Below are 144,179 nucleotides of genomic sequence, written 5' to 3'. Positions count from 1 at the left end.
CACATTAAATGTTTGAGGTGGGTTTTGAACTCAGGTCTTCCTGACTCCAACTCCAGTGCCCTCTTTACTATACCACTCTGCAGGACCAGAGGAGAGGAAGACTCCAGTAAGGAGGCATGAACCACTAGAAGGACACTTATCCACACAGACAAGATAGCCTTACCCACAGACATAGACATTGAGAGTCTCTGGGTGGTTAAGAAGATAGTCTCTGAAATTAGACTAATAGAATCTTAGGACCTCAGTGTTCAACTGGCCCAACCCATGCCCAAAGTGTGATTCTCTCCCAACTGATAAATGGTCATTTAGCTTCCGATTGAAGAGCTTCAGAGATAGGAAATATTGCTTCTTGAGGCACTTTCGTATGGTACCAATGGTTAGGTTTTCTTTCTCTCAGGAAGTCAGACCTGATCTGCCTCAGGTCCTGAGCTGGTCTGATAAACTTGGTCTGCTTCCAAATAAGAGGGCCTCATAAGCTTCATTTAGAGATTCAGAGCATCTAATACAAGAACACCAGATAGTCTCACTGGACTCTGCTCTCATCAGATCACATCTGGAGCCCTGCAACCAGTGCTGGGCATCACATCGTAGGAAAGTCAGTGCTAGACTACATAGCTTCCAAGGGGGGAGCAACCACAATGATGAAGATTGTGTTCAGAGAACATAAGAGAAGACTTAGGAGGAAGTGTCTCAAGGGCTGACATGTGGAAGAGAGACCAGATTTATTCTGCTTAAAACCCAGAAGGCAGAACTGGGAATCACATGTGGAAGTTACAGAAAAATAAATTTAGGCTTGATATATAGAAAGAATTCTTAATAATTCAAGCTAACCAAAGGTGAAATGAGCTGATTTGAGAGGTATTGCATTCTTCTGCTTTGATGATGACAATAGAACTTCAAGGAGGGGGCCACCAGCTTGGTTTTTTTTAATTATTATTATTTTATTTATTTATTTTGATTTATCAACAATCACTTCCATATGCTTTTGAGTTGAAAATTTTTCTCCCTCTTCCTCCCACCCACCCTCCCCAAGACGGCACACAATCTGATATAGGCTTTACATTTACATACCCATGAAACATATTTTCACATTAGTGAAGTTGTAAGTAAAAATTAAAACCAATAGGAGGAACCGTCAGAAAGATGAAACAAAACTCGACAGAAGGTAAAAATAAGTGATAGCGATTTGACTTCCATAGTTCTTTCTTTGGATGTGGACAGCATTTTCCATCCTGAGGCCTCTGGAGATGTCTTAGATCCTTGTAATGCGGAGAAGGGTTCAGTTTAACAATATAGTCATCGCATAACATGGCTGTTTTTGTGTACAAAGTCCTCTTGGTTCTGCTCACTTCACTCAGCATCAATCCATACAGGTTTTTCCAGGTTTTTCTGAAGTCAGCCTTTTCATCATTTCTTATAGCACAATACTATTCCATTACATTCATATACCACAACTTGCTCAGCCATTCCCCAATTGATGGGCATCCTCTCAATTTCCAATTCTTGGCCACCACAAAAAGAGCTGCTATGAATATTTTTGTACATGTGGGTCCTTTTCCCACTTGTTTGATCTCTTTGGAATATAGCCCTAGAAGCACTACACCAGCTTGTTTAAGAGAGGAGGAACATAAAGCCAGTCAAGGCTCCTTTGTTGTTTAGTAATGGGATGGGGCCTGTGACAGGCTGCTGCATTTCCACTCTATGAGATAGGGAAATCCAATCTGAAAGAAAGAGTAAAGAAGAAAAGAAAAGTACAGAAAAAAGAAAAGAAATCTAAATCTATGACCTTACTGCAAGGTTAGTATTTTTCAGAGTTAAGGCTTCTTTCCAACAGTATTTTCTCAGCGATACTCATATTGGTTTAAGGCCATTACTCAGTTTCTTGTCTTTTATCACTTTTACCTTTTATCACTGCTGTGACCCCTATCTCTGTAGACCATACCTTTATAGCCTTAGTCATACCAGTACGTATGACCTGACTTCTGCTTGTCAAATCATGTCTTCATCAAAAATCCCATCTTCGTCACAATCCTACCTTCACCTTAACCTGCCTGATTTTGCTTCTGCCTCTGTTCCCCAACTATCTCAAATCCGCTGCCCCCCATCGAAGACCAAGAACCTAATTTCTGTTCAGCAAAACTAAGTATTCTGATTCCCTCACATAAATTTGAGATGGTTTCTCTCTATTCCCCAATAACCTAAAGATTTATTGTAGTTTAACAAGGACAATCAATTTTCCAGGGCCTACAAAGCAGAGTAGAGAATATAGGACCTTTTTCCCTCAGGGAAAATCTCTTCAAAATTGTTTCATAGAGACAATTAAAAGCAACCCAGGCAAATAGGAAGTCAAACTTCAATATAGAAATCTATCAAATAAAGGACAGTGTTCAGTTCAGGGGGCCACATTTGCAGCGTGTTTGCCAATCCTGGAGCCCTTGGTCTACTCTCAGGACCCAGAAAATAAATGTAAACCATTAATGCCAGACAGTCCTTTCTCAATAGAACAGTTCATTTTACAGATGAGGAAACTGAGGCAAACAGGGTTGAGTGACTTGCCTAGTATGTAAGTGGCTTGCCTAGCTTATAAATTTCTGAGGCCAGATTTGAACTCAAGAGGAAGAGTCTTCCTGACCCAGCATTCAATTCAATAGAACTCACTAAGACCTGTTAGTTGGGCCAACAATTTACTTCCTGGCCTCAGAAATTACTTATTTGTCTCTGTTTCCTCTAGTATTGTCATAAGCAAATGGGAATAATGTCTAAAATGCTTAATTGTGTGCTATTTTCCTGGCATTTGTAAGAAATACCTGAGTGCCACCAGCAAAGGACACTTTACAAATTTTGGTTATTGGTGGTAAGATAAACCATTACTGACTTAATTCAGATTAATTTACCACTATCAAGGTCTATACATGCTATTTCAGTAGTACTTTCGGGTTCTCAGAGATTGGGTCAGAGTCATTTGGGCAATTGTTATCAAAGCTGGGGACTACTCACTTTGAAACAGATACCAGGGGCTACTGAAGCAGCCACTTTCATTACTCAGAAGATGATTAATGGTATTATACACCTGGGCTACCTCCTTTCTCTTTTTCACAGTGTACCATTTTAATGCATTGCTGAGATTTCTTCCCTTCAGGAAGCATCCACCAAAGAGCAGAGCAGTAAATGAAGGGTGAAGACTTTGCCTAAAACCCAGCTTTTTTGACTTAGGTCACTAATCCCTCTTCACATACCACCTGGTGCCATTCCTAGTAATCCAATATCTGTACGTGTTCAAATGACCTGCCCCCTATTGGTTCCTCCACCCTATTACACAAACAACACCAAGTTAGTTGGTTAGATCCAATTATTCACTATGGGTCCTTACCCTATAATTAACACTAAAAAAAATCTTATATGATATAACATAATTTAACTTAAAGTTTTGCAAAGTACTTTTCATATATTATTTCATTTGAACCTCACAACAATTCTGTGAGGTAGATGTTATTATTCCTATTTTATAGATGAAGAAATTTAAAATTAGATTTGCCCATGGCCACACAGCAAGTATAAGAGGTAGGGTTCCATCCTTGGTCTCCTCTGACTCCAAATCCAGCATGCTATCCACCAACTCTAGACTTCAAATACTTAGGAAATTAGTTTGTTTTCCCCCAGGCAATTCTAAGACCATAAGTTACAGATTACTTGACAAAAATCTGCATCATGGAGAGAATATCCACACTAAGAGCTCTGCATGTCTATAAAATCACAGGTCCAAATTCTTTCCTCCCCAACGAAAAAGATTAGAACAGGATTAGTACAGAAACTTACAGATAGCTGATACTTAATAAATGCACCACCTCCCACTTGGGGTAATTTGATTTGAAAACTACAGTAAAACAGTAAAGATGAGAAGAAGAGGAAGAAGAAAGAGAAGGGGAAGAAGAAGGAGAAGAAGGAGAAGAAGAACAAGAAGAAGAAGAAAGAAGAAGAAGAAGAAGAAGAAGAAGAAGATAAAGAAGAAGAAGAGGAGGAGGAGGAAGAGGAGGAGGAGGAGAAGGAGGAGGAGGAGAAAGCATTTTGTTTAAACTGTACCAATTAACATCCTCTAATCCCTTAATTTCTATTTCCCCAAAGCAACTAATTTGGCATTAAATGTGTAATAGGGTAGACTGGCCAATAGAAAACTAGTCCTTTGAGGATGTGCAGATATTCCCTAACTATTTCAGTCTAAGGGACCATGCAGAAACTTGGGGGGACCCATCAATTGGGAATGACTAAACAAATTGTGGTATATTGATGTAAACATTTGAGAGAAATTACTTTACTATTATATTAATAACCAATTATTGATTTGGGACACAGTCTTTTCTACTTTATTTCCTCACTTAAGTTGTAGCCCCAGGAAAAAGTCTGTTTCTGAAGGACATGACTGATTGATGAGGGACCCCCAGCCAACTAGGAGGCCTTACTTCTATTTAGATTATAAACAGAATCCAGTCTAGGCAAATTCCTACCCTGGGGAAAAGAGCCTCTGTCCTTATACTGCTTCATTAGAATTTAGGGTAACCCAGGTCATGAAGGACAAAACCAGTCAAAGTTATCTGGATGGAGATGGATTCCCCTGTTCAGATTGCTGGAGGTGGCTGAGTTCATGATCAAGCCACATTCTCAGCAGGAAGACTTCAAGGCTTCTAGTCCACCTCCTCATTAAATGTTCACCAATCAGGATTGAGTTTCACTTGTCAGGGGGCATTCCTTTTTTTAAAAAAATATTTAAGGCTTTCAGGTTCTCTATGTCTTTGTCTTTGGTTGCCCAGAAAAACCACTGACCATCAACTTATTGATTGCCAGCTAGCTTAATTAATCAATTGACCACTAATTACCCAGAATTACTCTGTCTCTTGGAGTTTTTCATTTGTCACACATTAATATGATATATAAATTGAATATTATTGTGCTGGAACAAAAAGTCAAAGAGATGACTTCAGAAAATCCTGAGAAATATGAATTGATGCAGAGAAGTAAGTAGAACCAGGAGAATTTTTACAAAGACAACATTGCAAAGAAAAATAACTTTGACTGACCATATCTTCAGATGATCTATGATAAAGTGCATTAACTTCCTCCTTCTCACAGAGATATAATGGATTCAAGTTGCATTTTTGGATATGGCCATTATCTGGATTTGTTTTGCTTGACTCTGCTCATTTGTCATGGGTTTGTTTACTTCAAAGAAGAAGTGGAGGAGGAGGAAGAAGAAGAGGAAGAAGTGGAGGAGAGGAGGAAGAGGAAGAAGAAGGAAAAGGAGGAGGAGGAGAAGTGAAGGAAGAGGAAGAAGAAGAAGAAGAAAAGGAGAAGGAGGAGAAAGAGAAGATGAAGAAGAAGAAGAAGAAGAAGAAGAAGGAGGAGGAGGAGGAGGAGGAGGAGGAGGAGAAGAAGGTCTTTGAAACATTTTTAAAAGGTACAAAAGAGAACAGAAGAAATTCCAGAAGGAAGCACAGACAATTAGGAGAAGTTTTGAAAGTAATTCATGGAGATATGAGAAGACACCAGATAACGGCCATATCCAAAAATGCAACTTGAATCCATTATATCTCTACCCCACTTTTTTGCAAAGTTTGGAACTCCACAGGTACAATACATTTATATGTTTCCAGACTTTTTCTATGCATGTATTGATTAGTTTTGATGATCTTTTTTCTCTTTTTCTTTAAAAAGATTGTTATATAGGATGGCTCTACGGGAAGGGTAAGAAAGAGGAGTACTGGGACAAATTCTGTTGAAGTAAGAAACAAATATGTCAATAAAATTAATTTAAAAATAAAAAGAAAGCAATGTGTGGAACTTACGTATTTTTAAAGCAAGTAGCTTAAAATGGAGATTCACAGTTTCATGTACAACCTTCTTTTTGTGTTCTGCTGTGTATATGAAAATGGCTTTTTTTAGATGGGGGTTTGAGTTTTTCCCTTTTATGCTTCTTTCCCTTGATTGATTATTTTTATATAGAATGGAACCATTTAAAGCATCTATTTGTATTTTAATGGAAGAAAGAAGGGACCTGAGTCAAAATGTTTACATCTATGCCTTCATCCCAAAATATGATGTGAAAGACATAAGAAAGCATCCTTAAAAAAAAGTCAGGCACACAATAAGTGTTTTGTAGAAACCACTGAAAAAGTTAAATCTTACTGTCTCAGCAGCAGGAGGCAGAGTGAAAGCAGACTAAAAGAAGATATTAGTATTACAGTTTTGTCACAGAAAAGTTCAGCTGCAAAAAGCCAACTGAAATTCCTAAAGATAGTACTTATAAAATTGTGATTTAGTACAGGATTTGAGGTATTCATAATTTCCAGGCCCACTGATTATAGACCACCAGGTAAGAAAAATTATTTTCAGATTATCTAGGAACTATGCTATATTTCCTTTTTCTGAGATTCTTTAGTATAAGACACTAGGGAAGATATTCAAAAGAACCATGCTTGAGCCACCTCAAACCCAGCCACATAGCTGTACAGTATTGGTATTATGGATAAATACACCTAAAGCACTTCATTTGATTCACTGGGTCGGTAAATTTTTACCTAGGGAGGTGAAGGAGAGACTGTACGGGGGAAGCAGAGGAGATCATTATACCTTTCTCCCCCTCCCCAATTGATTTCCCCTAGCCTAGTTGGTGAAATCACAGAAGATTACAGGCAGGTAAAAGAGACAAAAAGGCGTTAAGATCTCAAAGTAACACAAAACTGTCTAAAATAAAATCTAGCCTTTATATAGCACTTTAACATTTCCAAAGTGCTTTCCACATGGTATCTCATTGGATTCTCACAACAACCTTATGAGCTGGTTGCTGTTATTATCCCCATTTTACAAGTGAGGAAGTTGAGGTAACCAGAGGTTAAGTGACTTGCCCATGGTCACACAACTAGTAAGTACGTGAGGCAGGTTTCAAACTTAGTTCTCTTGACTCCGAGTGCACTTCATTCTCCCCTACACAACCCAGGTGCTTACACTTTGCTATCCATTTAGAAGGTGTTAGTGAGTTCTTTAGTTGAGCTTGATAGTGACATTCTCAAGCAAGTGAGTCAACGCAGGAGACATTTCTGAGGAGTCTGACCTCTGATAGCAGAGAAGAGAGCTAAAAGAATCCAGACCTTGAGAGAGAATATTCTTGGCTCTGTGGAAAGGGGATTTCTCTCTCCTCTTCATCCCTCATCCTCTTTGGCAATGTGAACTTTGCAGCAGAGCGACTCAGCCAGCAGAAGATATTGTTCCCATGGTATAAGGACATCCTGAGAAAAGAAAGGTTCTCAGAGCCCTGCACCTTCAGGCGTATGACTCACTTCGACCACATAAAAGTGTCTGCCTTTCTATTAGTGTATTCTGTGTGTGTCCTCACTTCCCACTGATTCAGTATGCAATTGTGGAAACACTAGTTAAATGTCAGAGGTAGGATTTCAAATCTAGGCCTCTCCTGAGTCCAGGTCTAATGTTGTGGCCACTATATTGCATTGCCTCTCAGGTGCAAGCTCAGTCATTCATAGAGAAAGCTGCCCACAACCTAGGTTGAAGACAAAGACCAGAAGGATAAATAGCCTAGATATAAATGTTGAATGCCAAAAAAATCTGAGAGGAAAAAGGAGTTTTACTTCTTCATTTAAATAATTCTGGTTCACAGGAAGAAAATGGGAAGAGAAGTAGAAAGTACAAATGCCCTATTGATTATAGCTTTTAACACCATTGAAGATGAGTCAGATCTTGGGACTTTCCTAGAAGATAGAATTTTTTCCCCCCTAACTTCAAATGATGCTCCCTAGAGGCCCCTGGGCTTCTTACTGAAAATTCCAAATGCCTCTAGCAATAATTCTACACTAACAAATTATTTGGGATTAGTTAGAGGACAATTTGAAGAGACTAATTCTGAGGTTTCCCTTATTATCATTATAGTTCAAGGACCCATGATTTCAGCATTGTGAAAGACATTCAACCCTTTTGAGGAAGCAGGGCCATGAAAAGAAAGAAACGGGAATTATAGGAACTAAGTCCCAGCTCCATTACCAAGGACCTATGTGGCCTTGAACAGGTCATTTAACTTTTCTGAGACTCTTTGTACTCATCTGTAAAAAGAAGCAATTGTAATAGAAGCTTCTGAGGGCTCTTCTAGCTATGATCAGATGATTTATGAACTCTAGAGAGTTCTCCTTGGCCTTTTGCCTAAAGTGGAATACCTTACCAAATTTCTTCCATTCTCTAAGCCCATTTCTGCCTATCCCCTTATTTTGAAGGCCCCAATTAACCAAACTCTCACACTACATCATGGCCACCTGCTACCATGGCTAAGCAGTAGAGGAGGGGTGTGCTCCCATTTTCCATGCTCAGACACAAGTGCTTATGAGAGGTGGATGAGGGAAGGGAATCTATAAAAGTACTAATATGCCAGCAGTGATAAACCTTGGAATTTCACACCCCGGCCAACAAATGGGAGAGGGTTTAGAAAGAGAGGAGAAGGAAGGGAGCCTTCCCTAGTTCCTAATAGCCAACCACATAAGTCTCTATCTCTCCATCAAGTCAGCTAACAATTATTAAGAGTCTTCTGTGTGTAAGACACCTTCAGAAGGCTATTGCAATAGACCAGACATGAGGTGATAAGAGACTGCCTGCACTTTGTACCCTCCCCTACTCTCATTCAGTGTTAGGCACGCACCAGGGGTTGCATCTGGCACCTCATCGATCACAATTTGACAATAGAGCAACCACCACCTCTTAACTTGAGTTAGGAAACGAGGGTATTAATCAAGAAATTAAGGTCTTTATATATATAGATATAGATATATCTATATATACTGAAAAATTGCCATTCCAACCCCTTTTTCCTCCCCTTTTCCCCACAGAATTCTAATGGTTTTTAGAAAGGTTAATCCTCAGTAGCTGCTGCCAGCAGAGACCAGTGAGCAGACCAGGCTGGTGCATTGAATGGATTATTCCAGAATGGATTGACTTTACCTTGCTATTGATTTATCTACTTGCTGCTGTTTACTCAACAATATATCCAAAGATGAGATGAACCTAAAAAGCATAACCTAGTTTCAGCCATATTCACTTTGGTTTTTGTGTAATATACTGATTTTTGGTTGTTACAACTGTTTTCCTGTGGTGAGTGTAGTTGAAAGTTGTTTTCACTGCTGCATACAAAATTAAGAAAGTTTGTCAAAAGCCAACTTGGACAAAGTCTGGAATTGCACTAATATTGTTTTTTCTTTTTTCTCTTTCTTTCTTTTTTTTTTGCTATCTGTTCTTAGCTCTAAGGTAATCTCTTTTCTCAACTCAGCAAAGTGAGTTTTACAGATAATTGAAATATATCTCTGTAAGCATCAAAACTTTTAAAATATATACATTTAAATATATTATTATATATTTAAATATACATATGGATGGATGGATGGATGTATAAACCATTTTGGGTAGAAATATTTTTTAAATATTACATACTTTCATACCTTCTTAAATAAAGTTCACTTATGTTAGTGACTCAAATTCATTATTAGGAAATGAAGCATTCTATAGAATGGTCATAAAGTGATGCCTTCTTCTGGAGATGCACAGGTGTATACCTGTGAACACCAACTCTTAATGGCCCCAGGCTGCCATTGTAATGTCTGCTTTTTATGGAGGTTGTTTTTTGGTCACCTCCCTTGCTATTTGATGTTACTTCTGGATACTGTGAGTGTGCCTCTCAGTAACTGTTCTTACCCCCACATCCCACACCCTACACCTTCTAATTTGTTGCTTCTAATTGCTTTGACTCACCCTCTTAAGAATGTGTCTTTTTTTTTAAAGGGCCACCATCAAGTTTAACTAAAGAACTTATTAACACCTTGTAAATGGACAGCAAGGTGTAGGCACCTGGGTTGCATAGTGGAGAGTGAAGTAGACTTGGAGCTTTTATTATTAGCCAGCCTGTCAGAAATGTATAGAAAATAAGACTAAACATGGTCTGAGATAGTATATTTACCCTCCTCTGAGTAAAATCAATACATTTTAGTGCCAAGTTTTTGACATCCGTTTTAGCCCTTCAGAGACCTTTTTGCCTGTTTTTAAGTCTCGAGCCATGTTCCAGGTAACTGAGGTTGTATACAATCATTACCCAGCCAATTGCGTAATTTGCTTTGTTAATAGTAGCTGATATATCAGTCGATTTTCTTCCAAGGGACCCCAACTGGGTTTATTATGCAGAAACTGAGCCTAAGTTATCTCCTCATCCTGCCCATCCTTTCACAAATACACACACACACACACACACACACACACACACACACACACACACACTGCTCTACGTTTGCAGAGTGCTTTTCACGTTGACTCATTTTATCTTTATTCTAGAAACAGCTGTTTCTGGCAGAAATTGGACAGGATACCCTGGAGAATCATGGAGAGATGCAGAGGAAGATATTTCTCTCTGGAGCCTAGGAGAGCACCTCCATGGCCTCACAAATTTCAAAGGAAAAATATCACAATGCATTCAATCCATTTAATCTCCATCCAGTTTCTCCCCTCCTCCCCATTCTATCCCATCCAAATTTGTCCCATCTTTCAAGACCCATCTACATATTTAAATGCCTAAATCTGACTTTGTGCCCTGGACTCCTTCCTCTTGAGAGGGAGCATTTAGCCCTACAGAACCCAAGGGCCCGAGATGGGCAGCTTATACCTAGTAACTGATTTTTACATGAGATAAGGAACCTACAGGATGGAATTTAAACTAGCCTTTGTTCATTAAGCTTTGTGTGGTTTGAGGTTTTCTAGAACAATAATGGCTTTGACATGCACAGAGACATCACTTGGTATCTCGATGGGTGTCAGAAGTCCTATGCGGCCCCAGCTGTTGGGGAGGACAATCAGCCTGGATGGTAGTGAGGGCTCTTCAGCTGGTGCCCTTGGCAGGCCTCCAAGACCAGGGACAAGTGACGCCATGAAGCCCATGGCCCTGTGCTGATCAGTGCCAAGCCCTCTGTTCTCGTCACAGGGCTCACCTACCCTTTGAAGCTTTTCTAGGGCTTCTAGCCACTACAGAAAGCTGACAGCTCTCTCCTAGAGTTCTCCACAATCGTAACAGGAAGTTGGTCAAAGACTTTCCAAGAGGAATCCATCCTAGATGGACAGGGCAGACAGGGCAAAGCTGAGACCAGAGTGAATAAATGACAGCAAAGGGCCCCAAAGACATAAATTAATCAAAAATGCCCTCTTGAAAGAACAAGGGCCTGAAACCCCACTGCAGTTAATCATGCAGGCCACTTCCTGTGTCACAGTAAGTCATGCAGAACAGGCCCATCAAGTTAGGACCCTAAAAAAGGTCAAGAAAAACTCCAGATTCGGAATAAAAAAAAAAAAGATCAGAAGGATGCTGAATCATGCCACAGTTTAAAAGGGGGCTGGGGAGGGGGGGAATTTCTCAACTTTGTCAATGTGCATGAAAAAGGTTTAAATGTAGGCTATATAAAGGAAACAAGGGGAGGGAGAGGAAGAAGAGCCCTGCAGATGTACATTAAGGAAGTAACTTTTTGAAACAAGCAAGGTATTTCTCTCAGTGGTGGTGGATCTGGGAGAATGGTCACATTGTTTCAGGGAAGTAGATGCTATCAATGTGTAGGAGGGACCTGGTGCAGTGGGGATACCCCAAAGTGCTACAATTTTTAAAACTACAGGAAGTAGAAAGTATAGATATGTTAGTTCATGGGAATCTATCTCTTTAGGTATTCCAGAAAGCCCTTGAGACCTATAGAATATGAACTCCCTGAAAGTAGGTATTGTTTCATTTTTCATATCCTCAGCAACCTAGCACATTCCTGGCACATAGTAGGTGCTCAATATATACTTAATGATTAATTAACATAATAGAAAGAGGGCTGGATTTGGTGTCAGAAAACCTGGATTCAAATCCTGACATTACTATTTACTACCTGTGTGAATCACCTTGGGCAAGTCACTAAAACTTTAACTCTGGGAAAGTGAGGAGAATCATACCTGCCCAACCCATCTCAAAGGGTTATTTGTGTGGATTCAGTAAAATATCATCTGTGGTAGTGCTCTGTAAATTGCAATGACTACAACTGTAAGATGCTCTAGGTACTTATCCATATGGCCCTCATAGTTTCACCTATGTGAGTTATCTTTCCCCAGTGGGGACTCATCCTGGAGGACAAGGATAATGCCATATATTGATGCTAACTTCCTCCATAGCAACAAGCATAGTGTTGATCACATAGTAACAAATGCATATTGAGTTAAAATTTCCCTAGGGAGATATTTATTCATCTATTCATTTATTCACTCAGCGTATGTTTATCTTGTATGCACAAGGCATTAATAAATTTTCCCAGAGCTAAATTGTGAAATTTAATTAAATGGCCCCAAATAGGCTAGGACATAATGAATAATAACATTCCATCTCTGACTCTATGCCTTGATTTAGTCAATAAACTTCATCCCTTACCATTCACCGCCTACTAATGTCATAGTATGGAGTGATGTCACTCCATTCCCAGCAAGCCCTTCACTCTGTATTTTCCACCCAGTGGTTGACCTCCTGAGCAAGAAGTATATGAATGCTAGGTGCAAACCTCAACATGAGAGAATTCAATCAGCCAGAACCTAGAATGCCAATCTGACCAATAGATGTAAAAGGTTGTAATGAAGTCTCCTTTGGCTACTTACCAACCACAACTCGGTCAAATCAGCCACCCCTCAGCATAGAGGGTTTTGGTGTGGTTTTTTTCTATAAAATCAATATTTCTTTGTAACCTGAAGTACAGAAGGCCTTTATGTTAGTGCATAATCATCCTTAAATGACCTTCACTTAATTATCTATCTACTCCAAACTTTAGCAGAACTAGCTGCCACATTCTAGTATTTGACTGGCCAAAGTGGTCACCTCAGACCCACTGCCTTCTACCTAACTTTCTCTGGGTCTTGTAGTTAGTCTAAATTCAGCCTTACTTTTCTCCTCCCTTTGACCCTAGTTTAGTCTTGAAAAGAACAATAGCTGTGTGACCCTGAGCAAGTATTTTAACTTCTGTGAAACTCCTCCTGCTTCCTTCTCCATAAAATGAGGACGATGATGCCTACTCAGTACACGTCACAGGCTCTTTGTGGGAGATCAGATAAGAGACTGGATGGAAATGTACTTTGTAAACTGGAAAGTGGCTATACCAATATCAGACAAATAAGTAGAATGAAATTGGCATGGGCGTTGTGGAAGTTGCTGCCATAGTCATTGTTTCTAAAACAGTCCGAGTTATGTGAATGTACCAATCCACCTAACATACCATTAATTTAAGTTTACTCACGGTCAGAGAATCTTAAAGCAAGGCAGAAACTTGAAAGAAATAGAAAATTTTACCCTCCACCCCCAAGCACTGGTAAGATATATCTTCATTCCAATGGTTCTTCCAGAAGTTGTTTCTTAACACTGTGGAGCATGGGGAAATACAAAGGAAATAATGCTGGTTTAATGATTTCATAGATTTGAAGACAATCCTTAGAACTGTTCAGTCACTCAAATACATGTAAACCCAACTCATCGTAGAGGTCTTTGTGAGCAGCAATAGTTCATTGGTTTGAAGTGGCAGGACCCAACAGAATTTTGGCTTTTTCTTTTTGACAGGTGGAAACTTGGATGTGAACACAACAATTCACTTTTAGTCATAGAATCATACAATCTGAATGTTACAGGTGCCAGAGGTCTTAGGGACTAGCCAATTCAAACTTTCTGGTTGATAGTATTACTGCATTTTCACCCAAGTTTAACCCTTATCCCAACACTGAAATGACCCACCTATGCACCTGAGGGGACACTTCCTACTGTTGCTTCCAATCTGTCACTATCACTGCTATTCAGCATTAGCTGCCCCACAATGAGGTGGGTGGCTCAAACATCTGCTCAGGCCTTCATCTTCCCCTACTCCCTCACTGAATCCTGGGCAACATTCAAGGTATCTATAGAGAGCTCTGATGGCTTTAGAACTGTATGAACTGATGCAGAGTGAAGTGAGGAGAACAACTTATACCCTAACAACACTTAACAAATAACAAACAACTTTGAAAGATTTAAGAACTCTGATCGATACAATGACCAAGCACAATTCTAGAGGAATGATACTGAAGAATTCTGCCCATCTCCTGACAGGGAGGTGATGAACACAAGGGGCAGAATGAATACGTATATTTTTTGGACATGGACAATGTGGGAGTTTGTTGTGCTTGACCATGCATATTTATCTCAAGGGTTTTGTTTTTCTCTTCTTCAATTAGTGATGATGGTAGGATGTGAGACAGAGAGAGAGAGAGAGAGAGAGAGAGAGAGAGAGAGAGAGAGAGAGAGAGAGAATAAATGCTTATTGACTGAAAAAATTAATTTAAAAAATAAAGTGGTAGAAAGAAAGCAGAAAACTGGGAAAATATTTTTATAGCAAGTATATCTGATAAAGGCCTCATTTCTCAAATATATAGAGAACTGAGTCAAATTATAAGAATACAAGTCATTCCCCAATGGATAAATGGCTAAAAGATATGACCAGGCAGTTTTCAGACAAAGAAATCAAAGCTATCTATAGTCATATGAAAAAATGTTCTAAATTGCTATTGATTAGAGAAATACAAATTGAAATAACTCTAAGGTACCACCTCATACTTATCATATTGGCTAATATGACAAAAAAGGAAAATGATAAATGTTGGAAAGGATGTGGGAAAACTGGGACACTAATGCACCGTTGGTGAAGTTGTGAACTGATACAACCACTCTGGAGAACAATTTGGAACTATGCCTGGTTCTGCTCACTTCACCCTGCATCAGTTCATACAGTTCTACCCAGGTATCTCTAAAGCCATCAGAGCTCTCTATAGAGCAATTTGGAACTTTTCCCAAAGGGCTATCATACCGTGCATACTCTTTGATCCAGCAATACCACTGCTAGGTCTGTGTCTCAAAGAGATTTAAAAGGGGGGGGGACCTATTTGTACAAAAATATTTATAGCAGCTCTTTTTGTAGTGGCAGAGAATTGGAAATTGAGGGATGCCCAATCAATTGGAGAATAGCTGAACAAGTTGTAGTATATGATTGTAATGGAATATTACTGTGCTATAAGAAATGGCAAGCAGGAAGATTTCAGAAAAACCTGGAAAGACTTACATGAACTGATATAAAATGAAGTGAGCAGAACCAGGACATTGCATGATGAAGAACTGTGAATGACTTAGCTATTCTCAGCAATACAATGAACCAGGATAATCTCAAAGGACTCATGATGAAAAAATGCTATCTGCCTCCAGAGAAAGAGCTGATGTCTGAATATAGACTGAAGCACACTATTTTTCACTTTCTCCTTCCTTCCTTCCCTTCCTTCCTTCCTTCCTTCCTTCCTTCCTTCTTTTCCTTCCTTCCTTCCTTCTTTTCTTCCTTCCTTCCTCCTTCCTTCCTTCCTTCCTTCCTTCCTCCCTTCCTTCCTTCCTCCCTTTCTTCCTTCTTTTCTTCCTTCCTTCCTTCCTTCCTTCCTTCCTTCCTTCCTTCCTTCCTTCCTTCCTTCCTTCCTTTCTTTCTTTCTTTCTTTCTTTCTTTCTTTCTTTCTTTCTTTTTCTTTCTTTCTTCCTTCCTTCCTACTTTTTGTTCAAGTCTTCTAGTACAAAATGACTAATATGGAAATACTTTACATGACTGTACCTGTATAAATTATGTCAAATTGCTTACCATCATGGGGAGGGGGAGGGAAGAGAGGGAGGGATAGAATTTGGAACTCAAAACTTAAAAAAATCCAATCAATGTTATTGTTTTTACATGTAATTAAGGGGTAAAATAAAGTATTATTTAAAAAAATAAAAATAAAATGAAGTTCTTCTTGAGACAAGATGTTTAGGAGCACAATAGGAAATGATCTGGCCTAATGTTCATCCTGTGCCTATGTCCACATTGACAATCCTCCCTAAGCACTCAACATACCTCAGCGCAATAGTGGGAAATTCAGAGTTAAGGCCAGCTCTTCATCACCCCTCAGTTCCCTTTACTCCACCCTCAGCAATACACATGGTCCTACTGGGGTTTCCCCTTTCAGAACTCTGTCTTTCCAATGCCCTCTGCTCTAGCAGGGGAAGCCACCTCCTCTGCTGCTAAAGGTGCCCATGCGATAGATATTTAAGTTTGAATATTCTTAAGAATATTCAGGTGTGACTGAATATGCAGACAGATGTAAGATAAGAGGGAGGTCCTGCCTGAGAGAGTAGAGAAAGGTCTTGAGTTGGGGGTGATGGTGAGACAATCTAAGAGATATCCAAAATATTAGCCATATTTGGGACAAACTTAAATAGTAACTTTAAATGTTAACACATTAATCTTTCCCTTAAGTATCAAACCCCTTAAGGTAAGAGGAGTGATAACAGAAGGAAGACAGGACTGGCAGAGGAAAAACTTGCATTAGTGTTCCAACTCTTCTTCTCCTTTTCCTCTTGCTCCTCTACAATTACAATACCTAATAATAGTTTACATTTATAGTGCTTTATATAGTTAACAAGGCATGTGCCTAACAAATAGGTATGTGTTGGTAAATGCTTAACAATCAACATTCCAGGGGAAAAAAATGTAGACATGACACATTTTTAAGTTTAATTTGTATCATAAATATTTTCTCCATCATTTTCTTAAGTGTAGACATTCAACGAAACAATAAATTAAGCTCTGACTTGTAGCATTTTCCAATTTCCAAAGTTGTAAATGCTCACATTGAAAATTTAATAATTAGCTCTCATGAACTGGCTCAAGCTGGTTTAAGCTGGCTCCAGCACAGCCCTGTACAAACCTCCTATGATATGGATAGAGTATACAGTACCATCACTTTACAGAATAGGAAATAAGATTTAGTGAAATTAAACAATTTGCCCAAGATCATCAGCCAGGATTCAAATCTAGGTCTTCTGATTCTTGGTCTGGAGATCATCATAGCAGTGCCAACATGTGACTTTAACAACATGCTCAACCTCTCTGGGTGAGACCTCATTTTATCACCTGTAAAATTAGGTGATTGGACTAGATGATCTTCAAGGTCTCTTTTCACCTCTAAGTTTCTGTGATTCTGTAATAGTAGAATTCAATGAGACAAGTAGGCTCCCTCTTGGGAAGTGTAGGGGACTGGCGTTGAGCCAGAAAGATAGTAATGGCCCTGCCTCATCTCTTCACGCAGGAGGTAGGCTGTTGAGTGAATCTACTTCTTCCTCCTAGTTGTCCAAGTAAGAAAGAACACAGGCTTAGCAGCCAGTCCCAGGAGACATAGAGTCACCGCACCTGTCAAGAGGCAGAAAATCTCCCAACTGCTTCATTTTTGTCAGCATTCATGTAGAGAATGGCTCTACCAGAGAATACCTGGTATGACACTTTGACATTATCAATCAAACAACATTCATTGTCCAATTTGGTAGAAAGTGGGGGTGGGGGTAGAGGGGAGGAATGCAAAAGAAATCTAAGACAGGGTCTTTGCCCTTAAAGGAGATAATATTACAGTCTGCATGAAAAATTAAACCTATCATACACGAAATAATAAAGGATCAGATGTGTTAATTGTGTGGTACTGACTCTAAGTGTCGTTGGATATCACCGAATGCCGGAGTCATTAGAGAAGGCTTTGTAAAAGTGGTATATGAATGAGCTGGTCCTTGAAGCATAAGTAGGAGGCATTCTGGGTAGAGGGTATAGTTTAGGGAAAGGTGAAAAAGCAAAGCACAATGAAAAAAATCACTGCAGTTGGAACAAAAAAACTACCTTTTCAGAAGCAGTGAGAAAAAGGTGGTGTAGCTATGGAAGGCTTTGACAAAGAACTCATTCATTTCAATGACCAATTGTGGTCCTGGAGAGCAGGACCCTCCTCTTCCTGGAAAGGTAGGGGTTAGGGGTGGAAAAAGTTGTATATGTGTGGTCAATTTGCTGGTTGGTTTTACTTAAGTATTTTTCTTTGTTACTATAGAGTGGTCATTGCAAGGGGAGGGAGACTTATTAGGAAATGATTGAAGTAAAAATCAAAAAGCACCAATAAAACTTTTAAGCGAAAAGAGTTTAGAGATCAATTTCACAAGCAGTTGAGCTTAATTTATGGGGTAAATTTCCATGGTAATAAGAATCTGTTTTCTCAGTTCTTCTCAAGCAGCAAAGACCAAAATGTTCTTTCTCACTCTTCAAATTTCATAGAAAATTAACCAGGCCCCACTCATTTGGGTCATAGTGTCTATGGACTACGAAGGAATTTCAATGACACATTTACATTATTACTCATTTGTATAGTCACAGCCTTAACAGCCTGGGGGGCCTCCATAGGAGGCTAGACCACTTAAGGTGTTTGTCATGGGTGAATCTGAAGTTCTGGGCTAGTGCACACAGTTATCATCCACCCTTCCCAAAGGGCAATTAGTTCCATTTCAAACCATTTTCCACAAATGTTAGTAAGTGTCCTTGCAAAGGGCAAAACTTGGGGTCCTAACAGATAATAGAAATAGAAAAAGGAAGTAAAAAAAGAAAGAAATGAATGAAAAAAAGAAAGAGTTGTTGATATCATGCAAGTAAATGAATTGGATTTAAGTGAGGGAGGGCAGCGCAAAGTCACCACCATCTGAGTCTAGTGTCCAGTTACACATTAGGAAGACTGGAGAAGGCCCCAGATGGAATGGAAGGAAGGAAAGAAGGAAGAAATTGGCCTTTTAAAGCTAAGGTCTTTAGCAGGTCTCAGTTTGACTGAGGCAACATAAAGGGTATTAGGTCCATGGGATAAGAAGTCTAGATCACAGAACTGCCACTATCTAACTTTACGGAAAGGCATGGATAGGCTAGTATAATTAGGTTGCATTAACAGGCTTGAAAGCAATTGTCTTATCAAACAAAGTTATGTTGAAAAAGCACCGGAGATTAAAAAAAAAAGACACAACAAAAACAGCCCAGAATGTCAGGACCACCAATGATTCATAAGATGATTTGATTATTAGGGGCAATAATTCATAAAATATACTCAAATTACTCCATGCCCTGACTTCCCCCAACATTACCCTCCACTGCCCCTAGAATGAATGATGCTAAGGTGCTATTAGTCTTCATAGTAAAGAACCTATTTCTTCCATAATTCTTTGGCTCCCTCTGGTGTATCTTTTCACCATACTTTTTTTTTTATCTATGTTTTCCATCAAAACAACTGGCTGCTCTTTTTATACTTCTCATCTTCCCATATGCTTCTCTCAACTGGATGCGCAATAGACACCTCAAAAGTTAACATGTTCAAAATAGAACTCATTATCTTTCACAAGAAACTCAGCCTTCTTCCTAATTTCACTGTTTCTGTCAAGGACACTAAAATCCTTCTACTCACCCAGGTTTGTAATGTAGGTGTTATTCTTGATTCTCCTCTCCCCTCATACACAATCAATTACTAAATCTTATCATTCCTACCTTCACAGTATCTCTTGCAACCATCCTCTTCTTAAAAAAAGAAAAATCAGTGATCACTTTATTTCAAAATGTGTCCAGTTACCTTGTGGAGTGGTTAAAGTAATAGAACCTTGAACTAATACAAAGGTAGCCTTCACTATGATATCATTAAAGAGGTTTCCTGGAACCTCTCTGACTTTCCTGGAAACTTCTCTGACTAAAATCCCACCCTTAGTAAGTCATTCCTTTGTATTAAGTCCTTGTAGACTTGATTTAAATGTGTACTCCCATGGAAGGGGAAATACATGATAGGTTCTGACAGGGGAGTGCTGGTAAATGTTTAACAACCAGTTCTCTGGGGACGAGGGAGAATGTATATGACACACTTTTAAATTTAGTCTACATTATTAATATCATCTCCATCATTTTCTTAAGTCTAGACAACCATCAAAACAACAGAGCAAGCCCTGATTTGTACAATTTGCTAATCCACTGATCCAAGGTATAAATGCTCACATGAAAAATTTAATAATCTGCTCTCACTCACAAGCTGGTTTGAACTTACTTTGGCACACTCCTGGGTTCCAACCATTTAATATGAATGAGCTGATCAGATAATCTTCCTTCTTGACAGCAGAAATTGTGACTGTCCCAAGCACCGAGCAACAGAGGGTAGTGAGCTTTTTGTGTTTCTCTTGAGTCTTATGTTTGAATGTCAAATTTTCTATTCAGCTTTGTTTTTTTCAGCAGGAATGTTTGAAAGCCCTCTATTTCATGAAATATCCATTTCTTCCCCTGAAGGATTATACTCAGTTTTGCTGGGAATTTTATTTATATTGTATTGTATTCCCAGCTCCTTTGCCTTCCAGAATATAATTTTCCAAGAACTCCACTCCTTTATAATGGTAGATGCTAAATCTTGTGTGATCTTCACTGTGGCTCCACAATATTTGAATTATTTCTTTCTGGCTACTTGAAGTATTTTCTCCTTGAGTTGGGAGCTCTAGAATTTGGCTATAATATTCCTGGGAGTTTTCATTTTGGGATCTCTTTCAGAAGGTGATTAATGAATTCTTTCCTTTTCTACTTTACTCTCTGGTTCTATGGTATCTGGGCAGTTTTCCTTTATAATTTCTTGAAATATGATGTTTATCCTCTTTTTTTGATCATGGGTTTCAGGTATTCCAATAACTCTTAAATTATTTCTTCTCAATCTATTTTCCAGGTCAGTCATTTTTTTCCAATGAAATATTCTACATTTTCTTCTATTTTTTATGCTTTCTATTTTTTTCCTATTTTGACTTTGTTCTTATTATTTCTTGATGTCTCATGGAGTCATTAACTTCTACTTGGCCAATTTTAATTTAAGAAGTTATTTTCTTCAGTGAGGTTTTGTACCTCTTTTACCAAACTGATAATTCTCTTTTCATAATTTTCTTGCATTGTTCTCACTTCTTTCCCCAATTTTTCCTCTACTGTTCTTATTTTATTTTAAGTCATTCTTTGCTCTTTTTAAAAATCTTTAGCTTTTCCTAAATTTTTCTAGTAATTCTTATTGAGCTTGTATCCAATATGCTTTTTTTTTCCCTTTGAGGCTTTGCTTATAGATGTTTTCAAGTTATTGTCTTCTTTTGAGTTTGTCTTGAGCTTCCTCGCCTCCATAAAAGATTTTTATAATCAAGTGTTGTTGTTGTTGTTTTTGTTGTTGTTGTTGTTTCCATCTCATTTTTCCAGCCTATTTCTGGACTTTGGACTTTATGTTAGAGTTGGGCTTTGCTAATCTCTGGGAGGAGGAGGGGAAGGGGAAGGGGATGGCTAGCCTAAGTTTATGTGGCTAGATCTGGGGTCCTATAGATTTTCAGTGCTTACAAGATGGGGTGATCCTAGGACAATTCTGGTCACTATCCTCCTTGCCTACATTTTGGTCCTTACCCAGTTAGGGCCTCTGCTCCCTCATGACTGCAGACTACAATCTCTCCTTCCCACACTGGAACTGCAATTGGGAACTAGGTAGTGGATGATAAAGCTGCCAGATGGTTCTCAATCCTGTGCCCAGTACTACTACAGGTGTATTCTGTAACATCTTTCTCATCTGCACACCTGCTTAGTCTTACCATCTTTAGGTACTGAGTTCTCTTAGTGTTGTTACTGCCAGGCTGTTGCCACCACAGTGGGTGCTGTGACCTCCTCCAGGCCCCACAGTCAATGCTGCTTTTTTCCACACTTGTTCCAAGCCAGCCTCTATCCCAGTGCCCACAGACAGACTTCTCTATTCATCCTCCTAAGCTGTCCTGAGCTGGAGAAATGAGATACTGAGACTTTTTTGTTTTGTTATCCCACTCAGAATTTGATTTGAGGCATTTTTTTTAAAAAGTTGTTTAGAAGCTTGGGCAGGGAGAGCTCAGCAGAAATATTGAATTCCCTCTGCCATCTTGGCTCCACCCATTGGTTTCTCTAAGAGGAAATTCCCCCCAAATCTCTAGTCTAGCTAGCCGGGAATAATGACTTGATAGAGACTACTGGCTCCTCTTATTTCTTCCCAGAGTCCTTTCCTTCAGTAACCTGAAGTGGGGTTGGCTTCCTCTATCTTCTCTCTAGAAGTTGGAAGCTGACTCAACACTATTCCTGAAGAAGATATTCAAATGGAGAGTGCTGAAAAGGAAGCAAAGGGAACTAATGAAGGCTAGACCTCTCACAAACTCAGCTGGACCTTTCACTAACCATCCCCTTCTTTCCACTCATAATCACCATCCTCGTCCAGGTTCAGTAGCATCTTAAGTGGTCTCCAGGCTTCATCTCTTCTCTTTACTATCTGTGCTCTACATTTGCCAAAGTGATAATCCTAAATTACAGGTCTAACCATTTCACTCCCCTTTTCAATTCCCACCTCCAGGATAAAATACAAAACGCTCTGTTTGGTATTCAAAGCCTTTCACAATCTGGTTCCAGTCTACCTAGAGGCACCTGGTGGTTCCATAGATAGAGTACTGAGCTTAGAATAAAAAAGACTTGAGTTCATATTTGGCCTCAGACACTTACTTTCTATATGATCCTGGATGAGTCACTTAACTTCAGTTTCTTCAACTGAAAAATAAGTATTACAATAATAGCATCTTCCTTATAGGGTTGATAAGATATATAATGATATAATGATAGAAATGATAAAGTATTTCTTAAAGCATTTAGCATAGTGCCTGGCACAAAGTAAGTGCTATATAAATGTTTTCCCCTCTTTCCCACCTTTCTTAATTTATTGAATAAAAGAAAATGTCCCAAAGTTCTTTTGAATTTTGAACTAGCTTTAATCTGTACATGAAAATTCTAGGAGTAAAGTAAGACAAGCAGGTAACTGAGACTATGATCTTGTCCCCTGGGCTTAGCTTACCTCTGCATCTCTTCCTCTCCCATTCAACTTGAAAACTGGAAAATCCCAAACCCCAGAGCTATTTGGTAGTTGGGCAAATTACCATTACTTGACAACTTTGGTACTAACTTTATTCTTTTTTAAATAATAAGCATCTCTTTATTTGCTGATAGCAATACACAAACTGATAGCATAAGCATCAGTACTAACGAACACATCTGGTCTTTCGCTTAATAAATAATAAGCTATCAAAGCAAAGGATTGCATGTCATTTTTTTGTTGCTGTTTTGTTTAATTGTTTTAGGGGGTGAGACATTGTAGGGAATATAATTATGAAGACAGTGGGGTTTTGTATGATATGTGAAATTAAAATTTATCATAGAAATGTTAGCAAGAAAACAATAAACCACTAGTTTAATTTTATATTGTCAAAGTGTATGCTATGAATATTTTTTCCCTATTTGATTAAAATATAAATGATTTCTGCTAGGAGATTTTGTTGACAATTTACTCAGTATTTGCTTCACTTGTTGGTTATTTGGCATTTGTTATTAATATTCATTATTATAGTTATATATGTTGTTATTGTTGTTGTCCATTCATTTCAGTTGTGTTTGACTCTTCATGACCCCATTGGGGGTTTTCTTGGCAAAGATACTGTAGTGGTTTGCCATTTCCTTCTCCAGCTCATTTGACAGATGAGGAACTGAGGCAAACAAAGTTAAATGACTTGCACGAGGCCACATAACTAATAAGTATCTGAGGCCAGATTTGAACTTCAGAAGATGAGTCTTCTTGACTCTAGGACCAGTACTGTATCTACTGGGCTACCTAGCTACCCATAGTTATATATGATACAGTATATACATATATTTTTTTTCCTTTATTTTTCTTGTAATATTGTTTTGAATACTTTTTTCTCTGAACTAATACATTCTCTGGTTGGTCTGATAAAAGAGAAAATATATATATAATATGTATTAGAGAGAGAGAGTATAGTATATATGATATATAGCTATAGTATAGTATTATTGTTACATTAATTATGATAATAGATACAATATAACATATAGTATATGACATATTTATTAATCATAATAGTGTATAATACTATTATATATTATATAACATATTGTGTGATATATAGTATACTATTTGATATATACTATGCTATATTTTATATTATACTATATATGATATAGATTATACTATATTTTATATAGTATAATCTATAATGTGTATATGCTATATGTAGTATAATAGGTAAGGTATACCATACACATAGTAGATATGCGTGTACATACATATATAATAAACTAATAGTATATTCTATCACCCTACAATCATATTTAAGTAGAGGGAGCAACAGTTCTGGTGCCCTTAGTCAGGCAGAATAAAGATTATCCATTCCATGCATGTCTTACAAAGGGAAAATCCAAGGATAATTTACATGAACTCAGATGAGCAACCAGGTAAACAATGGGAGATAAAAGAAATGTACTCATTTACTCACCCCAAGTCTAAAAGACTGAGTTCAGGGAGTGGAAATTGAGGCAGAAGAAGAGTTCAAAACACAGACTTAACCTGGGGCTTGATGACTAAGCGCAGTTGGAGGGGTCTAACTCACAAAAGAACTGAAATTATTCCTGAGACTATGAGTTTAAAAAGAGTGAAGACACCCTTGGCTACACAGCAGCAGAGATTCAGGGCACTGCCAGCAGGCAGCAGCGGAAAGCAGCATAATGGAATAACCAGCAGAGAACAGTCCAGAAGGAGAAGGGGGCAGGACTAGAGGACCAGCTTCTAAGCAGTAAAGCAAAAGAAACAGACCAGCAGGGGGACCCAAGAAGCCTAAAGGACAGCAAATAACACAGCATGTGGCTATGTTGAAGACAGACAGGACATAGCCCTAAGAGTATCAATTGCCTTGACTATAGTATCCACTATACATATACCTTTTCCCTCACCTGCTCCCTGGCCACACTTATTCCTTGTACACATGCCGTTCTCCTACAAATGATGTGGGCATTGGGGGGACAATGTACTCTCACACAGATGGAGGGATTTGCTTTATTTATCTTGCAATGTTGTTTTAAATACTTTTTTTCTGTGAACTAATTCATCCTCTGGTTGGTCTGGTAAAAGAGAAAAATCAATAGAGACTTGTGAGTTATAGTTTTGAATGGATGCTGACTCATCTGACCCTTTATTTTTTTCAATTTCAAATCCTTTATTTAATGAAGCTAAATATTAATAAAAGTTGGGCAGCTGCAAATTAAAGACTGATGAATCTGCTTGATTCAAACACAATATGTTCAGAAAAGGTAACTTTCCTTTTAATCTAAGATACTTATTATAGTGTAACAAACAGCGTGGTAGAGCAAGTGATTTTAAAGGCTGTGTGATCCACTGAGAAATGACTTTTAAATTTTATAAAGATACATATATATATTCCTCCAGCTACTCAGTGCTGGTTTGCAGACAGCTTCTGGTTTTATGCCACATAAAGGCTAGCTGCAACTTTCCAATGCCATTTTTAAAAATCTCACAAACTCAAGTTGTTGTTTTTGTATAGTATTTTTATTTATTTTGTTAAACATTTAATTAATTCTGGTTTAACCACACAGTGGGTTGTAAGTTTAACATCTCTGGTCTAAATCATCAGCTGTAAGACTGGTTACTGGGAGGAAAAGATGTTGCTTGGAAACTTAAGAAATGTAAATATTTGAAACATACCATGTGGAAAATATGGATTTGGATTAATTTATATAGTTTCTTTTTGATTTAAAGACTAAAATTTTCAGGAAAGTATGTACTCTGACTGAAATTCTATTGCTGAACATTATCTTCACATGACTTTATAAAGTTTCTCTCCAATATGAATCCTCTGAAGTTGAGTAGGTTCATTATTCTTAAAGAAAGCTATAACAGAATCACTACATTAATAAGATTTTTCTTCAGTGTAAATTGTACTATGGTACATGAGTCCAGTTTTCTAGATGAAGGCATCCCCAACTATATTTCGTTCCTAAAATTTTTCTCAAGAATGAATTATCTAATGTACCATAAGTTATATTATCCACTGGAAGACTTTTTCGTGTTTATCATATATGTAAGGTTTCTTCCCAGAATGAATTTTATGATGATGAATAAGTTGTGATTCATGAGATAGACTTCTTACATTTACTGCATTCATAAGGTCACTCCAATATGATCTTTCTGATATTGAATAAGTTGTCTGTACAGATGGAAAGCCTTTCCTTATTTATGACATTGATAAGGTTTCTCTCCAGTATGAAACATTTCATATTGACTAAGTTCTGTGATTGGCTGGAAGGATTTTTCACATTTGTAGCAATGATAAGGTTTCTCTGCAGTATGAATGATCACAAATTAAGAAAGGAGGGAAGGTGGCAGCTAGGTGGCACAGTGGAATGAGCACCAGCTCTGGAGTCAAGAGGACCTGAGTTCAAATCTGGCCTCAAACACATAATACTCACTAGCTGTGTGACTCTGGGCAAGTCACTTAACCCCAATTGCCTCACCAAAAAAATAATAATGATAAAAATATGAATCACAGTGTGCAATAACAGAATGACTTCAACAGACCCTACATCTTAATTTATGAGAATAGGGACTGTCTTTTGCCTCTTTGTACTCCCAGTTCTTAGTACAGTGTGTGGTATGTAGTAGGCAATTAATAAATGTTTACTGAGTTGAATTGAATTTGGGAGGGGAACATTTTAAGCTTTACCAGAATATAGAACAGTTGGGGCACAACTCCAACTGCTAATTTCTTACTTTATCTCACCACTGGGCATTGCCCAGACAGCCAATTCTGATCATCCTTCTGGCCATCTTTCTCCTGCCTTTTTTCTTACATGACTTCAACTATAGCAGATCACTCTGGTTGACTGTGAAGCTTCTGTCTGGCCAGCCTCTCAGGACTTCCTCACTTTTTAAAATCCACAAGATTTTCTGGACTCATCCATTTTGACACTGCGGCTCTGTCACCTAGCTGGAGGAGACAAAAAAGAGAGAGGTGGTCCCATCCAAGGTCTAAGCAGGAAACATGCTCAAAGCTTGCTGCTAGATGGGGGCCACTTTCCTACCTAACCCTCCTGACCGCTCAAAGTTGAACTTAACACTGAGTAGCCAGGAAGATATGAAAGGCCTAAGTAGCCTATCCATAAATTTCCAGTACAGTAGCCAAGCATGGGGACTCATCCCATCCATGAGTCACACAGAGCTGGAAGCTCTCTCCATGGTCCTCAGGAATGGTAACTGAGTAGGCTACTAAGGAGGAGGACACTTACCATAAAAGCAACAAGCAAATAGGAATGATGATTTTCCTTTCTGTTTTCTTCCCAAACTCATAAATTATAAAAAAAACTGTCCTAGTAGGTACTAGTAAAATGATATATAAATTGCATAGGTAATGTACTCTACCTTTACTTACCATTGTAATAATAAATAATAATAATAAATAGAATTTACATAGTCCTTTCAGATTTACAAAGCACCTTATAAATATTATCTCCTTTTAATCTCGGAACCACCCTAGGAGGTAAGTACTTTGATTATCCCCATTTTACAAATTAAGAAACTAAGGTAAACAGAAGTCAAGTGACTTGCCCAGGATCACCCAGCTAGTAAATAGATGAGATTCGATTTGAACTGAGGCCTTCCTGACTCCAGGTTTAGAGGTAAATTGTTGGTGGAGATAAAAGGAAGTGAGAGTGTGTCTAGTAATTAATCTGTTATGTAAAATATCAAATACTCAAACTGTATTGGTTTCACCACTCATTTGTATACTATCAAGTGGCACTTGGAAGAAACGTCAGATTAAAAGGTCCCTTTCCCTAGTAACACTCTGGAAAAGTATCAATTCTAACATGAATAAAACTGCAATCATTGCCCTTTCATTTTCTCCTTTAAACTTTCGGTTTTCATTTGGGGCCTGGAGTGACCTAAGGATTCTGTTTCCCCTCCACTCTTCAGTATTTATGCATTCCAAATGGTGTTTTCCTTATGAACTTTGTGATCATGGTTTAATGATCTGTCTTGGGTGTGGACAATATTAGACGATTATTTCTCTTTCCTAAAGATCAGTACTTTGCTCCATCTCCAGTCTACCATTCTACAGAATATATCACAAATTACTGACAACTGTTCCCCAGTCACATCTCTAAATTCTTCACATACTCTGGAGTACAATCTGGAGAAACGGATTCATTTAAAATAACCATTTAAAACTACCTCATCCGTCTTGAGATTCTACTTTCTTAAAAAAAAAAAAAGGTTTCCAAAGAAATTTTTTTAAAGACTAGGTTTCCCTTCCTCCCCAGACCCATCGCAGCACTGTCAGCCGCAAAGCTTTAACCTGGTCTGTTTTTCTGACTTGGGCCAGCTCACTCCTCCTTAGGCAGCCTGGTAGGCCCTCACTCCCAGGAGCTCATCACATTGATACCAGACTTAGTGAGGAAACCGTCTGGCTTTGCAGCTCAGCTCAAGCTCAAGCAATCCACCTCCCCCAGATTCTCTTCTGATTTTCTAGAAATGTCTCCCAGACTCTCCATCTGCCTTCAAACAGCAGCAGAAGACTAGCCAGGTAGTGTATCGTTTCATAAGCTCTAGCTATCCCCACCCCCTACTGCTATTGGTGCCTCTTCTTTGAGCACATGACTTTTCTCTTCCATGAAGTAATGCATTCCCAAAATTGTGTGAATCAAGGTGGAGGCTAAGTGTTCTGCCCCACCCGTGGTTGAGGCTCTCTTTAACATCCATTGTCACCAGCAGATCTCTTCTATATAACATCTAAAGAGGTGAAATAACATTTTCCGAAAGGAAAAAAGGCTTCACCCTTCTGGGAAATGACAGGTAAAAAAATCAGCTTTTTTCTTTTTAGTTAAGGTTAAATATTAATCATTAGTGTAACTCCTGTGTCTCAACCTCTGGGCTTAGTTGAGTGACTTACAACTCTACCTTTTCAGCTGTCTTATGTTTGTTCTCTTGGGTTTTCTACTCTGAACAGGAAACTCAAAACCATGAATGGAACAGCTTAACCTCAGTTGCCACAAATGTTGGACCATAGAGAAAAAACCCACCCAATAGGCAAACCATGTCATATCAAGCTTTTACAAGAAATAGATTAAAATTTGAAGGCAGGGTGGGAAAGCAGGAGAGGCAGCCTCTGAGTACGGAAAAAACACATTCTAGCTGTGGGACCGTGAGCAAGTCATTTAACTTCTCATTTCCTCAGGCAACTCTCTAAAACTGTAAATTGTAATCTGCACTGGTAGAGGGAGTTTCCTAAACCAATTAAATCAGCCAGTCAACAAGTATTTATTAAGAACTTATTATATGCCAGGCATTGTGCTAAATGCTGGGAATTAGAAGAAAGGCAAAAAAGGTGGTCTAGACTCTTAAGGAACTCACATTCCAATAAGAGAGATAGGATAGGTATACAGCAAGTTACAAATGGCAGGAAGGAAGGAAGGAAGGAAGGAAGGAAGGAAGGAAGGAAGGAAGGAAGGAAGGAAGGAAGGAAGGAAGGAAGGAAGGAAGGAAGGAAGGAAGGAGGGAGGGAGGGAGGGAGGGAGGGAAGGAAGGAAGGAAGGAAGGAAGGAGGGAAGGAAGGAAAGAGGGAAGGAAGGAAGGAAGGAGGGAAGGAAGGAAAGAAGGAAGGAAGGAAGAAAGGAAGGAAGGAAGGAAGGAAGGAGGGAGGGAAGGAAGGAGGAAGGAAGGAAGGAAGGAAGGAAGGAAGGAAGGAAGGAAGGAAGGAAGGAAGGAGGAAGGAGGGAAAGAGGGAAGGAAGGAGGAAGGAAGGGAGGAGGGAGAGAGGGAAGAGGAAAGAAGAAAAGGGGGAGGAAGGGAAGGGAGAGGAAAGAAGGAGAGGAGGAAGGAAGGAAAGAAGACAGGGAGAGGGAGGAAGAGAGGAAAGAAGGAAGGAAACGGGGAAGGGAGGGAGGAAGAGTGAAAGGAAGGAGGGAAGAAGGGAATGTAAAGAAGGAAGGAAGTTCTTTTGTATGAAGACTGATTACAAATCAAACTGTCCCAACCAATCATTCATGAAGTATTTTCATCTCTCTGCTTCACATGCCTAATGTCTACAGAAATGTCATTACTTTCTCCTTCTTCACTGAATTGCGATAAAAAGAAAAATTGTTCTTCAAGGGAGTTTTTTCTTTTGTTTTTTGTTTTGTTTTGTCTTTTCATTCTCTGATCCTGGGAAACGAGTCCTCATAGTCTATGTGCATAAGAGCCCAGGTCTATGAATGGATCCTTGAAGGATGCAGCAGTGTCTGAGCTGAGCAGTCAGGGCTGCCAGGTCACTGTGTCTGATCTCTATGCCGTGAACTTTGAGCCAAGGGCCACAAGGAAAGATATTGTGGGTGAGTGGTAGATTCAAGCCAAAAGTCGTTACTTTTTTTAAGGTGCTCTCAAGAGATCCACCAACTTCAGTCTCAAATGACTACAGAGTGAGAACTGAAACAAGGGGCAACCAATTTTCTTTCTGTATATTTTAAAATTTTTCTAAAGTTCTAAGATAATGCTATGAAATGAACAGCAACTCCTAGACTCTGAGCCTCTGTAAACTGTTCAGTTAGTGGTTTGGGTGTTGACAGTTTGGCTTCTACAATCCTACCTTGTTCCCCAGAGGCAACACCTCTTAGTTGGGGAATGAGGGAGATTACTTTCCCAAGCAATAGGTTGGGAGATGTCCTTGGAAAAATCACAATTCAAATTTTCTCTTTTTAAAAAAATCAACATATCAAAAAGTATTTGTCAAGCACATACTATGCACCATATGTTGTGCTAGATGCTGGAGATACAAAGACAAAAATGAAACGGTCCTTACCTAGAAGGTTTACTAGAGCTGGAATGGTGGAAAGCACAATGAATTCTGAATCAGATAACCTGGGTTCAAATCCAGGACCTGCTCTGTAAGTGATAATCAGAGTCTAATCTGAAGAAGGCCAAAGAACTGAGTGACAGGATAGAGAAGATGCCTTCAAAGAAAGCAGAGGGACTAAAGGATCTCTGTCTGGAGAACATTTCTCCTAGTCAGCCTGGAAAAAGAGAGGAGAGAGAAGGGAAAAGACAACAGGCCACACAGATGCTCAGTCCTTCTGAAAACAGGCTGGTTTTATACCTTCTTGCCTAAAAATTTCTCTACTAGGCTGTCAGAAATATTTCACACCATCACAATGAGTAAAATTCAATTAATTTGAAATTTACACAAGCCTCTCTGTGAAAATATAAACCTCTAGGGATACAGGAGGGGGCAGCATCTGTGCTGAGGAAACTTTCAGTCATTCAAACCTTAGTGTAAATCACTAGTGTCGAACTCAGAAACAGATCCTTGTAGCAAAATGCCTATTGACTCAGAAAACCACAAATTAACATCATCTATGTTGTATTTTTATTTATTTTGTTAAACATTTTCCAATTTTAATTTTAACATTAACATTTTAATCTAACTTGGGTTGGGTTTTGACCAACAGGTAGGTCCCAAGTGTGACACCTCTGGTGTAAGTAAATCAGAATTCTTTCCTCCTGTCACATAGCTGAGATCAGCTAAAACCAAAAAAAAAATGCATTGGCCTTTGACCAAATAAATGGTCTTTGACCGACTGTAGCACTATCAGTTTTGTGACCTATCACAGCTATCCGCTAGAAGAAGGATATTAGTTCCTAGTCTTTTGGGAGCATCTGTGAGTTATTTTAAGGAGATCATTAGAACCAGATTTCTTTAAGTTACTGGGAATAAGAATAATTAGGCCTACTGAATTTCTCCACAGGTGCTCTAAGCAACTCAAAATCCTTCAATTATGTTGTAGAAGCACATGAGGCCTATAAGAAAGCATCTCTGTCCAGTGATGTGGTTGAGGACCAGAAGAAGGTGCAGGAAGCTGATCTAGTAATATTTCAGGTAAGTTTTTCTTTTGATCAAACATGTTGAACTGGCTTCTCCCAGGGAGTAAGTACTTCTAGGTAATATTTCTCAGCATTTGAAATCTCATTAGCCCAGCCACCCAAGCACATATCAGAGCACTATTTAATGAGTTATATAAGCTTTATCAGCATAGCACAATACCTGTCAAATAGTAAGCAATTAATAAATGCTTGTTGACTGGCTGAATTTTTTTCTTCAAAAGTTGTATCTACCAATGGAAAGAGCATTGATGTCTTCCTTATTATAAATTTGAATCTTGGAGTCCCAAGCAAAATATTAATCAAGGGTCCTGTACTCCTCCCACTGGTCCAAGAAATGCCTTCTATACACCCTGAAGTTTCCTTTCATCTTACGGGTCCCCAAGACTGTAGCAGCTACCAGTTAGGCCCACAAAAGAAATTATCCAGACAGTTCAGGTTGAAAAAATACTTTCACCTAAATTATTAGCTGGACCATGGAAGCAAAAGTCTTCCTTTGTTCTACATTTCTGATTAATTGGCTCAACTCTTCCTTTCACTTCAGCACACTGTACTTTTGAAGTCTAACTTATGTAAGGGTCACATATGCAGGCCTACCTCATTTTATTGTACTTCACTTTATTGAGGCTTTGCAGATATTGTGTTTTTTGTTTTTGTTTTTTACAAATTGAATGTTTGTGGCAACCCTACTATATAAGCAATTCTATAGATGCCATTTTTCCAACAGCATGTGCTCACATTGTGTCTCCGTGACATTTTGGTAATTCTTGCAATTATTTCAAAGTTTTTCACTATTATTATACCTGTCATGGTTATCTGTGATGAGTGATCTTTGATGTTACTATTATAATTGTTTTGGGGCACCACAAGTCAGGACAATATAAGACAGGAAACGTAATCGATAAATGTGCGTATTCTGACTGCTCCACTGACAGGCTGACAGGCGGTCCCTGCCTCTCTCCCTTTCCTTGGACCCCTGAATTCCCTGAGACACAACAATACTGAAATTAGGCCAATTAATAACCCTACAATGATCCTAAGTGTTCAAGTGAAAGGAAGAGTCAATTGATGTGGCAAATTTCATTGTTGTCTTATTTTAAGAACTTGCCGCAGCCATCCCAATCTTCAGCCACCACCACCCTGATCAGCCAGCTGTTATCAACATCAAGGCAAGACCTTTCATCAGCAAAAGGACTACAGCTCCCTGAAGGCTCAGATGATGGCTAGCATTTTTTAGCAACAGAATATTTTTAAATTAAGGCATGTGCATTTTTAAAGACATACGACTATTGCACACTTAATAGACTACAGTATAGGGTAAACCTAACTTTTATATGGGCAGCTAGGTGGTAGAGTAGAAAGAGCATCAGGCCTGGAGTCAGAAAGACTTGAGTTCAAATCTGGCCTAAGACACTAGTTGTGTGACCCTGGGTAAGTCACTTAACCCTGTCTGCCTCAGTTTCCTCACCTTCAAAATGAGCTGGAGGAGGAAATGGCAAACCACTCCAGTATCTTTGCCAAGAAAACCCCAGATGCGGTCATGAAGAGTCCAACGTGACTGAACAACAATAACGACTTTTATATGTACAGGGAAACCAAGTTGCTTTATCGTGATTTTCTCTTTATTGCGGTGATCTGGAACCAAGCCTGAAATATCTCCAACGTACAGCTGCTTCCCAGAGTCCTGAACCAAACATTCCGCCCCATGTGCATTTAAAACTATTTTGAGTAAAGCTGTGAGCTCAAGAGACATCGAGTCCTGAACTGTGATTGTAACCTTGATGGGAAAAGTCAGAGAGGCTCATAAAGCCGTCTGCTAATTAAATCCAAAGAGTCAGAGCTGTACATCAGTATATGCCCTTGCACACCTGGCTCTCTAAAGAGCAGGAATACAGGCTAGGGCCAGAAAAAAAATTGTGGAAGTGCTGCCCTCTTGTGGACACGGCAGAGCTTGCTTCATCAATGTCTGTTGCAACTCTTGGTTAACACATAGTTGAAAGAAAGATCTGCCGAGAGCTATTTTTTTCCCATTCTGGACCAAGTCGGAATTTCACATGTATATTAAAAATTAATGCATCGACCTGGGTGTGGGAATATGGCTTACACCGTCAGCTTGGCTAATCAGTCTCGGGAAGTTTTGCTGAGCTACCTTTTTCTCTCTCTCTCTTTTTTTAACCCTTCATTATCAGGGATATTGAGGGTGGGAGGTAGGAAAGAAATTTGAGTAAATGAAGGTGAGGGAAAAAAATATATCAATAAAATTTTCGTTTATGTCGATGCAAAAGCATAAATCGCCTTTGTTAATACATTCTAATCTATGTCTTATGCAAAGACAAAGCTTAATGTTTAAGAGGTAACCACCTGTAAACGTGGACATAAAAGGGTCCTAAAAATAGTAACAGGTACAGCTAGGTGGAATAGAGGGTAGAACCGCTGAGCCTGGAGTCAGGAAGACTCATCTTCCTGAGTTCAAATCTGGCTTCAGACACTTTGTAGCTGCATGACCCTGGACAAATTACTTAACCCTGTTTGCCCCAGTTTCCTCATCTGTAAAATGAGCTGGAGAAGGAAATGGCAAACCACTCTGGTACTTTTGCCAAGAAAACCCCCAATGGGGTCTGCACCACCTAACTGCCTCCACTGTTGGCTAGCTCTAATTAATAAGAAGCTTTTCTTGAAATCAGACCTATATCTACCTCTTTGTAACTTCTCCCATAGCTCCTAGTTCTACCTTCTGGGATAAAACACAGAAAGTTTAATTCCTTTATTGAAGACAGCTATCATATTTGTCCCAAAGTGTTCTCTTTCCTAAATTAAACATCTCTAATTCTTTCTCTGGGTTGGACTAGAAGGCCTCCAAAAAAGTGTGTTTAATTCAAGAATTCTAAAACGAAAACCAATGTCATTTCATCTACAAAGCTTTTAGACAGAATATATTTTTAGACAAAGAATATCTTTGTGAAATGAATGTATTCACGATGAAGCTAAGTATACCATGTGCTTTGCTGAAGCATTTTTTAATGATTAATATTTAGTTTACTACTCCTAAAGACTTAATTTGTAAACATTTAATAGTATAATTTTTTACATAATTAAACAAAATTATTTAAGAAGTATGTTGAATTTAAAAAAACTAGTTGAGGAGAATAGGAGTAATTTTTAAATATCCATTTACATTTTTTGTTGTTCAGTTGTTTTTCAGTCATGTCCGACTCTTCATGACCCCATTTGGGGTTTTCTTGGCAAAAGTACTGGAGTGATTTGCCATTTCCTTTTCCAGATCATTTTACAGATGAAGAAACTGAGGCAAATAGGGTAAAGTGACTTGCCCAGGTTGACACAGCTAATAAGTGTCTGAGGCCAGATCAGAATTCAGAAAAATGAGTTGTCCTGACTCCAGGCCTGACACTCTGTCCACTGCACCTCCTAGCTGCCCCCCCCATTTACATTTAGAGAGATTAAAAAAATGTATCTCATTCGAGATACATTTACCTCTGACTTTTGACTGAGTGTCTTTCTGTTTCCTTTCTATAGTTTCCTTTGTATTGGTACAGTGTGCCCGTCATCATGAAGGGCTGGTAGACCCAGGACTCTGCCAAGGATTTGCCTTTGAATTCCCAAATGCTTTAATGAAGGTTTCTTTCAGGTATGTGCTGTGGAATATGTTGGATTTGTCATTTGTGGAAGGAAGGTTTAATATAGCGCAGGTTTCTAAAACAGTCTAAAACCAGCTCAGAATTGGAAAGTTTGGTACCTTCTTCCATTCTATTTGATTGGCTTCCTCATTTGGAGATGAGAAGTAGCTTTTGCTTCTTTGTCATGACGTGAGATCCAGCTTGCACCAAGTAAACTACATATTTTTAGGTATTTTTTTTCTATTTTTTAATCTTTCAAAAACTTAAATACATAATAAGAAAAGAAAAAAACATATAAAATTAAACATTAAAATTTAAATACAAAATAAGGAAAAAAACCATATCATGTGCACAACAGAACATAAGAGAATATTCAAAATACATAGCAATAAATTTCCATTTCAAGAAAGCCTATGCAATAGATACTATGAGTCGTGTTGAGAGCTATCCATTTTTTCTTTGCTTCCCTGTAAGTTTTCTTTTGTTCTCTGCTGTGCTCAAAGTATTTCTTAAAGAGCAAGGATATCGACATGTTCAAAGCAATTAATGATACCCCCTTTTTCTTATATCCCTAAAATCATTAATAATATTAATAAATAATGATGATAATAATAGCTTACATTCAGCATAGTATTTTAAGGTTTGCAAAAGTTCCTTGTCTACATTACCTCATTTGGTCCTGAAAACACTTCTGTGGGATAGCATCATTATCTCTACTTTACTGATGAGGATATTGAAGTTCAAAGAGAATAAAGGATCCACCCAGGGGCACACAATTTGTATGTCTGAGGAAGGATTTAAATCCAGATGTTCCTAATTTCAAGTATAGTGTTTTATCCAATGTACCATGCCGCCTCTCCAAGACATTCCTTTCTTCAGTGACACCTATGCCAAATTCGTAGTCTTCCCTCCCGAATTTGTTTTGGTTTTTTTACTTTCATTTAGAGCGCCTGTCCTTCCAGTTCCTCTTAGATTCCAATGTCCTCCAGCTCTGCTCCACATCGGGGCAGCAGTGACTTAGGACTTAGCACCCCTAAGAACTGTTCAGGTCCAATGTATTGAATTCTGAGATTTCTCTTTATGACCATAATCTTTTCCTCCAACTTCTCCCGTTGCTTTCTCTCCTATTGAACTTTTTCTTCCCCATCATCTCAACCTCCAGCCCCTCCTTCTCCCAGTCCATCATGCCAGTGCTTGTTTCTCAACACTGTCCTACCTAGTCTGGCTACATTTTTGTCGTTGTTGTTGTTATTGTTGAGTTGTATTTGACTCTTTGTGATCCCATGAGGGGTTTTCATTGCAAAGATACTGGAATAGTTTGTCATTTCCCTCTCCAATTCATTTTACAGATGAGAAAACTGAGGCAAACAGGCTTAAGTGCCATGCCTAGGGTCTCACAGCTAGTAAGTGTCTGAGGCCAGATTTGAATTCAGGAAAATGATTCTTCCTGACTCCAGGTCCGACACTCTTATCTACTGTGCCACATTTTAAAGACTGGCTAATAGCTCTAGTGGAATTCTGAAATTCCATTATATGTCCACCGCACACGCGTGCGCGCGCGCACACACACACACACACACACACACACTATATTTTTGGTGTGCTGGTTCTATCTTTTGAATCAATTCACACATATAGTGGAAAGGAAAGAGATACAGTACATACTTAACAAATCTTTATCACCAAAGAAAACTATTTAAGTTACATGGATTGAGTTTTATTTGAAATGTCTCGGCAATTTCCATATATAGAGGAAAATAGACTGAGCACCCAATGTCAATTTTAATCAGACTATATTGCTCCCTGTAGTCAGAATTCCTGCTTGAAGCATGGGCACATGGAATATTTCTTTATGTATCATCACTTTTTGGTCTTGCTACGTCTGTGTATGTCAAGATATACACAGGTATACATATATCTAGAATATTTATGTATATCTGTGAGTAGGTTAAGTGGATTAGCTTGCACACACTGTCACCAATCAACTGGGTTAGGCCCTTAGGCAAGAGCCCCCAAAATAAGTAGACTAACTTATCCAGGGACTGGGGCCTGTGTACGTACATTGGAGATCTAAATGTCACATTCAGACTTTTACTAAAGGGAGTTAAAAGCCAGTGTAGTGCTATACACATGTAACCTTTGCCCCTGGGGAGGCTGAGGTTGGTGGATCAATTTAGCTATGGAGTTCTGACCTTAAGTGTGCTTAGCAATTCTGCAGTCCATTGATCGACAGGTATTTGCTGAGAGTTTACTCAACAGGCAGGCCTCAAACTCTTCTATCCCTAATTGTGAAGTCTGGTATCAAAATGGTGGGTCCCAACGTCAAGGTGGGAGGATACCAGGCTCCCTGAAGAAGGGCAAACCAGACCCAGATAGAAAGGAGATGAGGGCAAAGCCCCCATGCCAATTAGTAACGTGATGGGGCCTGTGAGGGGCTACAGCACTTCTAGGTCAGGCAAGTAGAGAGAGATGGTCTCAAATGGTAGACTGATAGACAGATAGTGATAGACAGATGGACAGATAGATAGGCAATGGTATACAGATAGACAATGATAGATAGTGATAGAAAGACAGTAATAGACAAACAGATAGTGATTGATAGATAGACAGGCAGTGATAGATAGGCAGATGGATAGACAATTGACAGTGATAGACAAACAGATGGTCATAGATAGATACACAGACAGACAGACGGATAGACAGTGACAGAAAGATAGGCAGCGATAGATAGACAGGCAGATAGATAGAAAGACAGACACAGAGAGATGTTCTAAGTAGATAGATAGATAGATGGATGATAGGCAGTGATAGGCAGATAGACAGATAGATAGAGAGAGTAAGTGAGTTAACCATGAACTTGCCCTTGCCATATTAGTATATACACCCTGGCAACATGTCACCACTGCATCAGCGTATGGTTTTCCCCAGTGAAAGGATACTTTACTTTAAAATTTCCATTTTGCTTTTTTTTTTTTTTAAGGTACTTGGGGGAGGGTAAGCAGAAGAATCCCAAGCCGGCTGAAAGCTCAGGAGCCTGAATAACTGTCCACTTCCAAGTTTAAATTTATTGTATTGTTTCTAACCAAAATTTCTTTTAAAAAATTACAAACCTTCATTTTCTTTCATTACAGAATAAATTAGCCCTCCTTTCATTCACTACTGCTGGGACTGTGGAGATCTTTTCCAAAGGTGAAGTTAATGGAGATATTAAATACATCTTATGGCCTCTACAGGTAAAACACAAATACTTGGTTAGTACCATATGTTCCTTTACTTCATTTCATCTGCTGCTGTAGAAAACTGTACAACCCAGTGATCACTAAGTATTTGGTGAGAGTTCACTCAGCTGCCAGACCTGAAACTCCACACTCACTAGTTGCAGACCTAGAACTGTGCCTTGTACCTACCAAGTCACAAAATCACCGATTTTGAGAGTTGGAAGATCCTTAAAAGGACTTCTCTATAACATCACCAACCCAGCACAGTTGAGAAAAGAGCACTGGCCCTGAGGTCAGAGGACCTGGTTTCAAATTCAGCCTCTCACATTACCTGAATAACCTCAGATAAGTCACTTGAACTCAGTTTCTTCATCTGTAAAATAAAGCAGTTAGACTAACTGACCTGTGGGATGGCTTCCAGGTCTGGATCTATGATCCATGCCTATGGTACCACTGAATATGAAAATCGAAGGCCTCAAATGAGGGAGTACAAACAACCTTCTAAGGTAGTCCCTTTCCACATTTGAATAATTCTAATTATTCCAAAATCTAAATCTCCCTCTCTACAGTTTCCATTTCTTGCTCTGAATTGTGCTCTATGGAGCCAAGTGGCACAATTCTATCCCTTCCTCTTGCCTCTGGCAGCCTTTCAAATACTGAAACACAATTATCATGTCCTCCTAACCCTCAGGTTAAACATCCTCCCTTCAAGCTCTACAAATTGCTTCCTTCCATCGAGGTTCAACTAAATTGTCACTATTTTTGTAAAACCTTCTGTGACCCCCCTCCAATATTCTCTTCATCATCACCTTAGCTTTGCATGTACTTCATCTGTGTATTTGTCATTTACGCCAGTAAATTGTAAACTCCTTGAGGGCAGGACTTCTATTCCCTTAAACAAGCATGAAAGATGCATCTTTCTGAGTTCACATCTGGACTCAGACACTTACTAGCTGTGTGACCCTGGGCAAGTCACTTCACCCTGTTTACCTCAATTTCCTCATCTGTAAAATGAGCTGGAGAAGAAAATGGCAAGGCACTCCAATATCTTTGTCAAGAAAACCCTAAATGGGCTCATGAAGAGTTGGACACAATTGAAAACAACCAAACAACAACAAAACATTCTCCATTATCTTAGATTGACAGAGACTCAGCAATCATATCTGCCAACTCTTTGAGCTACAAAATTAATATCGACAAAGCATAGGTCTGAACAGGCCACCTCCCTGCTCAAAAGACTTCACTGGCTCCCAATTTCCTATAAAATAAAACACAAACTCCACTGTTTTATATTTAAAGCCCTTCACCATCTGGCTTCAACCTATCTTTCTCAACTAATTTTGCTTTGCTCCACCATATGCTATACGCCCAGCAAATTGGCCTAACTCATTCCCTGTATACAACATTCCATCTTCTGCCTGTGTGAATTCTTTTTTTTTTAAACTTTTAGGCAATTGGGGTTAAGTGACTTGCCCAGGGTCACACAGCTAGTGTCAAGTGTTTGGTCTGAGGCCGAATTTGAACTCAGGTTCTCCTGACTTCAGGGCCGGTGCTCTATCCACTACGCCACCTAGCTGCCCCTGCCTGTGTGAATTCTTCATCCTCTTCCCTGCCTCTTGGAATTCCTGGTTCCATTCAAGCTCAATTCAAGCCACCTCTTACAAGAGGCCTTTCCTGATCATTCCCTTCTTCTTCTTCTTCTTCTTCTTTTTCTTCTTCTTCTTCTTCTTTTCTTCTTCTTTCTTCTTCTTCTTCTTCTTCTTCTTCTTCTTCTTCTTCTTCTTCTTCTTGTCATCCTCATCATCATTCAGTCATTTCAGTCATGTCCTGTCCTCCTCAAAAACCTTGGGAAGCTCTCTGTTGCCTCTAGAATAAGCCAGAAACCCCTTGGGTTGACATTAAAGGATCTCCATAACCCTAATTGCGCTCCAACCTTCCTTTTCGGTCTTATTTCACATTACCTGCCTTCACAAATCCTACGTCCTATTCAAGTTGGATGACCAGTTCCCTGAATGTGACATGTCATCCATGGCCATGCACACAGGCTGTCTTCTATACATTGAAATATCCCCTCTTCATCTCTGCCTTTTATAATCTTTGTCTTTCTTCAAGTGCTTCCTTCCTTCCAGCTCAGGTGCCATCCCTGTTCTCCGGATTAGATATTTCTTCAGTTTTCCCCAGAACATTTTTGTCTAGGTCTCTCCTCTTTTTTCCCAAATCATTTCCTACCTTAAATCATACTTTTGTTGTACGGGGTGTATTTTACCCAGTAAAATATAAATTCCTTGAAGAAATTTTTTTAAAAATTGTATCTTTTAATGCCTAGCACAGACTTTCATGCAAGGTAAGCACTTGACAAATGTTGGATTATATTTAATTAGTCTTTCTCTCAGCACTTAGGTACTTAAATTAGAACCTCAGTGTTCTATCTTGGGACCAATTCTAGGGGGATTCATTTATTCAAGCTGCCAATGGACCTCACTATAATAGAATAGCAATAGGAGGGCCCCAAGGAGAACTTAGAAATGAAACTCTTGTAACATTGGTTATTTGTTTTCTTATAGTTGTATACTCTCTTATCCATCTCATTGCAGATTCTTTATTTTTTTCCTTAAGAATATTTTTTTTACAATTACATGTAAAGGTAGTTTTCAACATTCATTTATGTAAAATTTTGAGTTCCAAAATTTTCCCCTTCCCTCCCCTCCCCAAGACATCAAGCAATCTGATATAGGTCATACATGTATAATCATATTAAACATATTTCCACATTAGTTATGTTTACAGATTCTTTGTATTTGTTGGGTTTTTTTTTTTGCTTTTTGGTGAGGCAATTGGGGTTAAGTGACTTGCTCAGGGTCACACAGCTAGTAAGTGTCAAATTTCTAAGGTCATATTTGAACTCAGGTGCTCCTGACTCCAAGGCTGGAGCTTTATCCACTGCACCACCTAGCTGCCCTACAGATTCTTTAAAGGAGAGGGTAGGGATCAGGACTTCTGTGTTTTAAATTTTATCACTTCTGTTTACTTAATTATTTAAAACAATGATCTGTCCACAGTGGGAACTCAGTAAAGATTCACTACCTGATTTGACAAAAGCTAATGAGTAGGGAGGGTATGATGATTTGCAGATTGCATAGCAAGTGCATTTATCTAATCCAATCCAATTTCATTCAACCCACATATTAAGCACCGACTTTGTGCAAAGCACTATGGGCTCAAAGATTCCTAATTAGTTATTCTAGATCATTTAGTGTCTTAGTTCTTTGATTGTATTGAAGAGTGGCTGGGTAGAAGAGAAAATAAGTTAGTGATAGAAATGCAGTTTGTTGTTCTGGTTGGTAGTGGGTCATGGCAACGGGGAAGGAAAGAGGCCATTTCCTTGAGTATATGATCTGGTTCACCAGTTTACCATTTTCACATTTTGATAAAATTTCAAAACACTCTGGCCCTGGAATATCTCTTTTTTCTTTTTCATTCATTCAACAGATGTTTATTAAGTATCTTGAAAGGTGATGAAATACTGAAAAGTGAGGTGACAAAATTGCCTCTATATCTGTAGGGAGGTTGTTTGGTATAGTAGTGAGTTTGTTGGCTTTTGAGTCAGAATACCTGGTTCTGAGGAGGAGCTAGGTGGGGCAGTGGATAGAGTGTCAGGTGTGGAGACAGGAAGATTCTTTAGGAGGGTTATTTTGGCAACTATATGAAGGATGGATTGGAGAGGAGAGAGACTGAAGTCAGGGAGATCAGAAGATATGAGGTTCTGAACTAGGGTGGTGAGAGTGTGCATGGAGAAATGGGAATAGATACAGAAGATTTAATCAGTCAACAAACATTTGCTTACAGTGATCCAGGCACTGTGTTAAGCACTTAGGATACAAAGAAAGGCAAAAACACAATCCCTGCCCTCAAGGACTCAGGATTTGGTATCAGGAGGGGGAGAGAGAGAGAGAGAGAGAAGAGAGAGAGAGAGAGAGAGAGAGAGAGAGAGACAGAGAGACAGAGAGACAGAGAGACAGAGACAGAGACAGAGAGAGACAGAGAGAGAGAGAGAGAGAGAGAGAGAGAGAGAGAGAGAGAGACAGAGAGAGAGAGAGAGACAGAGAGAGAGAAAGGGGGAGGGAGATTGGGAGAGGGGGAGGGAGATGGGGAGAAGAAGAAGGAGAGGGAGAAAGAGACAGAGAGACGGGGGAGTGGGAGGAGGGGAGAAGGGGAGGGAGAGAGAATTTAGAAATGACTGAAATTTTGAACCTGGATATTGCCCTCACTATAAACAGGGAAATCTGGAAGTTGGGCAGACCTAGGGGAGAAGCTGGTGTTAATTTTGGACATGTTGAAACAGTTGGCAATGTAGGGCAATGTGGAACTGTCGGACTAGCTATATCGATTTTTAAATTATCTGTTTTAAAGGTGGGTAATTGAGTTCACAAGAATAAATGAGATTAGCTTCTTTTTTAATTTTATTTTTAATTTATAGAATAAAACAAGCATTTCCATGAAATAATATAATAATAAAAGAGATGATTGCACGTGAAACTACAAATCTATTATGTACAAGTTGCTATTCCCTTTAAATACATAAAGTTATCATGTAAATTTCTTTTTTTCTTCTTTTTTCTTCCCTTCCACCCTAGAGATGGCTACCATTAGACATAAATAGGTCTATTTATGTAAAATTATTCAATACATATTTCTATTTATCAGTGCTTTCTCTAGATGTAGATAGCGAGTCTTTCTTTGTAAGTCCTTTATAGTTAATTTGGGTATTTATAGTAATATTTTTTTGTATTAATTTATTTTTAGTTTTCAACAATCACTTCCATAAGCTTTTGAGTTTTAAATTTTCTCCCCTTCCCTCCCTGCCTCCCTCCCCAAAATGGCATGCAATCTGATATAGGCTCTACATATATATTCCTATTAAACATATATATTCATGATAATCAAAATTACTTATTCACTCAAATTGAATTAAAAAAAACCTTAAAACAATATTGCTGTTACTGCATACAATATTTTATTGGTTCTGCTTATTTTGCTGTTCATTATTTCTTATAGAAAAGAGAAAAAAAGGACAGAGTCTTAGGGGACGCACCCACTTGAAATATGATGAGAGCCAGTGGAGTTAATTAGGGAAAACTTGATGGAAGACATGAAGGAATAGACATGAATTGCTACAGAGATCATATTTTCTACAAAGGCAAATGGTCAGTTCAATACAGAAAGGATATGTCTTCTCAGAAAGGTGCCACAAAATGAGGCTTTTTCTGAAAGATGGGGTGTTTTCTACTCAATCTATTAACTAATCTGCATAATTAATTCCAATTAATTTCATAGGACTATAGGTATAGAGTTTGAAGGGACCTCAAAAGCCCATCCCTCTCATTTTGCAGATGAAGAAAATGAAGCCCAGGAAAATTAAGCAACTCTCAGTGAACTCAACAGAGTTTGAGCACTAGTCCTCTGACTCCAGAGCCACTGCCCTGACTATCGTACACAACGATATGTTTGGATTCAAATGATTTTGGTTGGAAATGTTGTAGATATCTGAATTACAGGAATAGGATTGGTAAGTCCCAGTTGTCCAAAAGACTTCTTCTCATTCACAATATCCAATATCCTTATTTTAACGAACAGTTTATTTGTTTTCTGTGAATTGCTAATTTTTAAAGATTTTGGTTTTATTAATTATTTTCAAAGAGTAATTTATTTATTACTTCCTTTTGACTTTTTAGCTGAGTATTAATGCAGTGGGTACCATTTCTCATTAGTTACTTTCTCCCTTTCTGAACTTAGCACGGTGTATTACATTGCTGTGGTTTCAAAGTCCTCGCCCCACAGATCAGCTTTGCTTCTAAACACTCACCAGAAGACAAAAGAAAGGAGACTGGGGACCATTTGAGATGAAAAGCCAACAGACTGCACTCCTTCCTGGCACTTTGAATAATAACATTTTGTATTGCATGCAAGGTTTCCTCTCATCTTTGGAAGCTGTGAGCAACTTCTCAGGGTGCATGAACGTTAGTATACAGGATTTAATGTCAAGAACCCAATAAACCTTATAACAATTAATCATATGCTTGTAATAATTTGCATAACAGTCTACTTAGCAACTGGGCATAGACAGCAGTAAATGTATATTGTTTCAACTGATGTTTCACACATTCGGGCTGAGAATTTCTGGGGTTAATTTTTGAAGGAGAGGACAGGGGAACTGAATCCATAATGATTGGACCTCTTCCTTTCTCCCACGGGAGATAACTGTGGCCCCAGATCCTAGGCATGGAGAGTCAGGACTAAGAGTAAATAGAGACCCAAGTTTCATTTGTCTTTACAGAAGTCAATCTTCCTTTTTGCAGTGGGAGTTATCTCCCTTTACTGAGAAATTGATTTTAAACAGGACAGTGTGAGCCTTAAGCTTCATTCAGAAGATTCTTGAGAAGACCTCAGTATCCACCCTGTGGCTGTCTTTATCCTTCCCCCTCCTTAGTTCAATAGTATGTATGGTATAGTTTAAGGGAAAGTACTACTGTTCAGAAAATCTTTTCACATTCCCTGAAATTCCACCAATTAAGAGTTCATTTGGGTCAACAAAGAAAGAAACCCTCGGAGGGCTAAGGAGTAGGTTAGGAGTAGGAGGACTTTCAGCTGGTTAGGAAAATAAGCTGATTAAAGTATTTTATACTACATTTTAGCATATGACTATTTTATACTATATTATACACTATATATATTTTACACTAAAAAGTGCCAAAGGAGTTGAATAGCAATTCTGCTGAGGGTGAAGTCTGGAGTAAAGAACTTGTGTTCTGTTTGGGTAGAGTATTTGGTTGGGTCTTTGGGCAGCAGGAGACATTAGATACTTGGGAAATATAAGAGAGAAGATATTGGAAGGGAGCTTAGAAAGGGGCATAAAACTTTGGTCAGGACTCTACCATCATTGTCCTATGAGGAAAGAAAGAAAGAAACAAAGGAAGGAAGACAATGAAACAAGAAAATGAATCAAGAACTCTTTCCATTAATTGTGAGTCCTCAGACAGAAACCGCCCTCTGGAAAATGGAAGTTTTAGACTCTCTTCCTGCTGTTCCCAAATTGTCCTGTCTCAATGATGTATTTGAACAAATAGCACGTGCTGTTTAGTAATTCATTGATCAACAGTTTTATCACGTTTACTTTCTTGAGAAAGCAAAGTAAATTTTTAAGAGCAAAAGATTAAACAAACTTTTAAGAAAAAAGAATGATTTCTCAACACCCTGGGGAAACACCAGGTTCCAAAGGGAGCAATTGCCCTCTTGGGAGAGAAAGAGAGAACGAGAAGGCAAGAAAAATGAAGCTCACTGGTCTTGGTTGTCATTTTGAATGGCTTTCAGAACCACAGTATAAGCAGGAGGCTTTCTGCATGATTCCTCCACACTGCTTTGGCTCCATATAGTTTGCAGAAGGAGGGCATGAACAGTTTTGGAGATCATAGGCAGGTGGCAATTGAGATGGTCTTTAAGGAAACTGAAGATTCCAAGAAGCAGAGGGTGATGATGGAGTGCATTCTAGATGTGGAAAATTGTCAACTGAGAGGCACAGAGATAGAGATGAAATTGTGTGTGTGTGTGTGTGTGTGTGTGTGTGTGTGTGTGTGTGTGGTGGCTTGCTCTATATTGCTGAGCAGGCTGCCTGAGCACTTACTTTTCTTTTTGCCTGGGTTATTAGTCCCTTTCTTTTTTGTAGGTCAGGCTACTCCTCCCCATAGGAGTGTATTGTTTTTGTTCAGTCATTTAAGTCATATCCTACTCTTCATGACCTCATTTTTTCTTGGCAAAGATAGTGACATAGTTTGCCATTTCTTCTCCAGCTCCTTTTACAGATGAGGAAACTGAGGCAAAGTTAAGTGACTTGTCCAGGGTCACATTGCTAGTAAATATCTGAGGCAAGATTTTAACTCAGGAAGATGAGTCTTCCTGACTCCAGGCCTAGTGCTCTATCCACTGAGCCCCCTAGCTACACAGAAATCATCTGTTCCAACTCTCACTTTATAGATGAGGAAGCTGAAGCCTAGAAAAGAAGAGTGACTTTTTTAGGGTCACACTACTAAGTAGCAAAGCCAGAATTCAAATTTGAGGCCTCTAACTCCAAAACTAGAATATTTTTCCTCTACCAATAAATGAAGGAGATGAGAACCATGTCTGCCAGTAAATCCTTCTATGCTCAATAGTTTTCATTGTTAATTAATCTTGTTGGAAAATGAGACAAGGCACATTAAAATGAAGCATAACTTCAGACACATCCTTCAGTGAGAGATATAACCTCTGGGCAAAACTTTTTTTTCCCCAAAATTTACACATAAATTGTGATTTCAGAAAAATCCCTGCATCGTCCTGAAAGTCTCTTCCAGCGCTAAAATTTTGATTCTTTGTCTTCATTATTTTTCTTACCTCAACATCTATGTAAAATTATACTTAAAGTTGGACTGATTTATGTATTTATTGATAATGCTGTTGGTAGCTTAAAAATGCTACCTACTTCCCTTATGTGCTTTGTGATTTGGTGTAAGATGTCTAACTTCTTGGGACCTGTTTCCTCTTCGGCAAAATGGAGTTGGAGTTGGAGAAGTGATCAATAAGCATCTATTACTGCACAGTACTAGTACACAGTGACCTATTTGGGGTTTTCTTGGCAAAGATACTGGAGTGGTTTGACATTTCCTTCTCCAGTTCATCTTTATAGAGGAGGAAACCGAAACAAATAGCGTTAAGTGACTCACCCAGGATCACAGAGCTAGTAAGTGTCTGAGGTGGGATTTGAACTCAGGATGATGACTCTTCTTGACTCCAGCCCTGGCACTCTATCTACTGCACCATCTAGCTGTCCCATACTAGTCACAGAGATATAGATATAAAGAATGAAACAATCCCTATACTCACGGAGTTTACATTTTTTACTGGGAGAGATAACAAGGACACATGTATAAGGATGTAATGGAGTTGTTGATGTTGATGGAGTAATTCGATAAAGTCAGTCCACTTAAGTAGGTGGTAAGATGGCCTAGTACCTTAAACGGTGAAGACGATAAGTTAGTCTCAATCACAGGCTTTAGTTTCAATATTAGACTTTAGATTAAATGTGAAAAGTCCTTGAAATAATTTGAAAAATAATCATATTCCAGGTGGCTGAGGAAACATAGTAATGCCTAATAAGTTGTCTATAAAATACCCAGCTAGTTGAGAAACAAAATTATTCTAGAGATTGGAGGTAGTCTGATGCTCCAGTAAGACCCTTGAGGGCAGGTAGGTGGCATAGTGGATAGAGTGCCAGACCTGGAGTCAGGAAGAGTTCAAATCTGGCCTCAGACATCTACTAGCTGTGTGACCCTGGGCAAGTCACTTAACCCTGTTTGTCTCAGTTTCCTCATCTGTAAAATGAGCTGGAGAAAGAAATGGCCAACCACTCCAGTATCTTTGCCAAAAAAAACCCCAAAAACAAAAACCAACCCCCAAAAAATAAAAGGGGTCATGAAGAGGCAGACACAACTGAAACACGACTGAACAACAACAACACAAATCTTTGTGGAGGAACTGTTTGGGGCAGGGGAAAGGCCTTAATTTTGGCTTAGCTTAGGCCTTCCTCTCTCCCTCCTTCCCCTCAGCCCCCATCCCTTTTGTCCAGATGACCTTTTAAGCCTCAAAGTGTCTAGAGAACTTCAAAAGGTTTCCCATCTTCCCATTAGTGACCTAGCCAAAATCACTGCAGCAGTTGATGTTGGCTTCTCCATTGGAAGCCAAGAATAGACATAGATTCATGGTTCCATAAGAACTCCAGAAAATGAGCTATATCATGCACAAAGAGAACTTCTAGAGTCCACCAGGAAGGGGAGAAAGGGACTTCTAGTGACTAGGAGCTATGAGTTACCCCATTGCCCCATGTGCTGCCTAAGCTTGAACCCTCCCTCTTAAACTACCTTGTATTTATTCTCTCTGTTACACTAGGTTGTTTGGGAGGGAAGCCACTGGAGGCGGGGATGATCAGGAATGGTTTCTTGTAGAAGGTTATATTTGCGCTCTATCTTGAAAAAAGAGACAGATTCAATGAGGCAGCAGTGAAGGCTGCTAGTTTCAGAGATGAGGGCTGCTGGTCTAGGCAGTTTGGTGTTATGGATATAAAAACAATCTTGGCATCAGAAAAACCTAGACTCAAGTCCCATCTTTAATACATGGCTAAGTGACCCTGGAAAAGTCACTTAGCTTTTCAGTACCACCGTCACCCCACCCTATCCCAAGTTGCCCTCTAAAATTATAAGCTGTATTAGTAGTTGACAATCTGTATTAGTAAACAGAGTTTGCTCACCAATAAAATCATGAACTTATACTTCCCTCAAATGGGGATGATGGTCATCTGGTCCAACCCCATCATTTTACCAGTTTCCCAAAGAAGGAAACTGAGGCCCAGTTTAGTTTAGTGATAAAAATTGTGCTAAAATCCAAGATCTTCTACCTGCCAGTTCCATTCCTTTTCCATTATACTACAATTCCTGCTTTCATTACATGCTTGAAAATAAAATTACTTGTCATCCAAAGGTCTCTTTAGCTCTTTTGTTGATCTCTGAACACACACACACACACACACACACACACACACACACACACACACATACACATTTTCTACTACCCAGAGGATAAGAGGCAATTTTATGTAGTAGAAAGAGCAATGGATTTGGAGTCAAACGTCCTAGGTTTGAATCCCAATCCATCTGCTTACTACATGACCTTGAGTTAATCACTCAATCTCTTTGGCCTCAGTTTCCTCATCTGTAAAGTGAGAGGGTTGGGTTGGATGCTCTCTGAGTTCTCTAGTTTTATGATTCTATGAGGAGCAAAAGAAAACCAAGATGGCTATCCAGACTGGACAGAAATAGAAGCAAATAAAGATGAAATAATCTCAACAAATAGGAAGAAATGGAAAAGTAAGATTGGAAGCGCCTATTCACTCAAAGAAATACTCTGGTTTTTAAAAAGATGATTAGAGAACATTTAGATTTGGGAGTAGGTGGTGGAAAAATAGGTGGGAGACTCAATGGTACTTTCCCTAATTCACCTTTTTTTAGTAACTTATAATAACTTTAAAAGCCTCTGCCTATGGAGAACCACCTGGGTGGAAGAAACTAGTAGAGGGCATATAAATTAGCTTAGCTAAATTATTTTTTTCCAGGCAGCTTTTACTGGTTCCTCTTAGTATTTGGCTCTTGGAACAATTTTTCTCCCATTGCATTGCAGCTGTTGATGAAGGTAGTTTGAGAATAAACAGATGTTAGCCGGTGCATATAAAGTATAAGAAGAGGAACAAATACAAAAAAAAAAAGAAAGAAAGAAAAATCAGCTCTGAGTTTAGATTCTGCAATCTCATACTTCCAAACACCCTCCTTTGCTTTTTCTCTATACAACATTTTTAGAACTTAAATAAGAATAGATCTCATAGGTATCATCTCTTTCAACTTGAAATCTGGTTCTTGGATTTTAGTCCACAAGCATTTGTTAAGAACATAGGGTGCTCCAGGCACTGTGCTAAGCCCCAGAGGGAGAAATAGAAGCAAAAAGAAGGGCAGTTCTTGGCCTCAAAGGAGCTTTCATTCAAACAGGGTAAGATATTAAAGAGCTCTGAAAATCTGGTGGAAACACAAAGAGCTAGGAGAGGAATGGAAGAAGGCTAGCTGGGAGCCCTTCCTCAAAACAGATGTTCTGGAAGGAATTTACCAATGAGAAAAGGGGTCACAGGTGCAGAGGGATGTTCTCCAGGGACAGGAGACAGCTGAAACACTATGGCAAAGTCGGGAGTCAGAAGCAGAGCCAGGAGAACAGGAAAGGATGCTGGCCTAGGACCTTGGGTTTTAGAGCAAACTGTGTCAGATAGTTGAAAGAATACATTTCCTCTCTCATATACACAGTTTCTGATGATGCTAGTGTTGAGTGTCCATGCAAACTCATTAATCACACCGATGTGGGAAAGCGAGTAGGGAAATGAAATGAAAATTGAAACCCTAAGCTACCTAAATGAGGCAACATTTCCAATTATGCTTAAAAAATACCAGCTTCTATAAAAGGAGTTACAAATACTTTTCAATGACTAAGTTGAACAAATATTCAGCTATAAGTAGAATAAAAAATAAATACAAATGAAAAGTGAGTGGGGAGAAAAGACATAATTTAAATCAGAAACGGGGGTCATAGTCTACATTCTCATACCCGTCCTATTCCAGAACACCTGCTGCTAAGGAATTCTCCTATTCATGAAAGGGTACTTTAAAAGGCTGGGACAGACCCTTTAAAGAAAAAGGCCTCCTAGCTGAAGGGTAAATGCGTGTCAACAGCTATCCTCCTCCCTCTTGGCTTTTGGCTATTGCTCAGAAAAGACAAAGAAATATCTGTAGGCAGTGTGTCTACCACTAAACATTGGCCATTGCCGAGATGTTTTTCAATCATGTCCAACTGTTTGTGACCCCAGTTAGGGTTTTCTTCGGCAAAGATATTGGAGTGGTTTGCCATTTCCTTCTCCAACTCATTTTACAGATGAGGAAACTGAGGCAAACAGGGCTAAATGACTTGCCCAGTATTACACAGCTGGTAAGTGTCTGAGGCCAGATTTGGACTTGGGAAGATGAATTTCCTTCTTCCAAGCCCAGTGCTCTATCCACTGCGCCACCAAACATCTGGTTATTAGCAAACTCCAGTTTGAATCATGGCTCTGCCATTTACTGCCTGGGTGACTTTGGAGAAGTTACTTAATCTTTCTGGGCCTCAGTTTCCTCATCTGTAAGTTGAAGGGGGATGGAATAGATGCTTTTTAAGGTTTCTATTAGCTTTAAATCTGTGATCTAAAACTCCACTAATTTATCTAAGATCTGGGAGAGGCTGAGAAAGGAGAGGGGAAATCTTTTGTAGAAGTAAATGAAGATTGACTAGCATTTATTTGCGGAGTGAATAGGAATAGGAAAAGTCCTGAGCACTTCCTGTCAGTAATGTATTCCAAAGGGGCCAACCCTAGTCAAAAATGAAGGAATTGAAATTGCTTTGACTCCAAAAGCCAATCCCTTGTCTTTATTCCTGGAGGATCATTGACCTTCCTTACCAGGTCACCTATGGAAAATAAATTCCCTATAAGGCATTGTATCCCTATTGTAGTTCTGCTGCAATTTTCTTTTACAAATCTGCTAAAATTTTTCTTTCAAAATCCCTTGCTTCTTTTCTAAACATCTTTTATTCATTTTAAACTTAACTTCAAAACATGAAAAGAAAAAAAAAAGGACATTTCCATGTACACAGCAGAACATAGAAGATTCAATATAAAACAATATATTTCCATTTCCGACTATTTGCTTTTTTAAAAAACCTATGTAATGAATACCACACACTGTTTTCAAAGCAACCCAGCTTTTCTGTGCTTTCTTCTAAGTTTTCTTTTGTTATCTACTGTGTGGCCCTTGCTTCTTAAAACCTCTCAACTTCAATAAGTGTACAATAATTCTTCTTCCTCTTCCTCTGTTCCCTCTTTTTGTTCCTCCTCCTCCTCCTCTTCCTCCTTCTCCTCCTCCTCCCAGGTCCCACCCTTCTTCCCAGCTCTAGGATCCTGCCAGGCCCTGAGCCTAGGAGGGTTGCTACACTCAACCTACTGAAGAGAGAGTGTTAACTCTCTCTCTCTCTCTCTAGAATTTAATTTTTGTTATTTTGGTTTTTTAAAATGGAACCCATGTACAAAATGTAGTTCGTGTAAGGGTTTAGGCTGGATTTCTCCAGCTATAACAGGAAGAGGGCTTCAGCTGAGAACTGGCCTAAAGCCAGGAAAAACTGGGTTGCCCTCTTGCCTGACACATACTAGCTGTGTAAGTCAATTAACATTTATTAAGTGTATACCACATACCGGGCACTGCGCTAATCAGCAAGAGACAAAGAAAGGCAAGACAGTTCCTGCCATCAAGGAGAGCATTCCAGGCAAGTAACACAGCAATTGAAAATTCCAGGAGTTGGAAAATGGAGATGGAGTGTCTTGTTCAAGAAGAAGGCCAGTATCACTGGATCTCAGAGTACTTGTGGGAGGGGAAAAAAGGTCTAAGGGACTGGAAGAGGGATAGGTAGGGAAGAGGAGAACAATTTTGCGAAGGGTTCTGAAAACCAAAAACAATTTTTTATTTTATCTTGGAGGTGATTGGGAGCCACTGGCATTTATTGGGCAGGGGTGGGAGGAGCATCCATCTCCACCACTAGATGGCACAGTCTGTACACCCTTTAGACTAGCAAATACAGCATTGGGCAGGGGTGGGAGGAGGAATGAAATGGTCCTGAAGGGACCTTCTGGGAATGAAAGAGTATATGTACTCTCTAGTTTTGTCTCACTCATCTTAAGCTGGGGAAGGAAGAATGGATGATCTTGGTCCTTGGGGCACATGGGGTAGAATGGGGCAAGCTTGGGTGGGCACTGCAGTGTGTGTGGGGGGTGGGTGGGAGGGGGAAGAGAGGTTTTGGCAGTCAGAAGGCGGCACTGGGTTTTGTCCCCTTGGGGAAAGTGGGTCCAGAAAGGGAAATGGGAAGGTCCCAAAGGTGAAATCTGTTTACTCTGACATTTTCTTTAGGGCTGTCCCTGTATATATCCTCCTCGTAGTTTCTACTACTAGTTTGTTTCTACTAGGAAATTTCTACTTTTTTTCCTGACAATTCATTTATACCAATTTGACAAGTATTTATTGGTTACCCACTGTGTATAAGACATTACTCAGGGCTCAAGGAAGATTTTTTTCAGTTGTTTTTCTTTAAGGCGTCTCCAATCTAGTGGGAGGAGGAGAGGGGATGGGGAATAAGAAAGATAAACAACCAGCTCTTACGTAAATAAAAATGTGAAAACTGCAGCTGACCACAGTACTTTAACCCTGCTAGCAGAGATTCATCTCTTTGGGTCTTCAGCTTTGCCGGCTGTGAAAATCTCCTGCTGAAATGCAAATCTCCCTGAGAAGAGATGTATAAAGTGATATTGACAGCAACCAGGAGCTATCCAGCTGAAATGAGCTCCAGAGTTACAGATCTTACCAGAAGTTAATCCAGGGCTGTCCCAGACTATCCTATGTAGCACCTGTACCCCAAGCTTAAGGCCTTGGTGGATATCTTGTCTTGGGCTATTTTCCAGCCCATTTAAGCAATTTTCCTTCAGAGCGGGTGGCCCATGGAGTCTGCATTGTAAGACTGCTCTCCAGTTATGTTTGGCGGCTAGAACTTTTTTTTGGTTGTCATTAAGTATGGATCCTTTCTGACTCAGGAGAGACATTTCTTTTCTTCTGTGTCTCAAGAGACAGAATTCCTTTGGGATTATTCATTTTATGGTTTCATGATAAATATTTCTAAGTCCAGTTCTGAGGCCGCATCCATCTCCACCACTAGATGGCACAGTCTGTACACCCTTTAGACTAGCAAATACAGCATTCTAATACGGATTAGCTACAGAGTATTTTGTGTAGGAGTGTAGGGCTCTGGGTCGGGACAGGAAAATCCCTCTACCATTGGTTGTCAGCACTTTCTCCATCCAGACTTAGAGAATCGCCTAGAGTACTAAGAGCTTGTCCAGGGTCACACATATCCAATGTATTGCCAAGATCTACTGACTTTACCTGCCTAATAACTCATAGATCTCCTTCTCTCCTCTAACACTGTCACCAGCCTAGGAAAGGCCCTCATGGTCTCATACCTGGACTATTGCATATTGATATACCTGCCAAAAGTCTCTTCCCACTACTTCCGCTCAGCCACCAAAAGGACCTTCCTAAAATAGTGGTGGTGATCGTTGTTGTTGTTGAGTTGTGTCAGACTTAGTGACCCCATTTGGGGTTTTCTTGGCAAAGATATTGGAATGATTTGTCAGTTCCTTCTCCATATCATTTTACAGGTGGGGGAACTGAGGCAAACAGGGTTAAGTGATAGGGTTACACTTCTAATAAGTATCTGAGGTTGGATTTGAACTCAGGTCCTCTTGACTCCAGGCCCAGGGTTCTAACCACTGTGCCACCTAGATGCCCCAAAATGTAGATCTGACCATTTCATTCCTCCTCCCACCCCTGCCCAATGCTGTATTTGCTAGTCTAAAGGGTGTACAGACTGTGCCATCTAGTGGTGGAGATGGATGCGGCCTCAGAACTGGACTTAGAAATATTTATCATGAAACCATAAAATGAATAATCCCAAAGGAATTCTGTCTCTTGAGACACAGAAGAAAAGAAATGTCTCTCCTGAGTCAGAAAGGATCCATACTTAATGACAACCAAAAAAAAGTTCTAGCCGCCAAACATAACTGGAGAGCAGTCTTACAATGCAGACTCCATGGGCCACCCGCTCTGAAGGAAAATTGCTTAAATGGGCTGGAAAATAGCCCAAGACAAGATATCCACCAAGGCCTTAAGCTTGGGGTACAGGTGCTACATAGGATAGTCTGGGACAGCCCTGGATTAACTTCTGGTAAGATCTGTAACTCTGGAGCTCATTTCAGCTGGATAGCTCCTGGTTGCTGTCAATATCACTTTATACATCTCTTCTCAGGGAGATTTGCATTTCAGCAGGAGATTTTCACAGCCGGCAAAGCTGAAGACCCAAAGAGATGAATCTCTGCTAGCAGGGTTAAAGTACTGTGGTCAGCTGCAGTTTTCACATTTTTATTTACGTAAGAGCTGGTTGTTTATCTTTCTTATTCCCCATCCCCTCTCCTCCTCCCACTAGATTGGAGACGCCTTAAAGAAAAACAACTGAAAAAAATCTTCCTTGAGCCCTGAGTAATGTCTTATACACAGTGGGTAACCAATAAATACTTGTCAAATTGGTATAAATGAATTGTCAGGAAAAAAAGTAGAAATTTCCTAGTAGAAACAAACTAGTAGTAGAAACTACGAGGAGGATATATACAGGGACAGCCCTAAAGAAAATGTCAGAGTAAACAGATTTCACCTTTGGGACCTTCCCATTTCCCTTTCTGGACCCACTTTCCCCAAGGGGACAAAACCCAGTGCCGCCTTCTGACTGCCAAAACCTCTCTTCCCCCTCCCACCCACCCCCCACACACACTGCAGTGCCCACCCAAGCTTGCCCCATTCTACCCCATGTGCCCCAAGGACCAAGATCATCCATTCTTCCTTCCCCAGCTTAAGATGAGTGAGACAAAACTAGAGAGTACATATACTCTTTCATTCCCAGAAGGTCCCTTCAGGACCTCTCACAGCAAAGAGTTCACCCACATACGGGTTACTTTTCCCATGGTCTAGGCAAGATTAAGAGACAATCCACAATTTTGTACTGAGCATCATGTAGGTGCAATATGACGATTGAGCCACTAGGGGGCTACGGTACCTCTTGATTTATGCTCTAAAGTTTCTTTTGCATGTGTGAATTTAATCATTAATAAACATATTTTAATATACAAAAAGAGGTTTATATAATGAACCGTGAACTTTTTTATATGCAATTTTTTAAGGGGTGGGTGTGTGTGTGTGTGTGTGTGTGTGTGTGTGTGTGTGTGTGTGTATAGAGATCAAACCTGTGATTTCATTAGTATGAGGAACTCCTGGCTGGGGGGGAATCTCCCTCTACCCATTCAGGGTGGCTCCTTATTTGCAACTTAAAGTCTAAGTGGTTTACCCAGGGTCACACAGTCAATATGTGACAGAGATGGGATTGGAAACCAGACCTTTTAAGCTCAGGCCAATTCATCCACTAAGACATACTGTCTCTCAACAATTATATGTGGGAGTGTTTGTGTGTGGGAGTGTCTACAAACTGTTTGAAAAACAAAGTATATATACAAAACTGTTTGAAAAACAAAACATTTAACAAAACAAACAAAAAACATAGTTCAGTGTTCCTGAGAGTAAGCAAATTGAAAATATATTAATTTGAGACATCCATAGATATACTCACACACATATACACACTGACACCGTACATATATATTATACCTATACCATATATATAAAATATACATATATGTTCTAGACATATAAGTTAATAAGGTAGTAACAAAACTGCTCTATTTATGTCACCTTCTATACTTTTTTGCTCTCTTCTGTTCATTTTGTTTTGCTTTGGCATTTTTTGGGTTCATTTTTTTAAAAAATGTTTTATTAATGCTTTTGGAGAAGAGGGTGAGAATATATGTATCACTACCCACTAACTTAGCAAACCTATTCCCACCAACCCAAGTCAAAGTCTTCCCTTGTAACAAATCTATCTATCTATCTATCTATCTATCTATCTATCTATCTATCTGCCCATTCTCATGTATGTATGTATATATATGTGTGTGTATATGTGACCCTGGGTTAATCATTTAACATATATACATACATACACACATACATGTACACACACATATAAAAACATATATATGTGTACATGTGACCCTGGATTAATCACTTAACATATATATACATATACATGCATATATATATATATACATACAGATAGATAGACAGACAGACAGACAGACAGACAGACAGATAGATAGACAGATAGATAGATAGTCAGTCAGTTCAGAAAAACAAATTGCCATATTGGCCTTGTCTAAGTAAGAATGTGCATTTCATTCTTCCTCTGGAGTCCCTTCCTTCTCCAATCTTTTGGATATTGAACAAACTCCTTCCCCAAACACCAGAAGTTCAATCTTAACTATACCCTAACTTTTGGGGTCCCTGTCTCCCATCATTCCCCTTCCCTCACCCTGGATTCCAGACTTAATGACCTGCTTGCTGTTACTCAGCCTGTACTGCCCTCTCTACATCTCTAGGCTTTCTCGAAGACCATTGTCCATCACAGGAGTGCACTCTCTTTACCTCTTGGAATCCCTGGCCCTTTGAGTTCTGCCTTCCTAAATGAGGCTTTTCTACACCGCTCCAGCTGTTAATGAACCCTGTCCAATTGACCTTATATTTACTTGGTATATCTTTGTTATTTTATGTACATGTGTTGTTCCCCCCACCCCAAAGAGAACGTAAGCACTCAGAGGGCAGTTCTGTTTCATTCTTTTTTCATCCTTCTGTCTCCAACACCTAGCATAGTATCTAGAGCTTTTTTTTTTTTGACAACTGGGGTTAAGTGACTTACCCAGGGTTACACAGCTAGTAAGTGTCAAGTGTTTTGTCTGAGTTCAGATTTGAACTCAGGTCCTCCTGACTTCAGGGCCGATGCTCTATCCACTGGTAGGGTTTGCCATTTCCTTCTCCAGCTTATTTTACAGATGAGAAAACTGAGGTAAACAGGATTAAGTGACTTGCCTGAGGCCACACAGCTAGTAAGCATCTGAGGCCAAATTTAAACTCAGGTCTTCCTGAATCCAGGGCAGGTGCTTTATCCATTGTGCCACCTAGCTGCCTCTACTGGGCAAATACTGATGCTTAAAACATATGCCGTATTGCCAAGGGGCAGCTCAAGGTCATCGAAAAAAGCTTAATATTCCAATGTAATCTAGTCTTCTCCTCTCACACTCTGGACGTAGCTCATCTACTATCTATTGAAAATAAATATAATGATAGACTAACTCAATGGCCTTCCCAATCAATGTCATATAATAATCTAATTCATATAATTCAATCTTATAGTTTTTCTCATGTGAATTCCTAGGCTAATCTTTGCTTAGTGGCCATAGATCTCATTGCAAAGGCTCTCAAGCATTCCAGGGCTTGAGTCAATCAACAGAGGTCAGTGTACTCCCCCAAACTAGAGCATCTGGTAGAATATCTCTGTATATAGAGAGAACTCCTCTTCCATTTGAACTCTGTCCAAAATATTCTCCATGACATAGGAGAACCTCTAGCAAGCATGTGCCTTCTTGTTAGTACTCGAAAGAGATGGGCAATCAATCAAAAGATCATCTCTGTGCGTGCATCTATCAAGCGGCTAAGGAGTCTGTCTAATCTTTATATTTGCATTGAGAGTTATTGTTGGGGAAGAGCCCTTAAGACTATGTTTTAACTTGAGTTAAATACTTTTTAAAGAGTAATTAGTAAAGGATAAACACATCTTTATACCTTTAAGTGACTAAGAAGGTGTGGTCTGCCATAAGAATTATCTGTGAACCTGTTCCCTTCTCACATGTTCATAATGTATACACCTGATTTATGCATCAATTCTTTTAAAATAACAGAGAGACAATTTATGGGTTAATTGTCACTGATGTTTCCTGAGTTACCTTTTTTGGATTACATCTATAGAAACTGTGATCTTTTTCATTTTTCTGAAATTTTTTTCTCTGTGAGATTAACCTGAAAATTTGTCCCTAAAGTGCCTTGGACATTGAGTTGCGTCAAGGTCAAATTTCCTCTATTTGCATCTCTTCAGTTCCAGCCATTTTGCATGATTTCATTTGCTTGATTACCATTTCCACCTCTTCACTCACATTAGTTAACTCAGGTGTTAGAGTTCAAACCTGGTGGATTTCACCTCACTAATAATGAGAAGAGAACACTATAGAAATCTTTTCCATTTCACATCTTTCTTTCCCATTTCATCAATAAATCTTGTGTGCCTGTTGTCCTGCAACCCTTCCAACAATTATCAGCTTCCTTTTTTGTCATACAGCATTTGGTAATCTTATGGGTGTAAGGCAGAATCTTAGAGTTGTTTCAATGTGCATTTCTCTAATCATTAGTAATTTGGAACTTTTAAAAGTTCATTGTTGATAGCTTTTATTTCTTTCTTTGAGAAATGCATGTTCACATCCTTTGTTTATCTTTAAGGAACTGATTTATTCTTATCTGAATTGGTTCCTTTTATATATTGAATATCAGACCTTCATCAGAGAATCTTGCTGTAAAGATTTTTTCCCAGTTAACTTTTTCCTTCTGATTTCAACTATATTGATTTTATATATTAAAAATGTTTTAATTCTTTGCAATTAAAATTATCCACTTTGTCTTCTGTAATACCCTCTATCCTTTGGTCATGAATGCTTACCCTATCTACAATTGTGAAAGGTATTTCCTTCCTCATACCTCTAATTTGTTTACAATATAACATCGAAGATATGTTCCCATTTATACCTTATCTTTATGTATAGCATGAGATGTTAGTCCAAACCTGATTTCTGCCAGACTTTTTTCTAGTTTTCCCAGCAGTTTTTGTTGAATTGTGTTCTTACCAGTCAGGGTCTTTGGGTTTACAGAACATTATGATACTATATTAATTTGCTTCTGTGTTATGTACCTAATCTGTTCCACTGATCAATCTTTCTACTGTAGGGCATGTATGTGTTGCCCATGTAAGTCATGTGTGTGCCCACATAGATCTATCTAGATACTATGAATAAATGTCTCTAGAATCTCCTCTGCCTACTCCTCTCCAAGACAGATTTTGATCCCTGCCACAAGGGAAACAGGAGATTAAAGATACAAGGCTGGCCACTCTGCTGTCCTAGGAGAGAAGGGACATTGGGCTAGGCTAGGATTATATCTAGCTTCCCCCTTAAAAAAAATTTTAGGGAAAATAATTTTAAGGTTCAAACTGAGCTCTTAATCACTATCCCTTAATGGAGATGGAGTGTCCCCAAACTATATATCCAAAGGCTGAACACTCTTATCACCAAATGCCAATTACACAAAGATACACAGTGAATAGCAAATAAACCCATTTATCCAAGCCAATAGCAAACAGATAGTAGAGAAGTATACAGTTTAGAATATATCAGACAATATGCACAGTGAATGAGCAAAATATCTCAGCTCAACTATAGGAGAAAGAAAGATTCTCAGATCTTACCAAAGAGAAATTCTCTAAAATCCCTAGCATAGTAAACTGGCTATAGGAACATGGCTGCTGCCTCCTCTATGTGCCAACTTTTTCCCAGAATCTTTCTCTCCCTTCAAGAACCTTTCCTTAAAGAGAATCTAGAACTATTAGTCCCTCCTGATTTAAAGCTAGCAGCTGGAAGAACGAGGATCTCTCATCTCCAAAGTTCTCACCCCTCACACAGGCATGGAGCCATCAGAGCATCAAGTAATCAGTCTCCATCAACGAGAAGAGTCTTAGGCAAATACACTTGAATCTCAGGTTACACTATTTTTTCAACAAGTACCAAATAGTTTTGTTGATTACTACTTTGCAGCATAGTTTGAAATTTGAAATTGTTAGGCCTCTTCCTTCTCACTTTTTTTCATTATGACTTCTTTTTAAGATGAAGCTCAAGAAACATTTTCTGCCTTTTCTGATCCCTCCAACTGCTAGTGCCCTCCCTCTAAAACTACCTTGTTCACAATTGCTTTGCATATATTTTATTTATTCAGTTTGTATTTGTGAGATATATGTGTATATATATATATATCTATATATCTATATATCTATATATCTATATATCTATATATCTATATATATATATCTATCTATATATATATATATATATATATATATATATATATAAAATGTCGGCTCCTTGCCAGTAGGAATTGTTTCTTTCCCATACACCCAGCAAATAGTACATCCTTAATAAATACTTGTTGAAGGAATTATTATTTCTGTTGAGATTATTGATCTTTTGTTCTTGCAGATAAATTCTGTTACTATTTTTTCTAGCTCTATAAAGTAATTCTTTGGTAGTTAGATTGACATGACACTGAATGCATAAGTTTAGTTTGGGTAGTATTGTCATTTTTATTATATTGTCACGATCTAACCATGAAAAATTAATATTTCTCAGATTATTTAGGTCTTCATTTTTGTAAAGAATGTAGCAACTCCAGGTGGGAACAGTGAGTTAAAGAGAAAAATTTACCTTCTAAGAGCAGGTTCCTATGATTGAAACTAATTTGTGAAAGCCCAGAGTCTTGTGGGGGCGCTTGGTTACACGTTACTTTCACTAGGCAAGTTCATTAAATGCCTTTGCTTCGAACGAATTGCGTCCCTTAGCTGATAAGGAAAAGTAAATGGGGGAGGGGGAGAGGCGGAGGGCCTGAGGAAAGGCATAAGCACAGTGGATGCAGACCCAGAGTACGCATGCTCACTTTTGTGTGTGTGTGTGTGTGTGTGTGTGTGTGTGTGTGCGTGTGTGTGTGTGCGTGTGTGTGTGTGCGCGCGCGCGCGCGCGTGTGTGTGTGTGTGTGTGTGTGTGTGTGTGTGTGTGTGTGTGCGGGGGGGGGAACCCTTGTTGGCTCAGGGCGGAGCCAGCTGCTAGAAGTAGAATTCGGTATGATTCGCTCAGTTCCTGTTTCCCAAATCCTCATGTAGGTAGACTTACCAGCCTACCCTAAAAAGTGTGGTGAGTAAGCATAAGCATGCCTTTGTCTTTGTATTGACAGGTCAGTTAGTCAATCAGAGCACAAGTATTAAGCACCTGATTCTGACTGGTCTGCTCCCACTCCAGACTGCCCTGCTACCAAGGGTTGTAGGGCCATCATTATCTGGATACCTTACACTCCGATGCGGTAGATTGTTCTCCCACCGTAAGTACCCGACCTGCCAACCTGCCCCATGCTAGATACCAGAGATCAGCCCTGGTTAGGATTCTTAAATGTTGAGGTCTATGATCCTGGGGCATAGAATCAAGTTATTTTGACTAAATAAAAATATCTTTAGGTTTCTTTAATTTCTTTACTCCTTTCTTTCTCTCTTTCTTATTTCCACTATTTACCTAGCAAATATTTGGTCAGTAAACTTAGTAGGGATTTTAAAGAAAAGGAGGTGAAATTAACATACTGCAAGCAGCATGACTATAGGGAGGCAGCCTTAAATCCCCGTCTCTTCAAACAGTGCTCAAAAGAGAGGTAAGGCAAGGACAGTTATCTGAGCACCCTTGTGGCCACAGAGGCGATCGGGATCGATCTGTTCCCTTGTGCTGGGAAGCTAAGGAGGCAGCAGTGTCTGAGAATTGGCATCAGTTTTCAGACAGTACTAGTTGCAACAAGACGGAAGCCTCAGCCGCCTTTCTCAGCCTTTCACAAGCAAGGCTGGTGGTGCCGTGGTGTACAGTGACCGGGAGCAACGCTGACCCAGGAAACTGCAGAAACCCGCCCACTGATTGGCAATGCCTGGTTGGGAGGATACCAGGCTTCGTGAGCGTGGAAGTCTTCGCAGCAGGAAGCAGATTTTCGCATTGCAGCTTTTGCTGTTCTTGTGTGCTGGTAAGTCTAGTGCCTTGTAAATGCTTGTTTAATGCGCATTCTTTCCTCCCAACACACACACACACACACACACACACACACACACACACACACACAACACACACACACACTCACTCACACTCTCTCACACACACACAGCATGCCTGAAAGCAGTCAGAAGATTACTTAACTATAAAAAGGGCTTTACTGTTTATTTTCTTAAGCATGGGTTTTTGTTGCAATCTTTTGTTTTTACATTGCTTGTTTTCCCTCTGTATCTATCTCCTCCTTTCCTCCAAATTCTCCTTCTCCAATTACTCTCTCTCTCCTTTTCTTTCTCCAGTAAATGTTAACTATTATTATTATATACCCACGTCCTCTTTCTTTGATCTCTTAGAAGTATGAGCCTCGTAATGGTATTGCTGGATCAAAGGAGCAGTTTAGTGACTTTGGGGACACAGTTCCAAACTACCTTCCACAATGGTTAGAACTATTCCCAGGTCAACCAACAGTGCACTGGTGTGCCTGCTTTCCGTCAGCCCCTCCAACAATTGTCATTTTCCTTTTTTGACATCTTCTCCAATCTTTACCATCTTCACCACACGACTTCACATCATTATCATCACTAGTGGTTATGAGCTGGAATCTCAGAGTTTAGTTTGCATTTCTCTAATTATTATTGATTGAGAATTTTTCATATGGTTTTTATCTTCTATTGAGAAACTACCTATTCTGTCTTTTTTTCTTAAATGCAGAGAAGAGCACAGAAGGCCAGAGAGAAGCATGGACATGCAAGACAGCTTTGAAAGCTACAACATGAACTGATTATATAATTTAAAAGAAAAGCAAGCTATAAATATATATAACCAAAAAAAAGGATTGTATAGTTTCATGTACAATTTCTTTTTTCAGTTATATATGTGGTAGTGCCCATTTTATTTCCTGTTTGTTAAGGTCAGAATTAAATAAAAAGAAAAAAGGGAACTGTTTTTTCAAATACTTTGTTAACCTGCATTGGTTTTGTTTCAACAAAATCTTTTTAACTTTAAGTAATTGACACCATCCATTTTATCCTCTGTGATCATCTCTATCCTTTGTTTCAGTATTCATTTTCTCTTTTTGGAGGCAATCAGGATTAAATGACTTCCCCAGGGCACAGCTAGTGAGTGTCTGAGGCTGTATTTGAACTCAGGTCCTCCTGACTGTAGGGCTGGTGCTTATCCACTGTACCGCTTAACTGCCCCTCTTTTTCACTTCTCTTGTGATGTTTTTTTTTTCTTTTACATTGTTGTAGTCATAGTACATATTTATTTTTCTGGCTCTGTTTACCACCTACCCATAAGGCATTTCATCAAGGGCTAAGGATACACAAAAAAAAAAATGAAATGTATTCTACGCTATTGAGGAGTTTACACTGTTCAGAGCCAAGTAGGCTTCGACAAATACTTGGCTGCACTGATTGAATACTTTTCTCCTGCCACTGAACCAAAGGTGATAGCACTTAACCTGTCTGCCTCAGTTTCCTCATCTGTAAAATGGGGATAATAACAGCAATGCGAATTTTTAAATGTAATTTTTTTCCCCATATAAGGTCAAAGACTCCTTGAAATCTATCCATGGATCCTTTGGGGGTTTTTTAGACCTGAAGTGAAGAACTTCAAATTCTTGACCTTAGGATCCTACATGCCTTTGTACATACCAATTCTCTGACAGTTATTTGGTTGTGTTAGCTCATGATTAACTATCAAAGTGTTAATTTTTTTGTTTTAATTTTTATTGGTATCTTTTGTTTTTACATGACCTTCCCCAACCTTCTCCTAAAAAAGCCTAATTTTTATATCATGAGTTAGATGCTGAATTTCATAAATGAAGATGATGATTCAGACTTACATTCTAGAGGGCATGGGCCTTGAGTTATTTTTCCAGTAGGGGAAGGATTGGTTTCTGTATAGTAATTATGATCCTTATTAATTTAGAGTTTCAAGAGACATGATCGATCATTCAATCCATCAAGTCAAGCCAAATCGATCCAAGTTTATTCAGTATTTACTTTATGCCAGGCATTCTACAAACACTGGAGATAACAAAGAAAGACAAAGATCGGTTTCTGCCCTCAAGGACCTTATTATATAAAGGGAAAGATATCATACAAACAACTATGTACAGATAAGATAGATATCTAAGACAAACTGAAGAAAATCTCAGAGGAACCCCATCAGAAATAAGGGGAGCCTCAGTCCTCTGGGTCATTGCATTGGCAGAATTCTTATGTCTATCAAAATGTGATTGTCTTTATTATTGTATAAATTGTTCTCCTGGTTCTGCCCCCTTCAGTTTGCATCAGGTCACACAAGTCCTCCTAGGTTTCTCTGAAACGGTCCCCTTCGCCATTTCTTATAGTGCAATAGTATTCTTTTACATTCCTACGTCAAAATTTGTTCAGCCATTCGTGATCAGTTATTTTTTGAGATTGCTTATGAAGGAGAGAAATGGGGTATACATTCTGTCTGGGGAACAAAAGAAAGTTGACCATATGGGGTTCACAGATTTGTAAAATATTACGGTGGGAAAGGACTTTAGACGATAAAGAGGCCAATCCTTTCATTTTACAGATGAGGAAATAGAGGCCCATAAAAATGAAATCACTTTGATCTCATGGTCACGATCCCTGTAACACTATGCTAACCCACTGAACTAATTAGCCACAGAATCAGTATATACATATATTTGTGTGTGTTTATATGTATGTATATATGTGTATATATATGTACACACACACACACACACACACACACACACACACCCCTCCATACCCTATGATCTAACTATAGTGGCCGACCTACCGTCTCTTGCATATGACCCTCTATCTCTGTCCTTATTCCTGGGCACTGGCTCTCCTCCAGGCCTCCAGTGCTTTCTTCTCACCTCCATGGGGTAGTTTAGCTGGCTTTCTTTAAACCTCAGCACAAATCACACCTCCTACCTTTTGTGGTGTCTTTTCCTTCAGTGTTGTTCAGTCATGTCTGACTCTTTATGACCCCATTTGGATTTTCTTGGCAAAGATATTGGAGTGGTTTGCCCTTTCCTTCTCCAGCTCACTTTACAGATGAGAAACAGAGGCAAATGGGTGAAGTGACTTACCTAGGGTCACACAGCTAGTAAGTGTGTGAGGTCACATTTGAACTCAGAGCTTTCTGATTCCAGGCTCAGCTCTCTCTGCACTATGGCGCCACCTAGCTGCCCCTGGATTACTTACAGGTACCTAGTTATTTTCAAGTTTGTCTCATTGGTTAAAATATGAGCTCCTCAAGGGCAGGGGCCTGTTTTTGTTTTTCGTTGTATCCCCGACAGTTAGCACAATGCCTGGCACACAGGACACACTTAATAAAAAGCTTGTTCACTGACTGACTCTGTTTTTACTGGGCCTTCTTAAGCTTCAGTTTTCAGTTCTTCATCTTGTGGCTTCTCCCATCCTTCCATTTGATTCAGTAAGCCTCTGTCTGTTTGTCTGTCTATCTATCTATCCATCCACTTATTTGTTCATCTATGGTTTTTGTTTATGTATTTTTAGCTTTTATAAAGAAATATTTACTTCGAAGGACATAATCATAAATGCACAAATGCCTCCCCCCAACACTTGGGAAGTATAATCCCTCTCCTTCCTTACACTACCACAGGCAGTGAGGAGAGGAAGGGGATTAGGTTCACAGTTTAGCTTATTTCTATAGAGCACAGTCATAAATTCCAAGTCCAGCGTCCCCCTTAGGCTTGGGTCCCAGTCCCCTGGTTTCTCCCAGCTTTCTTCTGGGCTGGCTGAAATCTTGGCTCCAAGGTCATCAGAGCTCCAAAGGCTTGGTCTTAGGTTAGGCTGCTAGTCATTCAAACACCCCAAAACATACAATGGATTAGCTACTTTTTTCCTTTTAATTTTTAAAGCCCTGTTTTGTATTGTTTTGCTTTAAGGCTTTGTCTTGATTATTCAGCAAGGGTCCATGATTTCAATACTGTGGAAAGATCTCTAGATTGGAATCGAGAGATCTGGGTTCAAATCCCACATTTGCTGTTTTCTACCTGTGATCTCATACAATTCACTTTCCTTTTCTGGGCCTTGATTTCCTTATCTACAGAATGGGAGGATCAGATGGTCTCTGAGGTCACTTCTTGATCGAAATATGAGATCTGATGATCCCCGTGAACTCAGAGAGGAGGAGTCACCCGCCCTTATCTCTACTCTCACCCTATGTAGAGTCAAGGAGGCCTTGTTAGCCGCTTAATTGCTCAATTTGGAAGCTTTTAGACACCCTGGGGGGGGGGGTGAGGAAATTCTCCTGCTGTCTCTCTCTTTCTCTCTCTCTCTCTCTCTCTCTCTCTGTCCCTTCCTCCCCCTCCTCTCTCTCTCTCTCTCTCTCTCTCTCCCTCCTCTCTCTCTTTCTCTTCTCTTTCCTCTCTTTCTTCTCTCTCTCTCCTTTCTCCTCTCTCTCTTCTTTGTCTCTCTTCTTTCTTGTCTCTCTTTCTTTCTTCTCTCCCTTCTTTCTCTCTTCTCTCTCCTCTCTCTTCTCTCTCTCCTTTCTTCTCTCTCCTCTCTCCTTTCTCTTTCCTCTCTCTTCTCTCTCTTCTTTGTCTCTCTTTCTTCTCTCCCTTCTTTCTCTCTTCTCTCTCCTCTCTCTTCTCTCTCTGTGTCTTCATTCTCTCTCTTCTTTCTTCTCTCTCCTTTCTTTCCTCTCTCTTCTCTCTCTCTCTTCTTTCTTGTCTCTCTTTCTCTCTCTTCTTTCTTTCTTCTCTCTCCTCTTTCTTCTCTCTTCATTCTCTCTCTTCTTGTCTCTCTCTCTCTCTCTCTCTCTCTCTCTCTCTCTCTCTCTTTTTCTCTCTCTCTCTCTCTCTCCCCCTCTCTTCTCTCTCTCCCCCTTCTCTCCCCCTTCCCCCCTCCATCTCCTAAAAGTTCTCCCAGGACCCGCATCTCCCAGCGCCAGCAACCCACCAGCCACATTGTATCACTTGAGGAGCATTTCCTTATCCTCATCCTCCACTGCTATTGGTTCCTTCTCCATGAGTACATGCTCCTCCCCCCCTTTTTTCTCCCCTTCCAGGCCATTATCTTCCTCAAAATCGTGCAGGGTGAAGGTGTGGGCAGGGCATCCTCAGCCTGACCTGTAACCGTTTGCAAGGGTCCTTTTCTGTACCATGAGTGGGACGACATCGATGTCGATGGAGGATCCTCTACCCCAGGCAATGGCAGGTAAGAAGAGGTGCCTTTTTTTCAGAGTTAAGGTGAAAAATATTAGGAATTAGAATAACTCTTATTTTTCCTCCCCTCTCCTCCCCTCCTCATAAATATATGCTCTGTGGCCTGAAGCAGCTTAATTGTGTGTGTTCTCATCAGAGTTCAGCCCCAAACCAGAAAACTGGGAGTTTAATATTTTAGCCTCAGGAACCCCTGGCTCTAACTTAAGCAGTCATCCTCTGATAATCACTCCCTATACCACAGGCTGCTTGGAGGTGTAGAGAATCCCACATTACCCAGCTACTTCATCCTTTTGTGGGAAAGGATAATTGGATAAGGATTTCTGAGAAGAGCACCCCATGGGCCAAAACCAACTCTCCCGTGGATGTCCGAAGGATGTTCTAAGCTGTGGCTCTGCAGAACCCAGCTGAACCTCCCAGTCCTTGGGCCCTTTGCGGCTTGGTGTACTGGAATGAGCAGTGAACTTGGGATGGGGAAGAAAGCCCTGGGTTAAAATCTTATCTAACCCTTATAAGCAGTATGGCCCTAGAAAACTCTCTTAACCCACTTTCTAGAAAAGGGAAATTTTTTAACTTCACTGTCCACATGGATGATAATAAGAGCACCTGCCTCAACAGAATCAAATGATATAATATCCCTGAAGAGCTTTGCAAACTTTAAAGCCCATATAAATGTCAGCTAACAGGAATAGTGATAATTATAACCTCTCTGAAGCCTCAATTTTCTTTTGTGTGAAATGGGGCAAAGAATACCCCCTATTTTGTCAGGGCTATTGTGAGATAATTTCTCTAAGCTTTAAAGTAGCATAAAAATGGTATTATTATTTAATTGGTTATGATGCAGATGAATATGTGAAGTATTTGTTAAGTACTTACTGTGCCCGGCACTGTGCTCAGTGCTGGGGTTACAAATAGTAGTACAAATACTAGATCCCTGTCCTTAAGGAGATCTGAACATCCTAAAGGGGGGAGGGGTTGGCTGGGGAGACCACACATAAAGGGGAAAGGGGAGGGCACACTTAGAGGTGTACCCAGCATAGAGTGGGGATGACCAGAAAGCAGAGGAGGCCTGGATAATCTCAGTGATCAGAGCCCACAGCGTCTTCAGGGTCAGAATCCAAGTCTGGTGAAGAAGAGATAGAAATGGAGAAGGACCCTGCCAAGGGCAGGGCAACTAGGTGGCGCAATAGGTCTGAAGTCAGTTAGACCCGAGTTCAAATGCAGCCTCAGACACTTAACCATGTGACTCTGGGCAAATTGTTTAACCCTGGAATCCTCCACTATAAAACAGGGACCATAATGGCACCTACCTCCCAGGGTTATTGCAAGAATGAAATAAGATAATATTAGTGCTTAGCACAATGGTTGGCACGTAGCAGGTGCTAAAGAAGAGCTTTCCCCCCCTTTCTGTTCCTTTGAAGGGCTGTCATGTTTGGCCCCAGAAAATAGAACCAGAAGCGCTTGCAGAAAATGCAAGAAAGTTTAGACTTGTTAGGAAGGTGTGAGGGTTTATGCATATACATATGTGTGTATATATACACACACACATATCTAACTATCCATCTATCTATATATACATACTATATATACTATATATATATATATACACATCTATCTATATATACATATCCCTTCCTAAAACAGTATATATAACAAGATATATATATTATATATGTGTGTATATATAATATGTATACATACACATACATGCATGCACACACATGCATATATGCATATGTTCTAAGTGTGTGTTTTATATGTTATATGTATCATACATGTATATAAAATATACGTACCCACGCCCAGTTAGAGCTCTCCAAAAGTAGAATAAAAGCCCAAGAGGTGGTGGATTCCCCTTCCTTGGAGGTCTTCAAACAAAGGCTGTATGACCATTTGTCTGGTAGAGTAGAATAGGGATTCTCTTCCCATATGGATTAGTCTCGAACTCTCAGCTTCTGTGTTTGGGCAGCTTGGTGGTGCAGTGGATAGAGCATCAGACTTGGAATCAGGAAGGCTTGAGTTCACAATCCAGCCTCAGACACTTATTAGCTGTGTGATTCTGTACAAGTCACTTAATTTCTGTTTGTGTCAGTTCTCCCGTCTGTATAATGGGAATAATAATGGCACCTACTTCCCAGGTTGTTATAAGGCTAAATCGAGATGATTGTAAAGCACTTAGAACAGTGCCTAGCCTATAGTAGGCGTCATATAAATGTTAGCTATTATTCCTGTTATTTCTATGACTCCTGACTCTCAACTTCACGTACTGGTGAGTGATTATTGTAGAATCCCTTTCTCCCCCCCACCCCACCCCCGGGTATTAGACAATAGGACTAAAACCCAGCTTATACCCTAGACATACAATATCAGATTATTATAATACATAGTTATATTTTGAGACATTTTGTCTTTTTATCCCGAGACCCTAGCATAGCACCTTAAACATAGTAGGCATTTAACAAATGCTTAGATTAATTTGTTTGCATAATTTCCATGTCAAGGGTCAAAGGTACCACCTTAGAAATTATCTAGTACAGTACATTTACCAGATGAGAAAAATGAACCTTAGATAGGTTTTGACCCATTGTATTTTTAACTTTTTATGTTAATCATCCATGTAACGGTGGAGATCTAATGTACTTGTTTTGTGCTTTGAGTGTGACTGGATAAAATTGTCACCGACAGGCCATTGGTTAAATAATAGCCAGCATTTATATAACACTTTAAGATTTGAAAAGCAACTCACAGCAACCCTGTAAGTTAGGTGCTGTCATTATCACCATTTTATAGATGAAGAAACTGAAGCAGAGAGAAGTTAAGTGACTTGCCCAGGGTCACTCAGCTATTATGTGTCTGAGGCAGGATTTGAACTTAGGTTTTCCTGGCTCCCAAGTTCAGCGCTCTAATCACTGAACAGCCTTGCATGTTTTGTTTCATGCCTTGAAGCTTCCCTTAAGTGAGTAAAGATATACCGTAATAAAAGCCTTATTGCTTTATATATTACTCATGTATCTGATGGTTGTTTTTTTCTTTAATTTTTCTTTATTTATTTTTAATTTTCAACATTCACTTCCACAAGATTGAGTTCCAAATTTTCTTCCCATCTCATCCCTCCCCCCACCCCAAGATGGCATTCTGTGTATCCCTTCCCCTAATCTGCCCTCCCTTCTAGCTCTCTCCCCCTTCTCTTATCCTTTTCCCCTTCTGTTTTCCTGTAGGGCAGGATAGATTTCTGTACCCCATTTCCTGTATTTCTTATTTCCCAGTTGTATGTGAAAACAATTATTTTTTTTAACATGTGTTTTTAAAACTTTGGGTTCAATATCTGATGCTTTTGTGAACACTTTCTCTGTGTCCCATAGCTGTTGTTAAGAACCGGACCATTTCTCAAGGGAGATTTTTTTTTTTCACTCTCTGACCCAGGGAAACGAGTCCTCATAGTCTATGCGCATCAGGAGCCCAAGTCTATGAATGGATCCTTGAAGGATACAGCAGTGTCTGAGCTGAGCAGTCAGGGCTGCCAGGTCACTGTGTCTGATCTCTATGCCATGAACTTTGAGCCCAGGGCCACAAAGAAAGATTTTACAGGTGAGTCATTGGATCAATCAACACATAACTTACCTTTTTAAGGTGGTAGTTTTGTTTCTCTCTACATATCCAAAGGTAGCCATGTAGATTGATGTCCCTGGTGAATGCCAGGCATTGGAAGAAGGGTAGTGGGTTATAAAGTGCTCCCAAAATTCTCTCTGATTGAAGGGATAGGATTTAAGTTGTAAGGATCTAATCAGGTTCCAGGAGCACCAGCCCTGAAAAGTAAAGTTAGTTAATGGCTTAGGGAACAGGTAAGTTATGCAGCTGATGTAGCCCTCCACGTATTGCCCAGAGGTGGGAGGAGTCTTCACCTCTTCGGTAGTGGTTGTTCAGTTGTGAGAGAGAGAGAGAGAGATGATATATTATCAATATATGTTTATTTAAATTTATATACTCATTCATATATTAATATACCATTATCAATTACATTATATATAAGTGTTTCTATATTATAGCATATAGTTTATTATATATGTATACAACTATTTTTATATTATTTATGTCATAAATAACATATAGTTATATATATTTGATAATTGCATGTCTACATAATTGGTTTTCTTTGTAATCCTATGTACTTTTATTTAATGCGTTTAAAAACCTCATTTGGAGAAGGGATTCAAAGGCTTTACCAAACCATGTTTCTAAATCCTTGCCCTAGTCAGAGGAGATGCCAGCCTTTAATAATTATTTTCAGGGGTTTCCCTATAAGTTCATGTTAGTCATTTGATCTGCCTTGTCTCATATCAGGGACTGAATCGATAGTATAATAGCTTACATCTGAAGAGGAATAGCGCTTTACTCAAAACATTTCTGTGACTTAGATTGGAGGTGTCAAACTCAAATAGAAATAGATCCTTGCCTGATACTTATTGACTTAGCAAACCACAAGTTATCCCTGTTGTATTGTATTTTTTTTAATGTTAAACATTTCTGAATTACATTTTAATCTGGTTCTGCCAGCTTCCTGCTCGTTAGGCTATAAGTTAGATTTTGTTGCTGTTCAGTCGTATCTGACTCTTTGTGGATCCCATTTGGGATTTGCTTGGCAAAGATACTAAAGCAGTTTGCCATTTCCTTCTCTAGCTTATTTTACAGTTAAGTGACGTGCCCAGAGTCACATAGTTAGTGTCTAAGATGAGTCTTCTTGACTTCACATCCAGCACTCTATCCACTGAGCCACCTAGCTGTCCCATGAGTTCAATACCTCTGATTTAGATAGCAGCCCTGTTACTACCTCATATTGCAAATGAGGAAACTATTAATCAGCCAATGAACACATTTATTTATTTATTCATTCATTCATTCATTCATTTATTTTTAAGTCAATTGGGGTTAAGTGACTTGCCCAGGGTCACACAGCTAGTAAGTGTTGAGTGTTTGGTCTGAGGTCAGATTTGAACTCAGGCCCTCCTGACTTCAGGGCCGGTGCTCTATCCACTGCGCCACCTAGCTGCCCCAATGAACACATTTGTTAAGCACTTACTGTGTGCCAGGCATTGTGCTAAGCCCTGAGATTCAAAAAACAGCAAAAACACTATTCTTTCCCTCAAGGACCCTTAAATTTCAGATTATGATTGCCAGCCAATCCTTAGTTAGGTCTTACTACTCAAGGCAAGCCATTGCTATGAGTCCTTAACTCTCAAGGATTAATACCAGATTAGAAGACATGGCCACAATAAATGATCTTTGTACTCACCCTAATACTGTTAATTTTGCACCCCATCAGACTTCTCTCCAAGGGGTAGGATGTTAAATTCCAGTCTGTTATGGAAGGTCTGTGGTCTGTTGGTGGGAAATCATTGGAACTAGATTTCTTTGAATAACTAAATTTGGTGTCTTCCTCTGCAGGTCCTTTGAATAACTCAGACTTTTTCAATTATGGCACAGAAGCACATGTGGCATATAAGAAGGGGATTCTGTCTAGTGATGTGATTGAAGAGCAAAAGAAGGTACAAGAAGCTGATTTAATCATATTTCAGGTGAGTGTTTCCTTTGATAAAATATGTTGAGTTGGATTCTCCCAGTGAATAGTTTACTTCTAGGTAATATTTCTTGGTATTAGAAATTTCACTGGCCCAGTCACCCATAAAACAAGGTGTGGGTTCATGCCAGAAATTAGGGCACCACTTAGGAAGTCACTGCCTCAAAGACTATGTCTTTGAAGGTAAATTGAGTTGGGGTAGTCAACATCACAAGCTTAAATTCTGGGACCAAGGCAAAATGTTAATGAAAAGTCTCAACCTTAATTAACCTCTCCTTCTTAAAAATGCACTGTCCCAGGGGCAGCTAGGTGGTGCAGTGGATAGAGCACCGGCCCTGAATTCAGGAGGACCTGAGTTCAAATCCAGCCTCAAACACTTAACTGTCTTGTGTGATCCTGGACAAGTCACTTCACCCTGTTTGCCTTAGTTTCCTCATTTGTATAATGAACTAGAGAAGGAAATGGCAAAGCACTCTATTATTTCTACCAAGAAACCCCAAATGGGGTCACAAAGAGTTGGACACAACTGAAAAACAACTGAATAATAACAAATAAAAGTCTATCTGGACAATTGAGTTTGAAAAATGTTTTCACTGAAAATAGCCACACAGTTGAGCAAGTCTTCCTGAGCTATAGCATTAGAGACAGAAAGGGGTCTTCTAGTCAAATGCCATCATTTTCTAGTTGAAGAAACAACGTAATACAGTGTGGTGGATAGGGCACTAAGTGATCTGATTTCAAATCCCACCTCATGCTAGTTGTGTGACCTTGGGCAAGGCACTTGCCTCAGTTTCTTTCACTCCTCTCCCCCTTTCAGCCTCCTTTTGTGAACTGTCTTTAGCCCTTTGATTGTAAGCTCCTTGAAGGCAGGGTCTGTGTTTTGTTTTTTTCTTATTTGTATCCCTAACACTTAGGTAGTAGGTATTTGATAAATGTTTATAGACTATTGACTAATGAGGGGGCTGTTCCTTCCTGCTCTAAACTCCACAATCCAATGAAATTATGCCCAGAGAGTACTCTGGCAGCAGGGTCCTCTGACATCAGTGCTCTTTCCACATTGGACCACAGCCCATCCCTAACTTTAGCTGCCTCAGTTCTCCTTATCACTTTGCACAGGTTCCCTAACACACTAATCGCTGCTTCCCAGAATCCTGAACCGACATGTTTTACTTTTTAAATTTTATTTTTTAACAAATAAAAATCTTATTTTCTCTTCCTCCCACCTCATTTTACCTTGTTGAAAAAGACAAAGAAAAACAAATCCCTTGTCACAAATGTACATAAGTCAAACAAAATCGACTCCTGCATGTTCAAAAAATATGTTTCCATCTGCACCCTGGGTCGGTCCCTTCTCTGCTAGGAGGTGGCTAACATGCTTCCCTCATCATTCCTTAGAGTCCTGGTTAGTCATTGCATCGATCAGAGTTCTTAAGTCTTTCTAAGTTATGGTTAGGGTGTTGTTATTATAGAAATTGTTCTCCTGGTTCTGTTCTGTTTACCCTGCATCAGTTCAGACATGTTTTCTCTGAAGTAATCCTTTTTCTTACAGCACAATAGTATTCCATCACATTCATATACTATAATTTGTTCAGGTGTGCCCCAATTGATGGATACCCCCATAGTCTCTAATTCTTTGCCATCACAAAAAGAATTTTACAAATTTTACAAAATTCTACAAAATTTTACAAAAATTCACAAAAATAAATCTACTTGTATATATGGATCCTTTTCCTCTTTATTTGATATCTTTGGGGTATAGACTTGTGTGTCAGACTGGGTCACTTTGGGGACATAGTCCCAAATTGTTTCCCAGAATATCTGAACCAATTTATAGTTCTATAAATAATGCATTAATGTGCCTTTTTTTTCCCTATAGATCCTCTGCCTTTTCCCATTTCCTTTTTCTGTCAGCTTTGCCATTCTGAGGGATGTGAAGTGGAACTTTTTCTCTAGTAGTGATTTGGATCATTTTTTTTCCAAGCTTTTATTGATAGCTTGGATATCTTCCTTACAGTTTTCAGAGGATGAAATCCAAGCTGTCTATGAAAAAAAAATGGTCTGAATCACTATTGAATAGAAAAATGCAAATAAAAACAACTCTGAGGTACCCCCTCACTCCTACCAGATTGGCTAACATGATAGAAAAGGAAAATGACAAATGTTGGAGGGGAAGTAGGAAAATTGGGACATTAATGCACTTCTGGTAGAGTTGTAAACTTATTCAACCATTCTGGAGAGCAATTTGGAACTATGCCCAAAGGGCTATAAAACTGCACAGCCATACCTTTTGACCAGAAATACTACTACTAGGTCAGTATCCCAAAGAGATCCAAGAAAAAGCAGAAGGATATGTATGTACAAAAATATTTATAGCAGCTCTTTTAGTGGTGGCAAAGAATTGGAAATTGAGGGGATGTCTGTCAATTGGGAAATGGCTGAATAAGTTGTGGTTGTGATTGGGATGTAGTACTGTTGTGCTATAAGAAATGATGAGCAGGATGCTTTCAAAAAAACCTGGAAAAACTTACATGAACTGATGCAAAGTGAAGTGAACAGGACCAGGAGAACATTGTGCACAGTAACAGAAATATTATACAATGATCAGCTATGAATGACTTAGCTATTCTCAGCAATACAGTGATCCAAGACAGTTCTGAAGGACTTAGGATGAAAAATGCTATCTACCTCCAGAGAAAGAATTGATGGAGTCTGAATGGAGATCAAAGTATACTTTTTTCACTTTCTTTATTTTTCTTACTTTTTTCTTTTGGTCTGTGTTTTCTTTCACAACACGACTAATATGGAAATATGTTTTGCATGACTGCACATGTGTGATCTATATCAAATTTCTTTTCTTCTCAGGGAAAGGGGAGAGGAGGGAGGGAGGAAGAGAATTTGGAACTCGGAATTTTTTAAAAAAAACAATTGTTAGGAATTTTTACATGTAATTGGAAAAAAATTTTTAGAAAACTGCCCATTCATATCCCTTGATCTTATTAATTGGGAAGCCCCACATTCTTTAGCTCATTTAAAACAAATTACAGTAATGCTCTTAGGACAAGAGACGCAGACTTATGTGCTATGATTGTAACCTTGACAGAAAAGACAGAAATTCATCAACCCGTTTGCTGACTACAATAACTGAGTCAGAGTTGGACACCAAAACTCCCCAGCAAGCCTTGCTTGTATTAAAGGCAAAGGAGGGGCCTGGGCCTGGAAAGGCATGTAGAAGTACTTCCCTCTTGTGGATACTGTGGAGCGCTGTTGCATTAGTGTTTAAGGACAGCCTGTTTGTAATGCTTCTCCAAAATCCATATGTTCAATCGTATCTTATTCTAGTCCCCTTGACCACCTCTAATCAGTATAGTAAGTACCTCTTAACAGGAAATAAGATTGCAAAGGGGATCCTGAAGTCATATACAAACTGTCCCAAATATCAAAAGAGAATAATTTACGAATTGTTTCATCTATTAACTAAAATTCACATCCTGATTAACATGTGCCAAATAAAGGGAAACTATCTAGGCACTTCTTGTCAAAATTCTGGTCCTGTGAAATGTAAATTCTAGACAAAATCCAGACATTCACAGCTCCAGATCAGCAGACTATCAAAAAGATACTGATAACTTTGGGACGATGACTTTGAAGTTTTACCAATAACTTTGAGATGATTTTGATATGTTAATGAACAAGGCGACACAGATAAGCGTTGGTCTGTTTTCCCCAAAAACCTATAAAAATGAGACCTAAAACTCCTGCCCATACTCCCACTCCCCGGCCCTCTTTCCTCTCTATCAGGGCCATACCCACTAATTCAGGTTGAAGCCTACTTTTTTTTACTTTATTTTTCTTAGCTTGTGTGTGTGTTTTCTTTTGCAACATGACTAATATAGAAATATGTTTTGTATAACTTCACACATATAATCGATATCATATTTCTTGCCTTCTCAAAGGGGAGGGAAGGAGCGGAAGGGAGAGAATTTGCAACTCAAATTTTAAAAATAAATGTTAAAAAAAATTTTTACATGTAATTGGGAAATAGTTAATGAAATAAATAAAAATATATTTTAAAGAATAAAATAATGAGCCATGTACAAATTTCCTACTAAGTTGAAGTGTTTATTTCTGTCTTGTGACTGAAGGTCTTCCTCTTCCCTTTCCTCAGTTTCCCTTGTACTGGTTCAGCGTGCCCGCCATCATGAAAGGCTGGATGGACAGAGTCCTTTGCCAAGGATTTGCTTTTGATTTTCCAGAATGCTTTGATAGAGGCTTCCTCCAGGTAAGTTCAGTGGAATATGCTATCGTCGCAATCCCTTGAAGCAAGGCCTGACACTATAGGTTTCTACATATGATTTTTCAACCAAAGGCCTGTTATTTTTATCACTGGGCCCTCTCTGTTGCTTGGTAATCCTTTTTTTTTTTTTATTTCACCACCGTCCTAAAGGGTTTTACCTGACTGAAAAGATTGAAATCGTATAACACGAATTCCCTGAATTACCTGTTTCTACACATCAAAACTATTCTCAGTCTTCATTAACCTCTCCTTCCCTCCTGTTTCAAAAGGGGAAGACCTCTCCCTCCCCTCCACCTTGAACTACATTCCCACATCTCTTCTCCCTTTTATTGCTAAGGTTCTTGAAGACGTGCCCTAGGTCTCTTTTTTTTTACTTAAAAAAAATTATCTTTGTCTTAATTTATTGAATAAAACAAGCATTTCCATAACATAGTATAATAAAAAAGATAATTGCCCATGAAGCTGCACATCTATTATGTAGAACTTGCTATTCCTTTCAAATATATAATAAAGTTATCTTGTAAATTTTTTCCTTTTTTTTCTTCCCTCCCCCCACTCCGCCCTAGAAATGGCTACCATGAGACACAAATAGGTGTGTGTGTTTAAATATATATATATATATGCAAAATTAACCTATACATATTTTATCAGTTCTTTCTCTAGATGCAGATAGCATCTTTGTTCATATATCCTTTATTTTTAATTTGTGTACTCAAAATAGCCAAAATGACTTATTCACTCAAAAAGTCATTCATCAGGCAATACTGCTGTTTCTGTAGACAGTGTTCTCTTGTTTCTGTTCACTTAGCTCTTCACCATTTCATACAAGTCTTTCTATGCCTAAGAGCATTGAGCTTTCATTTCTTATAGCACAGTAGGATTCCATCACAACCATATACCAAAACTCGTTCAGCTATTCCCCAACTGATGGGCATCCCTGCAATTTCCAATTCTTTACCACCACAAAGAAAGTTTTTTTTTTCTAATGAACTGTCACCATCCTTCAGTCACCCTTTCTCCACTAGGTGCTCTTCCCAAAGTAGACTAGACGGAGCTCAGAAAGTTTTAGGAGACAAAAATCTGACAGCTTCTCACCCCTCCTCTTACTCTGCTGATCATCTCATTCATGAAGGGAGGAGGAAAGTGAGGACCCAAGCCACTGTCTCTACTCCCCTCCTCGCCATGTTGGTAGAACTCCCCCATCTACAGTTGCTATAGAATTCATCTACTGGTCATCGTGACCACTCTCTCCTGGACATGCTCACTGGATCCTCTCCCCATTCATTATTTACTCATTCTTTCCAGTCTCCAAAGACCCAGCTTTTCTCTCTGTACATTCTAAGTCACTCCTTTCTCTGGGTGCCCCCTCAAAAGGTCCCCAGAACTGGACACAAATGCCAGCTGGACTCTAACTAGGCTCCTTCCCTCCCTATACCCAGACTGGCTTCCGACCTCCGGAATGGAACATCACCTACCCTGAGGCTCCTTTCTTACTGCAGCTCTGTCCCCAAGGACCTCTGATGGTAGTTAGGATCAGCTGGGTCAGTGGAGTTGACCCACCCTCATCTGATCCAGTTTCAAGTTCAGGGGCTGCCTCATATAATAGAATATAGTGAGCCCTAAACATTCCCCACCCCTACTCTTGAAGGACAACTGTCCCCACTTCACCCCCACTAACGAGGAAGAGTTTTGACAATTTAAAATACAGACTTTAAAATGTATTACTGGAACATACCACCATAAATGAGAGTGAATAAGTGAAGACTAAGCCTGTATAACTTGTTGAAAGGTCACCTATTCATGATCTAACATGTTGGACCAAGTTTCCCGTCAATGATTTGACTGACTAATGATAATCATAATAATATATGTAGTATTTATATAGCACTCGACATATGTCATCTTATTTGATGATCACTAAACCCTGTGAGGTAGGTGCTATTTTATAAATCCTTATTTACAAAAGAGGAAACTGAGGCTGGGAAAAGTCAAGTGATTTGCCCAGGGTCATACAGCAAGAACTTGAATAAGGCAGGATTTGAACTCAGGTCTTCCTAGTTGTCCATGCTAAGACACAATGACATAATTAGAACAGAATAGTAGATAAACAGGTGTGTAATAAATATAAATTCCAAATCAATCAATCATTAACATTTATCATAAATTGCCAAGCACTCTTTCTAAGTACTGGGGAAAGAAGAAGAGGCAAAAGATAAGCCCTGCCCTCAAAGAGCTTACAATAACTTCTCTTTTTCACACTGAAACTGGGAATTCATTGGAACTGGGACCTCCCTATAAGAAGACTCCTTCTACCAAAGCAGATCAGCATCTTCTTTGAAACTTAGAGTCTTTTAAAATTTTTTTTTAAGGCAGTTGGGGTTAAGTGACTTGACCAGGGTCATATAACTAGTAAGTGTCAAGTATTTGGTCTGAGGCTGGATTTGAACTTAGGTCCATCCTGACTTCAGGGCCAGTGCTCTATCCACTGCACCACCTAGGTGCCCTTAAAGTTAGAGTCTTAAAGAGTTGCCAAGTGAGGTTAAGAGACCTACCCAGGCTCACACAGTCCATGTGTATCAGAGTCATCACTTGAACCCAGGTCTGCTGGCTCTTTCTTTCATCTCTTTGTTTTGCCTCTTTTCTTAAGACCCGACTTAGTAACATATAACTCCTCAGCAATCCTCCTGTGACTTACCTACTTTACCTCCTTCTGCTCCTAGATTGAACACAGTAGGAACTTGATTCATGTTTGTTTAATTAAATTTGTTGAATTGAATTAATTAAAATTTTTCTTCTACTCTAAGAAAAAAGAAAGCCTCGTTCAGGTCTTGAGGTAAGACACCCATATCTCATTTGACACAGAAGTACATTCTGGAGTTGTAAAGTTGTAAAGAGGGGGCCTGTGAAATAGTCTTGAAATTCTGGAAAGTTGTCCACAGAGCTGTTTTGATGGTGGTCTAATGTGCCATCTGTGCCAACAGCCCCTGCTCTCAAGGAGTTCACAGTCTACTGGGAGGAGGTGAGGGCAATGGCATGCCCACAGAGAAGGAGATGCAAAATTTCTACAAAAGAGACAGCAGGTAGAGAGCTAGCCTGAGAGTTGGGAAGCACTAAGTCTAGAAGGCACAGCTCTAATACTCACTGGCCGCAGGAACCCAGCCAGCACATCACTTAAACTCATAGGGCCCTAGTCAACTCCCCAAGACCAGGAGTGGCAGAGTGAGAGCCAGTGTGCATCGGTAGGTGGAGGCCCTACAGGAGTGAAGTCACAGATCTCAACAAAGGAAATGAAAAACCTATAAAGTCATTGCCTGGGGAGGGCGCCTGCCTTCAAGGGACTCCCCCTCCAGCTGGAGATGGCTGAGAGAGAGTGGCTGGCCGGGCAGCCCTGAGTCACTTTTGGAGGCTTCAGGAGTGTGGGAAGTCAGTCCAAAGGCCAGAGAGGGTGGCATTTTCCTATCAGTCTTTCATCTAAATTACATATCCAGTATAGTCAGACACACAAACATGCTGCACACATATATACCACATATACACACACAAACACCACATGCACATGCGGATACACATAAATACTACATGCACATACGTGTCACACACATAGCACATATATACGTATGCATCACAAATATATGTATTCACCTACACAAATACTATACCCACTACACATACACACATCCCACACACATCATTTACATATATGTGCACCACATACACACAACTTATACACAAACATGTACCATATACATACCACTTATACATACCACATACACATACACACTACATAAACATACAGATATACACATTACTTACACATACCAGAAAGCTCTATAACACCAAAAAGAATGAGGGTGATACTCTGAATATTTAATAAAGTTCTGCCATCAAAATAAATCTATTTACTTCAATTAGTTGAATTGTGTTTCATTATAAAAGCCCTTGAAATTTCTATAGAGAAGAAACTATACCAAGCCTCATGTCAAAATCATTCATTTATTGATTTATTGATTTATTTTTGGCTAGGCAGTGGGGTTAAGTGACTTGCCCAGGGTCACACAGCTAGTAAATGTTATGTGTCTTAGGTCGGATTTGAACTCAGGTCCTCCTGAATCCAGGGCCGCTGCTCTATCCACTGCCCCCCTAGCTGCCCCCTCATTGTCAATTTTAATCAGATACACTGAACCCTCTGTGCCTGGGCACTTGTCATAGAATTTCTTCACATTCTATCATTGCTTTGTGTTGGTATGGAGAGGCAATATATTTATGTGTACCTGTAGGCAGAGGTGTGCTGAAGTCAGCTCCTACTGGCTTGAAAGAGCTGGTTGTTAAATTTTCACAATCAGCATTTACATCACAGAAATCGGCAAACACTACAAATCAGAGCATGATTTATGATTTTGTTGATTGTCTAGACCCCAGGTGGCTTCAAGGTCACATGTAGCCCTTTTGGTCTTCAAGTGTGGCCCTTTGACTAAATCTAAACTTCACAAAACAAATCCCCTTAATAAAAAGATTTGTTCTGTAAAACTTGGACTTAGTCAAAAGGCTGCACCCAAGGACCTAGAGGCTGCAGGTTCCCCACCACTGATCTAGACTCAAAAGTGATGAAGAAAATGTTAATAATGAAAATTGAATTTAAAAGTATGTTGTTGGTAGCACCAGCCCTGGAGTCAGGAAGATCTGAGTTCAAACCCAGCCTCAGACACTTGACACTTACCAGCTGTGTGACCCTAGGCAAGTCATTTAACCCCAGTTGCTTCATCAAAAAAAAAAAGTATGTTGTTGGGTACATTTTGTCCCAGAGAGCTGGTTGTTAAATACTTACCAGCACACCACTGCCTGTATGTATATTGGAGTTTTGAATGTCATAGTCATAGTTTTATTGAAGTGATTTGAGCTCGAACTTCCCCTTTCTGTATTATTACACGTACCTGGCATGGGCTGTCATCACAGCTTCTACTGCTGGTTCTCTCTAAAGAAAATATCCTTGATGGTAGAATTTTCATTTTATCCTTTTTCTTCTTGGAAGCCAAGGGGTGGGAAGAAGATCTCAAACCAACTAAAATTTAGAAAGCCAATATGACACACTTCTTAGCTTGAATTGCTGCTAGTATTTCTATTACTATGTCTATGTTTTTGAAAAATCAGTTTTTCATATTTTTTTCTTGTATGCAATTCCAGAACAAATTAGCCCTCGTTTCATTCACCACTGGGGGTGATGCCGAATTGTACTCCAAAACCGGTCTCAGTGGAGATATTAAATACATCTTGTGGCCCCTACAGGTAAACATAATATTACTACTGTATATCACTGTCTTCTTATCTCAAGTCACCTCCTGCTACTTGTCTGAGTAGAGAAATAGTCATTTTCTTCAAGGGACTGAATGGAAAATTAGGTTAGAAAATTCTGAATATATCAATCAGCTAAGTATATATTGAGTGTTTACACTCAGTAGCAGATCTGGAATTGAAAAAGTAAATTAGATGCTTAATAAATATTTGATGAATAATTTATGAATCTAAAGATAAGGATAGACAGAGAGAAAGAGAGGAGGGATAAAAGAGAAGAAAGGATCTTATATATGTAAGAAGGTCACATGCTTTTTGGCAATCAACAAACTAATTGGTTTTCTTATTCTAGGCAACTTTCAGCATAGTTTAGGTCTATAAAGATAAAAATCAATCAGTTAATTAATGCTTATTCTTTTCTAAAAAAAAATGCTTTTGTCCAAATCACTGGTAAACATGTCAATAGGCTCAAATTCTTAAAATCTGTCCACTGCTCAGATTCCTTAAGAACCTAGCCAATAGCTCACAAATGTTCAGATTCCTTAAGAGTCTGGCCAGTATGGTGGATCTTTAATAAACTTTGTCTCTGGATGAAAGAAGGCTTGGGTGGAATTCTTTTACGCAGGACCACGGATTGTGATTTTGGGGTCCCAGCACCCCTAAACCTCAACATTTTGGTGGCCTGTATGGGGAAGCTGCTTAACTCCAAGTTAAGCAGTTCTTCTCCAGCCAAGACCAGAAGGTATGTAAGCCTCCCCCCACTTCTTTCTTGCCATGCAGTTGGGGTCATTCTCCAGTCACCTAGGAAGGCTTGGAGGTGCTTTTTGGACAGACAGTTACAAGGCTGTCTCACACTCAGTCTGATGCTCTCAGATTCTCAGTCCACTGGTTTGGTTTGAGGCCATGGACCTGGGTACACCTTCTGCAGCAGAGGACAAGGACAGACACCCTATCAGGAAGCATGTGCCCAATTCTATCAATTCTCTTGGCACTAGGAATTGGGAAAACTGCAGGTGCTTTTTGGTTCCCTGAGGCTTACTTACTCCCTTCCCTCTACACCCCTGAATCCTCCTTCATAGAGGTTACAGGGAAAAGTTAGAACAGCTAAAAACATCTTAGCAGATTCTGGAAGTCTTGTGATCGATCATTAAGAAGTTTTGAAACACCTCGGTACAACCCTGGTCACTACCTTCTCCCACTCCCTTCCCTTGAGTCAAGAGGGTATCTGTTAATCCTTCTCATAAAAGAAGAGAGTTTCACCCGCCCCTCCTCACCTCTGAATTCACCCTCTATAGCATGGGCCCCCCTAGCAATGGCCTTGGGCCCTGGGGCAACATTTGCCTGGCAGCATCACCCAGGCTCAGCACATCCTGCTCAAGGTAAAGAAGCTAGCCTCTGAACTTGGGCTAAAGGGAAACACTGCTTCAGTGGAATTGAGACAGAAGCAGCATCTCAACTTTTGGTTACAAGTTGTGATATGAGTTGGACTACACAAGAACACAAGATGATTATTCACATGGATGTCAGTTTGGAATGGACCATATTAATCATCAAGTCCATTCCTGTCATTCATGAGAAAACCCAGAGATGTTCAATGATTTACCAAACTCGGAGTCATATGCAGCTACAGGTGTGGATATGACTTACTAATTGATTTTCAAAGAAATAAACTTTTCTGAAATATTAAATATATGATTATTAAAAATAAACATGTCAATAGAGAGCTAAGGATGGATCCCTGAGGCATTCCATTAGAAACCTCTTTCCAAGTTCACATCCATCCATTAATGACTATTCTTTGGGGCCAGTCAGTGGGCCCCACTCTATCCAGTTGTAGCATTGTCTAGACCAGAGGTGTCACACACGGGCCATATGAGGCCCAAAACACTCCTGAGTGCTGCCCCAAACAAATTAAACTGTAATGGAGAAATATTTAACAAAATAAATAAAAATGCAATAAATCAAATAATGTTAATATGTGGTTTTCTAGGTCAATAAGCAGCCCATAGGGATCCTTATATATGGTTTAGTGGCCTCTGTTTCAATTTAAGTTTGAAACCATCGATCTAGTCTACCACACATTCCAATCTTGTTCTCACAGATACCACTAGGCTCTTAATCTACTTTGCCCCCCAGAAGTATTTGATACATATTTGAATTATAAAATAAAACTTGTAAATATTAATTGCTGATTAGACTTCTGACTTACCACACCCTGTGTCTATAGGTTAAAAGGCTGTTGATTTATTTTCTGTGAATTTATAAGGTTGTTTTTTTTACTTTTTGGTGAGGCAGTCAGGGGTAAGTGACTTGCCCAGGGTCACACAGCTAGTTAGTGTTATGTGTCTGAGGCTGGATTTGAATTCAGGTCCTCCTGACTCCAAAGCCAGAGCTCTATCCACTGTGCCACCTAGCTGCCCCTGAATTTATAATTTTAAAGAGGCTTTTGTTGTTGCTGTTATTGCTTCTACTAATGTTTCAGAGCTTGATTATCTCCCTCATGTTACTCCTGTGAGGTTTTTAACTGAGTTGAAATGTAATGGGTCATATTTCTGATCAATTCCTTTCTCTCTTTCTGAGTCTAGCATGGTGTGTTGCATTTCTGTGGTTTCAAAGTCCTGGCCCCTCAGGTCAGCTTTGCTCCCGAATACACATCAGAAGATAAGAGAAAGGAGATGGTGGCTTCTTGGGCAAGGAGACTGGAGACCATCTGGAAAGAGAAGCCGATAAACTGCACTCCCTCCTGGTACTTTGAATAATAACATCTTATGTTATGTTATGCTCTGTGTTCTTACCCTTTTTTTGAAGTTGTGAGTCACTAATGCTCTGGAGAAAATCTGTTATAATTAATAAAGCTACAAAGTGAATCTGAGGCCTTCCATATTTTGTTGTTATTGCACTGCTGATATATTTTAATATTTAATATTATTTAATAATATTTTAGTTAATATATTTTAATGTTATAATATTTTAGTTAGGTACAGCTAGGTAGAACAGTGGATGGAATGCCGGGCCTAGAGTCAGGAAGATTTGTCTTCTTGAGTTCAAATTTGTCCTCACACACTTACTAGCTATGTGATACTGGGCAAATCACTTCACCCTGTTTGCCTCAGTTTCCTCATCTGCAAAATGAGCTGGAGAAAGAAATAGCAAACCACTCCAGTATCTTTGCCAAGAAAATCCCAAATGGAACCACAGAGAGTCAGACACAACTGAAAAACAACACAAAAAAGAATAAATGGTTAATGTAAGAGTCTGCAATTGATATTCTTTTAAAATAGGTAGACCTAGAAGTTCTAGGAACAGTTTTTGGAAGGTGAGAGGAGAAATGAGCAGCGTCCCCTTTAAGAAAGGCAGCTCTCTCACACAGTCCAACATCTGCAACCAACATGGAGAACCTGAATGGACTGTGTGGGCACCAGCATCCCAAGTTAGGTCAGTCTTTAAGCAGATAACTCTTCTCTTCCTTAAACTAGTAAAGAGGCCTCCTAGGCAAGCCCGTGTCTGAGATGGGGCTGTCTCCTGATGTGGCTTGATGCCTCCTCTCTGGGAGGCTTTTGTACACACACTCAATTTCAGCTCAGCGGCCAATCAAAAGTCTTAACCTTCAGCAGTGCAGTAAGTGGATAGCATACCATGACACGGTACGAATTGGGGCAGGGCCCCTCCATTCCCCTTCATTTACAGGTTTCCAGAAGCAGCTCACCAAAACTCTCCCCCCGCCACCACCTCAGGGGGCTGGCAGCAAGTGCAGTGGGTGACACATACCCAGAGGACGGGGCTCCCCTTGGTCAGCCTCACTGAGATATACCAGGGGAATGGCAGTTCAGTTGCAAATGGAGAATGGGCAGTGAAGGGGGAAGTGTAAAGATACAACTAAGTAGAATACCTTACTTGCTGTGTGTGACCCCTGGGTGAGTCATGTCGTCTCTGTTTGCCTCAGTTTCCTCATCTGTAAAGTGTGGCTAAAAATAGCACCTACCTCCCAGGGTTGTTGCCAGGATTAAGTGATATATTTGTAAAATGCTTAGCACCGTTCTGTTATTGAGGATAGAGCAGTGGGTAGACAGCACATATGTAACTACATGTGCCTTTATGTAACTATATAAATATTTATACAAACATACACACACACCACCTTCTCTTTAAGGAACGTACACTGTGTGGGTGTTTGTGTGCTATCAGAGATGGTGTTCACCACCACATTAAACACCTCCCTAATCTCAGTTTCTTCATCTGTAAAAGGAAGACAATGGACCAAATACTCTTTTTCCAGCCCTAACATTCTATGACACAAAAAACTCCTTTGTTGTGAGTCTGGAAATGGCAATTGGTATGGCAATAGACAAGTTCGTGAATTTAATGCTAGAAAGGACTTTAAAACCACAAATTGAGAGCTGGGTGGGACCTCAATCAGAGGCTCCCATTTTACTATTGATGAAACTGAAACCCAAAGAGGGTAAATGTGCCCAAGGTCACAAAGGTGGTGAGAAGCAGAATTGGAATTCAAACCCAGGTCCTCTGAGTCCTAGTCCAGCACTCTTTCCATGCCCTTTAAGTAGCATTAAGATAAAACTAATTTTCAAGTTCTTAATAGTTATTACTAGTCAAGGCACTTGTGGAAGGGCCTTGGAAAAAGTAATATTTATATTTGCAGAGTGATTTTAAATCATATGCATTAAGGCTTTTCCAGAGCCAAGATGGTTTTTAAAACATTACTGGAAAAGAGTATATACGAAGATAATCTGTTATTCTACGTGCTACTGAGAAGATTTATCTTTGACTAGTAATTGAAGTAGAATCCAGTTAGACTCATAAGTATCTGGTGGATACAATAAAAACAGTGGGGTGAGGGGGGAAGAAAAGCACAGAACTTCTCATTTTTATTGAAATTTTCATTTTTTTACTCTATTATAGTCTAACTTCACTACCTTCTCAAGTAAAATTGAACCATAATAAGGATTTTAAAACAAGCACTGTGTGCTTTCTTCTCTCTCAATTAAGATGAAAACCTATGACCTGTTGTTCCCTTATCCACTTGAAAAAAAAAAAGCCACATCTGTTTTCCATAGTTACCCTTATGACTTCTTTCAGCGCCTACTTCATAAATGAGCCATATGATATTGTAGTTGGGAAAAGCCACATCCCTAAAGCTGAGTTGTCTATTCCTGACATTGGGCAAAGTTCTTAACATTCTACTTCTGCTTTCTGCACACAGACAGTTCAGTTTTGCAGTATTTAAAAGCAATTTGATCTATACCACATGCTATTTTGCTCCTGTTAGAGGCTGGCACACTATACAACTAGAGAGATGATCTATAAAGCTCATCTAGTAATTTTCTGTAGCAACAGAATCACAGATCCAGTCCCTAACCCTTTCTGATGTTGATGAATAGACACCCATCTATCCATCCATCATCCATCAAAATTGATTCAAAGTTAGTATGGCAGGATCAGGTCCGTATCATCATCCCATAACAAGGCAGTGTGGCCCCTCCAAAGGGAAGAAAATAACATGTGGTATGGAGTGAATTGCTTTTAAATACTGCAACACTAAAATCTGAACTGTTGGTCTGCAGAAAGCAGAGTAGTATGCCCGTAAGAACTTTACCTGAGGTCAGGGCTGGGCAGCTCTGCTTTAGGGATATAGGTTTTCCCAGCTACAAGGATAGTAGATGGTCTTTTATGAAGTAGGAGCTGAATAAAGCAATATGGTCATCTATGGCAAATGGAAAGGGCTTTCTTTGATTGTTTTTTCAAGTAGTTAAAGTTAAAGTAATTAAAGTATAAACAATAGGTCCTAGGTTTTCAGCTTAATGGATATTAATTGAGAAGAAAGCACATAGTGCTTGTTTTAAAATCTTTATTATGGTCTAATTTTACTTGAGAGGATAGTGAAGCTAGAGTATAATAGAGTAAAAAAATAAAAATTTCAATAAAAATGAAAGAGAGGCCCTGTAACTTTTTCTCACAACATATTTTTATTGTATTATCATTTTTTGTATATTGTATATTACCAGATATTTAGAGTCCAACTGGATTCCATTTCCATTTTTAGGCAAAGATAAATCTTAGTGGCACACACATACACAACACACACACAGACATACATGTAAATCTTGAATAAACACTACAAAGAGACCAGGAACAAGACCCAAGACTGAACAAGGAGAAAGAGTAGGCTAGATTGCTATTGGGAAATTGTAGTTATTTTAATGACCACAAACTTCCCTTTGAAACAGAGAGCAGTCTTTAATGCTAATATTCTCACCATTATGCGAAATAGCTGTAACTCATACATTACATTATTAGTATCAGAGAAATTCATATTGCTGTAATATTTTACTTCAACTTCTGACAATTTAAAAATAAAAAGCAACTGAATTCTGCTGCACTTAGTGGCAGACCTAAAGCCACTTCCCATTAACGTGGGGCATTTGCAGAAAGAGAAACTGGGGAAGTGTGGCGGTAGAGGCTGTGCTTTGGGGGGACAAGTGAGGAAAAGACACATGGTCCAACATAGTTCCCAAATCTTTTTTTTTTGATGGTTGTTGTAGTAGTAACCAGTAAAGTTAGTTAAAATATTTGTGCCAGAGTTTGTGAGGTTTGTAAAGAGATCACCTGTAGCATCCACCCATCTAACCTTTAGACCAGAGATTTTTCATGGACCTTTAAGGAGTCCACAGATAGTTTTGTGAGGGTCCACAAACTTGGATAGGGGAAGAATGCATCTTGATTTTCACTAACCTCTAACTGAAACTCAGCATTTCCTTCTATCATTTAGAAACATTATTCTGAGAAGGGGTCCACATCCCTCATTAGACTGCCCAAGGAGTACACGGCACCAAAGGTTTAGAACATTTAATTTGGACAAAAATCACCCTGAAGTTCTGATATAAATGACATATTTCCTTTTTCTTACATGGTAGGAGGATTTTACTTTTTGTAAAAGAAGGCTACTTTTTTTTAACTTCTGTGTACTTTTTTTTTTTAACTTCTGTGTACTACCAGCCTCTTGGTCTTTATTTTATACTACTTACCTACGTGGTTTTACAGTGTTGTTTTCAGTGGTGGACCGCGAAGAAAATAAATTCTGTATCAGACAAGGCATTAGCAATAGATGTTTCCGATTTGTAAATGAGATCCGTTTCTGTTCCACCCAAGCCGAGGATTATGTGACGATGACAGGGGCAGACAGCTATATAAAGGCCGGAGTGGGGGCAGACTCCGCTCAGTCTGACTCGACGAAGTGTGGCGCATCCTTCGGATTTCCCTATTCTTTTTCCTCCATTCTGTTGCCTATCGCCACCCCAGTCTCCCCTGCCTATAGTCTGTGGCTCCCAGGCTTGGAGGGCGCTCTGCAGGCGGGCCAGCCTTCTCCCCGCCAGGCGCCCCCCGCTGTCACCAGCTGTCACAGAGTTGCGGGACCCTTGGAAAAGCCAGGTGAGCGGGGGGGGGGGGGTCGCGAGGACGGCCTTCCCCGGGACGTGCGTGCACCAGAGTCGGCCTTTGCAGGGGCTTCTCCGGGCCCTACAGACCCTTCCTCTTTCTTTTGGGACTTGACCCCCTTCTTTGCTGCAGTTGCAAACCCAGAGTTTATATGGACGGGGCTCTGGGGTCGCTCCGGATCACTTCCTTCTCGCTCTGGGCTGGGGAGAGGTTTATCTTGCCCCGAAAAAGAAACTAACTTTACCCCAAGTTGCGACTGCGCGGTTTCAGCCTGCCTGATTGATTCGTTAATGGCGAATTTCTCTGCAAAATCCTTCGCCGTTGTTGCCTTCCTGGTCTGGACGGGGACCACTCCGAGGCCGCTGGTCACCAGACAAAGGGACAAACCCGACAGCCCTCGAAGTGCGTCCCGATCCTTCTACCTAGACGGTTACCTCCCCTCTTTCCTGGAAACCGGGGTGAAGCAGGACTGTGTCGGAAGGCTGTGGGTTTGGTCGGGTGGACAGGAGCGGCGGCCCATAGTCTAATCTGTTTGGGGTGGAAAGGCTTTGTTGAGCGCTCTGGCCGTGAACTTGACCTTGCCTGAGAGGCTTTGTCTGAGAAAGCCAGGTTCTCTCGTGTGAGAGTCAGTACTTAATATAGAGAAACTCAGTCTCTATGCCTGTGTCTGCCTGTCTCAGTTTCTTCCTCTACATAGAAATACACGTATGAGACTATATTGATAAAATACAGAAGTGTAGATGGAAGAGCTATGTCTCCCAGGGCTGACTGAGGAAGCTGTCCACGCCATATTATCCTACTTGACTTTGGGAAGAAAACAACTGAATCCTACTGTGGGCGTCCCAAGACATTTCCTGTTGAGTAGAGGAATCAATAGAGAGTATGTGTGGGTAGTAGGGGTGGGTGTGGGGTGGGAAGGGTAGAGGCTTCGTGCCGTAACTTCGGGGGAAGGTTGGGGTGGAGAGAGGGAGAGGAGTGGGGAAGGAGTGGGACGGAAGGTGTGGTCCAAGCTAGTTCTTAAATGCTTTAAGTCACAATCCCAATAGATAGCCTCTGCGTAGGCTTTAGGCAAAAATCAAATAGATGCTCTGATATAACCGACCTTTTCTTCTCTTCCATATAAGTACATTTTGCTTTTGGAAAGTGAATTATTACTGTTTTCTTTCTGTGTACTATCTTGGCCTTATTTTGCACCGTTTATATATGTGAGATACATAATTGTTTAAAGTTCTATTGGCTATTTTAATAACTTGTGGCATTAGCAATAGAATTTCTACCGCAGTTTTGACTTAGAGTGTTTTACTCAACAATCAAAGTTATGGCAAGTTGTTATGAGTCAAATTAGAATCTTTGGCCCTGTTTGGTTCACAGGATCATAGACCACTGTTCTTCCCCACTTATTATTCTGTTTGCAGTTGGAGAAACTAGGGCACAGAGATATCAAATGAACTTCTGAATACCTGGAGTGACCATGGTCAAGTCACTTAGTTCTTTCCCACCTCAGTTTCCTCATCTGCAAAATGGAGATGCTGAGGAAAATAGGATTGCAGCAGGGAGTCTCTCCTGTGATACATACCGTCTGTATGACCCTGTACAAGTATTTCCAAGATTCTAAGTTGGAGAGAAGGTGCCGACCTGCATTGATAGATGCAGTTTCCTCTTCCAATGAAATAATAGATCTGATCCTTATCCCTATCCCTTTGTCCACACACTGAGATGTAGGGATCAACGAAGCAGTCAACAAGCATTTAATAAGTGCCTACTATGTGCCAGGTATTGGGATTGTAAATACAGTAAATGAAATAATTCGTTGGAATTTGCACTTTCAAAAATATAAGTAACAATATTTATAAACAAAAAATGATTGATGAAAGATTTTAAGAAAGGAGTGTCCTTGAAGGTCTGAGCATGTATTCCTGATGTATAAAGTATTGAGACAAGCAGCATGGCATTATAATGGCTTACAATTATATAGTACCTGCTATGTGCCAGGCACTGTGCTGAGTACTTTACAATTATGATCACATTTGATCCTCACAACTCTGGGAGATGCTAGTATTGACCCCATTTTACAAATGAGGAAACTGAGGCAAATACAGATTAAATGACTTACCTAGGGTCATAAACTCATAAGTGTCTGAGGCCGGATTTTAACTCAGCTCTTCCCGACTCTAGTGCTCTATCCACTGGACCACAAAGTAGAAAGAGCAAAGAGCAGGAGAGTTAGAAGACCTGAACTCTTGTGTCCAGGCTTTACCACTTATTTTGGGCAATTTGCTTAATTTCTCTGATCTTTATTTCCTTATCTATAAAAAGGGGATCATACCTACTCCATAAAATTATTGTGAGCTTCAAATGAGATAATGTTGTAAAAATAACTTATAACTATTAACTGCTTTCTGATTATGTTATATTAAATGATTTTGGGCAGCAAGGTAGCACAGTGGATAGAGTGCTAGGCCTGGAAGTCAGGAAGACTCATCTTCTGAGTTCAAATGTGACCTCAGACACTTACTAGCTGTGTTACCCTGGACAAGTCACTTAACCCTGTTTACCTCAGTTTCCTCATCTGTAAAATGAGCTGGAGAAGGAAATGGCAAACCATTCTAGTATTTTTGCCAAGAAAACACCCAAATGGGGTCATGAAGAGTCAGACATGACTGAAAAATGACTGAACAACAACAAATTAAATAATTAATAGGATCACAGAATCCAAATTGGAAGAAAACTCAGATGTCTTCTAGTCCAGCCCATGTCTTCTGACACTAACTGCGATACCTTCTGCAAATCTCTTAACCTCCCTGGGCTTCAGTTTTACCATGTGTAAGATAAATACATTAGACTAGATGTCCTCTGAGGTCCTTTCAGAGTCTAAATCTGGGGTCCTAGATTCTTGTCCTTGATTCTATTATAGCCCCTATACTACAAATAAGACTCCTTTCTTATAACATTCCTAACTGGGTAGTCACTTGAAGGTGTTTAGTAAGGGCTTACTGCTCTCTGCCAAGGCAGCCTATTCCACTTTGGTATAATTCTAATGTTTAGAAAATGGTGTTTTGTTTCGTTTTGTTTTTCTTTTTTTACTTTCATCCTAAATCTTTCTTTTCAGAACTTTTATCCATTGCTCCTAGTTTTGCCTTCTGGCATTTCACAGACCAAGTTTAATCCCTCTTCTCCCTGACCACCCCTCAAATACTTAAAAACATGCCCCAACTCTACCCACACTAAGTTTTCTCTTCCCCAAGCTAAACGTCTCCAGCTTCTTTAATCAGTGCTCATATAGCATTATCTCTCTATTGCCATCCTAGTTGCCGTCCTTTTTCTAGCTTGCAGTCTCTTTTAAAATATGTTATCTATAATTCAACTTAATACTCCAGATATGATCTGATTAAGACATACTAGACTTCCCTTTGTCTATCAAAGCTTTGTATTTCCGGGATGGTTTATCTCCCTGTAAAGCTTTCTATGATCATTTAAACCCATTTTTACCTGTATAAAAATGCTGAGTATGGAGGGATATGATTTATCTCAGGCCCCTGAAATCTTCTGTAGGGATGGCCCTGGGCATTATGATCATAGCCAATCCCAAAATATAATTAAATTTAGATGTGTAGTTCATTTCTACTATTCCCCAGTTGATGGAAAAAATGGAACCAGGCTGGTAAAATTAAATGGAAGTATTTTGGTAAAGCTCTGAATACCACATAGTAACAACTTTACCATGTGGTTCTAAACACTAAAATAACAATGTATTGGGTAAAGTTGCATGAAAGGAATAAAATGATTGTTTAAAAAAAACTTAACAGAAGGCAGTTATTTGTCAAGTCTAAGTACTGGTCAGCAGTCCCTGTAGAGTTAGGGTCCAACAAAAAGAGGGGCCCCTGAAGAAAACAAGATAAGAATTTTTCTTAGAATGGTAGCCTGGAAAAAACTTGTTTTCAAGGTTTTGCTCTGAGACTTAGAATTTAAACAAGGGTCTTGGATACATACTAATAAAAACTTTGTTTGGAGTTTATACCAGCTTGACATTGACTAGATCTTGTAGGCAAGGGCTTGTTGACAACTATGGTGATAGATATAGAGAGATAGATAGATAGATAGACAGATAGATAGATAGATAGATAGATAGATAGATAGATAGATAGATAGATAGATAGATAGATGATAGATAGATAGATAGATAGATATGGTGTATTGAGAAGGAGGAAGTGTTGCCTGTTATACAAATGTAGGATTGAGATTGAAAGTATAAGGAAATGAGAAATAATAAAAGATTGGGCGTACAAAGTTTTTCAGTGATTTTTTTCTATCCGGAGTGATCTATGGTTCTTTCTTCCTGCTCTCCTTCCCTTCCTTCTCCCTTTTGTATCTCTATCTCTCCCTTTCTCTTGATTCTGCTTTCCATAATAAAACAATATCATTTTTGGTATGCAGAGATGACATTACTGACCTCCCATAAGTAAAGCATGCATTTTTTCTTTATTTTCCTTTTTGTTTTTAAATAGATTTTATTGCTGTCTTTTGTTTTCATATAACCTCTGTTTCCTTCTGTATCCCCCTTCCCCTTCTTAGAAAGCTATCCCTTATAAAAATAGTTTTTAAAAGAGGAATTTTTTTTTTTTGCAAAAGCAATTGCTACATTAGGGAGAAAAATCTGGCATTATATGCAATTTTCCACAACCATAATCCCCTACTTCTTCAAAGAAGTGGAGCAAGGGGTGGATATTTTCTCATAGATTTTCCTTCTGGTGCCAATCTTGGTCTTTATAATTTCACATCATTCCATTTTGGTTGTTTTGTGGTCTTTGATTTTTTTTTTCCTGTTTCCATTCTTGCAGTCTTTGTGTATACTATTTTGCTACTTCTATAAAGCATATGTTTTAACTGTCTTTCTGGCCAAAGTGGCGAAGGACATTTGCAGAAGTGGATACACATTTCTGTGGGCAGCTTCCCTTTGTGACCAGTGACAAACAGTTATACAAAATGCTTTGCTCGAGTAATCTCTGGCTACCAAATAGCAGGAATCTGACATGCCACTGGAGGGCAGAAACTGTATCTTACTCATCCTTGCATCTTCCATAGTGCTTGAGAGTTATGGAAGGTTGAAAATTGAAAGGAAAAAAGTCCTGCTCTCAGTAAACATTTGGGGAATGAATAAATGAACCCCTATCTTTTACCGGCTGAGCTTACTCAAAGATGACCACTTCCAAACTGGGGAGCAACTATTTAGTGTTATCCTTCAGAAGGTAAATACTGTGTATCCCATATGGGCATTTTTAAAGGTCACAGTAGTACATGAGATACATTTTGGAAGAATATTTCATTTAGACAAGGGGTTAGTTAAGATATTAAGCTATAGAACCACTGCCTTTTAGATCCTAATCATTTCTACAGTCTCATACACAACTATCAACTTCCTGCCATACACATATAGAATCCATGTCATGTTGATGTTCAGTCCTGAAGGAGTGGCTTTGAATTCATTTCATTGGCATTCAGAGGTTTAACCAAGCATCTCCAATCTGTTTTAAGATCAAGTGGGCTTCAGTTACAAGTGCTTCTCACATGTTGTGCCTCTTGAACCTCCATTCTTCTTTCCGTCAACTATTAAGAAAACAATTGATATTTATACTCTTATTTCATTGCTTAGAGAGGTACCTTGGAATAGTAGACAGGGAGCTGGCCTTGGAGCCAGGAAGATCCAAGTTCAAGCCCTACCTCCAACATGTACCTACATGCTGGCTGTGTAACTGGTCAAGTCACAAACTTTTCAGTACTCTAGGCAATTCTCAAAGATTATGAATTGGAGAGAAGGGTGCTTACTTATACTGATAGAGGGAGATCCCTCATCCTGGAACTCCCTAGTCCAATGAAAGCACAGGTCCAGTCTCTATCTTATTTTCATCGATAGTAATGATGTCAAAGTCTGCCTTCCTGTATCTCTTAATTAGATTCTTAAGAGTAGAAGAAAAAGCTCTATAGGTCTATGTCATGTGACTTGCAAAGCTCAGAGCACATTTATCCTATTTCTAGCATGGTAACTTCTAGACCCCGTTGGAGCATTGTTTTCATAAGAGCAGAAATCTTTACAAAAGTGGTAGGTAGATCTAAGCCCTCTGAGGCTGGCAACTCATTTTGCACTGACAAGAGAACAGTTGCTTCTAGACAGATATGCTACTGAACTTTGGAGTTTGGAGTTATTATGTAAAGGAGAGCAGTCTAATTTAATTTCTAACTAGGTTGAGAACAGTAATCAATTCAACAATATCATTCCTGGAAGGGAAATGTTTATTTATTACTCTATTTACCATCCCTGTGACTTCCCAGACCAAAACACCTTTCCCAGCCACTACTCCTCTGTATGTGTTATCTTCTCCTATTAGAATGCGAGCTCTTAAGGGCAGAGACTGCCTTCCTTGTTTGTATTTTAGACAGGTCCTGGTATATAGTAAGTACTTATAAATGACCTTCCTTTTCTCCTTCCCTCCTTCCTGTTTTTTTCCTTCCTTCCTTCTCTGCCTCCTTTTTTCCCTCCCTTCCTCTCTCTGTCCTTTCCTTCTTTACTTCTTCCTTCCTTTCTTCCTTTCTTTCACTCATTTATTCCCACTCATGAGGAAGGGAACAAATCTTCAATGTTCAGCCTTCTGTTATTCCAAGACTCTTCTATCCTTATATGCAACATTTTACTTATTTGATCCTTAAAACAACCCTGGGAGACAGGTAGTACAAATATTATTAGCCTCGTTTTATATGATTAAGAAAACAAGACTCAGGTAGTTAGGTGACTGCCCCAAAGTCAGTTAGCTAATAAGTGGCAGAGGATACAGAATTTCAATCTAATGTCCTGTGCTCTTTGTTATACCATGCTATCTCATTAATTTAAATCATAAACGTAGCGATCAGAGGATCCTTGTTTAGTAATCCGGGGGCAAATTCACCGTTTCCCAGAATTCTGTGGAGGTCTTTCAAGCCCTGAAAAGCAATAGTCATTACAAGGCAGAAGTTGAGATTAGGGGACTGGACAAAGCAAATGCTTACTGATTTTTAAATTCTTAATTTGCACTATTTTTATCCTTTCCTTTAAAAAACTAAAAACTCATTTACCATAATGTGGAAAAAAAATACTGTAAATCACTATTGATTAGAGAAATGCACATTAACATAACTCTGAGGTACCACCCCACATCTATCAGGTTGTCTAGTATGACAAAAGGAAAGTGACAAATATTGGAGGGGATGTGGGAAAATTGGGACACTAACACACTGTTCCCAATGCCATAAACATAGACAAGGACTGAATTACCATATACCTCTATTATTTTAGTAGTCCCCTAAATTGTTGGTCTACTTCTACAGTCCCCTGTAAATCATCTTGAACCCTGTTCCCAGATTGTTTTCTCAAATCACTAGATTAATCTTTCTTGATCATGATATTTCCCTGCTAAAACATCTTCAATAACTACCTATTTCCTAAAAGATAAAGACCAGACTACTTAGCCTAGTATTCAAGATCTTCTACTATCTTTTCCCAGAAAAAGGCAGAAACATGTTATATTTATAAATTCTTTCTTAGAAACCTCTTGAAACACAGTCTTCAATGACAGCATACCCTAGTGTCCTACACAGTGAACAAGCATGGCAAATGGTCAATTTGATGTACAAAACTTAGCAGGTAGCAGCCTCAGGAAACTAATGATTTCATTGTCAAGCAAGTGACTTGTCTAGGGTCACGCAGTTTGTAAATGTCTGAGATCAGATTTGAACTCAGGTCTTCCTGACTCCTAGGCCTTACACTCTTATCCACTGAGCTACCTAGCTGTCAACAGCTTTGTAATATAGGTGTTGTTATTATCCCCATTTATAAATGAGGAAACTGAGTCTGAGAGGGCTTATGTGGCCTTCCCAGGGTCATATAGCTAGTTAGTGTCTGAATCTGGATGGGAACTCAGGTCTTCCTGACTCCAGGTTTAGTGCTCTCTCTATCCACTGCACCACATTATTCTTCCTTATGCACTCTATGTCTCAGCCAGAGTGACCTGCCTGCTCTTCACGAAACTCATCATTCCATCTTCTGCCTCCCCATGCCTAGAATGCACGCACTCCCTCCTCATTTCTGCTTCTTCGAATCTCTGGCTTTCTTCAGGGTTCACTCCCTGTGCTGCCTTCTACTGGAAGCCTTTCCTGATTCCCCTGGTTGCTAGCTTCTCTCTCTACCTGGTGTAGCCTCTCAGTAGAATGTAAACTCTGATAGAAAGGATTATGTTTTCATTTTATCTTTGTATCTGAAGCAGCTAGCGCAGTGCTGTGCATGTGGTAGACACATAATCAATGCTTGCTGATTTGCTTTGAATCATATTGGATTAGTCCCTTCCAGTTAAAAATTCTATGCCTAGAGGCACCTAAATGACACAGTGGAGAAGGTGTTGGGCCTGGAGTCAGGGAGACCCAAGTTCAAATTTGGCCCCAGACACTTATTTGTTATGTAACCCTGGGCAAGTTCCTTTGTCTGCTTTACTTCCCTATCCATAAAATGGGGATAATAATAGCACCAACTCCCAGGGGTGTTGTGAAGATCAAATGAGATAATGTTTGTTAAGTGCTTAGCCCAGTACCTGACACAGAGAAGGTGCTTAATAACTTTTTTTTTTACTTACTTCCTTATTATTACGTGTCATTCTGGGCTGTGCTCATTTTAAACATTTTTTTCCAATTACATGTAAAAACAATTTTTAACATTTGTTCTGTAAAACTTTGAATTCCAAATTCCTTCTCTCTCCTTCCCATTCCCCCTCATTGAGAAGACAAGCAATTTGATATAGATTATACATGTGCAGTCATGCAAAACATTTCCATATTAGTCATGTTGTAAAAGGAAACACAGACCAAAAAAGAAACAACCTCAAGAAAAATAAAGCTTAAAAAAAAGCGTACCTCGATCTGCTTTGACTCTATCAGTTATTTCTCTGGAGGTAGATAACATTTTCATCATGAATCCTCTGGAATTGTCTTTGATCATTGTATTTCTGAGAACAGCTAAGTCATTCACAGTTGATCATAGTACAATATTGCTGTCACTTTTTACACTATTCTACTGGTTCTGCTTACTGAGTATCAGTTCATATATGTCTTTCCATGTTTTTCTGAAAGCATCTTACTTGTCATTTCTTTCTTTTTCCTTTTCTTTTTTTTAACTATTTTTTAAATTTAGTGTAAAATTTTTTTAAACATTTGTTTTTTAAAATTTTGAGTTCCAAATTCTTCCTCCCTCCCTCTTCATCCCCCTCATTAAGAAGGCAAATGATTAGATATAGATGTGACGACAGAAAGGATATGTGGGATGAGTGAGAATGAAGAGTCAATAGTTCACATCATAGTTGTGAACCTGGGTAACTGGGAGGATAGTGGTGCCCTCATTGATAAGAGAAAAGTTGGAGAGAGGAAAGGGTTTAGGGGGAAAGAATGAATTCTGTTTGGGATATGTTGGACAATCTCCCCTGGTGTTTTGGACAAGGGGAGATCATGAATGAATTAAGGATTGTAACGTTTATTAAACACTTACTTCTTGCAAAGCACTGTGTTAAGCCTTGGAGATACAAATAGAAAGGTAAGACAGTCCTAACTCTCAAAGAGCTCACATTGTAATGTGGGAGAGAGACAATCTATATGGAAGGTTTCAGCTGCAAGTCAGAGAGAAAGGTCCCACTATCCTTAGGGTTTAGAGCAAAACAAATGGTTATGTCTCTTCTTTAATGTCACTTACACTGATAAAATCACATCAAATTTTGCCAAGGACTTTTGGTGGCAAAAACTTTCTTTTCTGAGTCTTCAGTAACTGTGGCCACAGTACCTGCAGTACCATGGCCAAGCTGCATCTACATATAGATATTACTTTACAGGAGGATGGCTGTGGGCACTTGACTGGAAACATTGCTATTCCAAAGGCTAGTTTAGGGTCCTGAAATGATTTCATCAGGGTTCTCAGGGAGATAGTGGTCATGGCAGTGGTTGTTTGGCACACCTGGTACATGCTGCATCCTGTCTTTCCTCAGGGATCCTTGTGGCTTCAGCTAGGCTGGCTTGCCTGCCCTATGGGTGGCACTTGGTGGGGGTGGCTGGTACATTTCTCGAAAAAATGGTTTCCCTGGATAGTTGGCATACTTGACAGCTATGGTGAGAGCAATATCCTAACCACCCCCCAACATCCCATGCAAGTTAAGCTGGGGGGTTTTTTGGTTGGGTTTTGTTTCCTTAAAAGGTATTGAAACCATCCTTAAGACTTGATTGGTTCAGGAAAATAATGGCTCAGGCTTTTGATATTTTTTTGGTTGCCCTGATACAAAACAGTGCTAGGAGCTCCAGGTGCTCTGATGCTTGATTGTTGGACCATAATGGGCAACTCAGAAGCAGAGAGCTTCACTTAGCTGAATCAGCAAGCCTCAAGACTCTGATGTCACATAGTTGTCAAAATGATACTCCTAAAGCACAGACCTGACTCCTAATCAAAAAGCTGTGATTCTCCGCGGCTGCTAGGATGAATACACACTCCTCTATGTGGCAAGCCTTTCACAATCTAGCTCCAGCCTGCCTTTCAAGGCTTATTACACATCAGTTAGGAGGCACACTGCATACAACAATTGGCCTGGAATCAGGAAGACTGAGTTCAAATCCAGCCTCAGACACTTAACTAGCTGTGTGACCCTGAATAAGTCACTTAACCTGTCTGACTCAGTTTCCTCCACTGCAAAATCAAGACCATAATAGCACCTACCTGCCATGGTTGTTTTGAAGATCAAATGAGAGGATATTTGTAAAGCACTTAGCACAATGCCTGGCACATTGTAGGCACTAAATAAATGCTGATTTCCTTTCCTTCTTCCCTTCTTCTTTCCCGCCTCCTTCTATATTTCCTTCCCTCTTCCTTCCTTCATCCCTTCTCTCCTTCCTTCTTTCTTTCCTTCCTCTGACTCTCCCTTCTTCCTTCCTTCCATACACTCTACTGGCCAGCCAACTGGCATATGCTTGCTATTCCTTAAAGATCACATTCTCTCTCCAGTCTCTCTTAATTTTCATAGGCTGTCTGTCCCCCTACCTAGAACATATTCCTTCCTTACTTCAATCTCTTAGACTCCCTAACTGCCATAAAACTCAAGTGCCAATGTCCTCTGTAAGGTGTTTCCTAGTCACTGCCCTCCCAGTTACAAGTGTCTCCCTTTCCTACCTTTGAAATTACTTTATTTTATATTTACTTATATGCTTATTGATTATTTTCCTCAATAGAAAGTAAACTCCATGAGGCTAGGAATTGTTACATATTTTCTATTTGTATCCCTGACAGTTAATATAGTGGATAGATAGATGGATATAAAATGCTTTATGATTTAGCAAGTGAATGAATCCTAGACCTCTTTCATCAGCTTTTTTCTTCAGTGTAACCCATAATATTCTTATCTAATTGGTTTTTTTAATATCAATTTGGTGATTTTGTCTAGTTCCATAAAGAAACCAGTCTGTATTTTGATGAATACTGAATTAAACATACATATTAATTTAGATATTGTCATTTTTACTGTATTAACCTGACCTAAGAACACTGAATGTCTTTCTATTTATTTAGATCCTCCTTTATTTTGTGATCCAGGACAAGTCACTTAACATTTCAGTGCTCTAGTAACTCTCTAGGACTATACATTTTAGAGACCTTGCTTTGGTAGAGGGAGTTTGCTCATCTGGGAATTTCCTGATCAATGAAATCTCAGGTCAGATCTCTGTCCCCATCCTATTAATATTCTTTATCCTTAGATGTAATTTTACATTTTTCCTAACTGTTCTTTTATTTTTCCTTGTGTGTGTTTTTTAATTAGTTGAAACTCCTTTAATTCCTTCAGTATACTATTATCCAACTTAATTTATCATATGGAACTTCTCCCATCCCATCCATAAATTTGTATTTCTTGTATTTCTGGAATGATTTTATCCCTTAGGCCTTTTATGTTGGAGAATTTCTTTATTGTATCAAATTTTTAAAAATGTACCACTCAATATTTTTTGTGGAGGGATAACAAACTGGTCTGATCTCATTATAAGCTGGAACTGCTGGTACAGGAGTAGTGTACTAGGAGGAGGGTTTTGGATAGGAGGGTGAGACAGGATAGGAGGGTCTCCTGAAGAGACAGGGAAAGGGCTGACAGGGTAGAGGGGTTCTTCTTCCCTTCCACAGTAACCATTCTGGATGAAGCTGAAGCTTTCTTTTGATGGGATTGAAATAAAGAAAGGCTTCTTGTCACTACCTGGCCCAATGTGGTTGGGGCCCCTGGTTGGTATAGGAGGGGCTAGAAGGAGAGAGAGGTCATCAGGCTCTGAGAAGGTACCGGTAGAGTCCAAGAGACTTATGGGACTGAAAGGGCTATGAGTCTTCCTGCTGCTACAAAAGGCAGAACATCTGAAAGAAGGAAAGGAAAGTGCTGGCCAGGTATAAGTGGATGGGGCTGAGGGAGAAAAAACCTGTCCCTAGCCAGCCCAGGTGGGGCAGAAGTGGGGTGGAACTTTCAGACCCTGAACAAGTAGAAGAGCCAGGGGAGGGGTTAAGGGAGAATGGAAAACCCTTCCTCCCCTGACCAAGCTTGGAAGTGGCTAAAGAATGAAGCCAGCTTCTAATAGGCTAAGATGGTGGTGAGCTCTGTAGCTCCTGAGTGGCACAGTTGGGACCGAGGTGGGTCAGGGGCCCAAGGGAGGAAAAGACCTTCCACCTCGGATGTGCTGAAGTGGGAAAGAGTCCTTCATTCCCTGGCCAGCACAGATGGAGGTAGGAGGATGGAGGGAGATGAGGCCTACTGCATATGGCTGCCTGGAAGGAGATTCGTTAGGGAGGGGAGACAGAAACAGACCTAGGGAGGGAGCCTTCTGTTCCTAACCTGGCTCAGACAGGGTTGAGGGGGTTAGAGTGAAGCCTTTGGAACCTGGCCAAGCACCATGAAGAAGACAGAATGAAGGAGTAGCTTTCTTCCCTAGGGATTGGTTGGGGGGAAACACCAAGGGAGGGAAAATGATGGGAGACATTCACGCTTAGATGAGTACAGAGAGGTTTTAGAAGTTATGAAAGTCATATTCATAGTCATATTTGGAAGTTATGAAATTTGTTTTTTAAATTTGATTCCTAGCTAGGTATTCTTCTGGGAAGGGGTGGAGCTGTGGCATGGGGAATAACTGAATTATTCTGCCCCTGGTTCTCCTAACTCAAGCCTCTGGCCTTAAGCTGGGAGAAAGGGGAAGGAACGGGGACGGGGCTGAGCAGCAGCCACTCTGATGCCTTATGTAGGAACCAAGATGGCTTAAGGAAGCCTGGGGAATTCCTGATCCCCTAGGGTAAATTTATCTCCATAGTTCAAGCTTCTGGGATAGGAATCAGATTCCTGGGCTTAAAGAGAAGAGTTGTCTCTGCCTGAGTAGGCCTTTTTTAAAGGGCAAGGCTCCAGACAGGTGGGCCTAGGCCAGTATGTAGAGTTAGTGAGAGAAGGCCTTAATAACTGTGATCACTCACCCACATTGTCAGGGATGGTGGTAGGTGGGGCTCATCTGGGAATGTTCACAAGTCTAACCTAATGATAGCAGAGTTTGGATAGGCTCTAGGATTCTAGGGCAACAGGGCAGTAATAAGGTTAGTGAGGCTTTTCAGTCAATAGATAAAGCCCCAGTTTCTCCCCTTCTTCAAATAATCTTTGAAAATATGTTTCTGACCTCTTCCTCTATTTTTTTCCTTTCTTTTTTGTGGATAGGGAGAAGTGGGATAGCATTTCCAAATCTGTGAGGGGATCCCTTACTTTTTACTGCTCAGCTCTCTAGCAAATTTCTTTCTCCTGATTACCCCCCCCCCCGTGTCTTCTGCTATGGTCTTCTCTAGAAAGAAATATTATTCAAAGAAGGGAAAGGACCTCAATGAAGGTATGACTTAGACATACCTTGTGCAGAGGTAATCTATTAAACTCTAATTCAGTTTGATCCAACAAGTATTTATTAAGCTCCTACTATTTGCCAGGCACTGTAGTAAGTGCTAGGAATACAAAAAAACAATAAAAGAAACAGTCCTTGTCTCTAACAAGAGAACTTAAAATCCATTAACACATGACCCTGGTAATTACTTAATGAATCTGGATTCTGAAGGAATTCAAGTTTCCATGATTTTCAGAGTAAATTAAGCAAAAGCACAAAGAAATGAGCAGAACCAAGAGAGCATTATATACAGTAACAGCAATATTCATTTAAGAACAACTTTGAATGACTAAGTCATTATGACTATTATAAATACCCAAATTAACTACAAAGGACATATGAAGGAAGACATTATCTACATCCAGAGAAAGACCTGATGAGTAAAAGTATATATAGAATGATTTTACATATATATACATATGTGTGTCTAATGGTAGCCATGTAGGGGTAGGTGGGAAAAAAAAAGGAAAAAAAATTACACGATAACTTTACTATATATTTAAAAGGAATAGCAAGTTGTACCTAACAGATTTGCAGTTTACTATGTTATAGAAATGCTTGTTTTATTCCATAAATTAAAAATAAAATAAATTTAAAAAATTTTAAAGCACAAAGAAGTGATCCAGATAACATTTGTTTTGTTGTTCTCATTCCCCAGATCTGGAGGTACAAAAAGAAAACTTTGGCTCAGCTGGTCGGTACAATTAAGAGCTTAGAATGTAAGTAACATCAGATAATCTACCACTATGCTTAGGATAGAGTTTGAGTATTTTGTTCAGATCTGGGGGCCTCATTTTAGGGGTATTAATGAAGTGGAGGGCGTCCAGAGAAGGATAGCCAGAATAGTACAGGAAATTGAGATATAGACTTAAGCATCTCTTGAAGGAAATATTTAACTTGGAAAAGAGAAGAATTAAGGATGCCAGTCCTTAGGAACTGGAAGAGCTGGAGTGTGGAAGAGGCCTTGTTCTTGCTTCCAGAAGGCAGAACTAGAATCCACAGATGAAGTTGCAGAGAAAAAGACCGCAGAGTGATTTTAAGGGAAAACAACCTTAACTTTTAAATCTACCCAAAAATAGACCGGGCTGCCTTGGGAAGTAGTGAGTTTTTCCTCAATGTAGGCAAAAATTAGAAGAGATTCTTATTAAAACATAGGTTAGACAAAGTAGCCTCTGAGGTGGGGGTTGGGAATATGCATTTATTTAGCTCCTACTATGTGCCATCCATTGTGCCAAATGGATAATATTTGTAAAGCACTTAGAAGCCCAGTCTGTTTTTAGATATGGAGGACATGGAGAGGGTCCAGAGTGTAAATCTAAATGATAAAAAAAAACACACAAAAAGATGTCTGAAAGTTGTTAGAACTGATTATTTGGGCCAGAGAGTGGTCTTAAATACAAGATGGTTATTATAAAAATAGTTACCAATTGTTTACCACCTGTACTGAGAACAAAACACACGAAGAGGAAATTGGCCTAAACCACAGAATGGAACATTTAAGTTGGACAGAAGAAAGAATTTTCTTGCCACAAGACTTGGGAAACTTCCTTCTCTTTAGAAATATTCTTAAAGTCTAATTTTTAATTGTTTCTTCCTAGTAACCAGAAGACTGCACTCAGAGTCAGAAAGACCTGGGTCGTCGGTAGCCAGGCTCAGGTTGTTCAAATCCTGCCTTAATTGCTGGGTAAACCACTTAATATTTCTGAGCTTCAGTACTCTCATCTGTAAAATGGGAATAATAATACCACCCACCTCACTGGCTTGTTGTGAGGAACAGATGAGATAGTGTATGTAAAGGGTTTTTACAGACTTTACAATCCTATGTGAATGCCAGCTATTATTATTATTTTTTATCAGCAGCAGTGAAAATAAGGATAAACTCATATGAGCATAACCTAAAATGTGGCAGTGGACCTAAGAGCACTCGTTCATCTTTTCTTTCTTTTTCGTTCATTCTTACAAGAATCTCTCTGCAAAGAACAAAGTCAGAATATTTTATATGAAAATATTTGTTTGTGTTTCCTAAACCTAGCTTGATAAGGAGCAAGGAAGAGAAGTAATAGCTAGCATTCATAGAGCACTCTAAGTAAATAGGGCCCATTCAATGAATATCCTTTGATCAGGGAGTAACCCAGCTTCTTGTCAGCTTATGATTATTCTGGGAAACCTTCCAGTGACTTCCCCCTCTTCACAGATGGAAGAGAGACTCAAACAAAATCAGAACCTTGTGGGAACTCTCTTTTAAGTTCCTCATCTAGCAGGATTTGACCTTCTGTAGCCTGAAGCACTTGATGGACCGTCTCCTATGGCTATTCCATTCATAAAGAAAATAAATTAAATTTTTTTAAAAAAGAATGAAACCGGAGCCTCCTAGGGCTCAAAATAGTATGGGCAGTATGGAGCACAAAGCATACACCCTTGAAAATGCTTATTAAATATACAAGCATAATGGTTCTTTCTGCTTTCTTTGCAGGTCAGAATTATGCTAGACAAAGAACTACATTTTCCAAAAGACTGTACATCTAAAAGAGAAGCAGACATGTCTTTGGATGACATGGAGATGAAAACTGATGACCTGTTAGAGAAGGAGCAGATAGACAGTGGAGGGTTTGGGATGGTATCCTTGTGTTTTCATAGAAGCCATGGCCTTGTGATCCTGAAAAATGTATACACTGGACCCAAGCGTACTGAGTAAGTTGGCATGATGAGATTCAGTGGAAAGAGAGAAAATGTGTTAGTCAAATCAGGGTTTTAGGAATAAAGTATCATTCAGTTCATGTAATTTTAGGGTTTATTGAAAGATATATAAGTAACATGCATATACTTACTCATACAATTAGGATACAAGACATATTCTGGTCCACTTAGCTTCCCATATTTGTCTGGCCAATGAAAGTCTCATCTATCTAGAATTCAAGGACACATGTGGCAGGTTCCCCACCCCTGATCTAGATGATAGCCTGTCCACTAGATGGCCCACAGCTATTAGAGGCTGTACAGTTTTATATTGGGGTGGGGGAAGGACAGAGAGAATGGAGGGGTGGAAAAGAGAGAGGGAGAGAGAGAGAGACAGAGAAACAAGAGAGAGAATAAGGAGAGAGAGATTGAGAGAGAATAAGGAGAGCGAGAGAAAAAGAAGGGGGAGAGACAGAAAGAGTAGGGGGAAAGAGACAGAAAGAATAGAGAGAGAAAGAGACAGAGGGAATATGAAGAGAGGGAGAGAGAGAGAGAGAGAGAGAGAGAGAGAGAGAGAGAGAGAGAGAGAGAGAGAGAGAGAATAGGGAGATTGAGAATGTACTAAGTTAGCTTACTATGTTCTGGGCACAAAAAACTGAATGAGACATTTAGGGTCAGAAGACTCCAGCTATGTTTTAATGAAACAGTCACCAGGTGTTGGTAGAATTCTTTAGAGTACAGAAATGCACTCATAAATATTCCACAATTACTCTAGCTCTCTCTTTCTACATATCCCCCCTTCTTCTTTGGGTGAAGGGCCTTCTTTAATTGGCCCACATGAAAAAAAACACAAAAATCAATCAGTGGCTGCTATGACTATCAAGGTACATATAAATGAATTTTTATATCTGTGTAACACTTTGAAGTTTTCAGAGTGTTTTTACATATGTTATCCCACATGACCCTCACAACAGTTCTATGAAGTAGGAAATCAGAGATGATCACTCCCATTTTATAGCTGAGGAACTAGAGACTCAGGGAAGTTGTTACAAGCCCAAAGTCACATGGCTATTAAGTAGAAGATGTGAGACTAGACTGCCCAGGTTTTTTGACTCTTTAGTACACACTACTTTTTTTTTTTAATATCACGCTGTTTCTCATAGTACCTAGGCAAGCATCTTTGTAGGATGGCTGGTATTAAGAAACCAGTAGTATAGATGGTAAGCTGGCTTGTTCAGGAAAGACTGAGGATGGGAGGAATTTTTCTAATATTTCCATATGCTGTCTTTATATGCTTTATTGCACCTATCACATCCAGCTATGGGGGACTTGCAGAATCTACTCAGATGTTAGGAGTAGGACTGCAAGCCAAACATAAATGGCTGAGCCCCTAACCAGAGTCAGGATATAGTCCTACAGTCTTGCTATCTGTGAAAGAGATGTACAATGCTGTAATGTACCTGTGTCGTTGTTGAGTTGCGTCCAACTCTTCATGACCCCAGTTGGGGTCTTCTTGGCCAGAGTAGTCTGTCATTTTCTTCTCCAGTTCATTTTATAGATGAGGAAACTGAGGCAAGCAGAGTTAAGTGACTTGCCCAGGGTCAAGTGTCTGAGGCTAGATTTGAACTCAGAAAGATGAGTCTTCCTGACTCCAAGCCCAGCACTCTATCCACTGTGCCACCTAGTTGCCCCTGTGGCACCTGTGTGTAAAGTCACTATGGCTGCCAGTAATATTTCTGGTATCAACAGAGCTATTTTTTAAAAAAAATACTTCTTTTCCTTTTCTTTTTACTTTCTTTTTCCCAGTAAGGTATACCCGGTATTCCTATTGTGTTTTAAATTTTTCGAAACCCTTCTGCAAACATTTGAACCTTACAACTCTGTAAAATAGGTAGTTCATGTATAATAGTCTTCCCCCCATTTTATTGATGAATAACCTAAGGCTATATGACTCTACCAAGGTCACACATACTAGAAAGTGAGAGAACCAGACCTGGAATCCAAGTCTCTTGACTCCAAGCCAGTACTCTTTCTCACTATACCACATTGCTTCTTGGATTTCTCCTTTAACAGCTTTACCATCTCAAAAGACTAGCTCTTCTGAGCAAAAGTTCTTCCATAAGAAATCTGGGTTGGTTTTTTTTTAAAGGCAATTGAGAGTTAAGTGACTCGCCCAGAGTCACACAGCTAGTAAGTGCCAAGTGTTTGGTCCGAGGCCGGATTTGAACTCAGGTCCTCCTGACTTCAGGGCCGATGCTCTATCCACTACACCACCTAGCTGCCCCCCATAGGAATTCTAAATGAAAGGAATTGATTATGAATATATATCAGGCCCTGACAATCCAGTCTTGATGGGCTGATATCTCTTTAACATGTACACCTTAAATGGAGAATTTTTATTAGCCTTTAGGGGGATTTCTCCATCCAATCCAACAATCCATCAGTCAAGCATTTAATAAACACCTACTATATACCAGGCATTGCATTAAGTCCTGGGGGTACAAAAAAAACCAGTCCCTGTTTGCAAGAAGCTTACATGAGGAAGATAACAGGTGTATATGTGGGTATAAGTATGTACGTATGTGTTTATGTATATGTATGCATATATGTGTGTATGTATGTGTGAATATATGCAAAGTGTGTGTGTGTGTGTGTGTGTGTGTGTGTGTGTGTGTGTATAATACATACAAAGTAAACACAAGGTAGCCTTAGAAGGAAAGGCACCAGCAGCTGCTGAGTTTGAGAAAGGTCTCTTGAAGAACATGGTGCTTAGTCTGAGTCTGGAAGGAAGCTAGGGATTCTAAAAATCAGAGATGAAGAAGGAGAGCATTCCAGGCATGAGGCACAGCCAGACAAAGACATGGAGATGAGGAGATGGAGCATTTCATATGAAGAACAGCACATAGGTCAATTTGGTTAGACGGCAATGTGCAAGGAATTGGTTCATGTTTAAGAAAACTGGAAATATGGGAAGAAGCCAGAACTTTAAAAACCGGATGAGTTATCTGACACAAAGCAGGTACTTAGTAAATGCTTTTTAACTAATTGACTGATATTTGAGACTGGAAGTAACAGGAAGTCATTGGATTTTATTGTTGTTCATCCTGCATCATGGAAGAGAACCAAAGGCATCACAGGGTAGTGTCTTGACTTGCAAAAGGAGGTAAGGGTTACACGGTCAGACCTACGCTTTAGGAAAATCACCTTGACAGCTATGTGGAGAATACATTAAAGCAGAAAGAGACTTGAACTATGGAGGCCAATTAGGAGGCTGTTGAGCTGCTGAGGGTTGGCTGTATAAGTGAAGAGAAGACAACAGTTTCAAGAGATGTTATGGAGACAGAGATGTCAGGATCTGGCAACTAACTGGATATATGGGGTGAACAAGAGTGACCACTTGAGGATGAACTGAGATTATGAACCTGGGGAACAGGAAAGACAGTGGTATACATAGCAGTATTAGGAAAGTTCAGAAGATTGGTAGATTTGGGGAAAAAGGATGAAATAATTAGATCTCTTTTGGATATATTGAGTGAGGCTTACAGAATATAGAGATGATATATAAATCTGGTAGTCATCCGCATATAGGAGATAATTGAACCTATGGGAGCTGATGACATCACCAAATGACTGGGTGAGGGAGGGGGATAGAGAAGGAAGGGAGGGGGAGAGAGAGAGAGAGAGAGAGAGAGAGAGAGAGAGAGAGAGAGAGAGAGAGAGAGAGAGAGAGAGGATACAGGACAGAGGTTTGGAGATAGCCATAGTTAATAGTAGACGAAGGAAAGGAGCCTGAGAAGGATCAAAATAGGTGGGAGACAAACAACAAAGCAATATCACAAAAACCCAGAAAATAAAATGTAGCTAGGAGGAGAAGGTAGTCTACAGTGTCACATGCTAGAGAAAGATCAAAAGGATGAGGGTTTACAAAAGACCATTTGATCTGACAATCAAGGAATCACTGGCAACCTTGGAGTTTCAGTTGAATGATAATGAGGTCACAAGCTGGATTGCAAAGAGTTTAGGAAAGAGTGACAGGAGAGGAAGCAGCAGGATCAAATCTAGATAAAATTTACAAAGAGTTTAGCTGAGAATGAGAGAAAAATATATAGAGGAGATAGGCAGATCAAGTGAGAGTGTGTTTGTAGGTTTTTTGTTAATTTTTTAAGGACCAAAGAGACATGGCTGTGTTTGTTGGCAGAAGGGAAGGAGCCAACACCTAGAGAGTTCTTGAAAATTAAAGGGGGGGGGAGTGTGATAGCTGGGACTTGATAAGGAGAAGGGCAGCTTCTTCATTAGAGACTGAACTGAAGAAGAGATAGTGGGAGATGATGTCAGGAGGATGTGAGATGAGAAGAGGAGGAGGGAAATGAGAAGCTCCACAAAAGCTAAAAGCCTGCCACTTTAAGAAGGGGACTGAAATATGCAATTACAGCTATTGCAATACCATATTGGCATTCAGATTGAATAGGCAGAGCTTGACTATGCCTAGAAAAATATCTATACATACACAACATTCATGATATGAAGGTACAGCATACAATTAGGGAAACTCCCCTTAACCCTGTGGGTTCTGTGTGTGCTGTCAATAAACAATGATAATTGTTATTTGGCTTATCCTGGGAGTGCAACTATTGGGGAAGTACAAGTCTTTGACACCATTAATTGAGGGCCGATGACATGATACCAGCTCATGATAGTCCCCTAGCAGCCTTAGCTTTTGATGCAAGTGGTACCAAACTTGCCACTGCTTCTGAGAAGGGAACTGTGATTAGGCTATTTCCCATCCCAGAAGGACAGACAAACTTTGAGTTCTGGAGAGGAGTAAAGAGGTATGTAAGCATCTCTTCTTTGGCTTTGGCATAAGGTAAATGACTTCATTTTTTGGTGAGGTATGAAGGAAAGTCCTCAGCTGAGAGAATGGAGGTAGGAAATACTGTAAAAGGCTTGAGCAGAGAGACAAAAGCACTTATTAAGTACCTACCTAGACAAAATTAAAAATTGTCCCTGTTCTCAAGAAGCTTACCCTCTACCAGGGGGATAAAATTTGGAAATAGGTAATTATATTTGTGATCATTTGATGAGAAAGAACTAGGGGAAATCAGGAAGGGCTTCCTGTAAGTGGCATCCTGTGAGCTGAGCCTTGAAAGAGGCCAGGAATTCTAAGAGTCAGTGGTGAGAAACAGATGCATTCAAGAAATGAGGGACAGCCTCCACAAAGCTATAGAGATGGAAGATGAGGTGTTGAATTTGGAGTACTATAAATAGACTGGTTTAAAATGTAAAGGACCTGAAGTGGAGTAACGTTAACTAAGCCTAAAGAGGGAATTTGGAATGAGATTATGAAGAGCTTTCAATTCCAAGCTAGAGAGTTTATATTTTGTTAAAGAAGCGATTGGGAGTCATTGAATGTTCTTGAGCAGGGGAATGACATGCGACCTATGCTTTAGAAAGATTATTTTGTGAGCTGTGTCAAGGATACATTGGAGAGGTGACAGAAGTCAGTAATCCACTTAAAAGGCTATTGTGTGGTCCAAGCTAGAGGTGATAAGGGCCTTAAATTAGGCGGCCATGAGAGTGGATGGCACTGATGCTAGTGATGTGGAGAAAGAATTGATGTGACTTAGCAACTAATTGTATATGAGGAATGATTGAGAATGAATATTCAAAGTTATCAATGTGAGTGACTAGAACTATAGTGATGCCTTTAACATAAATAGAGAAGTTTGGAGAGGGGTAGAGTTAGGTAGAAAAGTAGTGAATTTTGGTAGGGGTATACTGAATTTGACATGCCTATGGGACACTCAGTGGAGATTGAGATGGGGATTCAATTAAGGAGGAGTTAAAAGATTGTCTTTCTGTAGTGATCTCTAGTTGAAATTAGATAAAATAAATTTGTAGGAGGGCTACACACTTTTCAGGCCTTTCTCTAGCTCTGTTCAGTAGCACATGAATAGGAGAGGAGGAAATGGGTGGTAGGAGTTTTGGATTTGGTCACACACGAGTAGTGAGTGATAGAACAAGGGAGCAATGTTTTCAAGAATATAGCAGAATAAAGAATTGAACTGGTTCACTCAGGGGTCACCATTGGGAAGGAAAGAGAATACAGCTAGAGCAGGGTTGATTGAGGGTGGTGAGATTATAAGTTACAGTGAGAATGAAGAATAGGGAAATGAGGCTTAGGGATAAATGGACCAATAGATAGAAAGGAGGAAGATCTCAGCTGTCAATATAAGAAGTTTCCAAAGAGTGGAATTTCCAGAAAATGCAACTGAGCTGCCTCACAAGGTAATAAGTTCTCATAAGAGGTGTTCAGGCTAGGAAGCCATCTGTCACAGATCTCTTAGATTGAATCCTTGCTTTAAGTGGAAGAATAGACAAGTTTATCCTAGTAGGTTCTTCCACCTCTGAGATTCTGTAACTCAAACACTATTACAAAATATTTACATGAATTTTGACATAGCTATAGCTCCTGTGGATCATTCAACTGGTGTTATAGGCTGCAAGATTATCTGTAGTTTAACTGTAACTTTATTTCCCTTAGAATGCAAAGAGGAATGGAAAGTCTGTGAAGTACATGGAAAGGGGTTTCCAAAAATCTCTCTAATGAATTGAGCTTATATATCTCTTCCTTAAACCATGGTTGCTCTTTCCGAGTAATCTTTGTGTCTCTAGGAGGGAAAAAAATCTATTAAAAGCCCTAAACTCATGGAAACTATTAAAAAGCTAATAAAAAGGATAAAGTGATTGGGCAATAGTTCTTTCTGCATTAGGCATTCTCCTTCTGAAACAGAAACTAAGACACAAACAGCTGTTTGCTGAGCTCTTGTCATTGCGTACTCCATATTGGTATATACTGCATGGGGAATCATATTATAATAACAGTAAGCATTTATGTAGTATTCTAAGGTTTGCAAAGTACATGTAGTATCTCATTTGACACAACAACCCTGTGAAGTAGGTGTTTTATAGATGAGGAAACTGAGGCTGAGAAAAGTTAAGAGACTAGGTCTGTGGGGACACACAGCTAGCTAGTATCTGGGGCAGGATCTGAACTCGTGTCTTTGGGACTCTAAGTTTAGCACTCTGTTCACTACACTACCTACATCATGTTGTTGTTGTTCAGTCATTTCAGTGGTGTCTGATCCTTTGTGACCCAATTTGGGGTTTTCTTGGCAAAAATACTGGAGTGGTTTGCCATTTCCTTCTCCAGCTCATTTTACAGGTGAGGAAACTGAGGCAAGCAAGGTTAAGTGACTTGCCCAGGGTCACACAGCTAGTAAGTGTCTGAGGCCACATTTAAACTCAGATCCTCCTGACTCTAAGACCAGAATTCTATCCACTGTACCACCTGGCTGTCCACCTACATCATAGGATCACAGAGGAAGAGATGAATGGGACTTCAGAGGATATGTAATCTAACCCCCTCATTTTACAGATGAGGGCAGAGAAGTTAAGAGATACCGTCAATTAGGTCACAAGTCCTACTGTGCATAGAGCAGAGTTGCGATATTGGAGAAAGTGGTCTGTAGCAAGCCCCATGAAGCCAAAGGCACACAGTCTCTTTGCCCCATTAAACCTTTTACTCTCAACTCTCAATGTATTCCTTGGCTCTGAGGCTGTACCTTCACACCCCAACCTCCACACTCCATCTGTTCTCTTAACTCTCTCCATAGTTCCACAGCATCCCAAGGTACTGACAGAAGGAGAGCTTTCTGGAATTACTACTTAGTTTCTTTTAGATTTTGGCCAGATAGCACCAGGACTGTCATAAAAATCAACTGAAATTGTATTTGCTTTTCTTTTTTTTTTGGCTAGGCAATGGGGTTAAGTGACTTGCCCAAGGTCACACAGCTGAAATTATATTTGAAAGTGCTTAGCACAGTGCTTGACACCTAGTAGGCTCTATTTAAATGTTAGTTATTATTATTAATTAGGAACAGACTTTTAAATCTGACCACTGTATCAAGTCTAACTGGCTAGTATCTATATTTCTATCAATTGTACATTTATTATAATGCTTGTGAATTAGAGGCTCAGCAAAATTACCTTTTATATAAACTGGAAGTCATTGAACAATGGTTAAAAGAATGATAGCTGAAATTTATATGGCCCTTAAAAGGTTTCAAAGTATTTTATTTCATTTGATCTTCACAACATCTCTGTTAGGTAAGTCCTATTATTATCTCCATTTTATAGAAGAGGAAACTGAGGCTTAGAGAGAAATCACTTATCCCAGAAGAATAAAGCCTAGAAGTGTCTGAGTTGGAATTCATGCCCAGGTTTTCCTGATTCTTCATCTAGCATTCTGTCTATTATGCTACACTGCCAGTTATCATACAGGCCTAGAGGAAGTTGTTTTTACTTTTAAAATAGGAGCTGTATTTCTGATAGGGGTTCAGAAAAGACATAGTGGGCTACGATAGGGTCTCCCAAGTGACTTCATGCTTAGCCTCTATCCTTCTATGCCTCATATCTCATTCACACGTGAAGCTTTGTTGGAGGACAGTAGGTCATATTCATAGGATAGACATATATATGTAGGGCTGGCTTTTCCTGTAACCAGAGCAGCCAATTTCCTATGTAGTATGATTTGAAGACACTTGGAAAATCTTTCTCTTCAAATGTATCTCCCTACTAGCTGGTTACACTTTACCATTAAAGATTCTTTCCTTTGGGTTAAACACTTCTTCTCCTGTGAGTCCCTTTTAAAAATGCAGACCACTTTTGGAGCAATGAGAAATTACATCTTAATATTATCTCACTGCCAAGAGGATTTTTCACTGTCTAATAGGCAAGGCCTGTGGCAGCAGAGGGCAGAGGACATGTAAAATGAGGAAGGAAAGGAGAAAAAAGGAAGTGGTGGCTATTAAAGAAAAACTACCTACTTTTTCACAATTCTGCCAAGGGCCAGCCTTAAACCTGAGAATCAGCAAAGTATATTCAAGGTACAAGAGAACTCTCAAAGTACAAAAAAACCTCTGGAGGAATACTACCTTCATTTGAATTCATTGACAAGAAGTTTGACTTTCTCATGCAGGGATTCTGAACCATTTTTGTGCCACTGACCCCTTTGGCAGTCCAGGAAAGCCTGATGGGCCCTTTTTTGGAATATTTTTTAATTGTAATAGAAAGAAATACCCAATTTTAGTTAGAAACTAGTGAAAATAAAGATGTAATTTTTTTCCTGTCTGAGTTCATGAACCTCTTGAAATCTATGCACAGACCCTTAAGGGGTTACTAGACCCTAGATTAGGAATCCCTGGTCTAACAGAGAGGGCTTATAAGAGTTGCATGTGTTATGGGGTAGTAAAGTTTGACCTTAGGACTTGATATAGTTCCCCAAATAAGTTAATAGATGACTTCTCTCCTCCTTCATATTTCTCATCTCATTCATAGGAGCCACAGGAAAAGAATTGTTTAACCCAACGAATAACAATGAAAGCAGGTTTTCTTCTATCGTCTTTTACACAGTGGTTTTGGAAAGTGTTTGCTCTGCCACTTTGTCTAGAACAATGTCCAGTTCCTGTTGATGACAGGGTCGCTGTTCTGGGACACCATAGCACTTATTCTCATTGGCATATTCCCCTCCAACAGGTATAATGCCGCTCTCCTTGAAGAAGGGAAGATCATGCACAGGCTGAAGCATAATCGGGTAGTGAAGTTCCTAGGCTTTATTTTAGAAGATGGGAATTACTCTCTTGTAATGGAGTATATGGAAAAGGGGAATCTAATGAAGGTGCTAAAGACAGTAAGTAAAGAGCTTCTTACACACAAACTTTTGTAGACAATGTGGTTGAGCTTTTGCAGCTGATTTTCCATTATGGTTATTTTGATGTCTTTTTGCGTACTCGTTGGCCTAGAAATTTCTCAAGTTTGGAGGTTTTTTTCCCCTTAATAATAAAGTTTCACCTATAGGATTTTAGAACTACAATTGTCTTTAAAAGTACAAATATTTTGGATTCACTTATGAAAAACTCCCCGAAAACTTTTCTGACAAATGCACAGTGATCTTTCTCTCTTCAAAACTCCCATGTCACATATTACCCATATTGTCCATTTGGTACTAAATTGTGTTGTCTGTTATTTTTTTGTGGGCATATACCTACCTGCCTAGCCAAACTATGAGGTCTTTGAGGGCAGACACTGCCTCACTACCTAGTACAAGCCCTTATACAAAATAAGGGCTCTGTAAATATTTATTAGGTTATTAATAATGTAAACCTATCCTCTGATTCTTTGAAACATGATTTCTTGGTGTGGGTTTTCTCTCTATCAATAGAGTGAATAAACCCATCTTAATGTCTTATGGGATACCATGGCCAAAAATTTCATCACCTGTTGGCTAACCTTATGGTGATGAGATGTAGATGAACTGGGTAAAATATATAATAGCATGACAAATGTCATGCCATAAACCAAATGAAGGACCACTTCTTTTGTGCCAAATATATAACCTTACTTGTTCCTGGCAACCCAATTGGATGAGATCGGGGTAAGAAAAGATAGTTGACAAATCCGAGCCACTTATCACCCCTCTCCGGTTTATGTTTTTGAAGGTGTTTTTATGGTTTTTGTCTCTTAGTTCCCTAACTTATATATTCCTTAAAGTTGATTGAGAATATGACATGTAATTCTCTGAAAATTGCTTTTCAGTGTATGGTATAGGAATTGTAACCATAAAGAAACTAGATTGACTTTTAGCAAACGTTTCAATTCAGCCAACATTTAGAAAACACTTGTTGTATATATGGTACTATCTCAAGTACTGAAGGAGTGACAAAGTTTAGCTGACATGGTCCCAATCCCTCTAGGAACTGATATACTAGCAAGGGAATGAGACATATCCTGATTACTATAATGCTCAATAATGCATGATACACACATTGAAGGGACGTAAAATAAAGCGAGATCCACAGGGGGATGGTCATTACCGACAGAGGGGAAGGTGATCGGGAATGGCTTCATAGAGGAGATGGCCTTTGAGTTGGATGTTAAATGATAGGCAGGAATTCACTTAAGAGGTAGGTAAAGGAGAGAGATTTCAAGACTAAGAAATAGTGTAAACGGAGGTATAGTGAAAATGCATGTGTGTTTTGGGGGACAGAATGTAGTGCGGGTGAGCTCTAGCACGTAGTATATGAAGGGGAGTAGTGTGAGGGAAATCTGAATGGGTTGGTGCCAGATTGTGGAGGACTTTAAATACCACCCAAAAGAGTTGGAACTTTATTCCTTACAAAAAAAAAGGAACTACTGAGGATTTTTTTTTTTGGTTAAAGAGTGACAAGACTAGCTCTTTTCTATTATTTTGAAAGTTGTGTGAAGGATATAACGGAATGTGGGAGTGGGAGAAAGGAGAAGAAAGCAGAAGTAGGATGTCTTGTTTGGATGCTACTGCAATCATATCTGTAGTGGCAGTGAGAAGACAGAGGGGCAGATGCACCCAAGAGACGCTGCAGAGGGGGAGCTGCCGTGACTTGGTAACTGATCATCATCTTGGAGGAGGGCGGCTCTACACTAACTGGTTTCACTGATGTTGCCCCTTCTTACGCTGCTTTGGAACTCCTTCAGATCCAGTTTACAAGTCACATGAGAAGGCCAGCCCTATTGCTTTATAGTTACACCTTGGACAAAAACAAGTACCAAACAAAAAAAGCTAGGGATTGCTCACCTCACTCACTAAAATTAGCTCTGGAGCACTTTTAGCTGTTACCTCAAAAAACAAATCACAGTTCACACCCAAGGGTAGGCAAAAGAATAATGCTACCGGCTCTCATCCCAAAACAGAAGTTCCAATAACGTTTGGAGTAATTGCAGGCATCATTGGAATACTGTATGTGCATAGTCTCCCAAAATAACTGCTTTGAAAGGGACGATAGTGACTTGAATGAACTTCAGAGAAAATTTTCAAGGAAAGTAGAAATGTTTTATTACTGTGGTGATAAGAATGTACCGAAAGGAATTCAGGTTTTCTGGCATGTTTGTTAAAGAAAGAGTTGCATAGGGGCAGCTAGGTGGTACAGTGTATAGAGCATCGGCTCTGGAGTCAGGAAGACCTGAGTTCAAATCTGGCCTCAGACATTTGACACTTATTAGATGTGTGATGCTGGGCAAGTCACTTGACCCCACTGCCTAGCCAAAGGAAAAAAAAAAGAAAGAGTCGCATACTTTTATAATCACACCTCTATTTTTTTATAGATCAAACCACTTCCACACTATGTCCTTGTTCTCTCTATAGGCAATATAGTGTAGTGGACAAAACACTGAACTTCAAGTCAGGAGGATCTGGATTCAAGTTTGATACGTATTAGATGGGTAACCATGAGAAGGTGATATAGCCTCTTTGAGTCTCAGTGTCCTCAGCTGTAAAATGGGATAACAGTAGCACCTGCCACACAATATTATTGTGAGGTTTAAATAAGATTGTATGAGACGTATCATACCAATGTTAACTTTTATTATTATTTTAAAGGTTTAACTCTCTCTCTTTTCCAGTCCTGTCTCCATGAAACAACATAGACGCAGCATTACATGGATGTGATACAGGATCTGTGCTCTGAAATTCCATAGAGAAACTTTAAAAAATTTTGGTCTTTATAACATTCAATCAATGTGAAAATTTCAGTATTTAAAGAACAAGAAGATTGTATGCAAAACCATCAAAAAACATGTTGAAGCATCAAAATGCATTATTTTATATAAAACCATGTAGTTTTTAAAAAGTATATAGTAATTTTAATATGGTATTAACAAAATTGCCTTGTTTGTGTCACCTTCTGAACTTAGAGAAATTTTTCAAGGAAAGTGGAAATGTTTTATTATTACCATGGTTATAAGAATGTAGCAAAAAGCAAAAAATTACATTTTCAGGATGCTGCTAAAGGGATATTCTCAGTGATTAAATTGCATCCTTTTTAGTGCTCTGCTCTCCAAAGAGCTGATTCATGAGACGGTTATTGCCCTGTCTTGTCTTTTTGTTCCTTTACTCACTAGAATTCTTTGTTATTTTTTGTTTTAGACTAGTATCCCCTTGTCTGTGAAAGGGAGAATCATTTTAGAGGTCATTGAAGGAATGTGCTACTTACATGGAGAGGGTGTAATTCACAAAGATCTAAAGCCGGAAAACATCCTTGTGGATGACGACTTTCATGTTAAGGTGATGATGGAGCTGGGATCACTCTCTGTACTTACTGCATTCTGTCCACTCTGATCTGCATGGGTCTTCTGTGTGCCATAGAGCAATGTCAGTATACAGGATATTGGGTAACAACCTGCTCAACCCTTTACTGGTGCTAGTAATAGTTTAAAAAAAAAAAAAGATCAGCATTGTGGAGTTGGGGGATGAAATGTTCACTATTTTCTATATTGATTGCAGGTTAAGAGCAACATTTAGTAGTCTTATTCTGTTCACACCAGAATTATATGGATTCCCCCAACCAGAGATAAAATTGTTCCCTTTGATTTGCTCCCATTTATACATTTTAGTCTTTCTCTCCTATTTTCCCTTTTTTGTGTTTTCTTTCTGATCTCTGTATTTTCTTTACTGCCTCCTTCCTTCCCTTAGGTTCCGGCCAGTGACTCCACAACAAGGAGTGTCATGGCCCTCTCCTCAGGGTGTCTCTTGCTGAATGAAACTTCTGGGTATGTGGAACAGTTTGCACTAACTGACCGGTGGACATTACTTGAGGGAAATATAAAGCACACATCCCTAGTTCACTATCTGCTGGCTACTCAGAGAGGAGGTCTGCTCAAAAGGAAAATTTTCCTTGCCCCTAGAAATTTTTGAACAACACAAAAGGAAAAAATAGGAAATTTTAATAGGGTTTTTTTTTATCCCTTCTTTGATCCTATCAAAAACTGCCTTTAGCTTTTTTACAGCTGCTTTGGAAATTTTCATAGAAATTAAGATAAAAGAAGACCAAAAGGATGAAATAAATTTCTAAGGGACATTTCCAGAGAAATTTCTAGATTCCTGAGAAATCAGTGGAGCAGTGTGGTATAGAAGTATTCTAAGTGTGGAACCAAAGGATCTTGGTTCAAATCCCAGCTCTGCCACTCACTGCCTGTATGACATTAGGCAAGCCAGTTAATCTCCTTGAGCCTCAATTTTTTTTATATTTAAAATGAGAAGATTAAGCTAGATGTCTTCTCACATCCCTTCCAGCTCTAAATCTATGACATAAAACTTAGTAATTTATTATTGGCAGACAACTTTTATTTAGGTAGTCAGGACTTTTTTTTTTGTAATTTTACTAGTTAAATTTGCCATCTGAATGTTATCTTTTTTCTTTTAAAATTCATGTTGTTTGTCCTTTGTTTTCAAGAAGGACCAGTGGCATCATAGGGTGATGTCTTGACTTGCACATGAATTGGATTGAAGTGAGGCAGAGCTATGCAAAGTCAGCCTCACTCTCTTCCTCAGTCATTGAAGTCCAGTGGCAGGACAAAAGTCCAGATAAATGGCAATGGCCCAGAATGCAATGGATGACTTTGTCATCTTCAATGCCGATCAAGCTCTAAGTGCTCCACAATGCCTGTTTTAGCCACCTTTGTGGCCATTGGAAAAAAATTGTTTCTCATCTCATTCCTCTGGGGAAAATTTTCACATGCTTGGGGTAGACATCTCCCTAATTCACTACCAGGTTTGAGGACTGTTCAACCTGGTTCAGCCCTTCTGATGAAACGGTTTACCACAGGATGTGGGCTGGGGTGGCCGATACACATACTACAGCTTCTTGGAGCCATAGGTTAGACTTGGGTGAAGGTGGACGAACAGCCTTTAAAAGGGCTCTGCAAGCACTCATGCCTGAGGTGCTAGTACTCCCTGAATACCCCATATACCATAGCAACTAGGTGGTGAAGTGGATAGAGTGCCCGACCTGGTATTAGGAAAATTCCTCTTCTGCGTTCAAATCTGACCTCAGACGTTTACCAGCTGTATGACCCTGGGCAAGGCATTTAACCCTTTTTGCCTCAGTTTCCTCATCTGTAAAATGAGATGGAGAAGGAAATGGCAAACCACTGTGGTATCTTTGCCAAGAAAAACCCAAATAGGGTCATGAAGAGTTGGACATGACTGAAAAACAATTAAACAACAACTCATATGTGCCATATTCATCTAAAAATTCATGTATGTCTGTAATGACTTGGATAAAATCAAAGTTTTCTGCAAGATTTCATAGTACCTCCCATTTTAAGTCAATCCAACAACAATTATTAAGCACCTGTTGTGTTCAGGGCATTATACTAGGCAGTGGAGATACATAGATGAAAAATGACCCAATCTCTGCTCTTAAGGAGCTTACAGTCTAGTGGGGGATACAACATGTACATATCTATATATTGGGTAGAACGTAGTAGGAATGAAGGAGATAGCCAAACAAAATATTATAAGAAAACTTGAAGAGGGAGTGATCACTTTCCAAAGTTACCTCATTTATATCTCCTGCGGTCTGATCTCTGGTTTTGCTCTCTTTTGCAGATAGCAGATCTTGGTGTTGCCTCCTTTAAGACCTGGAGCAAACTGACTAAAGAGGAAAACAACAGGCAGAGGAAAATAAATACCACTGCTAAGGTGAACGCTGGCTGCCTGAGTACTGTGGCTAAGGCAAATGCTGGCACCCTATTGTACATGGCCCCAGAACACTTGAACGACATCAACGCAAAGCCCACTGACAAGTCAGACGTGTACAGCTTTGCCATAGTGCTCTGGGCAATTTTTGCCAACAAGGAACCATATGAAAGTAAGATATGTGGGAGAACATAGTATGATTAACCCAAATTGTCCTATGAAATTAAGACTCATGTTTCTTTGGAAAATCAATTACAATTTAAAGCAAACTCAGGCTAAAAAGAAAAGATTCATAGTACTGATAAGAAATCCTAATAATCCTAATGCTTCATCCAAACCCTGGATGGGTTCTTAAAGTCTTCAACCAAAGGGGCTTCGTGTATTTTTTTTAACACGGCTTGAGTAAACTGCTGTGCTAGTCTCTGAAGGACAAAAAGTTGTATAAGCCAGTTTCTGTCCTCAAAGAACTTACAATCTAGAAGGAAAGGTGGAAGGGAAAACAGGTGCACCATGAAACACCCTCCCATTAGATGTTCCTACTATTGCAGAAAACAGCTAAAATTAGTGGAAATTGATAGTTTGGGAACTGCAAACTAACTTTTTAGGGGTGCCAAATAATAGGAAGAGGGTGATTTAGCTTTTGGGTTGAACTGGTCTGGATATAGTGGTGAGAGTGAGTAAAAAATAAGATGTAAAGAGAAGGTGCAGTATACCTGTGGCATGTATGGTGTTTGAGCCTGTCTCCATCCCTTGTCATTGGGGTACAAACAGATGCTCATGGATGTCATGGACCAGGGTTTTGGTTCATACTCTTCCAAAGCCCACACATAATGTGTACCAGAACAATGAAGCTTGGTTAAATCCAGCCTGTACCAGCTGAACTTGCCTTCAATTTTCCATCCCTAGTGAAGAATACTCAGTTGGTTATGAGGCATATTTAACATAGGGAGTAGTGATTTTCCCCATTACTGGAAGACTTTGAATAGAGACACGATTACCATTTCACAGTATTTTTTAATTGAATTTACAATGTTGGTGGGGGGGGAGGGATGGGATGGGAACTATTCCATGATTTGAGAAGCTTATAATATAATTATACACACACATGTGTACATATATACATACATATATGTGTGTATATGAAACCAGGTAGAAAAATTAAGAAGCCTCTTGATGAAAGTGAAAAAGGAGAATGTAAAAGCTGATTTGAATCTTAACATCCAAAAAACTAAAAAATCTTGGTATCTAGTCCTATCACTTCCCGGAAAATAGAGGGAGAAGAAATGGAAGCAGTATCAGATTTTATATTCTTGGGCTCAAAGATCACTGTAGAAGGCAACTGCAGCCATGAAATTAAAAGATGCTTGCTCCTTGGAAAAAGCTATAGTGAATTTGGACAGCATATTAAAAAAGCAGACATCACCTCACCAACAAAGGCAAAGTTACGATGTTTCCATGGCAGCTAGGTGGCACAATGGAGAGAGTTCCTGGCCCGGAGTCAGAAAGACCTGAGTTCAAATCAGACCTCAGACATTTACTAGCGGTGTGACCCTGGGCAAGTAATTTAACCCTGTTTGCCCCAGTTTCCTCATCTGTAAAATGAGCTGGAGAAGGAAATGGCATACAACTTCAGTATCTTTGCCAAGAAAACACCAAAATTAGGGTCCTGAAGAGTCAGACATGACTGAAACAATTGAACAACAGCATGGTTTTTCTAGTAGCACTGTATGGCTGTGAGAGTTGGACTATAAGGAAAGCTAATGCTGCAGAATCAATGCTTTCAAATTGCAGTGCTAGAGAAGACTTTTAAGAATCCTTTTAACAGCAAGGAGATAAAATCAGAAATTAATTCTGGCTCTTCACTGGAAGGTAAAATACTAAAGCTGAAGCTTAAATACTTTGGCCACATAATGAGAAGACAGGATTCACTGGAAAAGAACCTGATGTTGGGAAAGATTGAAGGAAAAAGGAAAACAGGACAGCAGAGGATGAGGTGACTAGATAGCATCGTGGAAGCAAAGAAAATAAGCTTGGACAGACTTCAAGAAATTATGGAGGATAGAAGGGCCTGGCGTGCTATGGTCCATGGGGTCACAGAGAGTTGGACACGACTGAATGACTAAACAACAACAACTAAGTAGAACAAGCTAAGGGCATGTTTTGTTTTGGTTTTTTTTGAAGTTTCCAAAAATGACTTAACATGTACAAGATGGGGCAGTCAAGGCTAGGCAGCAGTTCCTCTCAAAAAGATTTGGAGATTTTAATGAATTATAGTAAAACAAAAAAGCTAACATTATCTTATGCTGCACTTTGAGACATAGTGTCAAGGAAAAAGAGGTCATAGACCCACTCTATTCTGGTCTGGCCACAACTGGAGTATTGTATTCAGTTCTAGAAACCATACTTCGGGAAGGTCATTGAGAAACTGGAAAACATCCAGAGGAGATTAAAAGGATAGTGAAGGGGCACAAGTTCATGCCATATGAGGATTGGTTGGAGAATGGGGAATCTTCACCCTAGGGCCAGGGAAAAAAGAAGCTGCAGAAGCATTTGATTGCCATCTTCTGGTATTTAAAGGCTTGTTACCTGAAAGAAGGATCAGGTTTGTGTTCCTTGGCCTCAAAGAGCAAAACTAGGTGTAATGGGTAGATGTTAAATGGCCCTCATGTAAGGAAAACAGTTATTCAGAAGCAGAATGGGCAGCTTTAGGAGGTAGTGGAGTGGAGGTGGGAAGAGATTGATGAATCTCAGGAAGGGTCATTAGTGTAAATATTGAAGTTACCAAGGAGGAGGATGGAAGTTTAGGAATAGACTGGTAAGCCAGGTAAAGAATGTGAAAGAGTCCCTTGAAAGTTGGGAAAGGTTGGGATATGAAATAAAATGTTGGTGTTATAGAGATTCCACAAACCATTGCTTCCAGCTAAATTTTGAGGGACTTAGAAGGAAAGACAAGTGATAATAGTATAGCTGGGGGCTGGAAGCCTTCAGGGATCTCATCCCCTGACTAGATGACCTATGAAATCCCTTACAACTAAGGGATACTCTATGTTAAAAGAGTCTCTTCTGGGGCAGCTAGGTGGCACAGTGGATAGAGCACTGGCCTTGGATTCAGGAGGACCTGAGTTCAAATGCAACCTCAGACACTTGATACTTACTAGCTGTGTGACCCTGGGCAAGTCACTTAACCCCCACTTGCCTCACCAAAAAAACAAAAAAAAAGAGTCTCTTCTGTCTCTCCTAACAATTATACCCATTGCAAACACTAAAGGTAATCCCTAGTACAGATAAAAGTAAGAACTTTGTTTACATATTTTCCTTTGCTGGAGAGCACTTCTATGAAAAGAGATTGGATAAAGAAGGACAGTGATGAAGCTTATCTTTGCCTTTCAGATGCTATTTGTGAACAGCAGATAATAACATGTGTTGGAAATGGAAACAGACCAAATGTGGGAGAAATCGCTGATAAATGTCCAAAGGAGATTATTAACCTCATGGTACGCTGCTGGAATGGAAATCCAGACAAACGGCCAACCTTTAGAGGTAAGATATTTATGAGCCTGAGCTATACCCTATAAAGATTTTCAGGGATGCTGCTGATAGGAGCTCAGAAAAATCAAGTCCTAAATTCTAGATAGTTTCAAATTGATTTTCCAAATCTTTTCAAGCAACTTTTTTTTAAAGCACTCACAACAAAGCCAAATATTTTGTTTCTATCTTTTGTCTCTCTTTCTTCTTCTAGTTTGTCTAACGTTTGTTTAACAAGTGACTGGCTAATAAGTGCAGTCCTTATAAGTCAGCACATAATGTACATCAGTGTGCTCAGCTGATCTAATTGCCCAGGAGAGGGGCTGCAGTTCCTGCTTCCAGAAAATCACAATGATGTATAATTGACGTGCCTTGAGATACCGTGAAGCATACATGAACATTCCGTGACTGATCCTTATCTGCTAACCACATGGTGGGCAGTAGCTTATTTAACTGGATGCAGTTGTAGAACTGGGACCATTTCTAAAAAGCCTCGGACGCCCTCAGCCTCCTGCTGTCTCAGTTGGAGTTCTGTTCTTGCTTTGACTCCTATTTATTGGGGTGGGAGACAATGCTATAAGAGGAGAGGCCTTAGGTTTTTTTTCTCTCTCTGTCTCTTCAGTAGCCTAGAAATATAGGTTTGAGTTCTTTGCCTGATGTGGTATTTGTTCTTTTTCATTTTAGGTGAAGGAAGTTGGGGGCTGTGACCTTTGTGAGTTTCAGAAGGTCAAGAGAGCAAGACACCCAAGGTCTGGGAGTTCAGGAGGCCTGCTTTCTTGACTTTTTGAAACACTTTGCTTCTCTGAACACCAGTGATGGATTAGCTGCAAAGCTTAGCATTGGACTAGGCTTCAGGACTCCCAGATCAAAGCCTCTCCCCTTTATAGCACTGACTCTTGCCCAACACCATCAACAAAGAAGTCAGTTCATGAGTGGAGGCCCCTACCAAAAAAGCAAGAGGCCAAGGCCAATTAAAATTCTTTGAAGGTGTTCTGAGCAAGTTGATGTATTCTGTGCAGGCTTTATAGGACCAGGCTTATTGGCAAATCTCATATTAGCATTGTATTGTGTATGTGTGTGTTTAGTTTAGAACAAGGATGTGCATAAAAGAGAGGAGCAGGGAAGGAGCTGAAATGATTGCTCTTTCTCTAAGGATACAAAATGGCATAGAACCAGTCCTCAAGGAACATAGGACCTAATGAGGGGTGGAGACACATATACACAGAAACTATGATAGAAGGAATATGAGATTTCCAGAGGTCTGTGATAAATTTGAAAAGAGTTCACTTTTACTTGTTGGGGGGGTAGAGGAGTGTGGGGAGAGAATCAGAGATGGCTTCCTTGAGAAAGTGGTACCTGAGTTATGACATGGAAGAAGGGAAGCTTTCAAAAAGAGAGGAAGCAGGGAGGCAAATGAGGATGACCAAAGGCAGGGAAATGGGAGAGAGCAGGAGGAAAACTAAAGACAGTGAGTAGTCCTGTTTGGCAGAAAAGTGGAGCTAGATTGTAGAGAATATCTAATAATAATAATAATAATAAATGCTAACATTTATATAGCTTGTAATATGTGCCAGGCACTATGCTAAGCACTTTACAACTATTATTTCATTTAATCCTCATAACATCCCTGGAATGTAGGAACTATTATTATCCCCATTTTATAGATGAGGAAACAGAGACAAACAGGTTAAATGACTTGCCCAGGGTTACACATCAAGTAAGTGTCTGAGGCCAGAGGCTACAAAATATTGGATTGTAGCAACTTAAGATCCTTTGCTTCTTAGAGATTCTTGGGATGTTGTACTTCCTGTGTAGCCTGTTATCAGCTTTCTTATTAATTCTCTTTATCAAAGAACTATTTCATTTTATTGCTTTTTCTAACTGCTCTTTAGGAGCATTTCACTTTGTAAAGATGACAACTCAATTGTAAAGAGTGATGAACACTGATGAATGGCAGGATGAGGAATATTGGTTTTAATCATTAAGCAATGAAAAGCCAGTGGAGGTTTTGAGCAGAGGACTTGTAATGATCAGAGCAATACAATAATGAGAATTTTATTTGGCAGCTAGAGAAAGATGAGTTGGAAAAGGGAGAGATTGAGGCAGGAAGTGCCCTAAGGAAGGGAAAGTCATTTCAGGGAGAATAAAAAAGAGAGAATGGATCCAAGAAAAATTGGAGGGAGAGGGGTGGATTCACAAGACTTAGCAACTAATTAGTGAAAAGGAGGGAAGAGTCAAAGATACCCTAAGCCTGAGTGACTTCCCTTGTCACTTGTCCCCCTAGGACTCTTAATCCTCACTCTCTTTGCCTTTGTACATTGAACATTATCATTTTGTGCATTCTAGACTCAAATTTATGCCATTGGTGATGCTTCACCATCAAGGATCCACAGGTTCCAACCCACTCAAATCAAAATAAGAAGTGCTGAGTCAGTCTGCTCTGGTCTATGAAGGGGAAGCTGGGAAATACTATAGCAACCCAAGATCCTTGGCTTCCTAGAGCCTTCTAGCATGCTGTACTTCCTGCCTATCCTATTAGCAACTTTCTTATTAATTTTCTATATTAAGAAACTATTTCCTTTTTTTTTGCTATTTCTCATAGCTAAATGACTCCAAGGTCATTTCACTTTATAAACAAATCAACTTTTTTACTTTTGTGCCAAAAAATGTTAAAACTTTAAAAAAAATTTTTTTCCACAGATATCGACCAAGAATTCAGACCTTTCTACACTGAACAATTTGAAGAAAAGGTAGAAGAAGATGTGAAGAATTTAAAAGTAAGTAGGGTAGTGGATGCTCAAAAATGGACATTTATGTCACATATTTGAATGCTTACACATAAACAACAGGGAAGCACAGCATTACTGTTTCTGTGGTTTTTCCAAGAACCTCATCTTGGTGGCCACAAAAATTAACCTTAGCTGCCTAGTTTTCATTTGTTTTTCTTTTACAAAGCGATTAATTTTTTTATGCTAAAAAGCAAAAGGCTTTTTTTTTTCTACATGGCGAAAAGAGGATCAAAGAAGAAATGAGGATTCCTCAGGTCAGGGTGGATGGAACAATGAAAACGGAAAGGGAAAGCTAAGAGTAGGAAGAATTATACAACTTTTGCTCTGTTTCTGTTTTCTCTCTGTCCCAGAGAATAATCTTTGGACTAGAAAGGATAGAATGAAAAATGGCTAATAGGGAGTTGAAACTCAAGATAAGTAGAGGGACGATAAATCGTCTAGTTGCTCTCAATGAATTTGTCACCAGACCAAGGTGAACTAGATCCTTGGGTACTGAAAGAACTGGTAGCTGTGATGGCTGAGCCATGGCCAGAGATCCCTGAAAGATGGTAGAAAACAGAAGAGGTACTCAGGCCTAAAGAAGGACAAATGCTGTCCCAATTTTCAAAAAAGGGAAGAGAATAGTCTGCAAATTATAGACCAAAGAGCTTCACTTCAATTCCTGACCAAATTTTAGAATATTTTACTGAAGTTACAGTTAGTGAACATCTAGAAAAGGAAGCGGTGATCACAGATAGGTATCAGCATGGCTTCATCAAGAATAGAGTTATGTAGGGGCAGATGGGTGGCACAGTGGATAGGGCGCTGGCCCTGGAGTCAGGAGGACCTGAGTTCAAATTCAGTCTCAGACCAGACACTTGATACTTACTAGCTGTGTGACTCTGGGCAAGTCATTTAACCCAAATTGCCTCACCAAAAAAAAACAAAACAAAGAAAAAAAAAGAATAGAATCCTGTCAGTCCAACCTTCATTTTTTGATGGGATTTTTAAGGTCAGAGGAATGCTATAAATACAGTTTCTCTAGATATCAACAAAGTACTTACAAAATTTCTCATGCTATCTTTATGGAGAATATGGAAAGAAGTGGACTAGATGATAGCATAGTTTGCTGGATTCAGAATGTGCTGAACTGCCAGAAAGTACCGTAAGGTTGTATGATGTAGTGGAGAGAGGACTGAACTCAGAGTTAGGGTACTTGAGTTCAACTTCCTACTCTGACATTTACTAGCCTGGTGAACCTGGGTAAGTCATTTATTCTTTTCTGTGCCAGTTTTCTTATCTGTAAGATGGAGAAAATAACATTTCCCTACTTATCTCACAAAGTTGTTGTGAGGAAAACACTTTGCAAACCTTAAAATGCCACATAAATGTGAGCTGTTATCATTATTATTATTTGAGGTCCAATGTCAACTTGGAAAGAGATCTTTATTAGAATATCCAGAGATGGTTCCTTGGCTCCCATATTATTTAACGTTTTTATCAATGACTTGGATGAAGGCATAAATGACACACTTACCATGTCTGTAGGTAACACAGAAATAAATGGAAGGCCTGGCTAACATGTTGAATGACTAAATCAAGATCCAAAAGCATCTTGACAGTTTAAAACAATCGACTAAATAGAATATGGTGAAATTTAATAGGGATGAATGTAAAGTCTTAGCCTGCAATTAAAAAAAAATCAACTTTATAAGTACCAGTTAGGCATCATGTAACTGACTGTGAAAAATATCGGGGGCAAGGGAGTTAGGGACTGTACGCTTAATATAAATAAGTAGTGGAATGGTAGTGGCCAAGAAAACAACTGAAGTCTTAGGTTATGTGAAAAGATAAATAGTCCAGAATGAGGCAGGTAACAGCCCTGCCTCAGGGCTGGGTCAGACCAAACCCTCAAGTATTGTGTTCCTTTCTGGGTGACAAATGTGAAGCCATGCAGAGGATGGTGAAGGTCCTAGAGATCATGTTATATGAGAAATGGACAAAAGAAGTGGGAATTCTTAGCCTAGGGAAGAGAAGACTTAGGGGTGACATGTTAGATATGTTTAAGATGTCTTAATTTGAAGTCAGAGGACCTGGGTTCAAATGCTGACTATGCCACTTACTACCTGTGTGACTTTGGTAAATTCACAACATCTCTGGGTCTCACTTTCCTCATTTGTAAAATGATGGAGTTAGACTAGATGACTTCTCAAGTCCTTTCCAGCTCTGAATCTTTCATCCTATGATCTTATGTATCTGAAGAGCTGTCATAGGGAAGAGAGATTAGATTTGTTCTGCTTGGTTATGAAGGGCTGAGCTAGGAGCAAATGAGCAAATTTAGGCATAATGTAAGGAAAAACCTGACAATTTGAACTCTCCATAAACATAACAGGCTGCCTTGGGAGGTTGTAGATTGTCTATCAGTAGAAGTCTTTTAGCAAAGACTGGATAATAATTTGTTGGAGATGCTGTATATGGTATTCTTACTCAGAAATGGGTTAGACTAGATGATGGTAAAGGTCTCTCCCATCTCAGACTGCAAATGTCATAATTCATATGATTTTGTGTTTTCCACAACTGGATTATATTTGCTGTTTGCAAAAGCACTGCTTTTTGTTTTCGGCTTTTTCTATAGAAAGCATATCCTGCTCCAAATGAAGTAGTGAAAAGGATGCAGTCCCTCCAGATTGATTCAGTACCAGTGCCCCCAAGCAGAACAAATTCAGGTAACTTCCAGGATACCTGCAAATCACTTCATTTGTATTTTCATTCATTTAACAAACATCTATTGGTAAAACAGCTCTCCGGCAGGATGAAAAGAAATGTAATAGTTGTTCTCTGCCCTCAAAGACTTTGTAATCTTCTTCTATACACAAAACCTTAAGTAAAAACATAAGAGTTATCAGAAGCAGAATGCGATTGAATGCCAAATATATGGCATAGACGATAAGTGTTTAAACTTCCTACCTCCTTCCTATCATCACTGCTGCTTCTTAGAATTGTGGTGTTAGGGAGTGGAACAAGCTGAAATCAGCTTCCCATTTGTCAGAGCCTCCCCAACCTCTGACAGCCAGGGTAATGGCACCAGTGGAATAAACACCGCTTCATAGTTTGAGACTGGCTCCAAGAGAGTGTTCCCATGACATAGCATCCACAGACCCTGGCCACATGTCTTCATCACAACTCCTCTTCCTATATGCTTGACTGCTGAGTGACAGAAAATATGGACTTCCTACTTCTCAGGAACGTGGACAGGATAATTCTCCTGACACTATTCCCAAAGGGATGGCACAGAAATGACCACTGGGAAGGATGTGCCCTATTGCTGCCCACAGGTGCTTCTCTCCTCCCATTCTCATAGCTGAACTTTGCAATTCACAAAATTCACAAAAATTGCTACCAGTTCACAAAGAATATGATAGCAGTCCTCCCTTTATCGACTTCCCTAAAAAATGTTGACCACAAGAACCTCAGCCAGAAGGGCTGTATCAAAGCTGTTGGCCTTATAAGGCAAGCAGAATCCTCCCAAACCCATCTTATGGGGCTTCATGCCCCTTACCTGCCCTTTCTTAACCTCTGGGCCCTGCCACACTTCTCCTTTCTTGCTGTGCTTCTTGTTATCATCCAAGAGGACAGGCTCCAGATGACCATCACTTAGCTGGCACAAAATACTAAGATTATAAAGATATTTGCACAATTTTTTTCTTTTTTTAAAACCATTCTATAGCTACATTCTAATACAGTTGAAAGGATACATGTTATATGCAGGAAACACATCATTTCTGTTCATAGAAATGCTTGTGAAGTGGGTTTACAAGGAGGATAAGTGATCTAGGTGCAACATTGTAATATTTATTTAGAACAATGGGTGAAAAGATGCTTTTTCATTATCAATTACCTGATGGTTATAAAAAGGAACTTTTAACCTAAATCATTGAGTTTTATCATAAGAAGTTTCAGCTTTACCATGACAATATAAAGTTTAGCACAACTTTTTCCTCTCTCTCCTTTCAACACATCCTTTTTCAATAATTAAGGTAAGCTTCCTCCTTTCTCTTATCATGATTAGCCGAAGTAATTCCTAGCCATTTCTCCCTTAACTGGGGTACTTTTATTTATAAATGGCTCTTTATATTGTACCCTTCCTCCTGCATATGGATTATCATTTATTATCTCTGTAACTCCTAAGGGAAAGAAGAGGCTCATAGATTTCTTGTAATTGTTTTCAAATTTTTCCATGTTTTGGTAAGGTTCACTGATATAATGACAGTAAGATTCATCTGAGATAATGTATGTAGAGCACTTTAAATAAAATAAAACTTTAAATAAACTTTAAAGTTTTATATAAATATCAGTTATTATTATTTATGCCATTGTTAAGATATACCATATTTTTTAAAAATGTATCAAGAGATGCTTTCATTTAATACTTTTCTTTCCATACTACAGAACAGCCCAATTCACTCCATAGCTCCCAGGAACTCAGGACTGGTTGTATCGATGAGTCCATGTTTGCTCCCTACCCTGAGAACCAGCCAGTGGAGAGTGAGGCCTTTCCTGAGGCCGCCCTGAGCCTACAAAGCAAGCTACAGGAAGAAGCAAACTACCATCTCTTTGGCAACCGGATGGATAAGATGACAAATAGTCAGACTAGATCTGTTGCAGCTAAAAGAGAAGAAGAAAGGAGACGAAGAGTCTCCTATGACCCTTTCAGAGCAGGGTCTGCTCAGCCTCAGAAGCATGGGTTTTATCAGAATACTTTCATTTCTGGGAGGAGCTCTTGTCCTCCCAATGCAAACAATCACAGCAATCTATCACAGCAACCAGTAGAGCCATCTCCCCCTCTACAAGTACCGCAGTTGAATAACCATCAAGTCTTTGGACCAAGGTCAACATATCCAAGAACAAACAATATCTATGGACTAAATCTAAGCACTGCATCCACCCCCTTTAAAATGTCTGTGCCTGAGTCTACCACAGGAGCAAATATGCCAACTCTCCCATTCAGTACAATAGGTAATCAGTCCACCTTTTTGATTTGGATTCTTTTATTTGTTTCTTTCCTGTATCTAGTAGTTTCCTGAAAGTAAAGTTGATACTGATTCTATTGTGGCTCATATGCACGTGGGGAAGCAGTTGTCTTTTTAACATTTGGCAAACACCAAGTACATGGAACCCTGAACTGACTACTTAGGGTGAGGAAAATTGGATTTTGGTCCAAGAAACATTTGTTAAGCAAGGGTTCTTAATCTAGGGTCCCTTAACTTATTTGCTTTTTAAGATCTATTGTGATAATTGTATTTCAATATAGGGCATCTAGGTGGCACAGTGCATAGAGTGCCAGGCCTGAAGTCAAGAAGACTCATCTTCCTGAGTTTAAATCTGACCTCATACACTTAATAGCTGTATGACCCTGGGCAGGTTACTTAATCTTGTTTGCCTCAGTTCCTCACCTGTAAAATGAGCTGGAGGAGGAAATAGCAAACCACTCCAGTATCTTTGCCAAGAAAAGCCAAATGGGGTCACAAAGAGTCAAACGGGTCTAAAAATAACTGTACAATAGCAATAACAATAATTTCAATATAACTGGTTTCCTTTGTAATTCAATGTATTTTACTTTGTGCATTTAATAGAATTATTCTGTTAAGAGGTCCATAGGCTCTATTGGACTGCCGAAGGGATCCATAAAACATAAAAAAGGTTAAGAACCCCTACTTTATTTTTTTTTTTTACTGTTTTTCTCTTTTCTTTTTCTCCCCAATTTTTAAACTTTTTTTTTTTGGCTAGGCAATGGGGTTAAGTGACTTGTCCAGGGTCACACAGCTAGTAAGTGTCAAGTGTCAAAGGCTGGATTTGAACTCAGGTCTTCCTGACTCCAGGGCTGGTGCTCTATCCACTGCATCATCTAGCTGCCCCCAATTTTTAAACATTTTTATTTAAAGTTTTGGGTTCCAAATTCTATCCCCTCTTCCCTCCCTCCCTAAGATGGTAAACAATCAGATATAGATTATACAAATTGCACATTAGTCATCTTGTACAAGAAGACTAGAATAAAGAAAAAAATGAAAGTGAAAAATAGCATGCTTCAGTCTATATTCAATAAATATCAGTTCTTCCTCTGAAGGCAGATAGTATGCTATATTATTGATCCTTTGGAATCATCATTGCTGAAAATAGCTAAATCGTGCACAGTTCTTTATTGAACAATATTGCCATTACTGTGAACAACATTCTCCTGGTTCTGTTCACTTCACTATGCATCAGTTCATATAAGTCTTTCCAGGTTTTTCTGAAATCATCCTGCTTGTCATTTCTTTTAACGCAATAGTATTCCATTATAATCATATACCACAGCTTGTTTAGCCATTCCCCAATTGATGGGTATCCCTTTGATTTCCAATTCTTAGCTACCACAAAAAGAGCTGCTACTAAATATTTTTGTACAAATAGGTCCCTTTCCCCCTTTTTTATGTCTTTGAGATATAGTCCTAGCAGTGGTATTGCTGGATCAAAGGGTATGCACAATTTTATAGCCCTTTGGGCAGAGTTCCAAATTGTTCACCAGAAAGATTGGATCAGAAAAACCCCTACTTTAGAAAATTCAAGATTTTCTTACTTCATATCTTGTGGACAAAGATAAGTGACAATTTCCAAGAGTTCTAAGCACATTTTTTGAAAGTGGAGAAAGCTTACAAATGACAATCATCAAAAAGGATACACTAAATCACTGGGTCACATTGCTAGGGCAACTCCACCAGCTCCCATATGCAACCCCCCCTTCAAAATAACTTGTAAAACTTTTACTAGGGTAAAAGAAACTGTTAAATTTAGTTAGGTTTTTTTTTAAGTTCTCTTTTATTTTATAGAGAACATTCTGAAATGCAAAATGGATGATTTTGATTACATTAAATTCAAAAGTTTTTGCACAAAGCCAGTGCAACTAAGATTAGGAGGGAAGCAGAAAATTGGGAAAGAATTTTTACAACTAGTGTCTCTGATAAGGGCCTCATTTCTAAAATATATAGAGAACTGAGTCAAATTTATAAGAATATAAGTCATTCCACAATTGATAAATGGTCAAAAGGATATGAACAGGCAGTTTTCAGAGGAAGAAATTAAAGCTATCTATAATCATTTGAAAAAATGCTCTAAATCACTATTGCTTAGACAAATGCAAATCAAAACAACTCTGAGGTACCACATCACACCTATCAGATTGGCCAACATGACAAAACTGGAAAATAATAAATGTTGGAGAAGACGTGGGAAGATTGGAACACTTAATGCATTGTTGGTGGAGTTGTGAAATGATCCAACTATTTTGGAGGGCAATTTGGAACTATGCCCAAAGGGCTATAAAAATGTACATACCCTTTGATTCAGCAATAGCACTTCTAGGGCTGTATCCCAAAGAGATCATACAAATAGGAAAAGGACCCACATGTACAAAAATATTTATAGCAGCTCTTTTTGTGGTGGCAAAGAACTGGAAATTGAAAGGTTGCCCATCAATTGGGGAATGGCTGAACAAGTTTGGGTATATGAATGTAACAGAATACTATTGTGCTATAAGAAATGATAAGCAAGTGGACTTCAGAAAAACCTGGAAAGACTTGTATGGACTGATGCTGAGTGAAATGAGCAAAACCAGGAGAAAGTTGTACACACTAACAGCCACATTGTGCGATGACTAACTTTGATAGACTTAACTCTTCTCAGCAATGCAAGGATCTAAGACATTTCCAAAAGTCTCATGATGGAAAGTGCTATCCACATCCAGAGAAAGAACTATGGAGTTTGAATGCAGATTGAAGCCTACTATTTGCTCTTTTTTTTTCCCTTCTGTTTTGTTTTGTTTTGTTTTGTTTCTTCTTTCTTGTGGTTCCTCCTATTGGTTCTAGTTCTTCTTTAAACATGACAAATGTGAAAATATGTTTAATAGCAATGTGTACATAGGGCCTATATCAGATTGCACATTGTCTTGGGAAGGGAGGTAGCGAGGGAAGGGGAGAAAATTTAAAACTCAAAAGCTTATGTAAGTGAATGTTGAAAACTAAAAATAAATTAATAAAAGAAAATAAATTTTAAAAAAAGAAAATTGTCCCCTGTCCAGAGGATAGTTGTAAATACTTACTTGCTAAATACTGCTTTTATTATTTCTCCAGACTAGGCTTTTCTTTGGCCTGTGGAAGGCTTTGGCTTAAAAATGCTTGATCCCATATTCTTACAGAACTGTATATTTAGCTTTAGAAGGAACCTTGGTAGCCACCTACTTCTTACTAGCTGGCATTATATTTTTCTCTTCCTATAGCTTGAAGTATATGTTAGTATTATTTTTAAAATATAACTATAACAAATAGGAAAGAATTTGTTGTGCTTTTCTGTTTTATTTTTGTTTACTAAAGGTGAGGATAAGAGTTAATTTTTTTTTTATCATTATACAGGTCAAGAAAAAGGCATGGAGCCCATGATAAAGAATTTCTCTTTTGTTCCTTCGTTTTCTGTACCTACAACAGCCCTAGGTAACAATTATAGGGCTGACAATAGATCCTGACTGTGTTCAGGAGAAGTGATTTGGTTCTAATTTAATATTCATTTTTCAACAAATATTTGCCAGTATTTCCTTAGAAATTTTGATGGCTTCCATTAAGTGGCACCCAATTGTACCCCTCATATTCTGCCTCTTGTAGTCTTTGAAAGAATAATATGAACATTAATTTGTACATCTCAGAACCATTGTACTGAGAACCATTTCCTCAGAGCCGAAATTAAGTATTTTGTACTTTTAAATGGTAGCAATAAGGGGGTTTAAAAGAAAGTCATGTAGAAAAGACATTGACAATTGCAAACAACTCTATACCATAAAAAGTTTCAATCAGAGCTCCATCACAGTGGACTCCAAGTTCTAATTTGCTCGTGTGCTAAAGTCTGTGGTATTCTGAGTGCTTTTTTTTGATAAGACATTGCCTAAGAGTTTATTTGCTATACAATTCTCTGAATCATGCCAAATTGCATAGATTTTGAAACAGTATCTATTTTATAGTCAGCTTGGCCTATTGGAAATAATTTTCCATCCTGCTTCCGAACTCAAACACCTCTTTTTCTTTGTCTTTAATACTTTGCCATCCTTAAAAGTGGTTTCTGATATAACAAATTTAAAAGCAGCAGCATAAAGATATTTTGGTTTGTGAGAGGGTTGCAGAAATTTAAGAAGATAGCTTCCTTCCTGTTTTTTTATTTGTAAATGAGAGGAGTGGAAGACTTCATATATTTCACGTTTTTCAAAATGCCTAATCAATATCAAGAGAACTTGTCATAGCTGGTGTTCTAAAGAGATGATACAACATAATGTACTTTGAAGAATAATCCTATGGGGGGGGCAGCTAGATAGCACAGTGGATAGAGCACCAGCCCTGAATCAGGAGGACCTGAGTTCAAATGTGACCTCAGATCAAACACTTGACACTCGCTGTGTGACCCTGGGCAAGTCACTTAACCCCAAGTGCCCCCCAGAAAAATTCTAAAAAAAAAAAAAATAATCCTATTGGACTGTCCTTATTACTTTCAGTCAGGACACCAAGGATAAATGTTGAAATTCACTAGATGCTCACTCAAATTCACAGGGTAAACATGCCAAACATTATCTAAAGCTAAGTTTTTACTGACTTTTTCAAACTTTTGCCTTCCTATTTCTACATCTGTTTTAAGAATGATATGATTAGTAAAGTGATGATGGTAAAGGAAACTTAACTGCTGAGAAACTTGGCTACAGGGTATTTGTACAGAGTTTTGGGACAGTTATACAGAATGAGAAATTGATTTAATTAGACTTAACATTTTCCCATGTTGTGCTTTTCCGCTTACTTTAGAATTGTACTCATTTAACTGTGTTCATTTTCCCCTCCCTCCTCATCTCCCCAATTTTGGTATCTTTTTAGAAGACTCAATAAGATGTAAGTTCGTCAACAGTACTGGCATTCAGGTTGGAAACAATTACATGGTGTTAGATGATAGAAGCCTGCCTGTTGAAAACACATCTACAAACATTCAGCAAGAGCCAGAATCCAAGTATCTACGTATATTTGGTAATAACTCTTTGAAGAAATCTTTTCCCAATAACTTGTGTTTTTTTCTCTTTCAAGAGGGACGGAATTCTAATACTCACCTTATTTTCCTCTCCCCTTTCTTCTGCCTGCCCAACAACTTAGTGTTCTTAAGCCCAAGTTCTTCAAAAACTGGACCTTCACCAAGTAGTATCCAGGCCATAGAACAATCCCCAAACTAACCTGATGTTCTAGGTGTTTGTTTGTTTGTTTGTTTGTTTTTAACTCAAATTGGTTTGCAGAGAACTCCTTCAGACATCTGCTCAGATTCAGACCAGCTTCTAGGAGAACAGAAATAGGGTGCTGGTTGACTTACAGCATTAGGTGCTTTGACATTCAAAATGCTACTTTTTGGCTCATCACAGATTGTATGAAGTTGACAAAAGTCAATCAGTCAACAAGCATTTATTAAACACTTAACATACACGTGACAGGCACTGTGCTAAGTACTGGGAACACTAATAGAAAGATTATCCCTGCCCTCGAGTAATTTATATTCTAATAGGGGAAGATGGACAGGCAGATAAAGGTTCCTGGGCATTGGTAAAGGAAATCTAGAGTGCAGCCTGGAGAGGAATGTGACTGGGCTGACGCCTTAAATAGAGGTTCAGGGAGGAGTCATCCAGTCAGAGGGTGTGATCAATGTATGAATTCCATGGCCAGGGGGAGCTTCCAGATGAAGAACTGAGGCATTGTAGTCAAAATGCTCCCTAGAGAGGAATGAGATGTGACTGGCCTAGGTACCCTCTTTAAATAGAGATTCTAAAAAGGAAACAGAAAAGGTTCTGGGCCTGGATTCATTAAAAAAAAAAAAGACAATCCAAAAGAGATCCCAAGGGATTTAGGAGCCTTACAGTATTCATACCCTTGAGAGGGCCCATTTTCTGGCTCAGTAAGAATCAAGAGAGATGGGGGGGGGAAGGGGAAGAACAGTGGCAGATAGTTACCAGCTGCTTAATGGGAGAAAATGACAGAATAGACAGTTCAGAATGAAACTAGGGGACTTGGGGAAGTGAGAGCCAAAGGAAAGAAAGAATAAAGAAACACACAAACTACAGGGGACGGGAAGGGAAGAGGAGTTGTTGATAGGGAAAATTAGAAATAAGGATACATTTGTGGCCATAGGCCTCCAGGAACATATTGTGCCTTACAGAATATTTAGTAGTTTATTAGTTACAAAGAATTTAACTTTTTACAAATGGATTTTCTAACTAGTCCTTAAGACATCTTTTAGGGGAATATTATTGTCTTCATCTCTATTTTTCATCTCCTAAAGAAACTGAATCCCTAGAGCTTAAAAGACTTGGGGCTGGATTCTTTCTTGCAGTATGGTGATGTTAGGCTGGTAATAAATAAAATGAAATATCCAGCATAGTATTTTAAAATTTAAAAAAAGTCTGCTCATTGCCCTGAATGCATCACGAAAAGTGGGTATAGCCCTAGTAAATGTGTCCATGAGGGGATTCTTCTGCCATGATAAACAACTCCAGAGCTGGAACTAGAGAAAGGGGAGGTAGGCAGACATTTAGAGCACAACATTACAAGGAGCAAGGCGAGGGAAGAATAAGGGATACTTTTTCTTATTCCTTTTTCTAAATGCGTATGTTGCTAATGTGAATTCTACTTTCTATGGAACATATTTATTTTGTGGATTTAAGTCAGGTATGTTAGAGTGAAGGCTCAAAGACTGTAGTCTCATCATATACAGGCATACCTCAGAGATATTGTGTGTTCAGTTCCAAATCATTGCAATAAAGCAAATATCTCAAAAAAGCAAGTCAGAAGAATTTTTTGACTTCTCAGTACATACAGAAGTTATATTTCATTCTTCAGTAGTCTATTAAGTGCATGATAGTAGTAGTTGTAAAAAAATAAACCAATGTACATACCTTAATAAAAGATACTTTATTGCTAAAAAATGCTAACCATCATCTGAGCCTTTTGTGAGGGGTAATCTTTTTGCTAGTGGAGCATCCTGCCTCAGTGCTGGTGGCTGCTGACTGATTGGGGTGGTGGCTGCTGAAGATTGCTGGGGCAATTTCTTAAAATACGACAACACTGACATTTGCTTCATCGACTGACTCTTCCTTTCACTTGAACACTGCAAGGCCATTGTGGGTTTATTAGTTGGCCTAATTTCAATATTGTTTCTTCTCAGGGAATAGGGAAGCCTGAGGAGAGGGAGACAGGAACAGCCTGTCAGTGGAACAGTCAGAACACACACCACATTTATCAATTAAGTTTGTGGTTTGTAGTGCCCCGAAATTATTGCAGTAGTAACATCAAAGATCACTAGACATAATAAAGGAAAAAATCTGAAATATTGCGAAAATTATCAAAGTATGACACAAAGACATGATGTGAGCACATGTAAAAATGGCATTGAAACATTTGCTTGGTCCAGGGTTGCCACAAATCTTCAATTTGTAAAATACACAATATCTGTGAAACGCAACAAAACAAGGTATGCCTGTATAGGAAGTAGGGATTTTTAACCTTGTCTAGGGCACACAGACGTCTTTTCCTAACTTTGCTTGACTCTGCTATGCATCTTTTGAATAAGAGAGTGGCCAAGCTGGGAATAAAGAGGTAAAGAATGAATGACAATAATGGTTAAGGCCTCTCTGATCCAGTTAGGCAGACAAGAAAAAGTCAGGAAGTCAAATCAAGTCAGCTAGCATTTGTGAAACACCTACTCTGTGCTAGGTGCTGTGGGGAGACAAAGAAAGGCTAAAAACAGTCTTTCCTCTCAAGGAGCTCCCAGTCTAATTGGGAGAGACAAAATGCAAACAACCATATGCAAACAAGATACGTACAGGATAACTTGAAGAAAAGTAAAAGCATTTTTCTTCCCCTCTATATCCAGGAGATGGTACATTTCAAGAATCTTTCTGGGATCAAAGGGAGAATTTGGAAATAAAATGCATTTCCTTTCTCCCTTCTGACATAAAACTCTGTACCCTTAGCACACTTAGCATCATAAAATGCTAAATTTAACCTGTAAGGGACTTCAGAGATCAACTGTCCAGCCCCCTTCCTTGACCCTAGCATGATTATCAATTTTAGGAGGCATAGGAATTTGTTTTTTTAGAATATTATATCTAGATGCTTTTCTTTTTCCTTTGGTAGGAGATACCACTAGCCTGCTTGATAAACATCTGGATCCAGTAAGAGATAATCTTGGAAGGATTTGGAAAAACTGTGCCCGAAGGTTGGGCTTCACTGATCCCCAGATTGAAGAAATTGACCATGATTATGATCGAGATGGACTGAGAGAAAAGGTTTACCAGATGATCCAGAAGTGGCTGATGAGGGAAGGCAACAAAGGTGCCACTGTTGGAAAGCTAGCCAGAGCCCTCTATGACTGCCAGAGAATAGACCTTCTCAATACTTTGATATCTGTAAGCCAAGATTAGCCTGATGGGGGTAAATTGAAAGAAATGTATGTAAATGCCCTTTTCAACTGTGCAACTCATTGTGAAGTATGCTGTCTGAACTATATCTCTTGAGATCAGAGTCCTTTACCTGTCCAGCTGCATTCAGGCTGTTCAGAGACAGCCATTACTGCTGAGTCAGTCAGAGTGACCCCATCTTTCTACCTTGCCTGTTCTTTGGGGTAGGTGCCAGTCAGCTTGCAGGAAGGGGCAGCCTAATGTGCAATAATTCCAACTCCTTAGCACTACTTTCATCTTCCTATGATGCTGTAATAGCAGAGGAGATGAGGTAGCACTTCCAGGGGTGGGGAACCAATGGCCTTGAGGCCACAGTTGAGGACCTAGAGGGCCACATTGTGGCCTCAAGGCTGCAGGTTCGCCACCCCTGCATTAATCCCATCTCATGTGTACCACGTATTGGTACAAATATGTACCAATCAAGATTGTCTTTCCCTTATATGGAAGTTTTTTACTCCTGTAAAAGCACTGGGCAGTTTGAATTCAGGGCTGGGCCTACCCAATGCTGCTGCCTTGGTGTGCTGCAATAAACTCCTTTTGTCTTATTTCCTGAGTTTGCCTCTCAATCATGGTGTGGCCCGAAGGGAGAGCTCTTTTAACAATTGTCTGTAGTTATTTGACATATATATAGAAAGGAAAAAAGGAGACTCTCCCTTCTGGAAAGAACATGCATAAATTCCTTAGAATCAACCAATAAGAAAAAGGCTGAAGTTTTTTTTTAAAGGTGAAGTTAAGAATAATGAAAATTTATTTAGAGGAAAAAGAGGATTTGGAGAGTAGTAAATGGCTTTACAACTACTCACAAAACTTGTGTTCAAATATATAATTTACTAAAAGCTTGGTGTTTTGCTCAAGCAAATATAGCAATCTGATTGAAGAAGTCTGGATAATATAAACCAAACTTTCAGTTTTGTGCTCTCCTCATCTCCATACTTTTTCACAAGTAGAGTGTAGTTTAGGAAAAAAAAAAAGGCAAGGTCTGAGTTTTCTACTATACAGCCTGACCTGATATAAATATAAAAATGTTGTGAGGCAAGGTAGGGTAACTCCACAATAGACTACAAGTTTCAAAGCTTCATTATCACCCAGTGAGATTGGGAACAGAGTAGAATGGCAGGGAATCCCAGTTTATGGATTTCATTGAATTCACCTCTGAATGCAGACCTGAAACCAGCCTGTAAATTTATCATCTGAAAGAGTTGCCTGGAGTATTGAGAGGGAAAATAACTTGTCAGAGACAGGACTTGAATCCAGGAGTCTAAGGCTCTCTTCTTCTAACCATTACATCACACTGCTTGTCATGATATAAATGTTTGTTACTATTGAAATGAGACTGAAGAATTCTGCAATAAATATCATATCAACTTTTCATGCTGTTATGTCAAAATTAGTAATGATGATTGTAAAACATTTTATAACTATCAAGTTTTACATATTTTAATACTTTTTAAATTTTCCTTTTTGATTAAAAAAAAAGTTTCTTTTCCCATAGATTTCTTCCTGCCATTTAGCAGCTATCATAAACTTATACAACTTTAGAAAAAGAAGGAATTTGCGATATCACCTAGCCCAATCTCTTC

At 39.3% G+C, this 144,179-nt stretch overlaps 2 protein-coding genes, 1 long non-coding RNA gene and 1 pseudogene across 18 annotated transcripts; 3 read left to right on the top strand and 1 right to left on the bottom strand.

Annotated features, from left to right (window-relative positions):
- Positions 1-29,989: 29,989 nt before the first annotated feature.
- On the top strand, positions 29,990-44,627 carry LOC110201147 (ribosyldihydronicotinamide dehydrogenase [quinone]-like; annotated as a pseudogene).
- A 12,752-nt stretch (positions 44,628-57,379) lies between these two features.
- On the top strand, positions 57,380-85,944 carry LOC110201160 (ribosyldihydronicotinamide dehydrogenase [quinone]-like). 9 transcript variants are annotated; one of them, XM_078153638.1, is made up of 9 exons: positions 61,745-61,832; positions 61,938-62,016; positions 65,878-65,931; positions 67,761-67,909; positions 71,338-71,502; positions 73,357-73,487; positions 77,655-77,768; positions 82,965-83,066; positions 85,658-85,944. In XM_078153638.1, the coding sequence occupies exons 4-9, from the start codon at positions 67,855-67,857 to the stop codon at positions 85,829-85,831; spliced, it is 741 nt and encodes a 246-aa protein (XP_078009764.1). In that variant the 5' UTR covers positions 61,745-61,832; positions 61,938-62,016; positions 65,878-65,931; positions 67,761-67,854; the 3' UTR covers positions 85,832-85,944. The 9 variants fall into 9 exon arrangements, with proteins under 9 accessions (XP_078009765.1, XP_078009766.1, XP_078009761.1 ...); XM_020976676.1 differs by lacking the exon at positions 65,878-65,931 and adding an exon at positions 62,452-62,694; XM_020976675.1 differs by lacking the exon at positions 65,878-65,931 and adding an exon at positions 62,324-62,694.
- LOC144457008 (uncharacterized) lies at positions 81,761-90,199 on the bottom strand. Its single transcript, XR_013486277.1, has 2 exons — positions 90,113-90,199; positions 81,761-82,842 (listed from the first exon to the last, which is right to left on the bottom strand). It is a non-coding gene; the product is annotated as an uncharacterized LOC144457008 (long non-coding RNA).
- A 118-nt stretch (positions 90,200-90,317) lies between these two features.
- On the top strand, positions 90,318-143,968 carry RIPK1 (receptor interacting serine/threonine kinase 1). Of its 8 annotated transcripts, none has more exons than XM_020976657.2 (13): positions 90,318-90,515; positions 105,166-105,226; positions 106,981-107,198; positions 116,778-116,931; positions 120,199-120,336; positions 122,662-122,923; positions 126,142-126,291; positions 128,977-129,053; positions 131,680-131,770; positions 133,494-134,060; positions 137,489-137,566; positions 138,986-139,129; positions 142,277-143,968. In XM_020976657.2, the coding sequence occupies exons 3-13, from the start codon at positions 106,990-106,992 to the stop codon at positions 142,561-142,563; spliced, it is 2,157 nt and encodes a 718-aa protein (XP_020832316.1). In that variant the 5' UTR covers positions 90,318-90,515; positions 105,166-105,226; positions 106,981-106,989; the 3' UTR covers positions 142,564-143,968. The 8 variants fall into 8 exon arrangements, with proteins under 8 accessions (XP_020832316.1, XP_020832313.1, XP_020832318.1 ...); XM_020976654.2 differs by having other exon boundaries at positions 138,983-139,129; XM_020976656.2 differs by lacking the exon at positions 90,318-90,515 and adding an exon at positions 90,819-90,923 and having other exon boundaries at positions 138,983-139,129.
- The last annotated feature ends 211 nt before the right edge of the window (positions 143,969-144,179 follow it).

This window comes from Phascolarctos cinereus, unplaced genomic scaffold (genome assembly GCF_003287225.1).
Source record: "Phascolarctos cinereus isolate Bilbo 61053 unplaced genomic scaffold, phaCin_HiC Scaffold_4;HRSCAF=312, whole genome shotgun sequence".
Lineage (NCBI taxonomy): Eukaryota > Metazoa > Chordata > Mammalia > Diprotodontia > Phascolarctidae > Phascolarctos > Phascolarctos cinereus.
The sequence above is the reverse complement of the archived record's forward strand: the minus strand, read 5'-3'. Positions and strand labels throughout refer to the sequence as shown.

What these genes read in the sequence shown, in the direction of transcription:
- LOC110201160 (XM_078153635.1), top strand. Translation starts at nt 67,855, where the DNA reads ATGAGTGGGACGACATCGATGTCGATGGAGGATCCTCTACCCCAGGCA. An exon ending in CTGATTTAATCATATTTCAG is followed by an intron (nt 73,488 to 77,654) that starts GTGAGTGTTTCC and finishes CCCTTTCCTCAG; the next exon opens with TTTCCCTTGTACTGGTTCAG. An exon ending in TTGATAGAGGCTTCCTCCAG is followed by an intron (nt 77,769 to 82,964) that starts GTAAGTTCAGTG and finishes ATGCAATTCCAG; the next exon opens with AACAAATTAGCCCTCGTTTC.
- RIPK1 (XM_020976654.2), top strand. Translation starts at nt 106,990, where the DNA reads ATGCTAGACAAAGAACTACATTTTCCAAAAGACTGTACATCTAAAAGA. An exon ending in TAATGAAGGTGCTAAAGACA is followed by an intron (nt 116,932 to 120,198) that starts GTAAGTAAAGAG and finishes TTTTTGTTTTAG; the next exon opens with ACTAGTATCCCCTTGTCTGT. An exon ending in CAAGTATCTACGTATATTTG is followed by an intron (nt 139,130 to 142,276) that starts GTAATAACTCTT and finishes TTCCTTTGGTAG; the next exon opens with GAGATACCACTAGCCTGCTT.